This window comes from Prionailurus bengalensis, chromosome B1 (genome assembly GCF_016509475.1).
Source record: "Prionailurus bengalensis isolate Pbe53 chromosome B1, Fcat_Pben_1.1_paternal_pri, whole genome shotgun sequence".
Lineage (NCBI taxonomy): Eukaryota > Metazoa > Chordata > Mammalia > Carnivora > Felidae > Prionailurus > Prionailurus bengalensis.
The window spans coordinates 149,011,969-149,140,894 of NC_057344.1; the positions used below are offsets into that span (position 1 = coordinate 149,011,969).

The 128,926-nt window shown below is 38.6% G+C and overlaps 2 protein-coding genes and 1 pseudogene across 9 annotated transcripts; all 3 read right to left on the reverse strand.

Moving 5' to 3' along the window:
- Positions 1-8,373: 8,373 nt before the first annotated feature.
- On the reverse strand, positions 8,374-91,047 carry RUFY3 (RUN and FYVE domain containing 3). Of its 8 annotated transcripts, XM_043572523.1 has the most exons (20): positions 74,256-74,792; positions 73,911-74,136; positions 56,858-56,911; positions 37,989-38,162; positions 37,070-37,187; positions 36,137-36,238; positions 34,357-34,480; positions 32,947-33,008; positions 31,990-32,055; positions 30,402-30,471; positions 27,257-27,349; positions 26,062-26,145; positions 23,424-23,591; positions 22,828-22,925; positions 18,544-18,663; positions 17,098-17,197; positions 15,349-15,413; positions 12,461-12,488; positions 11,605-11,673; positions 8,374-9,816 (listed from the first exon to the last, which is right to left on the reverse strand). In XM_043572523.1, exons 2-20 carry the CDS (start codon positions 74,086-74,088, stop codon positions 9,673-9,675), a joined length of 1,917 nt encoding a protein of 638 aa, XP_043428458.1. In that variant the 5' UTR covers positions 74,089-74,136; positions 74,256-74,792; the 3' UTR covers positions 8,374-9,672. The 8 variants fall into 8 exon arrangements, with proteins under 8 accessions (XP_043428458.1, XP_043428456.1, XP_043428460.1 ...); XM_043572521.1 differs by lacking the exons at positions 56,858-56,911; positions 73,911-74,136; positions 74,256-74,792 and adding an exon at positions 90,434-91,047; XM_043572525.1 differs by lacking the exon at positions 56,858-56,911 and having other exon boundaries at positions 73,911-74,788.
- Positions 91,048-102,699: 11,652 nt separating this feature from the next.
- Positions 102,700-105,609, reverse strand: UTP3 (UTP3 small subunit processome component). The gene has a single exon (XM_043572530.1). It carries the CDS (start codon positions 104,203-104,205, stop codon positions 102,766-102,768), a length of 1,440 nt encoding a protein of 479 aa, XP_043428465.1. The 5' UTR covers positions 104,206-105,609; the 3' UTR covers positions 102,700-102,765.
- Positions 105,610-117,018: 11,409 nt separating this feature from the next.
- Positions 117,019-117,963, reverse strand: LOC122468259 (annotated as a pseudogene).
- Positions 117,964-128,926: the final 10,963 nt, after the last annotated feature.

Below are 128,926 nucleotides of genomic sequence, written 5' to 3' on the forward strand. Positions count from 1 at the left end.
ATTTTAGGACAGGGATATATATATAGGAAGGTTTAGTTTGGTTCTTAAATCTGTATGATATGAAAATAAATGGTGGGGTAATTTGTAAATTGTTTATATTTTATTTTTTGAATGAAATAAAATCAAGAGATATGAAAGGGTAAACAGTGAAGTCTCCCTCCCATCCTGTTCTTCAGCTACATAGATCCCCTTCTCAGGCAACCCTGCCATCAGTTTCTAGTGTAAACATTCAGTGATACTTACTGTGTAGATAAGCAAATATTAATAGATATTTTCATTTTAAAAATATAAATTTATAGTATACTATACATGCTGTTCTGTGCCATTTTTTTCCATTTAATACATCCTAAAAATCATTTTATATCCGTATATAAAATCCTCTCATTTTTTAAAATGTACAGTATGGATGTACATAATTTAACCTGTCCCTTACTGGTGAACAGGAAAATTGCAATCTTTTGCTACTGTAATGCTGAAATGAATTACCTTGTAATAAACTTATGTCATTTTGTACATACATAAATTTCTCTAGGATAAATGGTCAGAGTATGTGCACTTGTAATTTAGATCTACAGTTAAACTTATGTGTATAATTTTTTTTTTCTTAGTTTGCACCAGCAATGCAAGTGCCCTCATTAACACAGCATATTAGCAGTCGATTCTTGGCCAATCTTGAGAGGCTAAAAAAAAAACCCCAAACACAATGGTATTCTTCTATGAGGTGGCATTTCATGTTTAAGACTTGTGGGATTTCCTTTTCTGTGAATTGTCTTTTTTTCTCTCTTAAAATCTCCATCTACTTATTCTCTTCATATTAATCTTAAAGCAGATCCAAGACATGGCATCATTTTATCTAAATATATTTCAGTATATATATTGTCTTTAAAAAGGACTTTAAAATAATACCACCATTCCTAAAAATACTAATTTCTTATCACAAATATCTGAAAAATAATGTTTTGAAAAGTTGATTTGAATCAGGATCTAAACAACAGTCCACACTCTGCAGTTGGTTATGACTTTCCCCTGTAATATTTTTAATTTTTTTATTATTATTAAAAATTTTTTTTTAATGTTTATTTATTATTGAGAGACACAGAGAGACAGAGCATGAGCACGGGTGGGGCAGAGACAGGAGAAGACACAGAATCTGAAGCAGGCTCCAGGCTCCGAGCCGTCAACACAGAGCCTGACGTGGGGCTCGAACTCACAAACTGTGAGATCATGACCTGAGCTGAAGTTGGACCTTAAGTGACTGAGCCACCCAAGCGCCCGGCCTGTAATATTTTTTAATAAAAAATTTCAAGCATACAGAAAAGTTGAATTATACATATACCTATACCTACACCTAATAATATTTTGTCTTATTCTCTTCCTCACTTTATATCTGTATATTCATCAAGCTATCTTTTTTTCTTTATAGATGTCAAAGTTGCAGACATTGATCTTAAGCGTTGATTGATCTTAAGCATTGATCTTAAGCTTGATCTTAAGCTTTTTGGAATACATATTGTTAATTAGGGTTTTTTCTTGAAGTAAAATTTACAGTTAAGTGAACAAATGTTAAGTGTACCTTCCACTTGATGAGTGTTAATGTACAATTGTGTAACACAAACCCCAAGCAAGCTATGGAGCATTTCCATCACATCAGAAAATTCCTTTTCCCAGTCAATTCCTACACCACTCCCATCCCTTCTCCCTGTTAGAATTTTGTTTTCACCAGAGATTATTTTGGCCAATTCTAGAACTTCATATAAATGGAGTCATACAGTATGTATTCCTGTGTAAATTTTCACTCAGCATGTTTTGAGATTTCATTAATGTTTCAGCTCTTTGTTCCTTTTCATTGCTGAGTAGTATTCCATTGTATGAACATTTCACAATTTAACCTTTCACTTAGGCGAACAACTGGTGGACGACGGGCTGTTTCTAGTTTTTGGCTCTTATGAATAAAGTTGCTCTGAACATTCTTGTGCAAGCCTTTTTGTGGATCTATGTTTTAATCTTTCTTTTCAGTAGTAGAATATCCTAAATTGTACGATTGATTATCTTTTTAATTTTACTAGAAATTGACATACCTACCTTTCTCCAAAGTGGTCATCCTATTTTATATGGACCAACAATATGAGAGTTCCAGTAGGCCCACATCCTCATTGTTTGGTGCCAGCTTGTAATTTTAGCCATTCTGTGTGTAGTGGTATCTTGGTTGTGGTTTTAACTTGCTGTTCATGACGATGTTGAGCATTTTTCATGTTTATTGGCCATACAAATATCTTCTTTAATGAAGATGAAGTGCCTATTATTTCTTTTAATCCATGTTTCCCTGTCCATTACTTTTGCCCTTATTTGAAGAAATAAGATTTATTTATAGAGGTTTCCACAAACTGAATTTTGCTGATTGCCTTTTTGTGATGTTTTTATATTGTGTTTGGGTTTTTTCTTAATAGGAGCCCTTCTTTTTTTTTTTTTTTTAATGTTTTTATTTATTTTTGAGACAGCATGAGCAGGGGAGGGGCAGAGAGAGGGGGAGACAGAATCTGAAGCAGCCTCCAGGCTCTGAGCTGTCAGCACAGAGCCCGATGCAGGGCTCAAACTCATGGAGTGTGAGATCATAACCTGAGCTGAAGTCAGACGCTTAACCGACTGAGCCACCCAGGCGCCTCATGGAGCCCTTTATTCTTTTAAGGAGCTAACTCTATGAATACCTTTCCCTCTGGCACTTTGTCATTTTGGTTGCTTATCATGGTAGAAATTATTTTTATGGGGGCGCTTGGGTGGTTCAGTCAGTTAAGCATCCAACTCTTTTTTTTTCAACGTTTATTTATTTTTGGGACAGAGAGAGACAGAGCATGAACGGGGGAGGGGCAGAGAGAGAGGGAGACACAGAATCTGAAACAGGCTCCAGACTCTGAGCCATCAGCCCAGAGCCCGATGCGGGGCTCGAACTCACGGACCGCGAGATCGTGACCTGAGCTGAAGTCGGACGCCCAACCGACTGCACCACCCAGGCGCCCCTAAGCATCCAACTCTTGATCTCAGCTCAGGCCTTGATCTCAGGGTCATGAGTTCAAGCCCCTCATTGGGCTCCATGCTGGGCTTGAAGCTTACTTTTTTAAAAAACCAAAAATTATTATGTGGTGCAATTCTTAAATCTCCCCTTGTATGGCTTCTAGGTTTTGTGTCACAATTAGGACATCCTAGTGAAATGATTTTGAAAGTACCTGGTAACAAGGCATGAAGCCAAGGTGGATTGGAATATGGATGGACCTAGTGATACTCACAAGGATCACCAAGATACATTTAAGAAGCTGGCTTCCAAATGATCCAGACTGAATTTGAAGTCCACAGGTGAAATTTCACAAGTATATTCAAAGACCGTGATTGCAAAACATAACTGGTTCTAACTGAACTAAAGAGGCTCTCAACCTTTCTTTCTGGCACGTGATAGTGACATTAGGGAATAAAGACCAAGAGTTAAAGAGAAACTGAGTTATTCACAATTTCTGGTAGGCTGGCTGTAATTCCATCCATTTCTTGTCCTCTTGAGAAAGCAAATGGGGGAATACAAGCCCAATACAAGTTGGGCTAATTTTTAACCTTTGACTTCTAAGAATACATTTTTTTTTGAAGTTTATTTATTTTGAGAGAGAGTCGGTGTGCAAGCAGAGGAGGGGCAGAGAGAGGGAGAATCCTAAGCAGGCTCTGTGCTCTTAGTGCAGAGCCCGCGGGGGACTTGATTTCATGACTGTAACATCATGACCTGAGCTGAAATCAAAGAGTGGGATGCTTAACTGATTGGACCATCCAGGGGCTCTGAGAATAAATTGTTTTTTGATAGACCTTATAGTTGATTATGAATGGATGCTATTGTGTCGGAAAGCAGCACCCCCCAAATGGTAAGGCACTGTTGCTGCCTGGGGACTTGTATAGCTTTTCTACTGAACCTGCCTGTTGGAGGCCCGAGTGCTGTGTCTCTATCAAACTCAATTATTAACTTGTAGGAATCTGACATCCTCAGCAATGCTTACAACTGGTCACTGGCTCTATTTTTAACTAATTTTACATTTCAAGATAATACGTTGTCTGAATAAAGTTTGCCTTTTATTCTAAAGTTTATTTTTTAATTTATCTTGAGAAAGAGACAGCATGAGCAGGGGAGGGGCAGAGAGAGAGGCAGAGAGAACCCCAAGCAGGCTCTGCACTAGCAGTGGAGAGCCCCATGCGGGGCTCAAACTCACAAACTGTGAGATCTGGACCTGAGCCCAAACCAAGATTTGGTTTCTTAACCGACTGAGTCACCCAGGCGCCTCCAAGTTTACCTTTCATTCTAGGTGTAGAAATGGTATTTCTCAGATACTTGATTTCTGATTTGATAGACTGAGATGCTTATAAGATTCTCTTATACAAAAGTAGTTGTGTTAACAAAATTAATTTTCCTCAGGATTGTTGACAATAAAAGATCTCAATAATTGACAAATCTTCAAGCCCACCAGCATCTAAGAATCCTTGAGATTTGACCTGAGGGACTTCTAAGTGGATATATTAGGCTAAGTTATTTGAAAGATGTTTTATAATCAATCAAAACATGGTCACTTCTGAAATACAATTCCTTAAAAAAGGCCTACATTTTCTGTTGAGCAAAGCTGAAATGAGGTTATAATAGACAGTGGTCCTGAGAACTACTTCAAAATCACTAGTCTGTCATTGAGTCCTTTCACAGAATGGTTAAGTTCCCTTTAAGAGTTTCATCATACATTTTTATTGACTTACTCTGAGGTATAAATCTGACTTAAAATCCTCATTCTGAGGAAAATTCTTACTCTATTTGGAAATAACATCTAGGGAGTTAAATTAAGTTCTGTAAGGTTAGACCTATAGTTAGGAGTATGAAAACACCCTTTTTTAAACTTAATTTCAGGATAGTTTTTGGTATACAAAAATATTGCAAGAATAGAATTTCTATATGCACCTCACCTAGTTTCACTACTGTTGACTTCTTACATTGCTACAGATTTGTCACAACTAACATTAGTACATTGCCATTAACTACATTCCACACTTCAGATTTTTTTTGGCTTTTTCTTCATATCCTTTTTGTCCCCAGGGCACATTACATTTAGTCATCGTGGCTCTTTAATCTTAGACTTTTTTATTTTGGATGACCTTGACAATTTTAAGGTACACTGGTCAGGTACTTTGTAGAATGTCCCTCAATTGGAGTCTTCTGAGGTTTTTCTCCTGGTTAGACTGGGGTTATAGGATTTGGGGAGGAAGAACACAAAGGTGCCATTTCACTACACCTTGTGAAAGATTCACGTTCTAAGCGTGACTTATCACAGGCATCAGTTTTCATGATCTTGCCAACATAGAGTTTGCTAAGTGACTATAAATTTCCTCTTATTTCTTTCTATATCATACTTTTTTGAAGCAAGTTACTAAGCATGGCCCACATTGAAGAAGCAGGAAGTTCCATCTTCTTGAGGAATAGTAGCTACATAAATCATTTGTAATTCTGTGTAGATGTGCCACTTCTCCCTTACTTATTTAATCTTTTATATCAATATGGACTCCTCTAAAGTTTTATGTTTTGGTTTATAATCCTTTATTACGTTATTTTGTTGCTCCCACTGTTTTTGGTTTTTATGCCACTTCCTTACTTTCTGGTATTACAAGATGTCCCCGACCTAGAATCAGCCATTTCTCCAAAGAGCCCTGGTTCCTTTTATTGGAGAATGGTATTAGAAACCAAACTTAAGTTTCTTTTTATTTCTTATTTTTGAGAGAGTATGAGCAGGACAAGGGCAGAGAGAGAGGGGGACGGAAGGTCTGAAGTGGGCTTTGTGCTGACAGCAGAGAGCCCAGTGTGGGGCTTGAACTCCCAAACCGTGAGATCATGATCTGAGCCAAAGGCAGGTGCTTAACTGACTGAGCCACCAGTCCCCTCAGAAACCAAGCTTTTGTCTTTTTTAAAATTTTATTTAAAAAAAAATTTTTTTTTAATGTTTATTTCTGAGACAGAGAGAGACAGAGCATGAGTGGGGGAGGGGCAGAAAGAGAGGGAGACACAAAATCTGAAGCAGGCTCCAGGCTCTGAGATGTCAGCACAGAGCCCGAAGCGGGGCTCGAACTTACAGCCCATGAGATCACGACCTGAGCTGAAGTCGGACGCTTAACCGACTGAGCCACCCAGGCGCCCCACTTTTTTTTTTTAACATGAAATTTATTGTCAAATTGGTTTCCATACAAAGATTGAATGCTGGGTTGTGCCCGTTGTTACCAAGTGTTGGCTTCCAGGCCCTTTCAGCAGAGGGAGCTGTGTACCAACCCATATTCATCTTCCCCAACCGAAATTCTGTATCCACTTTCCCCTTCCCTCAGCCTTTGGCAACCACAATTCTACTGTGTCTGAATTCGACTGCTCTAAGGAGTCTTGCAAGTGGAGTCATATGTCCTTCTATGGCTGGCTTGTTTCACTTATAATGTCCTCAAGGCTCATGCATGTAGTAGTAGATGTCACAATTTCCTTCCTTTCTAAGGCTGAATAATATTCCATTGTATGTATCTACTGCATTTTATTCTTTCATTGGTCAGTGGACACTTGGGTTGCTTTTCACATTTTGGCTATTGTAAATAATACTGTGAACATAGGTGTATAAATGTGTTTTGAGCCCCTGCTTTCACTTTTGACTACAGTATACCCAGAAGGGGAATTGCTCTATTACGTCTTAATTTTAATTTTTTCAGGAACCATCACACTGTTCCACAGTGGCTGCACTGCTACCAACAATGCACAAGGGGTTCTAATTTCTCCACAAGTTAATTTTGATGAAGTCCAACCTCTGTTATTTTTTGTTGTTAACTGTGCTTTTGGGGTCTTACCTAAATTTTTGCCAAATAGTTGTGATGAATTGTTTCCTCTTTTTTTCCTATGAGTTCTAGTTCTAGCTCATTTGTTTAGATCTTTGAACAATTTTGAGTTAATTTGTGTATATTATGTAGTAGAGGCCCCACTTTTTTTTTTTTTTTTTTTGGCATGTGGACATCCAATTTTTGTCAACAAATTTGTTGAGAAGACTGTCCTTTAAGCCCCTTTTGGTCTTGGCACCCATCTCAAAAATCTTTAGTCCATATATGTGAAGGTTTATTTCTAAGTTCTTTCACTTCATTGGTCTTGGTCTTTATGCCAGTACCATGTTGTTTTGATCACTGTAGCTTTGTAGTGAGTTTTGACTTCAGAAGTGAGACCTCCAACTTTGTTCTTTTTCAAGATTGTTTTGGCTATTTGGGTGTCCCCTGAGATTCCATATGAATTTAAGACAAATGCTTCTATTTCTGCAAAAAATATGGGTATTTTTGATAGGGATACTTGGAATCTGTAGATGGTTTTGGGTAGTATTGACATCTTAATGATATTAAGTCCTCCAATTCATAAACATGGAGTGTCCTTCTATTTGTTGGTATCTTTAATTTCTTTAGGCAGTGTTGTATAGTCTTCAGTGTACAAGTCTTCTGCCTCTGGTTGTTTAGTCCTAAGAATGGGATTCTTGTTGCTACTGTGAATAGTGGAAAGAACAGTTTTTAAGGAAGACAGACCTATGAAGTCAAGCCTTTCATGACTTCGTTTCCTTGCTTTTGTTGACAGCTACACTAATAACAGATTGTTGGAGCTTTGTTTCAAAAAGAGAAAGGGCGAGGCGCCTGGGTGGCTCAGTCGGTTGAGCGTCCGACTTCGCTCAGGTCACGATCTCAGGTCCGTGGGTTCGAGCCCTGCATCAGGCTCTGTGCTGACAGCTCAGAGCCTGGAGCCTGCTTCAGATTCTGTGTCTCCCTCTCTCTGGCCCTCCCCCTGTTCATGCTCTGTCTCTCTCTCTGTCTCAAAAATAAATAAATGTTAAAAAAAAAAAAAAAGAGAAAGGGCTGGGGCGCCTGGGTGGCTCAGTTGGCTGTGCGTCAGACTTCGGCTTAGGTGGTGATTTCACGGATCATGAGTTTGAGCCCTGCATCCGTGGTCAGCACAGAGCCTGCTTCAGATCCTCTGTCCCCCCGCCTCTCTGCCCCTCCCCTGCTTGAGTGCTTTCTCTCTAAAAAAATAAAACATGAAAAAAATGCTAAATAGCTTATGTGTAAGTCTCAATAAAATCTCAGTGGCTAATTATTCTTCCTCATATTCCATGTACAGAGCTGCCTCTTTTCAATTTAATTCAAAACTAATTATAAATAACTTTTGCTAGTTTAGGATAATTCCCCATATTATCTGTAGCACTTAGAACAGTGCTGAAAACATGTAGGTGGCCAAAAATAAGACGAATGAAGAACCACGCACACACACACACACACAGAAATATTTAAAGGGAAAAAAACCAGTCAACAACCTAGACAAGACTATTAGATTTTATTCTTTCCTAGTACTCTTATAGCTCAACTTCACCATGTAACAAGCCAGACTTCCTGAATAACAACTCTTTCCCAGGCTATAACCCTTCTCAGGAGACAGAATTTATCAAGTATCATGGTTCCAGGATGTTTTCACCCCAGAATTCTAAACCAGTTACAGAATCGTATCTTCTTAGGTCTTAATTGGAATCAAACAATCTAGGCACATGTAACATAATCAAAATAGCATATACCATTTCTTTCCTTCCCTTGTGGAAAGCACATTCCTCTTTTCCCCCAAAGGGTTTGTTATGAAGAGATGTTTGAGTGTCACGTTTTCCAAGAAACCTGTCTACCAGTTCAAATTCTTGGCTCAGAATAAGGTATCGCTTATTTAAGAAAATTTAATAAATATTTTGATCTAATTGTTCTCAGACATGGACAAATTTGTTTTACACGCAACTTAGCTTTGCTTTCAATAACTACTTGCAAAAGTCAAACCCTATCTTTAAAATATCTTACAATTTTCCTTAGGACTTGGGAGAGCAGGGAAGGATGAGGAAGGGAGTTGGCTTATTTTTTAGTAGGACATTCTGAAGAGGGCAGATATTTACTTTTGAAGTCATTAAGTGGATAAACTGTCAAGTGTTTCTCTTCTGATATTGAAAACATTTATAGCCCAGGGCCTTTCTGGTCCTGAAACTATAATAAATTATAATATTGTTTTAAGTACATTCAAAATTTATATTACTCTTTAATTTCTTTTCCCTGAGTTTGGGTTCACAGTTTGGTAGAGATACTTGAAAGAGGTAGTTAGTGGGGGTGAAGAGGAAACAATGTTTATGTCTAGCAGCACCCAGGGAAAATATATAATATCTATTATTTTGATCTCAGGTAACATTTATCTTTCCCCCTTGAATCTGCACAATAGAGGGAGATAATCATTTTCCTTTTCTTATCTGTTGGACTCTCTCTCCTATTATATTCACCCCAGTATTATTATCACTATTCATAAAAATGAATAGCCCCTCCAAAGACAAGCTACAGAATTAAGCCTTCAAGGTGGGATTGTTTAGATTTAGAAGAGAGGGGCTCAACTGAGTAACTTTTATTCATACAGTCATTAGGGAAAATGAGCAAAATTTCCAGGACCCCCAACTACTCACTGCCTTTTCTCCCTGGACCTGGTTTATTTAAATCATTGCTATCAATTCTGGAGTTGATTCTAAGGTCTGGGTTCTAGGAAATCTTGACATCTAACACAGGTACAGACACTGGTCCAGGCCTTGGCTTCCAGTCTTACGATGGGCTGGCGGAATACTGTTTCATCAGATGCTCATGGCAGGGATTGCAAACTCGCTCAGGCTTGATACTCGAGGGAAGAGGCAGTTCATTTGTTGAGCAGGCATCACAGAACGTTCCTCTGCAGTTCTTACACATATTCTACAAGGAGAAGAGGAGGTTAGGTGGGGGATAGAGGAGCAGGGCATATAGATGCATGGAACAGAAAAGGCCAAATATGGTAAGTGCTCAATACCTAATTATTAACTAATGTCTGCTATGTGCCAGATAGTATCTGACCAAACACAGTTTCTGCCTACAAGGAAGTCTGTCTAGTTCTTAGATCTAAATGAAGAGAAGCAGTGCCACAGAATTCAAAAGAACAAATAATACACAAATTGCTTACTTTTAGAATGTTCCCACCCATTATATTCACTTTTATGTGGGCTAATTCTAAAATTAGTTTGCAAGTACTTAAGAATACTCCAAACAAGGCGGGCAGGCAGTGAGTGACCTAGCCATGGACTGGGTAGCGGTAGCCAGCCTAGGATTAAAAAACTTGCTGAGCATGAAGTGAAAGTAGAATTCTTAATACACTGATGTGCTTAATGCTTCCCTGTAATACTCTACAGACATATCTTTTGGGATATCAGCGCAGCAGGAGCACAGCTTCCCTACATCCTCTTTATAGGGAAATCAGTCTCTTTATTAAGCATTTTGAATATTTAGTGGCCATGCAATGGGACAGCACGTGGGTCATTATGGCAGTGTCACTGGTAAGGCTGTGTGGTAGGGTGGCACACACATAGCTCCAAGGGTCCCTAGTAAAGGCTGTGAAGAGTAATTCCCCCCGTTAATAATGCTGCTTTCTCCCGAACAATTCACCTTCCTGAGGATGCAGCAGAGGTAGGGGGTCACTTTTATTTGAAAGCCCGAGAGGAATTTTCCTCTGACATATTGTAGTTACTGTGCAGAATTAGAAAAGCCAGAATTAGGTTCTCTTCCAGAAACAGACATTATTTCTGTAATTCCAACTCTATAAAGGCAGTTCATCTTTATCTGATTCCGTTAAGACTAGGTCATATTATAGTTTTGCTTGTTAAAATTCAGCATGATCACAAAGGGTGGCATAGAGGCTGCAAAGGCAGAATTCGGCACATTTCCTCATCTCTTCCAAGCACTTGTTTCTTACAGTCATTTGCCCATTTCTTGAACATCTATGAACTGGGGACCACATGACATGTGGGTGGGGGGATGGATATTACTATGAGCAGGTCAAAGACCTGGCTATCAGAACACTTGCTGTATCTGAACACTTCCTTCACTCTGCCTACTCTAGCAAACTGGGGAAGCGCTCAAGCAGAGACCCTTGAGGATCCGAGGGGAAAACAAGTGGTTTTGGTGGAGAGAGCTCATTTCCCTCTCAGAGGCTGATTCTCCAAATAATTCAAAGAATCTCCCTTCCCCAAAACTGTCTGATTTGTTCTAAGCAGGATGGAGTACTGGAAGAGTACAGACTTTGGGGCCAAAGTCAGGCTGCAGCTGGGCCTTGCCACTTATGACTTGAGTAACTTTGAGAAATGTGCTTCACATCTCTGAGCCCAAGGTTCATCTACAAAATGATGTCACAGAGGAGATAAGCTTTACAACAGGGACTTGGTCAACGCTTTGCTCATTACTCTTTCTCCAGCACACGAGATAGCACATTCTACACAGCAGGCACTCAATAAACATTTATAAATTTGTTTTAAATTCTTTGTATTTGTGTTCATGGGGATTTACTGACATGACATACTATGACTGAAAAAAATGGGTACACAATAAATGCTTGCTCCTTTTGCTTTTTCTCCCCACTCTGCCCTCTACACAGCAAAGTCCCTGTTACTGAAAGGGACTAGTGGTGTAACGGACATCCTGGTGAAGAACCTGTTTGGTTCTCAGCATCGTTACCTTTGCAAGGCGGCCGTCTTGCTGGCACAGCTGACACATCTGTGGCTTTGCAGAGAGCAGCGGCTGGTCCTAAACCACATATTGAGCCAGTTAGTTTCTCTTGGTCGCAGAAACATGAATACTTTCAGAATACTCATTTTTTTTAAGTTACAAAATTAACACAACCACACTACAGGCTATCTGGAAACTAAAGAGACAAATTGTATACGGTCCTTGCGCCTTAATACAACTCTACTAATCCTATCACTATCCTTGGAGCTCTTTTCACTTTTATAATAAAGTAACATGTGATTTCAGTTATAAAAAGAAAATTCAAGTATACAAGTATGAAGAAAGAAGTTTTAAAAAGCCCCATCCCTCTTTTCCTATCATATCATCAGGAATAGAAAGCAATATTCTATTTTGCTTTTTTTTTTCTTTTTTTAAATTCCTAACAGATAAATGAAAGGGGTGACTCAGTCATAGCAGCCTGTGTCTTCTTTCTCATGGGTTGTCGTATCCTATTATATATGCAAAGTATCTTACAACCATTTATATTTGTTTATTTCCAAGTGAGCAAGAAGTATTTTTTCTGTTTTATAGAAGAGAAAACTAAGGGAAGAGGAGGCACTCTCTTAGGTCAAAGAGAATTTCTAAGAAGTGAGACGTGCCATTTCCTTAGTAAATTGCTCAGAGCTGTACTACTTCCTGTGAGAGTTTCAGGCCAATGCGTGTTTGTTGAGGATACTGTTAAAAGGACGGGGCACAGAGGCCTGTGTGCATTCATCTACTTCCTGTGCCGCCTGTGTTCAGCTAGGAATGGGACAGCCAACTACATCATTTACACGAGACGTTTGAGAACAGGAGACTCGGTTACCTGTTCATTCGCAGGGGGAGACGGCAGCCTACAATGGAAAATTAAAAACAGTAACAAACAGCAACTTATTATATTTCCATGTGAATCATTTCAAAAGCAAAGAAAAAGCATTACCATGGTTCTTTTATGTTGTTGGGACTGACATAATTATTAATCTTAACCTCCAAGGAGAAGCAATTTTTGTAGTTAAACCTATTACTAGAATCTGATCCTTGACCTACATTATGGTTCCTGTTTAAAAATGGATTTGGAGTTACATTTGTTGTTTTCTTTTTACTGCCAAGAAAATAGTTAGCACTTGTATCCCAGCCTATAAAACTCCAATGGCCAATGCTATACATTTTAAGTTTCTTTTTTCTAATATTATAGAAACCTATTATATGTCACGTATTAATCCCCTCTTCCAAATATTCTTAAGATGTGAACTTTAGCAAATTAATGAGGGAGAGAATGGATGAGATTGTCACAGTTCTGGGGATAATGCACCACACATCCACAGTGGCTCCAGTTCTCTTCCATCGAGTGGCAGGGTGACCACCAGAGTGACCAGGTTCTCAGCTGTTCCTTGGACCGTAATCCCAAGAAACCTGGGTATGTTTTAGGACTGTAGTTCAGGATCTGGGAGCTGCTTTAGACAAAGGACTTATACACAGAAGACATGGTAAGTAGAGGCAACTTAGGTGTGCCACCTTGCCTCTCTGCTCCTCAGTTTTCGCATCTGTAAAGTAGGAACAGATGATTAAACTTTCCTAAGAATTAAAATGTTAAGGAAATAATGAATGTGACGTGACACAGACATAAGGTAGTCTTGTCTTATATTCCCAGGGCCTAAATCAAAACCTGGCATATAAGGTCCTCCTGATTGTAAAGTACTTGGTTTTAGGCTGGAATGGGGCCGATTCTGAAAGGCTCTTTTAAGTCCTTGTTAATTTTATAGCCTTTCTAGTTCCTTTCTGTGGCCCATACTGATCTGTGGGGTAGTTTAAGGTTAGTCCTACATCAGACCATGCTCTCTTTGGGAGTAAACTTAAAGGCTTTGGAATCATTCTGGCTTTGGAGGCCAAGTGCCTGCATAATCAGTCTACTGTTGGGACTCTGATTTATCTTCTCCAGCAGCTACTTTGCTCAGGTGACACACGGCCTTATTCTTGAGGCATCAAAGCCTAGACAGGGACAGCTGCCAAAAATGTACACTGCATTGTTCTCTCCAACCCCCACTGTGGTGTCTTTCTTGTTATTAACCTTTGCTGTTGTTGTTGTTGTTGTTGTTGTTGTAACAGAGTGAATTTTGGAGCAGTTTTAGGTTCACAGAAAAACTGAGCAGAAAGTACCGACATTTCCCAGAAAGTATTTCCAATATACTTTACCGGCCCCCCATGCTCCCCCAATATCTACATTCTGTAACAGAGAAGGGGGGGAGGGGGTAGACAATGTTACAATCAGCAAACCTACACTAACATGTCATAACTACCCAAAGTCTGCAGTTTACATTAGGGTTCACTCTTGGTGTTGTACATTCTATGGGTTTGGACAAATGTAAGACATGTATCTAGCATTACAATACCATAGGAGTATTTTCACTGTCCTAAAAAATTTTTACTGTGCTTATCCATGCATATCCCCTAACCCCTGGCAATCACTGTCTCCATGGTTTTGGCTTGTCCAGAATGTTATACAGTTGGACCACCTTTGTTTTTATTTTATTTTATTTTATTTTATTATTTTATTTTTTCAATATATGAAATTTATTGTCAAATTGGTTTCCATACAACACCCAGTGCTCATCCCAAAAGGTGCCCTCCTCAATACCCATCACCCACCCTCCCCTCCCTCCCACCCCCCATCAACCCTCAGTTTGTTCTCAGTTTTTTTTTTTTTAATGTTTATTTATTTTTGAGACAGAGAGAGACAGAACATGAACGGGGGAGGGACAAAGAGAGAGGGAGACACAGAATTGGAAGCAGGCTCCAGGCTCTGAGCCATCAGCCCAGAGCCCGACGCGGGGCTCGAACTCACGGACCGCGAGATCGTGACCTGAGCTGAAGTCGGACGCCCAACCGAGCCACCCAGGCGCCCCTGTTCTCAGTTTTTAAGAGTCTCTTATGCTTTGGCTGTCTCCCACTCTAACCTCTTTTTTTTTTTTTTTCCTTCTCCTCCTCCAAGGGTTTCTGTTAAGTTTCTCAGGATCCACATAAGAGTGAAAACATATGGTATCTGTCTTTCTCTGTATGGCTTATTTCACTTAGCATCACACTCTCCAGTTCCATCCACATTGTGGATGGAACCACCTTTGTTTTTTAATGCAGTGGCACTGTGTAGTATTTTATTTTTACTTGCTAAAATAATTGTTAAAAGTTCATTTCCTTGATACTATCCTAATACTTTTCATAGTGAGCAAATCAGATGAAGAGTTAAGAAAAAGACAAAGAGTTAGGCTGTTTGAGACCCTTAAGAGAAAGGACACGAGGGAAATGAGAGGATTTAGGTGAAACATAGCTGCCCTCCACTAGCTCACAAGTAGAAACAAGTCCTACTCAAGTACACTAAAGACCCTGAGAAATGCTATGACTCGTACTTCGTTCCTTTGTGATGCCGACCCAGTAAAGATGAAACATAATCTTTGAAGTGATCATGTGAGTTTGAGGACTAACCAGGGGGAGAGTCGGAGGACAGCTTGATTATTACCCTGCTTTCTTCTAAAATGGACTAAATGGGTTTGGTTTTAATACGTGCTCTCTGCTTGACTTGTTCATGCCCCCTTTGAAATAACTTGCTGGAGTATTACTATTACAAGTCAGTGTCTGGTCAGTGCCATTGCCCATATGTACCGAAAGGTCCCTCTTTCCACCCAAAATACATTTATATCTTAGTATTTTATTAACAAACACCTGTGGCTTTCGTCCAGGGGCTTTTTAAGTTTAGCATTTTCCTCTTGAATTCTGTGCTTCCCATCCTGCCAAAAGAAAACAGCCCAGTATATTAATTATTCAGAATGCTAAGCAGTGATGATGCTGCAGACATTTTCTTCTGTATTGACTTAGCTTAGGCATAACACTAAGCAGCTTTATTATTATATGGAAGGAATTTACCTTCCAGAATATTTCCTCATTCTTTGCTCTAATTACTTTCTTAACAAATTATTCTGATAGGGTTTGCAACAAATGATTTTCAGAGTAGGTATTCTCCTTAACTCTTGCAATTCAAATAAAATTCAGAATATATCCTATTTACTTGCAAAGTGAGCTCAAGGTATCAGTTACTGCTTAGGGTATGTTAGTTACTTCTGTCTGTCTCTATATATCTTCACCTCCCACTCCCCACTGAGCTCTGGATAACTGGTAAAACCAAGCATGGCCATCTATAGCAGACTATAACCCTGTGGACACTCAGTCAAGCAGCTGCCACAACACCGTAACAACTTGCATAGCCTAGACACTTGAGTTTTGTATTTTGAAGGACCAATGTAAAGTTCCAAACATCCACTCTACCAAAGTGTGTAAGCCCTGCCTAGGCAGTTTTCAGTGACAAATTCTTTCTGTGGACACTGCTGTCTGCCTTGAGCTGCTGTCCATCAGCCTCCAAAAATAGAATGCACATTCTTAGACCACTCAAGTGTCAAGGAAAGGAGGTTAATGCAACATTTACACTCCTGGAACCCCTACCACAGGACAATTCCAGATTGAGAAACTTAAGGCCTCATTGGAAAAGCAGGGTAAAAAAGGCCAAGAATTTAAGTAAATCTCTATAAGCCCTTCTAAGTAGATTTTATGTTTGCTAAACTAAAATAATGAAGTTGGCATGCTACAAAAGGAGTGGTATTTTGTACACTTTAAATTGCAGTGAATACTACTACATAATAAATTTCTATTTACCATTATTTTCTGCTCTCCAGCAAATTAGCATCTCTTTCTCTAGCAATTTTAAATTAAGAAGCTTATAAATTTGTCCTGCTTTGTTATATATGATGTAAACAAAGAAGATAATTTTTTCCCTGTGTTTGTCTTTGACAGAAAATGTATTTCATACGTTTCTGATTTTATTATTTAATGACATTGGCTCCCGTTTCATGGATCCCAGGGATGGACTTTTCCATTTTAGCTTTCTAACCACTACAGGAGCTGGGAGTCTCACTCCTAAGACTGTCCTGTAGATATGTCTACTCTTGCTCTTTAATCACTCTATGTTCCCTCTTCTAATTTCCCAAGAAAAGTAAAACTGGAATCCTCATGATTCTGAAAACGGTATACAGAAGCAAATCCATATTTAAGACAATTCTGTTAAATGGAAAATCAGGGTGGGGAAAAATTACTATAACATATTATTGAAGATTTTAGCCAGTAGAATCCCAAGGAACACCAGTTTTTGTTAAGATACCAAAACAATCTTAGAGCGAAAGGGATTAAGAGGGTCACTGGAAATCATGGTTATTAATCTTCTTTTCCAAATGAAATCAAGTCAGAGAGAGTGTCCAGAGACAGACTGAGAATCAAGGCCTTGTGTTTACCCCAGGTCTTGTCTGCCATCTACATACTCAAGGCCACAGCAATTAAGCTCATGTTCCAGGAGAGAAAACTGTCCAGCCCATCGAAGTAGCCTCTAAAAATTAAGTAAATGAATAAGGGAATAACAAATATTACCGTTTTGGGTTCTGGCTTCTGAAAGCCCTTTCCTGGGATGTTTCTGTTGTTTTGTAACCTTCTTTCTCTTTCCTGTTTTAGCTCTAACTCAAGCTGGTGCCTGGGACAGATGGGAGAGGAAAAGGATGAAAATTTGGGTTTCTGCACTCATAATTTCTAAAGAACACCCAACCCTTTTCCTAAAGCTCAGCAATTACATTTTCATACTTGATTAATAAAAGGATACCAGATATATATGGGCAATCAGGTTTTAAGGTGTTAAAATATAATACAGTAAAACCAGTAACACTAAAATACAGATACTTTTAAAATCTTTCTTGGGTAATTAAGAATGTACTTTAAGATCTCCTAGTACCCAAGGGTCACCACTCTCTGAATATCAGTATTAATATTAACTCTTTTTTTTTAAGAGTCTTACAATATTTCTTTAACATTTATTTATTTTTGAGAGACAGAGAGAAACAGAGCACCAGTGGCAGAGGGGCAGAGAGAGAGAGAGAGAGAGAGGGAGACACAGAATCCGAAGCAGGCTCCAGGCTCTGACCTGTCAGCACAGAGCCCAATGCGGGGCTCGAACCCATGAACCGTGAGATCATGACCTGAGTTGAAGTTGGCCACTTAACCGACTGAGCCACCCAGGTGCTCCTAATATTAACTGTTAATAAAGAGTTGTGGTCAACTGAATGGCAATTAGTAGGATTTGCTATAATGAAAGACAGTATTTACCAATTTTCAACAAGAAACAATATGAAAGCACTAACACTGTAGTCCCATTTCGTTTTAATTAGCTGGTCTCTCTTTACAGTTATGTGTTCAATGCCCAGTTACATCATCAGCCACTAATGTCCTTAGTAGCCATGTGCTTTTATATCTAACAACAAAGTTCTCTTTGTTTGAAGTCAGTGGCTTCTGCAGAGAATTGAGTCTCATTTGACAGATAATATGGAAGAGTTGTTAAGGACTTGGGAGTCAAGAGAGAGACAGGCTTTGAGAATGCTGCCACTGAATAGCTGCACTGTGTCAATCTGGACAAACTGAACCCATCTAAGCTTTAATTTCATCTGAAAATGGGGGGTAATATGGTCAACTACTAATAGGGTTGATGGGAAGATGTTAGGACAGAAAGCCTGTGAAGTACTTTGTGAAGTTTCTGCACACAGTAAAAATTTAGGAAATACCATTATTAGTGTTAGGTTGGCTATTAATTCTCTTACTCCTTTCTATTTATTTGGGACCTTGAATTCTAATTTCCTAATTCTTTGGTTGCAAAGCATGTTGACAAGATTTGGAAATGTTGATACAGGTGAAGCTTTCTGAATCTAATTCCAGAGAAAGGACATTACAAAGACAGAACAGAGGGGGCTGGATCCTGGGACCTCCTAATCTTGCGGCTAGCCTTAGAATTACCCACGACCACCCTGTCAACTCCTGCTGCCCTCTCTTCACCGCTGCCTGGTGAGCTCCTCCACTTCCAGCTGCAGACTGTTTATCTTGTCTCCGAAGTCCTGCTTGAACAGCCGGTTGTCCAACTCAGCAGACTGGCGGTCTCGCTCAGCCTGGCGCAATCTGGATGTGAGCCACATGAACTTGTGATAAAAAACAAAAGCCATGGTGGGGAGGAAGACCAAGTTTACAACACAAAATAAAGCAACCCAAGGAAGAAGGCATGGAGAGACGTGGCGGGGTGGGGTGGGGTTGGGGGGGACAAAAGCTTTGCAGGACACAGGGGAAGAAATTATATGGAGGAAAAAAGATGGAGAAGAAACAAATTCCAACGAAAAGTAAGATGAAGGTGAACCAGGCAGAGGAAAAGTTGATTTTCCAATTTTTTTTTTATTCTAGTACTACAGTTTACAGCCATTAGATGATAAACAATAAAACATCACTTTTTAGAAAATCCATATCCAAAGCCAACCTCAAGTACACAGTAATTAAAGTCAAATCCACCTTTTGTTTGTGTTTATTTCCTAATAGGTTTGGTACTTCATATTTCTGCTTTACACACATAACTGGAACTTGCAAATGGGCAACTACCTTATTATATGTGGAATTAGAACATGTTCCTGGTCCTTTCCCTAAACCACAAATTATATTAAATCACGGACATTACACATTAACCCTTACCAACGCTTTTCAGGTGTTTCTATAAGGAAAAGCCTTTGCCAGAGTTTGGCCATCTCTTTCCTTTTCCATTCCCACCAGGTTGTGTGAGACTAAGTGGACAAACAACTCAGCACCGGGCCTATGTAAGATTCCTGATCGTATTCTCTGGAGAATTCTAATGAATGTTTTCTTCTATATATCCCATAACTTTGCACCTATAAAGAAGCATGTTCTAAAAGGTGAAACCTCTGGGGCTCTATATAATAGAATTTGAAAGCATGCTATCTGTAGTCTTTAAAATGTTTTATTTTCGTGTTTGAGCACTCCTCCCAAATGCTCATAGAAAAGGCAATTCATCACCACAAAAGGTTGATGAAGATAAGAACAGGTGCAAAATTATAAGAACTAAAATAAGTTCAAGAGCACAGGATATTCCATGAGGTTAGTCATATGCTCTTTGACTTGACTTTGGTTCAAGTCTGTAAGGACCTATAGAAGCACAAGTGAAATCTATCTTACTCTCTTAATTCTGGTTTTTCCAAGAAGAAGGTAAAGAGTTTCAAAAGCTGGAAGCAAAGGGGGGTTATCTTTGTTCCCACCTAAGCAGCTGAAATGCTGCAAATCATACCAAAATGAGAAAAAAAACATTTTTTTGTCAAGACTTTTTGAAGGAATGAAGGCTTATGTACAGCCTGTTCCCCCATATCAAAAGTCATTAAAAAAAAAATCCAAGTATTTATAGGATTATTTACAATGCAAAGCCTAGAAAGGGGTAGATCTGGGGTCACTTAGAAAAAGAAGCCCTGCTAATTAATCACTCTTGTGGTTATCTACTGGGAATGTTTGTTTTTAGACTAAATAATAATAAAGAGTTTATTATGTATCTATTTCCTACCTTGAGATGGTTTTCTAATAAAATTAGATAGTTAGTTTCCTACAGACTAGCAAATCCCCATCTGAACAGAAAGTAATAGAAGCTCTTAAGTCAATGTTTCCAGCAAGGAATGACAGGTGGGGAACCATCACTCATGTCTATACCTTGTTGTCTTTGCTTCAAAAGGAAAAGCAAGATAGATTTGAAAATTGTGTAGTGTTTTTTTTTTGTGTGTTTTTTTTGTTTTGTTTTTTTTAATAGACGAGTTTTTCATTAAAATTGTTCTCTCTGAGCTACCTAAATAGGAAGTGGCACTGCAGGAAAATGGCAGAGGTAGAAGATGACAAATATTAGGAGGGTTTTCCAAGCTTCCACATTATTACGTTATCATAAGTTACCTAATCACTACCTTTATCTCTATGTACTTTAAAGAAATGTAATGATGCGGGTTTCCCACCCCCTCCCCCCCCAAAGTCACTAAGGCAAAAAAGTTGCAAGCAATCTTGGTTACTGAGAATAGAACTGTAGTGAGATGCTAAGTACTTATCCGTGGCTTGGGGAGTAAACCTACACAACAGAAATGGAAAGGGGCCAGGGCCTAGGAGACACAGAGCTATTTTAGGAGAGTGCTAGTCCATACGCTGTCACCTCCTGTTCACTACGTCGCAGTGGCCGAGCAGGCTTGCTGGTACACACAATGCACCTAGAATCTGATATGGTCAGGGACTGCTTGTAAAGGCATCAATAAAATCTGCACACTGGGTTTTAATTAATTCCCTAGGCTTTTCTTGTGTGTGTGTTTTTTAAATGGTGTGTTTATCGGTCAACTCAGAAGTAATTTCTCAAAGTTTATTTGGCAATTAATTGAGAACTTATACTAAGGTTTCTAACTCTGGGGAGAAAATAAAGAAAAAAACCCACAGCCTATATATCAAACTGGTTTTTTTTTCCTTTCTTTTTTTTTAAAGTCCCAACAAATTCAAAGTCAATTTTTGGTGATATTTTATGTAGAATCAGAGCCTAAATGTAGTAACTTCCAGATTTCTTTCTTTACAATTAAGTTGTACGTCAGACTTGCGAGGTGACCACTTGCAAAGTGCCTAATGATGTTTGGGGATCAGTTTATTCGCTGCACTATTTAAGGTCTTTGCCTGTTTCACCAAATCCTTTTCACTAAATTAGTAAGATAAAAATAAAAATGGAGTGAAAGGGGAATGAGAAAATGAATAAACGGGAAAGACAAAAATAACAAGAGAAAAAGTCAGCTTAATATATGAAGAAGGAAGTCATTGTTTTAGTTCTGTCTACTTTAAGTGCCACGTCAAAAAACTATCAAAAAATAATTTGCACATTTCAAAAATACAACTTATGAACACCAAAATTAATCTGTTAAATCATAAACATGTAAGTGCTCATGAGCAAGCACTTAGAGAATGTCTAGTTAGACCTGATACTCTTTTATTAAAAACCAGTTAAACCAGAAGTTTCAAACTTATTTGCTCATTTGCAATTAACTTGTGAGTTACCATTAATATGCAGTGCCATTTAGGACCATCCCCTGGTCAAGCATCATCTGAATAAAAGAAGTAACCCATTCATCCTTTCATTCACGCACCAGCTAAGTGAACATCTCGCATGTTTCATGGCACTGAGGCAGATCCAACGAGGGAACTTAAAAAATTCATTAACTAACCCTGAGAACTCACACTCTCATCAGAAGGTACACACGCGCGCACACACACACACACACACACACGCACACACACGCACGCGCACACACACACATGGCTGTAACGTGAGGCAGAAAGTGAGAAGTAAGCATTATGGGCAGGTATGGATATAAGGCTCTGGGAATTCCAACAAGGGCAAATGGGTAGATTACTGTTATCAGAGAGGTATCAGAGGAAGCTTTGGAGAGGTGGCATTTGAGTCTGAATGTAAAAAATGTATGTCAAGAACAAGGGAGTGGGAAGAGGAAGGGCATTTCTAGTTGGTGGGTCCACTAGGGAAGGAATGGATGGGGAAAGTGGAAGCATGTGCAGGGACCAGCAACTGTGTAGTTTTGCTCAAGTAAAAGAAGGGTGACCAGTGGGTGTTAAAGGTGGCATCACGGGCTGGCAACACAGAATGACCGTGGGTGCCACAACTCCTTCACAAGAGGACGTGTTTCGGGCAGACTGAATTGTAGGTACCAGTTGAAACAGCCAGTCAGAAGACGAAAACCCAAGACTGGTCTCCAGAGGGGACAGAGCTGGAGACAGATAAATTTAAGATAGCGGGCAGGGGTGACAGTGGGCACACAGAACTGCTCAGAAGAAAGGAGAGACAAGAGGGAGATGGTGGGGAGGAGAGAAAGGAGCTAAAGCATTAGAAGGGCCCTCAGTACCCCTGACATCACTAGCACCAACACATTCCGAGACTTCAATGATGAAGAAGAAAATAACAACTGTAAACATATTTAAAAGTGCTTTCATCCTCACAGGTTATCCCTCCTCCAACATGACACTGAAATGGGATGATGGAAGAGGGTTACTGTTCTGCTGTTCAAAACAGTCACAAGAGGCTGATATGTTTCTTAAAAATGTTTTCAGTGACATCTTAGAGAAACACAAAATTTAACTGGCTTTCTACCAGCATGCCTGGTGTTAAATTGGGAGAATCTCATACACTTTGTTTGCCAAATGCAGAGCACACTTCTCTTACTTCCAGCACTAAAAGCCCCAAGTGTTTCACTAAAGAAACAGCACTTTTACCTTTGTTCGAGTTGTTTGATGGTAGCAGCCATCTGATTAGTCTTCTCTTCCAAGCGACTGTTTAATTCACTTTTCTGTTTCACTCCTAAGTCTGAACTCTGTTACGGAAAAGAAGTATGAGTGATGTACATATAACATAAAGTCCTGAAATAAATCACACAGGCCTCTTGAACCTTACGAGTAAGTGGGAGATAGAGAAATAGAAATGCTCATATATTTGTATACCAGTTAATTTCCTGATGGAGAAGAAACAAAAAGCAATGTTTAAAATTAATATTGCTGTAAGCATCTTTGCCACGAAAATGAACATCAGAAGGTTCATCAATTTATCACATTTCAGTATAAAAGCTAATGGAATACAGAACTCAGTTGGCAGGTTAGGCTGGAGAGTAGAAATTATCTTATGGATGTAACAGACCCCCTTTCCCATTACAATCTGAAAAGTGACCATGGCTTTCCAGAACAGCAACACGGGACCCTGCAATGGTCTGATTCTTAAAGTGGTTTATTGGCAGCTAGCCTCAAAATGAGATGCGACTCTGGGAAGCCCAGGGATCTTGGAGAGCCAATGAGCCTATTCCTCTTATTCCCCCTACCTGCAGCTTAAAGGCAAGTTCATGCTTGAGAGCCCTGAGATCATCCAGCTGCTGTCGCAGAGACACCAGGGCGTCCTGCTTCTCACAGACATCCTTCTCCAGCATCTTCATAGCCAATTCCATCTCCTGTCGCATGCTGATCTGGATCTCCAGTTCTTTTTCAACATCCTGCCCCCAAAGGTAAATAAACTGCTTATTCTCTTTCATCAACTAAGTTCAAACTCTGCAATTCCAAAGGAAAAGGTGTGAACTCTCAGGTCTGAATATTTTGGCAAAATAGCTACAAGTTATCATTCAATGCAGAGACATTAACAACAATAATTAGGATCATCACAAAAATATTTACTCAATAATTTACAAATCTGAAAAACTTGGTAGGTCAAGATACTGCTATTTAATCTGTGTAAAATATGCACATACTTGAGACACTCCGTGATAGTAAGAGAAGGGATGTCATGTCCTATTATGGAAACGTATATAGAGTGCTACAGTAGCTACCATAAAATGAAATAGATGCAGTTCTCTTCAATGTGGATGTTACTGACATATTTAAGAGCTCAAGAAACCCAAAAGATACTTTAGGTCCCCAGCATAAACATCTCAATAATGGGGAATGATTGATATGGCTAACTGAATTTTTATATTCACTTAACATGAAACCCATTTTTGTTTCAACCATTATTAGTGCAACATTATTTGGATGATCAAAGATACAAAGACCTGAGGTTCTTCTGCATCCATGCTGTGCCTGGGGCATATCTAGGACCTACTTGCTTGGTTTCTTTTCTTTTTTAACAAACATGTATCTTATTGTGACATAAGGAATATGGAAAATTTTGTGTAAGACTTTGATTTTGATATGCCATCTGCGGTACTTCTCTGTGCAAGGGTAGCATGATTAAATGAGACTGCTTCTTAAAATGCTGACATATATTATTTCTAGAATCGTCTTCATAGAAAGTGTTTTGAGGTCTAATCCATAAACACATAGAAGGAAAATGATAGTCATTTCAAGGATACTAAGATTATATTGCTGTTTTCTCAGAACTCCTGAAATTCTATTCTTACACTGTTAGTTGGTGATAATTTTTAGTACAAAGCAGGTCACCTTTATTTGCAGGCTTTTCCCTATTTTCAGAAACACTATTGATGGGGAGAGATCCTTTTGTCTGTCATATTATCAAAATTGCAGCAGTTAATATATCAATACCACTGATATAGTAATATTAATAAACTATTAATATACTAATACTTGTTAGTATAATAAGGGGTGTCTTAATATACTAATACTTATATAAAATCTATTACAAGAGTATTATTCATTATTATACATTTATGCGCACACACACACACACACACACACCCTCTAAGGAGACAAATCAGAATCTTCACAGGGGCTTGGATCATAAAGTTTAAAAAAGTAGGTCCCATATACCTTATGTTCTTGTAACAGAAACTATAAAACTACAAAAGCTGTCTCAGAAAATGGACTGAGAAAGCATTATAGGGAATATGGGTTCAAAAAGAGTGAGAAACAGGGCTCTGGGTGGCTCAGTTGGTTAAGTGTCTGACTTCAGCTCAGGTCATGATCTCACAGTTTGTGAGTTCGAGCTCCGCGTTGGACTCTGTGCTGATGGCTCAGAGCCTGGAGCCTGCTTCAGATTCTGTGTCTCCCTCTTTCTCTCTGCCCCTCCCCCACCCATGCTCTGTGTCTGTCTGTCTGTCTGTCTCTCTCTCTCTCTCTCAAAAATAAACATTAAAAAAAAAAGTGAGAAACATACACCTGAAACTAATGTAACACTGTGTGTGACCTACACTCAAATAAAAAAATTAATTAAAAAAAAAGAAGTCATAGAAACAACTAATTCAAGTATCATTATAAGAGTCACAGAAGAGCTCTGTATGCACAATATTCTCATTAGCAAATATTATGATATGAAAAAATCCACGCTAAGACTTAGCTAAGAGGGTTTTCTAGATGTCATTTTAATTGAGTCAGATAATTAAAAATTTCCTACCATTTTTAAATATCTTATTTTTTCATTTAATTTTTTAAATGTTTATTTATTTTTGAGAGAGAGAGAGAGAGAGAGAGAGATAGAGGGAGAGAGAAAGAGAGAGACGTGAGTAGGGGAGGGGCAGAGAGAGAGGGAGACACAGAATCCGAAGTAGGCTCCAGGCTCTGAGCTGTCAGCACAGAACCCAAGGCGGGGCTCAAATCCGCAAACCCCAAGATCATGACCTAAGCCGGGGCTAGATGCTTAACTGACTGAGCCACCCAGGCGCCCCCAAAATTTCCTATGGTTTTCTAATATGCACTGTATTAATCAATTAGCAGCTAGCCCTTCCTATGGAAGAAGGTAATATCCTTGGTTAAGAGTGTTTTATACAACTAATGCCCAGTGAAGGTAAAAATCAACCATATGAAAACTTGCCTTTATGTAGAACCATATCCACAATAAACATACTCAAAATTAAAAAAAGAAAAAAGAAGAGTGAGAAACAGTTTTTTAGGATCTACAAAAATCTGTTAGGTCACTATTAATGTTCCTGACCCTGGTCTGTGAGATCAAACCTCTCTAAGTGGGCCTTTATGTTTAATGGGTTTCTGAACTACTAGAACGTAAGTGAAGTTTACCAGTCGCAACTGTGTCTCCTCCTTTAAATGCTTTCTGGCTTCACTCAGTGCTTGCCCATCTGAAGTTCTGTCCTGCTTAGGACCCTTGAAGAGATACATGAAATAGTAAATATATTTAAGGATTAAAAAAAAAAAAAACCCTGTACAGCGTTAGCTGACACTAGTACTGCTGTTTAGTAAGGAAAAATGATTATATGTGGTTAAACGGGTGTAACAATGAATGAAGACAACAAAGAGATTGAAGAAGCTTAGTAAATAAAAAATTCTGTTCTGAGAAATCACATTTGTTTTCACAAAGTCCACACACTAAAGCCAAACCCATTACTCACAGCAAATGACTTCATCCCCACTCAGAGCCTAGTTGCTTCCTTTTTAGAATAATTTTAATTACTATGGATATTTGGATTCTTAGGTCACAGAAGGTTAGAAGTATGAAGATAAAAGGGAGTGTGGAGACACTAATACTTTCAGGGAGAAGCAACAGATGTCAGTGACATCATAATAGCAGAGAAAAAGCACCCAGAGCAACCTGGAAACATTTAAGTATAGGTGCTAGAAGCTCTATCAGTTCCAACAGCCCCTACGGTAGCATCACTGTAATTCAGTACAGAATTGCCACTGTTGGTAATTATGATTTTCAGTCATCATAAAGGGCTAAATGTGTTAAATTACGTCCTCTATCTAAGACTGCTTAGAATTGTGTAGTACATAAAAGGTTTGCAAAAAAATCTGTATAGACATATATAAAAAGTTTGATACTTTAAGGGGTTAAGTTATCCGGTAAACTCATGTACATGGTAACTCCCAGTGGTACCAGATAAACACTTCTTACAAAATAGTACCACGGACTAAAAACAATGATATATTTAATAGAATAAATACAACCCTGAACTACAGTGCAAATCATTAGTACAAAACAACAAGAAATTGAATGAGACCTGTTCTTGGAATCTTTAAACAGATGTAGGTGGCACAGAAGCCAAGGAGCATCTGTAGGAGAAGGGGACTCACCCTGGCATAACCTCCATTATTCACTCGATTCTACATGGAGTCTTAGTAAAAACAGCATACTATATGTCAAGTAGCTATACGTTTGCTACTTCCGAACAGTCCTCTAGAGTAGAGGCCTTCCCCACCACCCCACTAACACATTAACACATCTCTAGGAATGTTTTATAAATCCAGTAAGGTTAACCTTCCGATTGGATTCCAATATGTAGGAGCTTTCCTCTTTAACTCGTTCCATTTCTTCTTGCAAGGTAATAATCCTGTTGTTTGCAACTGCAAGCTGTTGAAAAAATTTAAAAGATAATCTTTTTATTTTTCTTTTTTAACAGAGGATAAGATAATTCATGATCTGCTAGGACATCATTTTCAGGCTTGGATATTCTTAGAAGGAAATAAAGTTATCTATGACTGCATAAAAATGTTCTCATGGTGTGGGAAGTTAGGAAAAGTATTTTTAAACTAGGTTAGGTAAAAATAAAAAATATCTACTGTTGCTTTTTGTGTAAACTCTTTTTCAGGACCAAAATGTTAACTTAAGATTGTTTACCTCAAGGGTATTCTCATGGGTAACTTATATTTTGTTATAATACCTATTTCTAAAATGTTTAATAAAGAGGTCACCTTGGGGCACCTGGGTGGCTCAGGTGGTTAACTGTTGGACTCTTGATTTTGGCTCAGGTCACGATCTCACGGTTCGTGAGATGGAGCCCTGCACGGGCTCTGTGCTGACACTGTGGAGCATTCTTGGGATTCTCTCTCTCTGCCCCTCCCCTGCTCGCACACACGCAAGTATGCATGCATACTCTCTCTCTCAAATAAATAAATAAACATTATATAAAAAAAGAAGTCACCTCATGCCTTGGGATTCATCTTATAAATGATACACAAGAACTTTGATAGATGATTTTTAAGAGTAAAGAAATGAACTAAGTCCTTGCTCTAAAAGATACCATTAAGTATCAAAGAGACCTTTTTATTTCAGCACCTAAACAGGTAAGGTAATGTTATTAGCAGTACACTGCTAAGGGGAAACATTTATATCCCCATTCCAACAGGAGGGGATCTCCTCATGAGCAGTGAGCATGGGTTCTGCTTAGTTCTCGTTCTAGTGCGTAAGTACAGAGGAACCTGGGCTCAGGCTGCTTTCTAGAGATGGGTCTGGAAGCCCATTTTTCCCTCTGCTCCATGGGCCTCACGGTGCATAAAAAAGTTAACTCTGGACAAGTGGGTCTGCTTTCTAGATCCAAAGACACCCTCAAATGGGTACTTCCAAGATTTTAACATCAGAGAAAGTTTTAGGAAACTATGTCTGTATCTCCAAGTGGGCCTTCTAATTCAGCTTTATCAATAATAAAGTGGATATTTTTATATCATCATCTGTTTACAACTTCTCACTTTATCACACTGATTCATTCAGGAAAAGAAAAGAGGGGTTTTTTTTTTGTTTGTTTTTTTGTTCTTGTTTTTTTACTGGCCCTCTTAAATCCAAAATATATGGAAAAGAGATCTGGGTGGAAAAGACATCCAGATATAGATATATGGAAAAGAAATGAGACATATGGAAGAAACAGATCTGATTTGCCTTTTCTATTCTTTATAAAGCCTATACACAGTGCTTACCTATCTCTACAAATCCAAGGTTTCAATAAAATAAATGTTACTGGTAAAATAAGTACATGAATGAATAAATTAATATTGCTAATAAAATAAATCTAGGTCAGAAGGACAAGTCTTGTGACTGAGGGAATAAAATTAATAACTATATTTACTGGGTGCTTATGATGTGTCAGACACTGGTCTAGGCCTTTATGTATTACCATTTAATTCACACAAAAACCTTACTATTATTTTATCATCCCCATTTTACAGAGAAATAGATCAAGAAATAGAGGCTTAAGTTATTGGCCAGGATTAGAAAGTTAGCAAGTGCCAGAGTTGGGACATGAATCCACGTAGCCCAGCTCTAGAGACCATGCTTCACTGTTGGGCCTTATTGCCTCAACAGAGGAGCAGCAGAAACATGGCAGAAAATTTCTATGCAGAGTATTTCAGAAACTTTGTAGAGGGGCACCTGGGTGGCTCAGTCAGTTAAGCCTCCAGCTTGGGCTCAGGTCATGATCTCACAGTTCATGAGTTGGAGCCCCACATCACGCTCTCTACTCTCGGCTGTCAACACACAGCCCGCTTCGGATCCTCTGTCCCCCTCTTTCTCTGCCCCTCTCCTGCTGGCGTGTGCGCATTCTCTCTCAAAAATAAATAAACGTTAAAAAAAAAAAAAAGCTTTGTAGAGTAAAATTCTAAGGACCGTTTCCATTAAGTTTTAATTTAAGAATCTATATCCAAAAGTGAAGCCCACAAGGCTGAGAAATAAGGAAGGTGTTTGAAAGTTGTAACAATGAAAATGTTCTGAAGGAAAATGTTTAAACAGCATCTTCCCAACCAGTGCTTGAACTTGGGTTTTATTTAGACCAAATCTATCTCACAGTATATAACAGGGTAGTTATAATCAGAAATACATAAGAGAAAGTCTTTGTCACCAGAAAATTTTATGTAACATTTTTCATAGAAACATCTAATGCTATTGAAGAAAAAAAAAATATGTGGCTTAGCCACTGGCAAGTTAAAAAATGTCTTTATTAATCAGAAGCGAAAATGAGGTTAATATTTATTCTTATTTTGGGGACTTTCCTAAGGATTTTCACATATATATTCTCCTGTGATCTTCAAAGCAACAGTGAGGCTGAAAGGGGAAGTATAAATACCCTCATCTGCCAGTGAGGGATGGGGCCTCCTGGAGGTCAAGTGACTTACTTGCTCAGAAGCACATGACTCGTAAGCAGCGTGACATACAAGAAGGGAATGCTGGTGTTCTGACCAGAGCTCTTTATATTTATCTGCCCTACCACCCCAAAGAGAAAATGAGATCCTTGAGGGTGGGAGCTTGCCAATCTGGCACACATCAACCAATGCACACATAAATCTCTCTCTAGCTCTAGCACGTAAGCAGTACCAAATGTTTGTTGAGTGAACAAACGAACATCAAGCTATATGCTAAAGGTTAACTCTAGGCTAGCCCAGACAAAACATTCATGCAAAAGAAAGCAAGATATCTGATGGGCCCAGGTTCTACGCCTTCATAGTCCAACTGGATAACAGACACCCCTGAGATAAGCCAGCTGGCCATTCTCAGTCAGAACAAGGGATTATGTCCTATTACAGACATTATCTGAAAAAGCCAAGTCCTTTATTTTCAAAGTTCCATAGAAATGACTGGTTCCACTAATGCACATTATTAAATTCTATGTCAATCAAAGTGTTTCCAAAACACTTACCTCCTCTGTCAGTTTAGTGTTGGATTTTTCTAATGCATCCACTTTTGCCTGAAGGTTGTTTACAGTAGCACTATCAAGAAAGGAAAAACAAAACAAAACCCATAATGGTTTCTCTTGAAAAACAGAACAACATCTTGTACTTTCCATTTAAACACCCATCGCATTTATCATTCATTGTCTAAAGTCCACAATTTGTGATAGAATTGCAGGTTCTTTTTTTTTTTAAAACTTTTTTTTTTTCAAAAGTTTTTTTTTATTTATTTTTGGGACAGAGAGAGACAGAGCATGAATGGGGGAGGGGCAGAGAGAGAGGGAGACACAGAATCGGAAACAGGCTCCAGGCTCTGAGCCATCAGCCCAGAGCCTGACGCGGGGCTCGAACTCACGGACCGCGAGATCATGACCTGGCTGAAGTCGGACGCTTAACCGACTGCGCCACCCAGGCGCCCCTAGAATTGCAGGTTCTAAGACAGTTTACAAGTGGCTGTGTGTCTTAACTGTTACATCCTGGCCACTGAAGCTTGTACTTAAGAAGTACTTGTTGGATGAAATTAAGGAGCTGATGCACGGCACAGTATATAATAATAAACTACATGAATTAAGTGCTTGCCATACACTGAGCACTTTTCTAAATTATTTTATTTGCATTATTTCATTTACTCCTTTCAACAACCCTATGCATTAGGTATCCCCAAAGACAGATAACGAAGCTGACGCATGAAAGAGTAAATAGTTGTCATGCTTCTATTTCACTATCAAATGTAAGCATACTTCTGCTTGACTAATATCTCCATTAATTCACTGTAGTCATTATTAGTTCTTGGTCTCCAGAGAAAATATACTTAAACTGCTCTTGAATTTTCTAGCTGGAACCAAGACTACTCAAAATTTATACTGATACTGGTATAATCATATAATAGGTCTTACTTTATTAAAATTGTTATCTTTTTAAAAGAATTGTAAGCAAGATAATAGTTAATAGATGGAGAGATCAATTTTTCTGAATTATTCAACAGTCTTTAGCATAACAAGAACATCAATGTACTTGAGAACACCAAAAGAATTTGGATCGCTCTCCTCATGAAACAGGAGATGGTTTCATGTTCCGGAAGTTCTGAAAAATACTTAGTATTTGGGAAAATAACGGTAGTGATGGCAAAGAGAGGGTAAACTAATACTATCAATTCAATGTATAAATGACAAATCCAAGGGACCAACAAGATTAATCGAAAGGTCCCAAGGCAATGAGTGGATTACCCAAGATCACTCTTGAAATATGTGGCTGGATCTACTGAACCAAGAAGGCTGCTAGTTTCAGCTGGGTATGTCACATGGTTAAGAATTTTTAACTGAACATAGTCAATCACTAGAGTTATAATTACATACTAATCTTAAATTGCCTTTCACTAAAGGTCACCCAAACAGTTAAATGCCATTTATTTAGTGCCTAGCTCAGTGCCTGGTAAGCAGGAATTCAATTTATTTTTATCGAGTATTGCCTGAATTTATCTCATGGCTCATCAGTTTACTCTTTCCTTCCTTTGCAACAAAATCCCCAGTAAAGTAAAAGTATTGATTCATTCTTTACTTTAGATGTCTGTTGAGTTCCTCTACATAGTTCTTCTGATCCAGAATTGCAGTAATTTGGCCATCTCTGGGATGGGAGGAAAAAACAGAAATAAAATAAATAACATTAGAAACACCAAGATCCTCCCTCCATTAATCTTTTCATATAACAGAGAAAAGAAAATTGTAGCACAGAAACCAGAAGACAGACCTGATGTATAATGCCCTCAAACAAGAAAGACTCAGAGATTTAAAAATGAAACAAAAAAATTCTCCATATTAATAAAGCCTTTGCTATAGCTTAATCCCTTAATAACTCAGGTTATAGGTATAACACTATAATTTATCAGAGGCATTTAAAAATAAAAATTTTCATCTCACAACTGGTAGCCTTTTTAGCTTTGCTGGTATTACTTATAACAATGACTCTCCTGTGAGATCAAGACCTGAGTGGGGATCAAGAGTCGGATGCTTAACCTCCTGAGTCACCCAGGCGCCCCTCTGAGGTCTAATTTCTAAGGGCCATGTGGATATTCTGAAGTAATTTTACATTTACAAGAGCTGTAAAAGCAGTGCTGAGTTTGTGTTTATTCTTCACCTCATTACCCCGAATGTTAACATTGTACATAACCCCATATTGTATGTTTAATATTTCAAATTTTAAGAAATGGAGAATGCAATTTTCTGATCAAGAAGGCCACGTTTTCAAACACTACTTCAAGAGAAGGAGCAAGGGATTCCTTTTATAAACCTTTTTATTTTATTTTGTTAGCCCCTGAACCACACAGTAGAAAACCACTTAACCAAAACCCTTTTAGGGCTTAGCATGCACAATAGTCAGATACTTTTGGCAAGATTCTATTAAAGCTATATCATCGGAAATTCTTCTAGCAAGTGTGTTAAAGCACTACTGTTGTAAACATTAAATGCTATCGAAGAACATTAAAGAGAAAAGAAATTTAATTTTCTTTGTACATACCCTTCACTACCTTTACTGCTGTTCCCATCCTTGAGATACATTGAAAAATCTATAACTCCAACCTACAAAGAGAATTTTCAGAATTTAACATAAAATTAGATACTTTTTCCGAGGCATAATACAATATCTCTTTCTGGGCACTCAGAACAGCAATGAAGTCATGACAGTTATTAGGAATTTTGATGAAAATGTAACGTTTTACTTTTATAGGACCAGAAGACCAGATCATGCAAGTCAACATAAGATTTTGACAAGAAAGTCAAGAGAATGCTTAATATAAATTTAAGGTTTAAAGTTTCTTTCTCTTTTGTGTCTTTCAAGTATTCTGCTACTGAATCCCTATTCACTTACAGGAATAATAGTTTAAAAATGATAATTACAAAGAGAATGCACAGTTCCTTAAAGAAGTTTTGGAAAATACGGATAAATAAAAGGATGTAATACAAAACACCCATAGTCCCAACCACCCAGATAGGACCACTGTAACAATTTGATATCTATTCTTCCAAACTTTCATTGATGCATTATGTCTAAATTTTTCAGGAGTGCTATTTCATTATTCAGTTTACTTATTTTTTTAATACAGGTCAAAATATCATATTTCCTTTTCCATTTTCTTAGAGTAAAATGTAACAGAAATTTGCTGTAGTATTTCATAGAGAAGAGGTGAGAATGAGTCAGAATGAAAGCAACAGCTTTATTTAGTAAGCAATTAATACGTGCCAGGCCCTGTACTAGGTGAATTACATTACTAATTCTTTTATTCCACGCAATAACTATAAGACATAGATACAGATACTCTTTTTTAAATCCCTGTATTTCAGCTAAGAAATGTGAAGCATCAAGAAACTACAAAATTTATTCAGCTAGAAAATAAAGAAGCAGAATCTGAACCTAAACAGTTTGGCTTCAGTCTGTATTCTTTTTTTATTTTTATTTTTAAAAATTTTTAATGTATGTTTATTTTTGAGAGAGACGGAGACACAGTGCGAGCAGGAAAGGAGCAAGATGAGAGGGAGACACAGAATCCGAAGCAGGCTCCAGGCTCTGAGCTGTCAGCACAGAGCCCCATGCGGGGCTTGCACTCACAAACCGTGAGATTGTGACCTGAGCCAAAACCAAGAGTTGGATGCTCAACTGACTAAGTCACCCAGGTGCGCCAGTCTGTACAAACTATTTTAAACAGGGGTCACAGTCAAGAGAAAATTTGAAAAACACTCATAATACATAAATGAGTCAAATTAGAAGAAAAAACAAAGTAATTGCTTATATTCACATCAAAATTTTTACAAATACTATTCATGACTCACAGAATTTCTCTTAATTTGGTTGGTGTAATCTGATCAACCCAAATTCTGAGCTAACAAAACTCAGAGTGACGCACTTCGTAACTGAGCACATTGTGCATACCTGAGAGTCCAAGTCTTCTCCTTTCATACAGAAATTGGCATCAATGACGTTGAGACCCACCAAGAGACCAGCAATTATGGCTCCTTCTTCTTCCATCATGAGGGCGTTGGGTTCATAGAATTCGCTGTAAGAGAAATCCACAGAATGCTCTGTTGTAACAAAACCTCAAGAATCCAATGATGTAATGATGAGACAAGCAGAAAATGCTGGCCTCATAGTTGAATATGGGTACTATGATAATAGAGAAAAGGTTAAAAAAAGGGGGGGGGGATGGTCTGAATACTTTATTTTAGATAATAGGTGCATGAATAGACTCTAGATAATAGACAGTCTAGCTGAAAGAGAAGTGACCAGAATGGTAGTTTCACTGAAGTGATTATTTATACTTTCCCCACATGTTTGTATTTGAGATGCAAGGGATGATTTTTCCATCTTTAATGCATCTTTAAAAAATGGTTTTTTAAAAATTTGCCTTGGAGATCTGCTTTATTTGTAGGTGGGTGTGTATCACATTGTTGTTCTAATTTGCATTTACATGATGGCTAGTGAACTTATGTATATATATGTAAATATATATATTTTAAAGTTTATTTTAAGAGAGAGAGAGAGAGAGAGTCCCAAGCAGGCTCTGTGCTGCAAGCATGTGGGGCTCAATCCTATGAATCATGAGACTGTGACATGAGCTGAAATCAAGAGTTGGATGCTCAACCCACTGAGCCACCCAGGTGCCCTTACATTTATATTTTTTTAAAGTAATCTCTATGTCCAACATGGGTTTGAACTCACGATCCTAAGGGCAAGAGTCACATGCTCTACCCACTGAGCCAGCCAGGCACCCCTCTTTTTAATGTTTACTAGCCATTCTGATTTTCTCTTGTGAAACGCCTGTTCAAATCCTTTACCCATTTTTACATTTGCTCATCTATCCTTTTTTGAAAAAAAAAAGAAATTTTTTTTAATGTTTATTTTTGAGAGAGAGACAGAGCACGAATAGGGGAGGGGCAGAGAGAGAGGGAGACACAGAATCTGAAGCAGGCTCCAAGCTCTCAGCTGTCAGCACAGAGCCCGATGCAGGGCTCACACTCACAAACTGCGAGATCATAACCTGAGCTGAAGTTGGAGGCTTAACCAAATGAGCCCTTGCTTTTTTCTTACTGGATTGAAGGAGCTCTTCACATACCCTGATTCATATCATTTATTCAATATATGTGTTACAAATATCTCCTTTCACACTCTATGGATTGCCTTTTAATCTTGTGTCTTTTGATGAATGAAGTTCTTCATTTTAATGTAGACCAATGTATCCATTTTTTCTTTAACAGGGAGAATTTTTTATGTCTTGTTTAAGAAATTTTTGTCTACCTTATATTGTCTTCTAAAATTTTTACTGTTTCCTCTTTGCCATTTGTGTCTATAATCCATCTAGAATTTTGTGTGCTGTTTTTAAATTTAATGTAACATGTCAACTTCCTGTCTTATTGCATCTGGGTAAATGCTAAGGTTGAGTCAAAAGCCTTTCCTGTTTTCTGGGGGTATTAAGTTTTAGCCTACCCTGCAAAGGACCATATATATGCCACAGTGACAGACTGAACACATGTAATAAACATCTATTCTTGGGTATGTGTGTGTGAGGTATGGGAGGAAGTATTAGTTGAACTATGTGAAATTGTCATGAAACAACTGTTTTTGATCTGCAAAAACAGCAAATTTATATGATTTGACCTCATATAAAATATAGAACATAGCAAGAAAAGAACAAAGTTCAATAAGATGTTCATACCTGAGAAGTTCCTTCTTATTGATCAAAGCTTTCATGTATTCTGAGAGTTTCTTTTGCATTAATGCCAAACGAAGCCAGGCTCTTCCTCTGCCTACTGGTGTCCTACAGAAACACATGAATCCAACAACTACAAGCAGCAGAGATAGAGGCCATAGTGGGACAGATTCACTTACTCTTGTTAATAGTCCCCAGTAATAACATGCACACTGAGGTGCTCCTTACAACCTATTCTCCCACATTCCTATGTGAGGAGTTCTGTGTGGGCTGGTGGGACTAGGGGTGTGTTTGGGACAACTGCTCTCGTGAAGAATGAATTACTGAGACTACAATTTGAAGATAAAAACCCCTGGGAGTCCCAAATGAAAATGTTCTATCACATTAGCATCGGTAAATCCTCATAAACTTAGTGTGGATCATTTAAGTGTCCAAATACTCGCAATGTGGACACAGTCCATTTAGGTCTCTATCTGATTAAAGTTAAATCAGTCTAATTTGAGAAAATGATCAGTCCTCTTTTTGAGTTCTGAGGCAGGTTCCCAGTGTCAGTTCCTGAGGTCCACTTGACAACGGTTTTAATCTTGGCTCTTAAAACTTCATTGAACACATTCTTTTTCTTAGTTGGGTCTAGCAACCTCCCTCCTAAGATCTGATTTCTTGAGACTCTAACTGATTCCCACAAGTACTTTTAAAAAAATAAGAAAAATTTTGGCATTTTAATATGAATACAACCTCTTTTAAATTAGTGATAATTATCCCTCACAGACACACTTCTCTTAATATTCTATATTAGCAAGTCTCTTGTAGTAGTACATATTCATAAAAACAGCATGCATTCTGGACTGTTATGAAATAAATGATTATGGTCATCATTATCTTTAGACTTGAAGGCAATGGTTAATGTTTTCCTAGCAGAATTCTGGACCTTAAACTTACTTAAGTCCTGGAAGATCTTTAACACTTGCTGTTATCTCTGCAGCTTCTGGAACAAGCTTTTCTACCAGTTCTAGAGGCCCCCAGAAGGATTTATTTTGTCCAAGAAAAGTTTTCTTAGCTAAGGTGATAAAAACAAAGCAATGTTTTAATATCCCTTGCAACATAAACATGCCCTCCACACACAAACACATATACACACTTCTCTCTCATCAATTTAATCCTTTTTATCAGAGAATTAATTCTGCATTATCAGACAGTTCTGAAATTATTCATGCTTTCAGAACAGATAACATTTTGTAAAAACCAAAAATCCCCCACTCCCCAAGACTCAGTCCTTCCTCTTTCAGGAAGAATTTATAACTAGACCTATAATAACAACAATAAAAGGCTTTAACAATATAGTACTTAAAGCTGTGTGGTACTAGTGAAGAAAAGAGTCCAATGGGAAAGAATATGTAACCTGGAAACAGGCTATTAACGACTGGGGAGGGAGCAGGAAAGGAAGCAAAGTGAACTAGACCAGGTTCTGCCCTCAAAAGCTTATGGTCAAGTGGAAGAACACAGAAGCAAGACTCAGGAGATATAAATTCTAGCACTTGCTCTGCCCCCACTCACTGTGTGACCTTGGGCAAATTACCTCCCATTCTAGGCCTGTTTCCACCTGTCCAACAGAACTGCCGTATTGGACTAGATACTCGTAATGTCCTTTCCAGCTCTAGCATTTAAGGATTTAAGCCCTGCATGTCTTTTAATTCAACCACATCCCTGTCTCCCTGTCTGTGCTCATATAGGGTACGTTCCAATAGATTAATATTAATTCAAGCCTCTTATTCTTTGGCTCCAGAAAGAACACTTTTCTTGAACACGTATTGCTAGAAAATAGCTGCGTGCACATTTGCATTCTGGGGCCATGGCCTACCCTTCAAGCCGTGTTTCAGGCAATGTTCCATCACCACGAAGAACTGCTGGAGGGGTGCATAGTCTGAGTCCAGAGTTCTTCCCAGGTTCAAAGCTGATTCAATCAAGCCCTTGATACTCAGCTTGGCCATGTTCATCAGGTTCATGCGTTCGTTAGCCATGAGATAATTAGGATCTACGGCCAAAGAGGGAGAGGATGGAGCCTGGTTAGTGGAAACAGCACATTTAGAAATTCAATGTTTCATTGTGTTGACGTTAGCATCGAAGGTGCAAAAGCAATGGTGGGTAGGACTGTTGGGTGTCTTGGCAAGAATGGAGACAGTGGTTTTGTATTCTCTGCCAAGTACTTGCTGTTAAAAAAAAGAAAGATGCCAGTTTCCTTTAGGAATATCCTTGATGCAACAGTGATAATTACTTATTTTATCAAATTTCAAGCATCGAGTACAGTCTTAATAATCTCACCACCACCTCTGCCCTAACCTAACCTGGGTGCCCATCCTAGCTCACTCACTATTGCACAACCTTCACACTGGTCTCTGTGATTCCACCCTGGCCCTGCCCACCTCGTTCTCTACACAGTTTGTGAAGTGCTCTAAAAATTAAAGGCAATGTAGAAAAAAAAAAGTACTTAAACTTTGTTCCAAGTATACAATTGACATTATTATTACTATTTATGTTAATTAGCATTATTATTATTTAAACTAAACATTACATAAACTAAAAATAATTAACCATATTAACTCCCAAAATTTTAAGACTTAGCATAGAGTGTGATAAACTATTTGATGAAAGGGACTAAGTACCACATTTTATCCGACAGAACTCGGCACAATCCAGGCACCTGCTACCTTCACTTACTGGGGCCTATGCTGTGCCGGGTACTGTGGGCTGCTTCTGACAGTTACAATTTCAATCCCTCCTTACGTCAGTCTGTGAGACAGTTACCAGTAGCACCAACTTACAAATGAGGCTAAGCGTGTGAAAGAGCCAGTCCCTGGGCCCAGCCAGTAAGAGACAACAAAGCCAGAGTTCCAACTATATAAATCTGGCTTTGTTGTGCTGTTCTCTGAGGTAGTAGTTTTAAAGAAAAAAAAGTCAGAATTGGTATATATATTGCCATTAATTCTTCCTTGCACAACAGATCCTTTAACACCAGGCCTCAAATGTGACTCTCTTTCCTCAGGGCAGGTAAGTGTTGAGACCAGAATAAGCTCACAAGGTAAAATGCACAACAAAACTACCCCCTAAAACACAGCCGCTAAAACCAGTTTTATCAGACATTAATTCCCAACTTTGTTACTGGCATTTATGTGCACTCCAGTGTTTCTAACCTCCCATAATCACTGGAAGAAATGAATGGGATAAACGTGTGTGGGTGTGCATAAATGTTTGTGGGCAGCAACTAGATTCTGTTTAACCTCCCAATAGATGGCAAGAAAATGTCATTGGAGAGCCGGATTGGAGACTCTTGCCAGAATGGTGATGGATTTACACTTCTACATTGCCTCATGTCATTCTTCTTACAATCAGTAGCAACATGTTCAAGACATCTGTTTGTGGCCTGGGGTGCATAAACCATGCAGAAAGATGAACTAATGCCTAGGGAAATTAAATTCCTAATACCTCGGATGACTTAGTATGGTGCTATACCCTACTGAACTAATCTACATCAAACACAAACAACCCATTCATTCTTTAGAAAATACTGCTCTCAACTTCTGCACTACTAATGTTTTGGCCAGATAATTCTTTTTTTTGAGGGGGTGTGGGGTTGTTCTGTGAATTAAGTTTAGTAGCAACCCAAGCCTTTACCCACTAGGTGTCAGTAGCATCCTCCAGTTATGACAACCAAAAATATCTCCAGATACTGCCCAATGCCTGTCCCCTGGAAGACAAAATCAGGTTGCTTCCCCAATGAGAACCACTACTCTAAACAAATAAAAGAAGGTCAAACAAAAATCAGGGTAATTTGACATTAGGCATAAAAAGCTCAAAAGACTTCACTGCTCATTATTAATTATTTAATGCAGAAGGTAAAATGTTTATTATTTAATGCTTATTATTATCATTTTTGTGAATAGTATATAAGAGTATGGGCATTACAAATCATTTTAATTACATTTCCTGGTTAGTACGAAATCAAACTACTGAAAATAATTAGCACTTAAAATTAATTATTTCTTTGTTCCATTTTGTAATGTTGGGTACTAGTAAAGATCACCAAATCACTAACTTAATTTGTCACAAAATAAAAAATAATCTATTCAATCAGTTTATTACTTGTCTTAAATCGTACTCAAGTGTAAAATGATTTTGTGGAACGAATATATGCTGTTAAAAAGGGTTGCAGCAACCCAAAGGGAGCATGGAAGGACTTCTGGGGTTCTGGTTTTTGGTGTGTAATTGTTGAGTGTGTGAAAATTCATTACACTGAATACTTACAATGTGATATTTCCTGTATATTTTATACTTTTAACCATAAAATTTTCATTTTAAAGTTTTGTTATATTGTATAGCCCAGAAATTTTTTTTTTTTAATGCTTATTTATTTTTTTTTTAAATTTTTTTTTTTTTCAACGTTTATTTATTTTTGGGACAGAGAGAGACAGAGCATGAACGGGGGAGGGGCAGAGAGAGAGGGAGACACAGAATCGGAAACAGGCTCCAGGCTCTGAGCCATCAGCCCAGAGCCCGACGCGGGGCTCGAACTCACGGACCGTGAGATCGTGACCTGGCTGAAGTCGGCCGCTTAACCGACTGCGCCACCCAGGCGCCCCAATGCTTATTTATTTTTGACAGAGACAGAGACAGAATGCGAATGGGTTAGGGGCAGAGAGAGAGGGAGACACAGACTCCGAAGCAGGTTCCAGGCTCTGAGCTGTCAGCACAGAGCCTGACGCGGGGCTCAAACTCACCAGCTGTGAGATCATGACCTGAGCTGCAGTTGAACGCTCAACCAACTGAGCCACCCAGGTACCCCCCAGAAAATGGTTTTTAAAAGTGCATGACTTTCAGGGGTGCCTGGGTGGCTCAGTTGCTTGAGCGTCCGACTCTTGAGTTTAGCTCAGGTCGTGATCCCAGGGTTGTGGGATCCAGCCATTTGTCGGGCTCTGCCCTGAACGTGGAACCTAAAGATTTCTTTCTCTCTCTCCCTCTGCCCCTCTCCCCCGCTCGTGCATGGGCTAAAATAAAATTAAAAAAAAGTGAAAACAAATGCATGACTTTCACAATGTTATGTCATATTTTTTCCAGGAGAAAAATAACTAAAAACGTTTAACAATGCTAACATTTAACACTATTATTTCAAAATCTGAACTTCTGTTCATTCATTCATTTTTTTCTATAAATAGTGACCATCTACTTGGTGTTAGATATTTAATGCTGGGATTCCAGAGATAAAAGACCTAGTTCCTGACATCAAAGTGCTCACTATTTATCAAACTTGGTTTACACAAATGTCTGGAGAACAGGGCAACTTACAGAGAACACTTGAAATTTCACAATAAACATTACCATCTTTGACAAAGATCAATTTTATTTCAGAACAAATAAAATTAAAATGTTTTTATATTAGCTCAAGTATCCTCTTTCTATGGAATCAAATGTAAATTTTATATAAATTTTAAGCCTAAGATACTAGATGCGATATTAATGTAAATTTCAGACACACTGTATACAAGTCTAATACAATTTCTTCTGCCACTGGATGTGGAAAAGTTTGAGAGGCTGTGTAAACGTACTGTAATAAGGACACTAACAAAAGTATACACAGGATATTATGAGAATATGCACAGAAGAAAGCTACCTGACCTGGCTCCCTTTTTCCTTCAAAAGAACTTTTTTTAAGTTTATTGATTTATTTTGAGAGAGACAGAGACAATGTGAGTAGGGCGAGGGCTGCCAGGACAGAGCCTGACGCACGGCTTGAACCCACAAAACTGTGAGATCATGATCTAAGCTGAAACCAAGAGTCAGATGCTTAACCGACTGAGCCACCCAGATGCCCCTTCCCTTCAAATTTAAAGGGCAGGTATGTATATATTAAGTTCTCAGAGATGAGGCTATTTGGTTTTAAAAAAAATATTTATTTATTTTGAGAGAGAGAGTGAGAAAGAGAGAAAGTGAGAGACAGTGGTGAGGGGCAGAAAAAGAGGGAGAGAATTCTAAGCAGGCTCCATGCTGTTAGCGCAGAACCTGATTCGGGGCTCAAACTCACAAACCGTGGCTTGAACTCACAAATTGTGAGATCATGACCTAAGCCGAAATCAAGAGTCAGATGCTCAACTGACTAAGCCACCCAGGCACCTTGAGACTGTTTTTTTTTTTTTTCTCCAGCTAATAAAATGTTTTTAGTCACTCTGTAGCATTTTAAGAAAATTAAGAAATACATATTAACATGGCTAATTCTGAACACTGTACTGAAAGTGGAAGAATGCAATTAAAGAAGATAAAGAAATTGGAGACATATAACCTGTGAAAGAGTGGGTCAAACATTACTCCTCTCACATGTTCTGTCTGATTCTACATCCAGAAAATCAAACAAACAAAATATGCAAAAAAATATAATTCATTAAGGTAACAGCGTACAAAATTAATATACAGACATTATTAGGTGCCATACACATCGGTAACAGAGGGTGAGACTTTTGAGTTCAGTCTTTTTTTTAAAATTTAATTTATTATTTTTTTTAATGTTTATTTATTTTAGAGACAGAGAGAGACAGAGAGTGAATGGGGGAGGGTCAGAGAGAGAGGGAGACACAGAATCTGAAGGAGGCTCCAGGCTCTGAGCTGTCAGCACAGAACCCAACGCTGGGCTTGAACTCACAGAGTGTGAGATCATGACCTGAGCTGAAGTCGGAAGCTCAACCGACTGAGACACCCAGGCACCCCAATTGAGTTCAGTCTTAAAGGACAGAAAGACATTGGTTTGGCAAAGAGCTGGGAAGGGAGCAGAATGGAAGGAACAGCTGGGACAAAGGCACTGAAGAATGAAAAGAACTTGGCACACTAAGAAAAATAAAATGGAAAAAGTGCCATAGTTTATGGTACATATGAGTAAATGCTGTCAAATGAGATGAGGGAAATAGGTAAAAGAGAGACTGCTAAGGATCTTTGTTAAGGAGTATGGATTTTACTTTATCAGTAAAGAGTTTAATGACAGGTGTGATGTCACAGATTTGAATCTTATTTATTTTTTAAAGTTTTATTTATTTAAGTAATCTCTACACCCAACATGGGGCTTGAACTCATGACCCCAAGATCAAGAGTCACATGCTCTTCCGCCTGAACCAGCCAGGCGCCCCACAGATATGAATTTTAGAGAAGCCATTGTCACAGCCACATGGAAGACAAACTGGAAGGGTGTTAGAACTCAATGCTGTGGAGCAAGTAAGGGTCTCCTGCAATAGTTGGGGAGAGAAACAATAAGGGAAGAGCCATCGGAGCTGTGGGGAGAAGAGGGAATTAATTAGCTTTGGGGGCTGTTCTAGGGGTAGGATGTCAGGATTTCAGGACTTGATGACCACTTAGATGTGAGAGGAGGAGGAGGAAGAATGGAGAGTAATTTTCTAGTTTTGGTGAATAGATGGGTAGGGGTACAAAGCACCATGGTGGGGAACACACCAGGAGCAGTGGACTAAAGAAACTACAGAAATGACTATAGTTACAATAATAAACTATATTAATTGATTTTCAAACCAAAGTTCTTTCAAGCATATGTGTATGTTTACTATAGGTCTTCAAGACTGCTAATTTCTTTTTTTTTTTTTTTTAATTTTTTTTTTTTTTAACGTTTATTTATTTTTGAGACAGAGAGAGACAGAGCATGAACGGGGGAGGGTCAGAGAGAGAGGGAGACACAGAATCGGAAACAGGCTCCAGGCTCCGAGCTGTCAGCACAGAGCCCGACGCGGGGCTCGAACTCACGGACCGTGAGATCATGACCTGAGCCGAAGTCGGCCGCCCAACTGACTGAGCCACCCAGGCGCCCCAAGACTGCTAATTTCTATATGAGGAAATATTAATGAACTTTACAGAGTAATGAGGCTCATTTAATTAATAGTGATGACAAAAGTGAACCCAAAGTCACATAGCTAAGAGTGACACTGAGTCACACTGTTCTGCAAACCCATCATCTGACCAAGACCCCATTCCATCTCTTTAGTGAAATGACTAATGTTCATACAGAGAAATCTTGAAATATTTTAAGAATAATTGAAGAAAATTAAATTATACTTAACATATATTAAGTATGTTATATTGTACCCAATTCTGGGTAAGTTGGGAATAATTCATATGTAACACAAGTAGTTACTCTTTAGAATTTCCTGGTTATTTGATAGATCAAAAATTTAGACTATATGAGAAACAAAAGTTGCCATACAGAGATTTTCAAAAGATACCTAAGAACATTAACATGAGATTAAAAATGACAAAATAACAAAGATATAGAGAGGAAAGCTTACTGTGTTTAGAATGTTTGAAGGCCAATAATTCCTAAATAAATCTATTTTGAACCTTTTCTGTAATATTTCTTTTTTTAACATATTTATTATTATTTTTTAAGTGTTTTATTTATTTTTCAGAGAGCACGCAAGTGGGAGAGGGGCAGAGAGAGAAGGGGACAGAGGATCCAAAGCGGGCTCCGCACTGACAGCAGCAAGCCCAATGCAGGGCTCAAACCCACGAACCACGAAATCATGACCTGAGCTAGACAGACACTCAACCAACTGAGCCACCCAGGTACCCCTGTACTATTTCTTAAAAACTGGGCATAAAATTGCTAGTCCTTGATAGTGAACAAATTACTGAAAGCACTAGAAGATCTTATAATAAAACACAATTTGACTATTCTAATGACACTTGAGAATCATGAACTTTGACTCAATCCTCACTTAAGAATAATCAATAGATGGGGTACCTGGGTGGCTTAGTCAGTTAAGTGTCCAACTCTTGGTTTCAGTTCAGGTCATGATCTCATGGTTTGTTCCAACCCCATGTTGGGCTCTGCGCTGAGAGCATGGGGTCTGTTTGGGATTCTCTCTCTCTGTCACTCCCCTCGCTCACTTTAATAAATAAGTTCTCCAAATAAATAAGTAAACCTAAATAGTATTAAAAAAATAACCAATAGATGGGGTGTCTGGTTGGCTCTGTCGGTAGAGCATGCAACTCTTGATCTCCGGGTTGTAAGTTTGAATCCCATGCTGGGTGTAGAGATTACTTAGAAATAAAATCTTTTTAGGGTGGCTGAGTCGGTTAAACGTCCAACTTCAGCTCAGGTCATGATCTCACGGTTCCAGCCCCAGGTGGGGCTCTGGGCTGAGGCTCAGAGCCTGGAGCCTGCTTCACATTCTGTGTCTCTATCTTTCTCTCTCTCTGCCCCTCCCCCACTCATGCTCTGTCTCTTTCTCTCTCTCTCAAAAATAAATAAAAACATTAAAAAAATCTTTTCAAAAATGTAAAAATAATCAAGAGTCTTAGGACCCTTAGATTATCTATGTACCCATACCTATCTATTCTCCTTAATGCCATTCCAAATACCATATAAAATTCTACTCGAGTAATAAAGAGGAAATACACTTAAGTAACATTTTGTCTGGTTGAAATCTTAAAGACGTTAGTCAAGAAAATTTAACAACAAATTTGTTTATCCTCATTGCTACCTTTCCTTGGTAATAGCGTAATCAAAGATGTGCTTCACTAAAATCCATCCTTATTATCAGGAACACTATATCCACCCACTACTTTTAATCTGTTTGATATTAATCACTTCTTTGTACCAATTAACTTATGACACCAGGCAAGGAGTCTCATTTCTTTGGGGCTTCAATTTCCTCATCTGTGAAATGAGGGTTAAGCTTGTTCAGTAATTCTTTTATCTGGTGGAAACAACACACACCCATATCGATCCTAATGACTCCCTGCAGCACCAATTCTCAAGGGGTCGGGGGAGTATATTATTAACTCTGGAATGGAGAGAAACAACAGGTTTTGGAAAACCCCACAAATGACCCTGATACCAAAAGAACTAGATCCTTGCCACTGCACATGTAGCCCTGGAATCAAAATTGGCATCACCTGGAAGCTTTTGGAAATGGGAGGCCTTAGGCTCCAATGGTACTACTGAATCAGGTTCTGCACTTTAACTCGACCCAAGGTGATCTATATGTGCATTAAAGTTTGTCAAGGCACTGACCTACATGACTCTTCCAGCTCTAGCATAACTTAATTCCATGATTTCACAGAAGCTTCCTCAAGGGCAACCAATAAACACATATACCAGTGGAAAGCCCAAGGAAGAAGGGGTAATAAAAGATTAGAACAGAAATAAACAGCACATTAAAGTACTGAGAAAATCAATGCAACCTGAAGTTGGTTCTTTGATAAGATCAACAACTGACAAATATTTAGCTTGATTGACCAATAGAAAAAGAGAGAAGACTTAAATTGCTAAACTGAGGAATGAAGAGGAGATATTGTTGACCTTACAGAAACAAAAAGGATTGGAAGGGAATACTACTGACAACTGTATGCCAAAATATTAGACAACCTAGACAAAATGAACATTTTCTAACGAAGATACAGATCACCAAAACTGACTTAAGAAACAGAAAATCCGTAACAGGTAAAGATACGGAATTTGTCAGTAAAAAAAACATCCCATAGAGGTGCCTTGGTGGCTTAGTCAATTGAGCATCTGAGTCTTGATTTCGGCTCAGGTCATGATCCCAGGGTCATGGGATCAAGCCTCACATCAGGCTCAACATGGGCACTCTCTCTCTATCTTCCTTTGCCCTTCTCCCCTGCTCTCTCTCTCTCTCTCTCTCTCTCTTTAAAAACAAAACAAAACAAAACAAAACAAAACAAAACAAAACAAGAAAAGAAAAAAAAACATCCCACAGAGAAGAAGCTGGAACCAGATGGCTTCATTATTGAAATCTATCAAACATTCAAAAAAATAAAGAATGAAAATAACCCTTCATCAACAATTCTAAAAAACTGGAAGATGGAACATTTCCCATTTCATTCTATGAAACCAATTATTACCTTAGATAAAAATCAGGCAACTATATAAAAAAACTATAGATTAATAAACACCTCTTATGAATATAGATGCAAAACCCTCAACAAAGTACTTACAAACCAAATCTAGCAACATATAAAAAGGATTATACAACATGACCAAATGGTTTTTTTTTTTTTAATTTTTTTTTCAACGTTTTTTTTTAATTTATTTTTGGGACAGAGAGAGACAGAGCATGAACAGGGGAGGGGCAGAGAGAGAGGGAGACACAGAATCGGAAACAGGCTCCAGGCTCCGAGCCATCAGCCCAGAGCCCGACGCGGGGCTCGAACTCACGGACCGCGAGATCATGACCTGGCTGAAGTCGGACGCTTAACCGACTGCGCCACCCAGGCGCCCCCCAAATGGTTTTTTAAATGACACCAAAAGTGGGGCACCTGTGTGGCTCAGTCGGTTAAGCATCTGACTTTGGCTCAGGTCATGATCTCATGGTTCAAGGGTTTGAGTCCCACATTGGTCTCTGCGCTGATAGCTCGGTGCCTGGAGCCTGCCTCACATTCTGTGTCTCTCTCTCTGCCCCTTCCCCACTTGTGCTCGCTCTTGCTCTCTCTCTCTCAAAAATAAATAAATACTAAAAAAAAATAATAAATGACTCCAAAAGCACAGCAACAGAAAAAACAAACAACCGGATTTTATAAAAATTAAAAAAATCTGTGCTTCAAAGGACATCATTAAAAAGTGAAAAGAGAGCCTACAGAATGGGAGAAAAAAATCACATTATATCCAATATCTAGAATATACAAAGAACTCTTACAATTCAACAAAAGACAACCCAGTAAAAAAGAATGGGCAAAGGATTTGAACATTTTTTTCAGAGAAGATATACATATAAATGGCTAACAAGTACATGAAATAATGCTCATTAGGAAAATGCAAATCAAAAACACAATGAGATACCACTTCACATTCACTAAGATGGATGTAATTAAAAAAAATTTTTTTAAAGGAAAATAACAAGTGTTGACAAGAACGTGGAGAAATTGGAACCCTAGTTCACTGTTGGCAGGAATGTAAAATGGTACAGCTGCTTTGGAAAACAGTCTGGCAGTTCCCCAAAGGTTAAACCATAGTCACCAATATGACCCAGCAATTTCCTTTTTAGGTGTATAACCAAAAGAAGGGAAAACACATGTCCATTTAAAACTCATACATGCATGTTCATAGCAACTTTACTCATAATAGTCTAAACATGGAAATAGTACAAATGTCCATAAATTGATGAATGGACAAATAAAATGTGGTTTGGTCAATGAAATGTCATTCACAGCAATAAAAAGGAATGAGGTACTGATACATGCCATGTTATGTATGAACCTTGAAAACACCATGCTGAATGTAAGAAGCCAGGCACTAAAGGCCCCATGTTTAATGATCGTTTACATGAAATGTCCAGAACAGGCAAATCTATAGAAACAGAAAGTGGGTGAGTAGTTGCCAGGACCTGGGGGAAAGAGGGATAGGAACTCAATGGTAATAGATATGTATAGGGTTTTTTTTGTAGGGTGATGAGAAGGAGAAGGCTCAGTAGCTCAGCACTGGTCTTGTATAGGGTGATGAGAATATTCCGGTAGTCGTGATGGAGGTACAACTTTATATATATGATACAGCTGAGAGTGGTGACTCTTATGGTATTGTGGTATGACTCTTATGGTATGGTGAATTATATCTCAATAAGGCAGTTCTTTCAAAAAACTAGAGACTTGCTGGAGGGGAGGGGGGCAGGGGGATGAGTTAAATAGGTAATGGGTATTAAGGAGAGAACTTGTTTTGATGAGCACGGGGTGCTGTATGTAAGTGATGAGTCACTAAATTCTTCACCTGAAACTTATTGTTACACTCTATGTTAACAAACAAGAATTTAGATAACAACTTGGAAAGAAAACACAAATAAATAAAATTAGGAAGATAATAGCAGTATTAAAAAATTAAAAAATAAAAAAAACTAGAGACTTAAGATATATAATAATGTATATTATGTATGGATCCTGATTTGAATAAACCAATTAAAAAGAGACATATTTAAGACAAGCAACCTTTGAAAATGAGCTGAATAAATAGTAGGTACTATTAAGAAATTATTGGGGCACCTGGGTGGCTTAGTCGGTTAAGCGTCCGACTTCGGCTCAGGTCATGATCTCACGGTCCGTGAGTTCGAGCCCCGCGTCAGGCTCAGTGCTGACAGCTCAGAGCCTGGAGCCCATTTCAGATTCTGTGTCTCCCTCTCTCTCTGCCCCTCCCCTGTTCATACTCTGTCTCTCTCTGTCTCAAAAATAAATAAACGTTAAAAAAAATTAAAAAAAAAAGAAATTATTGTTAATATCAAAGTGCTTACAAGTGGTAAGGAATACTGTTTGGAGTTTTCTTTAAAATGCAGATCTTCTGGGGCACCTGGGTGGCTCAGTCGGTTGAGCATCTGACTTTGGCTTGGGTCATGATCTCATGGTTAACGGGTTTGAGCCCTGCACTGGGCTCTGTGCTGACAGCTCAGAGCCTGAAGCCTGCTTTGGATTCTGTCTCCCTCGCTCTCTGCCCCTCCCCCGCTCATGCTCTGTCTCTGTCCCTCAAAAATAAATAAATGTTAAAAAAAAATTTAAAAAATAAAAATAAAAAAATACAGATCTTCTTCAAGATATGATGGGGTTACATCCCAACCAACGCATTTTCCATTGAAAATATAAATTAACACCTAACCTTTAACAGACCTAGCCTATCTTAAACATACTCAGTCACATTAGCCTAGAGTTGGGCAAAATCATCTAACAAAAGCCTATTTTATCACAAAGTGTTGAATACCCCATGTCATTTATTAAATACTGTACTGAGAGTGAAAAATGAATGGCTGTATGGCACAGGATGGTTTTAAGTGTATCAGATGTTTACCCTTGTGACTGCGTGGCTTGACTGGGAGCCACATTTCTCTGCTATTGCCCACCATCCTGGGAAAGCTTGGGAAAAGGTGAAAATTCACAACGTGAAGTATGGTTTCTACTGAATGAATATCCCTTTCACACCACCATAAAGTAAAAAAGTCCTAAGTTGGGGGTTGTAAGTACTCCAGGAACAAAAATATGGAAATTGATGAAATAAGATCAGCAAATATTGACAATTATTAAAGCTGGGTGATGGCAACTTTAGGTTTCATTACTCTATGTAGTTGAAAACTTCCATAATTAAAAATAAAAAAGAGGTTCTGTTTTCTTTTGCTTCAGGTCAAGGTTTAACTGCCAACCTCCAATGAGAAGACTACCTCTATACTGTTTTCCCATCTCTGAAAATAACCAAAAACCCCTTCTGATTGGCATTAATACTGAACTGAATGATCTTATTTGGTGATTTAATGTTTCCAAACCATTCTTTTATATACCATCACTCATTCTTGATAAGGCATTGTGAACTTTATATGTATATCCTGAACAAAGAGCTCCTAAAACCCTTAAAATTTCCTAAGTGATAAGAGCCATAGAAACATCTTTTGTTATATGTGGTTTTTGTCCCTGGCTCCTGAAATAGCTCCAGAGTTAAGGGTAAAAGAAGCATTTTTGGAAAGTCCCTAAGGATGGGGGTTGGTTACCCAGGAGCAATAGCCATGTGATTAAAGGGTTGGAAGTTTCAGCTGTACCCCACCCCCCAACTCCAGGGAGGGGAGAGGGGCTGAAGATTGAGTTCAGTCATCAATGACGAATAATTTAATCAATCAGGCCTATATAATGAAACTTGCATAAAAATCCTAACCAAAAGGGATGAGACAGCCACTGGGTTGGTGGACACACTGAGGTGCTAGGAGGGTGAAGCACCCAGAGAGAGTATGGAACCTCTGAGCTCCTTCCCACACACTTAGCCCTATGCACCTCTTCCACCTGGCTGTCCCTGAGTTGTATTCTTTTGTAATACACCATAATCTAGCAAGTAAACTCTCTTCCTGAGGCCTGAGCCATTCTGGCAAATTATCAAACTTTATGAGGGGGTCACAAGAACCTCTGATTTAGACCTAGTTGGTCAGAAGCAGAGGTGACAACCTGGCCTAGCAATTAGCATCTGAAATGAGGGGGCACCTTGTAGGAGTAACCTCCTAACCCGTGGAGTCTGCACTAACTCCAGGTAGATGGTGTCAGAATTGAACTGATGCTAGCGAATTGGTTGGTGTGGGAAAATCCCCCGCATAGTTGGTGTCAGAAGTAGTGTGAGCAGTAAAGGAAAAGTGTTTTTCTTTTAGGCATCCACTATCTTTAATGTTTAAAAGATGTCCATTTACACACACTCTTTTCCAAGAGTTTCCTATGAAAATGCACTGGTTTCTTCTTCATTAGGCTCCCATATCATAATATAATCAATTTTTGTTTTGGGAGCTTCCCGAACTCAACACCACAGAAGAATACCTAGAAAATTTCCGGGAACATTTATAAGTTAGGACAACAGTCAGTCGTCTCTGTTTTGAGGCAACATAAGAAATTTAGGAGATAAGTACAAACCCAAAAGTTCCTTGCTTTGCTCAGCTTATTCCATAGAAATAGTTTAAATGTTGAGGGCACCACTGTGACTTAGGACAGCTACAGCTCTGATCTAGAAGAGTTAGATCTCCGTTTCTCACATTCCCTGATACTGGGAAAATTTCTCATTTCTTTATATTTTACCTGTAAAATGTTGGGAGAGACAATCCTCCTTGGCCCTCTTGTGCCATTACACATCTTTACTGGGTTGTCTCAAGACTGCAACAAGACCTTGACCACTCTTTTATCTGGGTCATCTGTCAGGGCTGTTTATGCAGCTGATAGTCATGAGAGGTGAGGCTTTCTTACTGCTTCCTATAAAAGCAATGGGTTCTCCAAAGTCAGTGTTCCTCAGCTGCAACACCCACCCACCACATGCAGAGCATCTTGCTGAGCCTTATGGTGTCTACTAGGTGGGACTCTTGTGCAAGACACCAGTATGCTGATGTTCAGGCTGTTTGCAGCGTCATGAGTAATAAAGTCCTTTGTCTCCCACTAGGAGTCTTGTATCTTTTGCCAGTATCTAAGAACAGAATCAGGCTAATTGTTCAGGTTGTAAACAGGGTAAACTCCAGACCTGACCAAAAACCTGGAATAATCTCGATCTTTAGGTTAATGCCGGGAATACTATACACCTGTGTTCCAAATGAGACACCACCAAATACTGTAGGATTTGAGGAAGACCCTCAAGGTGAAATCACAGAAAACACGGAAGAATGCATTCCAAAAGGTGGGAATGGGTGTGTGAAATGAGGTAAAGAGAATCGGAATGGCATGGGGAGAGCTGGCAAGCACGGGAAAGGTGACAGAGGTGACAGAGTGAGAAAGGTGACAAAGTCAGGTGACAGAGGTCTCTAAAAGCAGACAGGTAATGAAACAGGTAATGAGAACCACTCTAGGTTTTGAGCAGAGAGGTGGTGTAATCAAAACTTTGAAGATGATGAGTCTGAGAGGATTATGCACAGTGAATTTGGGCGGGGGGCAGGGGGAAGAGGACCAAAACTGCCTGCCATGAAGGACTGTACCAGTTAAGGAAACAGAACAGTCACGAACAGCCAAAGTTTTTGCCCCGTGAGACTGGAAATGAAAATGAAAAAACTGAGTAACTATTTGGAGGAAAGGGGTAAAATCAGGTTGGTTTCAGATATGGTAAAGGACACTTATGTGAAGTATTCTCAACATATTTTTTCATCACATAGCTGTAAATACAAATTAAAGTTTGAGGTTGGATAATCATTAGCATAGGGATAATAGTGGCAATTATTAGATGCTTTCACCAGAGGAGATGGTTTATACAGAAACAGAAGGATGAAGGTTTAGTTGCCCAGCCTTTGGAGGATGACAATAATTGTATGCAGGAAACAGAATCTAAAATAGAGCCATTTCAGGAAGAGCTCTCTTTCTTAGAGCTTAGTACCTACAGCAGCTTTCAAACTAAAGGTCATACTCCTTAGTGGAGTATAAAATTGATTTACTATGTCTCACCATAGTAAGGTCATGTATTGATACATGTTCTAGAGGTCATGTTCTAGGTACATACAAATAAATAATGTATGTACTGAGTTTTGATGAAAACATGTTTTTACAGTGGGTCTTAAGTCAAATACGTTTGAACTCTGGTGTAGTGGTCAAGGGCACAAGCTTTGGAGTGAGCCTGTGGGAGTTTGAACTCTACTTGAATTCTACCCTGTGCGATTCTGGGAAAGTTTATCTCTTTTTTCTCTGCACTTTTTTTTGAGATAATTGTTGATTCACATGCAGTTCTAAAAATTGTGGTGGTTGTGTGTACCCTTAACCTAGTTCCCCCAAATGTAACACTTTGCAAAAACTAGAGTACATTATCATAACCAGAATACTCATATTGAATTACAGTTAACACACACAACGTTGCCATCAACACAAGGATCCCTCATCTTGCCCTTTTAAAGCCAAACTCACTTTCCTCCAGCCCCCTACCCTCTCCTAACCCTTGGCAACTACTATTTTCCATTTCTATACCTTTGCCATTTCAAGAATATTATATAAACGTAATCACACAGTATGTAACTTTTTAAATTGGCATTTTTTTCCCCCACTCAGCATAATTCCTTATATTCATCCAAGTTGTTGGGTGTATCAATAGCTTGTTCCTTTTTATTGCTGAGCAGTATTCCACCTGGCAATTTTCTTCACGGGGTAGGCCTCACTTTCCTCATCTATAAAACAATACTAGGGTTTTGAAGACTAAACAAATTAGTATGTGTTAAATATTTAGAAATGCTTGGGACATGCTAAGAATAAAACATTGTTAGTGATTAAAATTATTATGGTTTTCCATAAGTATAAGTGCAACAATTTTATTTAAAATAAACCTTTACTCAATGACTATGTGACACAGTGTTACATGCTAAGAATATCTCTTAGATATGTTCCTTCCATTTTTCACGATGGCGGACATTAAGTCTTAACCCAAAAGAAAATGTCAAGGAACCAGTAAGCAATCTTGATCAAAAAGTATGTCACAAAGGTGTATCATTTCCCTAATTCAAGTAACATCCCAACTATTTCAATGCTCAGAAAGATGGGCAATAATCTGGACAACTGCAAATTCACTGAATCCATTTAAGAGGCTGGTAATGAGTACAGAAAGGAATTTAATATTTGAGAAACTAAAGATAGTAAATGATCCGCTTTTATTATTTCATTTAATCTTCATAATTTTCTCGTGAGTTTCCAAACTTTTAGACACAAATTAATAGTGTATAATGAGATGGGATGCCAGATGATTGATCAGTGTTGTAAGCAAGATACATTTTCATCCTCAGAAGACATTTCATATTCTGTTAGACAGGAGTGACAGACACACTGAATGTAAAACCAACAACCATCACTGTAAGAAATCAGTTTGCCAGAAGAAACTTCAATCTTGACAAAATTTAAAACAAAACAAAACCCAAAAGCTAATAGTTCTAATCTGCAACCTCCTAGACTTTGTTATGTTAAAAAGCAAATTTTCAGGAGGCTGGAGTCAACACTTCATCTATTAAAAAGTCAACTGTTATGACACATCCATAATAACAGATAAGAGACAGAATTGAAACAGTTCAGCGGTAAAGGTCTCCTGAAAAGATCTGAGTCTACATACATCTCAGCTTTCTCAGATCTGAAACCAGAACCCACCCCAGGCTCTGAGTTGCTAACTCTGTTACATGTGGGCAATACTCTTTAACTCATGTTTATTCTTGTAACAAGCACTTTTATAAAAACTCTTGTTATGTAATAACATAGTAAAACTCTAGCATTTTACATAACTGAAATGAGGCACGAGAAGTAGAAAATGATAATAAAAAAGACAGGGATGAATGACTCAAAAAAGTTAATGAGTAAAGCCCCTTCCCTTCCACCATTCTGATTGTCATTTCTTTTAAAAAACTCCATTCCAGAAAGACTTTTCTGTAAATACGTTCTTGACCAACATTACCATACACTACATGACTGGTAATTTACTACTATCATCAAAGTATTGACAGTTCACATCTTCTGGGCTTTTTATGTGCTATATTGTTACAATTCACCTCATTTCCCTTTCTGATTTCACCTGTGGCAATCATTCACAAAAATTCCCACAAAAACAAGATGAAAAAGAGGAGGCTGACTCTCACAGTAGGCTTGATTCTTTCAGTAGTACTTTGTATTAAAGAAATGGAATTTTGTCAGGTTGAGTCCTAGGGAAGAAGTCTTCAAGAAGGACATAGATTTTTTGGCTTTTATGCAGCATTTTTTTTTAGTACCTAGTCTATTAAAGGAATCGAAACCTTATACCTGTGTGGTGCCTGGTAAATAATAGTAATAGCAACTAACATAATAGTAAACGCTACTCACTGAATGAATCAACACCCTCCTCTTTGTTTTTCGTTGTCTATGAACTGTCAATCAACCAGGTAATACTGATTTGCTTTTTCTTCGAATTATATGTAACTGGTTATATTAAAAGATGGAATAAAGATATAGTTTGACTGTGGGAAATGAGGTGAAACTCATAATAGTTTACTCATTCAAAGTAAAGTGAAGAAGAAACTACTGGGCATCAGTAGAGACAAAATGCCTTAGTCTTGTCTGGTGTGACCAAATGGACTGAGCACAGTACCACCCCAGATCTCACATGGACACCAAGAAGTTTAAGACAACCTCTATTCAAGGATATTACACTTGAACTAGGACGATAAACACAAAAAGGAGAGAACAAGTAAAAAGCCTTAAGCTCCAAGTTCTGAAGAACTTGAGTGAATGGAGAAATGAACGTGGGCCACAGCTGTCAAGGAGCACTTCCTTCCTGGAGCACGCATCTGGGCTAGAGGGCGGTGCCCCAAGCACAGCGGGGCACAGGGCAGGTAAGGGAGAAGGGGAGTAAGTGCTCTGGGTGGAATGCTGCAGGTACAAGGCAGGAGAGGAGGCTGACGGCACTCAAGGCACTCAGGCACAGGCAATGAAAAGGCCAGTCTGCGCGCAGGGCCAGTCTCCTGTGTGTGCTAGGAGAGTGTGTGCTGAAGCTGGGGGACGTTTAGTGCCCAGGCAAAGTGGGAGAATGTAAATGACAGAGTGCAGTGGAGCCAAACTTCAATTTTTCTATTTTTATTATAAAATGTATAAATTACCTTGAGCTCCCTAAAGTTTGGTGCCGATTTCAGAAGAAACGATTGGTTTAGGGAAACTTCATATATTGGAGCATATGTGCTACTTTTGAAAGTAATTCCACTGGAAAGTAATGCTAATACGGGGCCAAGATGAAAGTGCTTCATGTTATGGAAATCTACAAATCAGAACAACATTCCAGACTGGATACTTCAGATTCCTGGGATTGGTTTGTTTTTGGCCACTGTGGAATTCACAGAAATATATTTTTTCACAAATGATAAAAAAATGTGTTTACTTCTTCCCAACAAATGAAAAAACAGTCTAGAAAAATTTGATGTAATTTTGAAATAAAGTCCCCTTAAAACATTTATTATTAGGATATTTAACAAATATCCTAAAGGAACAGCATAAACATATATGCTTTACTTGGAACCACAAGGATAAAGATTTTAAGTGCAAGACTCTGAAAACCCTAATCCTGTACAAATGAAGTACCTGTATGGAAAATGTAGCAAATATTTTTATTACTCCAATTATTGCCATGGGAAATAAAACCTAAAGCTGACAGTCTCGCTTATGGAAAACAATCAAAAGGTGGTTAGAAATTAAAAAAAAAAAAAAAAAAAGAAAGAAAGAAAGAAAAGAAAGGAAAAAAAAGCTGAAAGATGTTGGTGTGGCACGCACCTTCTGTATCATCGCGCATTTGCTCCACCAAATCTGTCAAATCCTCCCAAGAGTCTTTGCAAACGGCAAAAAGAAAGGAAAAGAAAGATAAAATGTCATGCAAGCCAAGAAAGAAAAGTGCTATTAAAAACAAGGTTTCAAAAGGATAACTGAAAGGGAGATTTCCTAGAATTCTTTCAGCTTAACCCAGAGATTAACAGTGAAAACGGCTGGAAATACTCCTGAGAAGGGGTAGGACTCTAAGCAGAGACATCGACTACGACTATTAAATTTGTTTCAAAGCTAAAATCATTTCAAAGTTTCTAACAAAAGGAAACAAGGATTCATATCCCATAAAAAATAACAGATTTTTTTCCACTGAAAAGCAAGATTAGGCTCTTTGTATTTTAAGTGCACACAACATTGGCCTCATTCAACGTTTGTTTTGACCACTTCAGTGGAGCTGGAAAATATGTGGAATGCTTTTTAGAATCAGGCCAAATATGATACAAACTAGTGACTTTTCTTAAAATAACCACAGAAAAGTCCAAATACCTCTCTCAAAACCCTCCACCCATACAGTTCTTCCCCAAACCAAAAATAAAGGAAAAGATGCTGCTTTGAAGACAGACAAAATAAATCATTTATAATTCAATACAGATGTGCCTTCAGTTAAAAGTATAGTACTCTCTCCTTTTTCTATAAATTCAATATTCCTGTACACAGAATATTCCATGTGAGGGAGAAGGACAGGAAAGAATGAGAAGATTACAAATATAATAGGTACTTCTGTGTCTTAAAGCTGTAAGATGACTTTGGAAATAAGAGAACCTATAGAAATTTTTCAAAAAGTACACCAGCTTCATCGTTCAGTAATTCTGAAGCTATTATATTGTACACACCTGCAATATTCATATTCAAACTCACAAAATCAGGTGAATTTTGTGTGTGTAAATATGCAGCAAATAAAGGGACATTCTCAGAGGATGAAGCATAACAAAAATGAAAATGGGCACGATAAGCCTTCCGTCTTGAAAAATGTATCACAGAAACCAGCACAGGATCTGAAGCAACAAGTGGAAATCACCATTTAGGAAAGGAATTTATCATTTGTCCTGCTTTTTCACTAGTTTATTATATCATCACTGTAATTCTTCAATTCAACTGGTTAATTTCTAGCTCTGCTGTGGTATAGTGGTTATTCAAGTGGGCTGTAAGGGCACATTCTAGTTAAATAAATAAATATATGATCACTTATCCTACAAAGATGTGCAAAAAACATACAAGTATGTAAAACATTTCAGTTTAAATTCAGAAAACAGGGAAGCAGATGAGGATGTAATCTGTGATTATGTTGGTACTGTGATGTTGTGATTTTGATAATATGTTGATATGTGATTAAAGTAGCAATTTTTGAAAACTATATATAGATTGTTGGTTAGGCCAGACATGGGGACAGGCAATGCAAGAAGAATGCAAGTTTCTATAACCTTTTACACTTGTACTGTCTCCCGATTAAAAAGTCTAGAAATTAATAATTAGAAAACCAAGCGCAGATGTAGGGCACAGGGAAATAGGATTAAATCCCTAACTTGCATCAACATCCCAAGGAAGTCACCTTACAAAGGGAGGCAGGAGAGCACAGTTCTGAGAGCAGATTCAGGATCACTGGGGCTGGCATCCCAGCTCCACCCCTACTCGCCCTATGACCTTGTCCCTGTACTTCATGTCTCTTACCTCAGTTTCCTCATTCTGGAAAACAGGGAAAAGAACAGTACCTATCTGACAACACTGTTGTGAGGAGCAAAAGAGTAACACACGCCAAGTCCTTCATGTTAATATTTTCCAGCCAAATATATTTTGAAATTCAGATTATTTTTTAATTTTAGAAAGGCAAAATGGTAAATACTGAGGCCCAAACCCCCCCACAAAACCATGCAGAACTAGCAGGCTCCGGGGCAGCACTTCACAATCAAGCACATTAATATTTCTGCAGGAAATAAATGAATGTTCAAATTAAATAGGATAAATAAAGACTATAAATAACCTCAAATAAATTCAGGTCATGTCTTAGCACCAAATGAATTCAGGCGAATTTATGAAAAATGCTCTTGGTTTTCAGAGTGTTTTTGGATTCTGCAATTGTGTATATGTATGTGCAAAGCACTTAGTGTTTCATATAGAAAAAGCATAATATAAGTGCTAGTTACTATTATTTTATAGTAAATTAGTGCTAAAATACATTACGTATAGATATATTTCCATATATCACTTTCAATATCCTGACAATATGCTACAGATTTATATTACATAGGATTATAGGTTTATAAGAATGTACTTCTTAAAAAAATTTTTTTTAATGTTTGTTTATTTTTGAGAGACAGAGACAGAGTGTGAGCAGGGCTGGGGCAGAGAGCGAGGGAGAGACAGAATCTGAAGCAGGCTCCAGGCTGTGAGCTGTCAGCACAGAGCCCCATGCAGGGCTTAAACTCACGAACTGCCAGATCATGACCGGAGCTGGAGTCGGACGCCTACCGACCGAGCCACCCAGGCGCCCCAATAAGAATATACTCTTAACCATCACACTAGTTTACAGACTTGCTATGCTCACCTTGTGAAAGTCAGCAAGGTGAATATTACCATTTATCCTTCATTTTCTTCACCTAGAAACTATATTTGTCACCTAATAAAATAAAAGTACCTAATTATCGAAATGAAATATAAAGATCCTCTGAGATTCATGCACAGAAGAGCTCTGGAAAGTGAATTTCTAGGTAGGAATGGTTGGTGAGTACAAGGGACCTCTCTGACTTTCCCCTTCCGTGTCCCATCTACAAGTTTCCCAGTCTACTCTGACCAGACATATTTTCTGTTTTGTTTTTAAAACAAAAAGGTTCTGAGTATCAGGGTGATGGAATCAATTTAAAAGAGCCCTCCTCCCCTGAAAGATAAGAGGCGTGTTTTCTCCTCCTAAAGTTGTTCTCCCCTTACCTCGGCAAGGTCAGGATTTCATTGCAATAAAGAATGGATACTGTGCTGTTCTTTTACATTCCTCAAAGAAGGACTTACAAAATATTTTAAAAATTATGCTATCTGGAATATGTTCAAATTGTCAAAACAACAATGATAGTGTCTAATACATGAATCAAAGAAAGTACTAGCATGGATAACTCTGGTCTTTTCGCCAGAACGTTTCATTTTTCTAGGGATTATACTTTGTTATTCTCAGCATGTTTTTGCCTGATCTAAAAATCTATGGTAACTTTAATTTGTGTCATAATAATACATATTCACAAGTTTCAGAGAGTGGTAACCTAAAGGTTTGCTAGTTGCTACAGAAGATAGTCCTGAATTAAAATCTTGCTATAGATAATGAATAATTCAGAGTTGTACCAGTCAGAACTATGTCAAATGTACACTGTAAATGTTAAAGTAAATAGTAAAGGGAGCTTCCAAGGTTACTCTGGCTAAACAGACAGCCTCATTCCCACTCAGAACACTGATTTCTTATGAGTGCATAGCTTAGAAATGCCAAGTGGACTGTCACTGTGTGTGGTGCCCCAAGTCTGGTAATGAAACATCAGGACCACCACACCACTCTAAATGCTTGGATTGCATGGTTAAAAATGGTGCACCTAACAGATTCAGGAGAAGCATGTGAACAAAGACATTTTCTAAAGTCAAGAAATAAGAGACAAGGCTAGAAGTGTACGAGGGCCCCGAATTAAGGAAGCATAGCTGATCTGAGGTTTAATGAACTATTTTCTTGGCTACCGTTCTGTTTCAAGTCTAAGAATGAGTAAGTCAGCAAACTAATATATATGGCACTATAAATAACTAATTAGCAACTACCGTAAAATATTTGCTCTTACAGAACATGGTGACTCAATGGCAATGGCTGTGTGGCCTGGTAGGAGGGACCTTGGCTTTGGTACTGATATATATCTGGGGTAGGACCACTGCTCTCACAAAACCTTGGGCCCTGTGTAGTTCCATCTTTTTTCTCTGATGAGGGAAGTAGCTGAAGCTCCTTCTCTCCTGAGAAATGCTTGAATGTGCTCAAAGTGCCTCGCCATTGTTTATGTATCCAGGGCTGTGAGATCTCTCTTCTTGATAGATTCTTTTTCCAGGAGTCTTATAACTATGGACAACAAAGTTACAGCCAAGTTTAGAGAAATATGTAACCAAGTTACATTGTCTCCTTGATGCTAGGTGACTCTGATTTAGAGTGTTATTTTTAAAAAGCTTATTCATTTCTTGGGGGAAAGCCTTCTTGAAGCCCCAACTACTGATCATAAAGCACTCTTCGATGGACTGTTATGAAAATGAAAGCTAACTCATTTAAAGTACTTAGCACACCTTAGATTCAATGTGAACTTTACCTTTACAAGAAACTAACAAGCTGGATTCCACTAAGTATATTTGCCACAATTAAAAAAGAAAATAGGGGGGAAGTGGGGTTAAATAAAAAAAAACAAACTAATATTAAACAGGGTAAAAATAAGCCAACACAAGCAGACCAAATGACAAGTTTAACAGCTGAGATACTCTTAAACTAACTAGTAACATAATTAGCTTTAGTAATATAAAAATTAGTAAAGGAACTGCCAAACTAATTTTAAAAAGTACAAAGAGGTTCTGTTCTAATAAACCAGTAGTTTAGACCAAGATCTATTTCTTCCCCACAGTAGAGTTAAAAACAAAAATATCAGCAAAGAAACACAAATGGTCTTGGAAAAAAAGTAATATTAAGTGATTGTGATCTTGTGATTTATAATAAATATCTATTTGGTCTTCTTCCCCAGTCCCTGGCACAGGGCTCCCAAAACCCCTGTAAATTCCTAAGTGATAAGAGCCCTACAAGCATCTTTTGTTCTAATGAGGTGATTCTAGGTGGGCTCCTGGATGGGGGCTGGTCCCCAAAAAGACCAAGCCATGCTTCTAAGTTTGGAATTTTCAGCCCACCACTCACTTCTTTAGAGAGGGGAAAGGGGCTGGAAATGGAGTTTATTGATCATGCCAACGGAGGAAGCCTCCACAAAATCCTAGTAGTATGGGGTTTGAAAGCTTTCCAGGGGGGTGCACACCCCAAATCCACCAGGAAGAAGCTCCTGCATTTGGGACCCTCCCAGACCTCACCCTATGTATCTCCCCTTCATCTGTATCCTTTTTTCATAACCTTTAATAAACTGGCAAACTTAAGTGTTTCCCTGAGTTCCGTGAACTGTTCTAGCAAATCACTGAATCTAAGGGGAAAGCGGTCATGGGGACGTCTGATTTGTTAGCCAAGTTGGACAAAAGTTGTGGGTAACCTGGGGATCTACTACTTGTGATTAGTATCTAGAGTGGGGGGCAGTTCTGTGGGGCTGAGCTCTTAACCTGTGGGATCTGACATTACCTCCAGGTAGGCAAAGTCAGAATTGAGTTAAACTGTACACCCAGCCGGTGCCACAGATTGGTGTTGGACCACCCGCCCCACACACATACATCTGGTGACCAGAAGTGTTAGAAGTGAGGCGTCCTGAGTGAAAGGAGAAAGACACAAGAGAACTATAGGTTTTCCTAATACAGTTATCAACACTTGGGCCATTTAATACTTAGGCTTTATGTTGAACAAAGGCTTTTACTAAGGCAGATAGTACAGTGAGTTTGTACAGAAGTCACAAGTATGAAATATCACAGGCACTTCCCTTCAGAACTAAGTAACTGCGACATGAGGTAAACAGAGATTGGTATTAGAGAGATAAGAGAAGATAAAATGGATTCCTAAATCAGGTGAGCAGCTACGTGATACTGGAAGGCTAAGGAGGACACAGCCTGATGGAGAGTGAGAGGATGAGGGAAAGGGGGCCTCCCCAAATTAGCAGAGCCTTTGCCACCTACCTGAATGGCTGCAATGGAAGAAATAATCATGAGGTGTCTGATACCTCAACTGGGAAGCTTGCTGCCCACAGGCCTAGACATTGTGGGATTCTCAGATGAAATGTAGTACACCCTGAATTTTACAGCTCTAGGAGAAAGAGAAATCTCAGCAGCCTTTTCATCCCAGAAAACAAACTCCAGCAATCAGAAAATTTCTCATTGTACATTTAACAGTAAAACTCATTCTCTTCTACCTAAGATATTGTCACTGGCTTAAAGAAAAAAAAAAAAACCAGATAAAACATAATCATGGAGTTTACAGCTGCTGAATCAACTGTTCTAAAAACCACAACTGTTTCATTTGGAAAGTTCAGATTTTAGTACTGTGAGAAACCACAACCAACTGCAATAGCGAAAGACAAAAAGAAAAAGCTAATACGAAAGTTCACGATACCATGCTATTAAAATTTTTGAAAATGTTTATGGCAGCTTGGAAATGTGTATAAAAAATTAAAATATATTACTATTTGACCCAGAAACTCCACTTCTAAAGATGAAAATTGGTAAACTGTTCAAATTGTAAACATAATTTGGGTAAAAATACCCCAAATGAAAGTGGTGGCCAAATTTAGAAACAATCTAAACGTCTGTAATAAGGAAGTCAAAGAAATTATGGCATATCCAAAAAACTGAAGACATTAAGTGAGGTGATGCAGATTTCTATTTACTGTGGTGGAAAGATACCGCAGAGGAAAAAAGGCAGGTCACACAACACAGGAATGGTACGATTTTGCATGTATAAAAACTGTGTGAGCTTGTAAGTGAACTGTGTGTATATATTAATAAAAAAGAGAATCTGGTTACTAAATCTTATTAGTGGTTATCAACAGGTGCTAGAACCGGGGCACCTGGGTGGCTCAGTCGGTTAAACATCTGACTTCTGCTAAGGTCATGATCTCGTGGTTTGTGGGTTCGAGCCCCGTGTTGGGCTCTGTGCTGACAGCTCAGAGCCTGGAGTCTGCTTCAGATTCGGTGTCTCCCTCTTTCTCTGCCCCTCCCCCACTCATGCTCTGTCTCTCTCTCTCTCTCAAAAAATAAATAAACATTAAAAAAATTTTTAAAAAATAGGTGCTAGAACTTTAGGTGACTTCTACTAGTTTGTGTTTTACACTCTTCTGTATTCTGTAACTCTTACAATATGAATATATCATTTCTATAACTAGAAAAATAAAGTTGCTTTCATAAAATACTTATATACATAATAAATATTTTCTTTTTTTTTTTTTTTTCAAGGTTTATTTATTTTTGGGACAGAGAGAGACAGAGCATGAACGGGGGAGGGGCAGAGAGAGAAGGAGACACAGAATCGGAAACAGGCTCCAGGCTCTGAGCCATCAGCCCAGAGCCCGATGCGGGGCTCGAACTCACGGACCGCGAGATCGTGACCTGGCCGAAGTCGGACGCTTAACCGACTGCGCCACCCAGGCGCCCCTTTAATAAATATTTTCTAAAAAAACATTATTTTCAGCAGACTGACACATATACGTTTTATTTTGAGAATATTTAATTACAACGAAAAATAAATAATTCGTTAGGGGCCATTTGTCAACAAATCTATTTCTCTGTCCCTCTATACATGTGCTTCTAAGCTCATCAAATCTTTCTATCTGTTCTCTGGCAAAGTTCAACTATGAAAAATTGCAAGGAACAGTTTTTTGTGTTTACTCCCCTGGACTCAAAAGCACTTCACAGCAGTCAGAGTGAATTGGTGGGGGTTGGAGGAACCACAGTGGAAAACTGCGCCCCATTATGCTTTCTATTTCCCCACAAAAAGGAGGTACTGACAAAACTCAAAATACAGAACCACAGCTGAAAAGCGGAGAATCCTGTGGGTACTCTCAGATGATAGCACTTGCCCTTTCCAGCCACGTCTTACAAGTACCCAGGTTTGGGAATCCAACGACTTGAATTCCAATCTGAGCTCTATCACTGAGTAGTTATCTAATCGGGTACAGCATTTACCTCTGGAAAATGATAAATATGTCAAAGAGAAGTTTAGGAGGAATGACCTTCTGCACTGGAAGCTGATAACCCAAGGAAGAGTCACTATAAACTCCATTAAGAAAGGCACAAATTAAAGATTAAAGAAAAAGCTCTGTTCTCAGAAAGGTCCAGAAAGGCTCACCAATAGAGCAAAGACAGTAAGGCACTGTGATTACGACACTGCACTAACGTGGACACCAGTGCAGGCATTTGAAGGAGTTGGGAAGGAACTGGAATGGGAAGGAGAGTGCTGACTTCAGGGAGAGCACATTACAGTCAGCTCAGAGGCAGCACAAAGCTCTGCTGGTATTTCTCTCCCAGGAAGGATTTTACAAAACTTGGGTAAAACTTACCTTGAAAGGGTGACTAGCCAAGCTCTTCCACAGCAGAGCAACAAGAAAGGGATGAACTTTGTCCAAAGAACTTTGCCCAATAGGCTTCCAAGATGGTATTACAAGCTACCACGTCCACACTTCGAAAAGTTCACAAAGACTGCCTTCTGCACACGTAATCACAACTTGGAGAACCTGACAATATAAATCTGAGGCTATCAGGGCTGGTGGCAACAAATGTTCCCGTAATCTCACCGAGGGCAGATTATAAAGGGAGGTGTGCCATATTGAAAGCCAAGAACAGTAGCAGGATTCCGTTTAAATCCTAACAATTCAGGCTTTATTTTCTGAACACTTCTGAAAGGAATAAATCAAATGCTGTACCGAATGCATCTAAGTCTAGACCTTGTGGGTCACCTGGTATACTGCAGGCAGCTTTTAGACAGCTCTGAAAACAAAGCATGCCAGTACACAAATACAGGCCTAGGACTCAGAAAAACTCAAAATATCTACTAGAAATATAAAAAAAAATTATTCTGACAATGGATGTGAAACTGTTAAGGAAAGTACTTATTAAATACAAGTCAGGCGGATGATCGCACACCTATACTGATATAGCCTTTTGCTTTAAAAAAGAGCATTTTTTTTTCCTGATTATACTAATATACCCTCTTGTAGAGTATTTGGAAGACATGAAGTTTAAATAATGTCATAAAAGTCACCTGTCGTTCCACTGTCCAGAGGTAATTACTTTTTACATATTTGGTACATTTTGTTTTACTTGTGGTGGATATGTACCCCTGCATTTAACACAAATTGTGACCACAGTGTATGTAGTTTGGGAAACAGCTTTTAAAAATTATATTCTAGGGGCGCCTGGGTGGCTCAGTTGGTTAAGTGTCCAACTCTTGATTTCGGCTCAGGCTTTGGTCTCCCAGTGTGAGTTCGATCTCCACATCGGGCTCTGTGCTGACAGCGTGGAGCCTGCTTGGGATTCTCTCCCTCTCTCTGCTCCTCTCCCGCTCTTTCATTCTCTCTCAAAATAAATAAGTAAAATAAACTTTAAAAATTATATTCTAAACAATTCCCTATGCCATTAAATATTCCTCCATAATCATCTTTTAGGGCTTGTTGTATAGATGTTCTGCAATTTACTGAACCACTTTCCTATTGGGCGACTCGGGTTGCTTTTAAAGGTCCTGCTACTATAAATCATTAAAACAGGGACTTGCCTGTTATTTCTGATTATTTCTTTAAGACAGATGTTTGGTATAATCACTGGGATTTAACTTGTCGAGGCTCTTGATTCACAGGGTTAAGTGAACCCCAAAAAAGCTGCACCCATGTGCACGCCTACCAGCAGAGCCTGTGCCCAACGCTTCCCCTGCTTTCATCAGCACTGAATAGTATGCTTGGATTTAGTAGAAAACAACAATAAGGAACTATTACATTGTACAAAACTTCAACTTTCTAAGTAAGATACAGTCAATCTGGAATAGGAGATAAATGACTAAAAGAATTAAATTAAAACAACTCAAGGGGCACCCGGGTGGCTCAGTTGGTTGAGTGTCTGACTTGGTTTCAGGTCATGATCTCACAGCTCATGAGTTCAAAGCCCCACATCAGGCTCTGTGCTGGCAGCTCAGAGCCTGGAGCCTGCTTCCTAGTCTGTTTCCCTCTCTTTTTCTGCCCTCCTCCCGCTCATGCTCAGTCTCAAATAAACTTAAAAAAATATTTAAGGGGCGCCTGGGTGGCGCAGTCGGTTAAGCGTCCGACTTCAGCCAGGTCACGATCTCGCGGTCCGTGAGTTTGAGCCCCGGGTCCATGAGTTCGAGCCCCGCGTCGGGCTCTGGGCTGATGGCTCAGAGCCTGGAGCCTGTTTCCGATTCTGTGTCTCCCTCTCTCTCTGCCCCTCCCCCATTCATGCTCTGTCTCTCTCTGTCCCAAAAATAAATAAACGTTGAAAAAAAAAAAAAGCAAAAAAAAAATATTTAAAAAACCTAAAAAAAGCACAAATTGTGTGTGATGGAGGGAAGGTATTCCAATAATCTTTTCTTTCACCACTGATTATTTTCTGGAGTTATGGGGCATTACTGCATTCACCCGAAGTGTGTTGGATAGCTACCGTAAGCAGTACCTGGTACTACGAGGCCTTCTGAAGGATGCAAAACAAAGTTTTGCCCAAAGAACTTTCTATATAATTTCATAAATGAGGGATCACATAGATTAAAATGAATCACTGGAGAATGATTCCAAGTGCATTCAATCAAGTGGCACAGACACTACCCAACGATTCAAGGCATATGATTCAGGAGATGAAGAGCAATGGACATGCTAGAGAAGGCCTTCTGGATGAAGGGAGTCAAGGGGCCTTTCCATTTCTTGATATGATGTCAGCATGGAGAATCTCAAGAGGGGATAGTGTAACAGCAAGAATAATCAGGGTCCTGGCGAAGTGAGAATCTACAACCTGGCTGAAATAGGTTAAGTATGGAACAGGAGTATGAAAAAACATTAGGTAAGTAAAATTACCCAAAGAAGGGCATGGAAATACTTGGCTAAAGACTAAGGATTCAATGTAGTTACTATTTCAATCCATAATCATGAACATTTCTCTTACCACAAACAGCTTTTCACATCATTTTGTACATCTACCTCAGAAACATTTTAAATTTAGCACATAAAGGTGCTGACCTGCCAGCCACGTCAGTTTTAGCAGTGTGCCGCTGTTTGGGAGTATCTCTGAAACTATGTAAATATTTTCACGCACTTCATAAAAACGAGTGGAAAGAAGAAAATGAAAACAAGTGGATAAAAGCTAGGATCTCCACTTCAATTAATGGCAATCACCAAGCATGCCCCAACTAGCATGCTTTTGGCCTCATTTTGATGTTCACTGGACTTACGCTGGCCACTGCCGTGATCAACTGTGTACAAAACTGCTAGAAATAGGTCACCAGAGTAGACGCCCTTTGTTACATGCAGGTCTATTGGTAGACTTACATTTTACTGAGTTTTGCTATAGGAGTGCCCCAAGCAGACTGAACTGTGGCTGCCTGAGTTTGAATCCTGGCTCTATCACTTACTACATTCCCAAATGTCAATTAGTAAAATGGGCGTAATAATCGTACCTAGGCTCAAAGGGTTGTTGCAATGATTAAATGACATGCTATATACATATTACTTGGAACAGTTCTTGGCACAAAATAAGTGTTCAATAAATGATAACGTCTCCTCCTGTTCCAATACCATTACCACTTTTTCAGGAGTACTCTACATGTAATACAGAAGGCTGCCTGAAACAGGGCTCTTGTACAAGAATGAAAAGTTGGCTTTCATAAAGACTCATTTGGCAATTTTATGAAGAATGAATCAGTACAGGAAGAGAAATGGGTTTGGAGAAAAGCTGAAAGTAGGTGTAGGAATCTAGATGTGACACAATTAGCTCCTGGTAGTTGTACAAATGAAAATAAAAGACAGAATTAAGACTTTGCTGTGGAACACAGCACATATATCCTTCTTTTACGCCCTAACACATGTAGCACCATTTGCTTGTTTAATCATAACAGAAAACTATAATAGCCAGATGCCTTGTGTGTCTACAGGTGTTGTGTTAAATTCAGAAAGATCATTTATATATAGTTTAGTAAAGTGCTTTTGATACAAATGACATATATTCACTTATGAAAATTGGAGCCTTGATTTTTTTTGTCAACTTCAGTTAAAGTCATTTCACATAAGAACCTTTGAGTATTGCATGCTTACAATTTTCTTAGTAAATACATGTTCATCATCAAAAAGATAAATGAATGTTCACATATAAATAAGTGAAAATAGAAAGTCTGATCACAAATCTGCAGGTTACTGGGATTCAACATTAAGAGTAATAGTTTTGGGATGCCTGGGTGGCTCAGTCAGTGTCCGACTTTGGCTCAGGTCATGATCTCGTAGTTCGTGGGTTCGAGCCCCACATTGGGCTCTGTGCTGACAGCTCAGAGCCTGGAGTCTGCTTTGAATTCTGTGTCTCCCTCGCTCTCTGTTCCTCCCCTGCTCATGTTCTGTCTCTCTCTCTCTCTCTCTCAAAAATAAATAAAGCTTAACAATTTTTTTTTTAAGATTAATAGTTTTGTTCTTCTATTAATTGGGAGAAATGACTATTAAGTCTTATTCAGGAGAGCTATTAAAATTCACATATAATATATGCTTATTTTATTAAAGTATAGGAGTAAATGCACATACATAATGAACTTACTGTTAAAACACTTAATTTTAATGTTAAAAAATTAACATTATGCACAACCAGAAGGAAAAAAAAACCCTACTACTTTCATCACTACTCCTAACATTTTGTTCCCAGTAAAGCATGTGAAAACTTACTGGAGAGGAAATTTGGAAAGGGGCGGAAAATAAATACTAACCACCTTTCAGTTCTGGCATTTGAGTCTGTGTAGTTCTTCCTCCCCATCCCCACCCCTTAAGACTCCCTTGCCTCCAGTTTATGCCCAGATAACTCCTGCACATATTTTAGGTCTTAGCTCAAACATTACTTCAATTGGAAATCTTCTCTGGAATAAGATTTTTCACTCTGTACTACTGTACTGCAATGACTGTCATTTTACTTGCTTGAAGTACCCCACCCTACACCTCCCAACCTATCAAATAAGCCCAGAAAATCCAAAGGACCATACTTGTTCACTTCACTGTACTAGGGCATAAATTATAAGTGTGGGGCATAAATCATAAGTAGGATACTTAAATGCATGTTGAATGAAGGGCCAAGGTCTGTATGATAAAAGCTGAGTTTTTAAAGCATTATTCGTTTTTCCTTTGAGGGTTCTAATGGACACTAAGGATTTTTCTACAGGAAAAAAATGTACAGATATAAAATTTTTTGAATGATAATTAGGATCACGGGTCCCAGGTTTAGAAGCTCTGCATTATAGTGAATTCATGCTCTGAAGTTTCTTGGTAAATAGCCCTTTGGCTTCCCCCGCCAAAACGCCCATTGGGACAGGCACCTTTTTCATTAAAACATACATATTTCACCCCAAGCAGGATGGGGTTATACTAGGGTACAGTGATATTGATGAGTAAAAGTACATTAGTAAATGTCAATGGAGTGATCTCAGCATGAGACACTTCCCACAGTCACTGAATAATAAACACTTTTCCATTACATCTTTAGGGGATTTTTCCTTGCTTATTATATCTTATCAGTAGAATATTCCCTATTGTATCTGATCAGTAGAGTAGTTCCTATCAAATGGAAAAACCTGATCACAAATCTGCACCCATAATCTACACCCAGACTGTCCTTCGGGAAATGTGAAGGGGTGTCTATTTATTTCTTAGTCCCTAGAACTGGACTTTGCATCAAGGAATGCCTAATAAATATTTCTGACCAACAGGCAGACCAGAACACGTCCTTGTATGTCAAGGAGAGATGTTTCATATAAACTACCTCTTTATACATTACAGTAAAATGCCAGCTATTCTAATGAACACTGAAGCAAAATGACACCACCAGGGCAACTGCAGAGTTATGCAATAATAGCATGTATTAGGTCTGCCATCACATATAGTTCTCTACAATACCCGAAAACTATCGTGTCTGTCCAATATGTCACTGCCTCCATAGTCTGTCTCTTATTATCTGTATCTGAAAAGGAAGTTTCCTAAGTCAAAAAAGTAATTTCAAAGCTTATACCTGTCTTTGTAACCAGATGGTACATTTTACTGTATTAAATTGATCATCTGTGGACATCATCTCTCAACATCAGATTCCCATTCTTTAAAAGGTTAATAGGAAAACAAGTATTGCTTGATAACTAAGTTGTATTTTTAATCAATTACTTTGTTTTATAGAGCTCCAAGAAAGGATAATGCTAAAACATGAATTTAAGCTACTAATGGTCTACTTTAGTCTGTCTAGTAAACAACTAGTTCAGAGTGCTCCAAAAAATTAGACATAAAAACAAAAATATACATTAAAATGGTAATGTATTCAAAAACATGCTGCAGTGCAACCTAAGGCTCCATGAATAACTATTACACACATAAGTAACATTTATAGGGTTTACATTAATTATCTCAATTTTTCTCACCTACAATCAGATAATTACCACCCATAACTACTTGCTATTCTCCAGCTCGACCAGCTCACCATGTACTGCTGGAAATGTCCCCCCTCTTCACCCTGCATCTGCCTGATGATCACCTAATTATGTACAATGTCCAGGCCAGTCTCACTCATTAAATGAAGCCTTTCCTGAACCCTCTCCTCTTCTGTGGAATCGGTCTTGGGCTCTTGTCTTAGGGGAAATCTACTCACACAGATTTATAGATATCCTCCTGGTTTTAAAAAAAGGGTACTGAGAGAGAGATCACTTCCTTGACTACCAACAAGCACTGACATGATGACATGAATGTTTCTATTCCCATGTATTTTAGGGCTAAGCTAGGCGGAAACTCTAGGTCCAGGCCTGCACTGTGGGCTGCACAGTGAGAGGCATGAGCTGTTTTCAGAAAACAAAAGTTGGAAACTACAAATCTTCTAACTGAGGCCATGCCCAATCTTTATTCTTGTCTTAAGAGGGTATATGATGCTTTTTGTCCATTTTCTCTTGTGGGAGTCAGGGTGCCTCATTGCAGGATTTGTGTGGTTGGAAGGCTTTCCCTCCAAGAATCAGCTGGGAAGTATAATGTGAATCCTCCTGTGTGTCCAGGTACCAGGTGCTCCATTTTGTCAACAAGGTGAGAGATTCACAGTATCACTGGCCTGGCGATAACTGCTTACATGCTGATAGCTAAATTATACCTAATACTTATCACTGGTATTAATATTAAAGCAGACACTTCTTGAGTCCAAATGACTGTTCAGACATCCTGAGTTAGCCAGTGGAGCAAGGAAATAAAAGCTCTGAAAAGCACCACCTTGTTTCCCAGGTCCCCAAACCCACAGATGTCTGGACTTTCTTTTATTATATCCATTTCTAATCACTTGAAATTATTGTTTCTCTCGCCCACTTTAAGGCAAAATTCCAAAATTCAAGGACAGTATTTCCCTATTTTCCTTCACATCCTCTATAGCTGATTTTAAGGTATTGGGAAGTTCCTATTTGTCTCTTTTCCTTAATCAAAGAATGTGCCACTTAGAGCTTAAGCTGCAGCCCTCGTACAGATTTCCATCACAGATTTCTCCATGAAGGATTCATACAGAACCACTATAAATGCTTACGTGAACCATGAGCTCATTTTTGCTCGCTCATAGGAATCCTGTTCAAAAAACAAATATAAATTCAAAGTACTAAAAATGTTAAAAATTATTTATGAAACACTAATATACTGGATTTTATAATTAAAGGAATATTTCATATTATATTACTTTCAAGATGGATGAGAGCATCCACAAATTGAGGCATTCACTAAAAGATTTCTTGGTAGCCTTCTAAAAACGTATTTTTCTTCCCTAAAGATTCCTAAACCTTTGGGGGTTGTTTTAAACAGTACTGGCATTCTATGGATTTCCAGCTGATGTCTGCCAACCCCTGTGCACATTTCTGAGACTTAGAGCCAAGGAAGCTGTCCAACTGACAAACCAATTGTTAAAAGACGCAGCGGGCCTTAAAAACTACTTAAATATTGCCCTTAAAGACACACCCAAAATGACTGCTTTGTGTTCTGTGGTATTCATTCTCTCTAAAACTTTCTCAAGGCTAAGCCTAACGGGGGAAATAAAATCCTTTTCAGACATAAAGGGTGAGATCTGAGTCACGCTAAGATTGCAACACAAGGTCAAGGGCAAGGAATCACTTTTCCTAACCCAATCAATCTGCTATGTGCAATTCACCTTATGCCCTCCATTCAGCAGATATGCCTAAATACCAGGCAGATGTTGATAAAGAATTTCTCATTTGTGAGCATTTCTGCATTATTTCAAAGCTGGAGAATAAACACTAGTTAAAAGGTCATTACATAAAAAACAAAATATTTGTAGCTATGACTTAAATTAACTCTCTTCCTTATGGCATTGACTTAAGAGAATTAAGGCTACAAGCTAAAAACCTGTGGTAATTTAGAAAAGGTTCTGGGAGAAAGTCACAAGTCAAGCAACCTCAAAGGTCTCAAAGGTACTGACAATGGAAATTTCAAATGGGTCATCACAGTTACCACAAATAACTTATAAAAAGCAATGGCCAATAGATTCTATGGGTAGAGATTACCTTATTAATCATGTTTAACCTTTTTGAGGCAGTATGCTTTTTAAAGCATCCATATTCATTAAATAAGCACTGAAAGGAAAACTGCTTATCTACGGTCCATATTATTAAAAAAAAGATAATGTTTGATCAACTATTTTCTAGATATCATAGCCTATTTCACAGGTTATACCCTGATATCCCTTGGTAAAACACCTCAAGTGTTTCAACTATGTCAAGTACAATCCTAAAGTCATGCTGTCTTAACTTAATCTATTAAGAATTATTGTAATTTCTATAATATTTTAGTATATAATCAATATTAATAGCTTTTTCATTATCAATTAGGGCCAAATGTGATAAGTGACCTCACATGTTCTCTTTAGGGGCTTAAAGACAAAGAGCTCTAAATAGGCACCAGCATCTTTTGAAAGGATACCTCAGGGGGCAGGGAAATAATATTTTTTCCCAGTAAAGTAGAGAAGGTAAACTGGGTGGTAGGTAAGGAAAAAAGGTTGTCATGGTTGTTAATAGGTTAGAGTACAGAGTACAGGTTCTTCCTACCTCTCCCTGACCCTCCCAGCTTACTGTAACAATGAGGACGCTGGTGAGACACTAGTGGACGGGTTCTGACCATACCTTCATGGGTAGGCTCTGGGTCAGGTGTAAGTGAGATGTCATCCAGCTCTCGCAGGCAGAGCCATTCTCCATCCATAGACACTCGGAATTTGCAAAGGTAGATGGTCTCCATGGCAGCCTGTGTGATCTTGTCAGTGGTGGGGGTTGGCATATCAGTTGGAGGCGTCAGAGCAGACATGATGACTCAGCTGGGACCACAACACACACACACACAAACACACACACACTCACCCCAACAAAAATAAATAAAACCTCCTTACCCCAAAACCCCAAATCCAAAGCTCTGAAACAAAGCTCTCAGGAAAAGGGGTGGGGGAGATTAAAACAAAACACAAGGAAAAATACCTTACGGTTTAAGAACCAACTGTTCAAGACAAGCAATCCTCTACTATCTTTTCTCATAGACAGTTCCTACCACATAGCAAAATAAAATGATGCCTGTTTTCTCTAGCTTCTGTTCCTTTATCTTCTCTTCCCTGCCCCCTCCTTTTTCAGCTGGGCTATAGGCTTTAAACGTTGCACAGCCGATGCTACCTTAGCTGGCTTTAAAAAACTGGTCTCAATGAATAAGTGAAAAATCCTCCTTTGTGCAGGAAAAAAATACCCCCAAAAAATCCCAAAAAATAAACCAATATTTTCAATTTAGCTTAAAAAATATCCTGAACTGCAGAAATCACTTCCAGGATCTGCTCAGATGAGCCGGGATGCTGAGTTCTAATAGGATTGGTTGTGCGCAGTAAGCAGGGTGTTGACCAAAATGGCTGACTAATGAACTGAACTGAAAATCCAGGCTCATGTGACCAGCTGCTCTGAACGTAGGGCGAGCAATTCCCAGGATGCTTTATAGATGCTGCTGATGCAGGGAGAGCAATTAAGCTGCTGCTCTCATCCTGTACAACCCACTTCCAGACTGTGCTAGTCAAACTGTGATCAGACATAACACAATGCACCTATCCTCATCAATTCCCTCACTTTGGGATAAAAGGGCTAGATAACAGGAGGACAATTAACACTGGGTAGTACTTCATTGCAAAGATGATGAAAGAGGCAGTTAGATTAATTTAGTAAGCACATAATTCACTTCCATCTTTTACCCTCATATACCTAGCTATCAAAATTCTTTACTAAAGGTGGTGTTTTAAGAAAAGCCAAAGCAGATTTTCAAGTTAAATATCATACTCTCAGGCATTTACAATCTCCTTCTCCAAGGTACAAAACCGGACTTTTTAGACTGGATAGAAGTGCAAGAAAAAAACCTTGATGCTAAAAAAGTAAAATCCCTTCCAATTAATGGCAATCCCCTGCCCCACCCCCACTTTTGAAGTTGTTGTATTTACCAAATTTCTTAATTGTTTTTAATATTTATTTTTGATAGAGACAGAAGGTGAGTGGGGGAGGGGCAGAGAGAAGGAGACACAGAATCTGAAGCAGGCTCCAGGCTCTGAGCTCTCAGCACGGAGCCGGTCATGGGGCTCATGAACCTTGAGATCATGACCTGAGCCGAAGTCGGACGCTTAACCAACTGGGCCACCCAGGCGCCCCTACCAAGTTTCTGCATAAAGTATGTATTATGTTTCTAAGTAAAAGATAAAACTATGTTATATTTTTAAAAAGCCTCCCATCCTGGAACATCCTAAGGGCATATTATCATATATTATCAACTCACCAACCAACCAACTCACCTACCCACATACATGTCTGTATTATCCAATGAGGCATTTATACCTTGATAGCAAAAAGTTAGGTGCTTCCTTTCTGAGCTGCAATAAATAATGAGATAAAGGATGATAACGATTTTCTTTGAAAATGTTTTGGACAATTGAAAACAAGTATTTTTTCTATTTAAGGATCTGGTTTTAAGGTGGAAGCTACAACTTCAAGAAATATATGCCAAGACGATTTATTCTATTTTAGGAATTTCATTCAGAAGGATACCTTGATTTTTGAAAACTAAAAGAAAAAAATTCTCCTTGAATATTATAATGACATTTTATATGTATATTACATACAAATATAATATTAAAATTTCACAAATGTTGCATCCTAACTTGAGATTGAGCCCAAAGAAAAAATGCTAAGAATCAGGTTCTGTAGGTAAACAGGCATTTCTCATACTGTTAGAGGGAAAGCAAACTGGTACAACGTAAAAATGCATATACGTATATGATTATTTACAATTAGGAAGAAAATCAGCAAATTACTAAGGAAAACAAAATACCCCAGGTTTATTCATTTCTATTTAAAATCTTTCAACATTATCCTACATCTGGACCCAAAGCTATTCATTCACTAATTTTCTCATTCAGTAAATATTCAGTCAGAGTATTCCACATGTCAGGCAGTGATCCAGGCACTGGGCATGCAGTAAGACAAAATCACCCTTTCAAAGAAGCAGAATTTATGTACCCAAATACTGAACACAAGTCTTCGTTTAACACATTCACATTTAATTATAGGTCGATTCCTTTCTAGACATACATATTTCCATCTTATACATTAAAGCTTAAAGGGGACAGTTTATAGTCTCACCATGCAATACTTTATAACCTAGTAAGCAGTCATTAAAATCTTTAAACTTACACTGAATAGTTCCTGGAATCACAATGCCAAAGAGCCCTGGCTTCTGTACGTACAACACCAAGACTGTAGGTCACTGACACATTCTTGAAATATAGAATAGTGAAAACAAAGAAAAATCTGGATGCTTTGAGATTTCCTGGTTCCATGAATATCTGAATTGAGCCTATCACAAACCATGACAATCTTTTTAGCAACCAATATGCATTTAATAACCTTAAACAGATTTGGATTGATTACAAGACACTAGCATACAAGAAAATCTAGGTCAATAAACAGAGAAGACCTGGTCAACATTCCTTCCAAAGGTCCTTCTCTCCAGGTAGAAGATATCAGGAGGGAAGCCCAAAGCAACTAACACTTCTGCCAAGGAGAGAAAAACCTTCCTGCACTGGTTATCTCTCAGTTTAAGGAGGCATTAGGAGTCATTTCAGAAATAAGAACTGTGGGTGAGCAGGAAAACCTGTCTTTCCACTATCTCAGTCATACCTGCTTGCAGGTAAACACCTTTGAGTCTTCAGTGTGGACACTTACTCACTGCTCACAGGCAATGAATTTCCTATGAGAACAAGCACTGTTTGTAGAAGACTAACAAATAATTCTAAACGTTGTTTAGTACTGTTTTTACATTTGGGTCTTTACTAGGTAAACATATTAGCTTAGGTAACATGAAGTCATCAGTGAGACAAACCTTGAACTTTTTTCTCATTTGATCCTACCTGTGAATAAAGGCACATCTTTGTAAGATGGTCGTGAGGAGGGTTGAGATATAGTGTGTGGCCCTAGAAGCAGAACTAACAGGCCTAAGTGAAATTCACATCCAAGGTGATGATCTGAATAATACTATGTTCTAGTTGCTTACACAGCCTGAATTTTCCATCTTATAATTAATTCAAAGCAAATGAGATTCACTGTCAAAGTCAGAAGTCACTTTTAAAGAATACTCAGCTACTATTATAAGACAAAGTCTGATTTGTTGTGCCCAATGTCCCTGTTATACAATAGGGAAAAATTACTTAAGCTAGCTATCATTTATTGAATCTCTATTTTCTGTTAGGTGCTTTAAAATTCTTTTAATGTTTATTTATTTTTGAGAGAGAGAGAATGAGAGAGCATGAGCAGGGGAGGGTTAGAGAGAGAGGGAGACAGAATCTGAGCTGTCAGCACAGAGCCTGACATGGGGCTCAAACTCAGGAACTGTGAGATCATGACCTGAGCTGAAGTCAGAGGCTTAACCGACTGAGCCACCTAGGTGCCCCTAGGTGCTTTATAAATACTGTATCAAATCCTCACAAGAATCTGGCCAAGGAGATATGGTATGTCCTCTTTACATACAAGGAAACCAAAGTTGAGCCAAGTAACTGGCCCAAGATCACACAATTAACAAGTGGCTGATCTGGGATTCCAAGGTTTGTCTTAATGCCCTCAAACCAAAGTCCATGCTTTCTTTCATGCCCTGAAAAGTCAGCACTCCAATCCAAGGATTAAATTTTACTTAGGAAAAACAAAAACAAAACAAAAAGCACAAACAAAATAACACAATGTCCCCACAAAATTTCCCAAACATGAATTTGAACAAATTTAAGATTTGAGGAAGAAAAAAATTGTATTAGCTTTCACACTTTACAAACCACATATTCCACTTTCTCTTATACATTCAGTTCAGGTTTTTAATATGTGGGCATTTTCTGAGAAACTGGGATCCCAGCATAGATCTTTCCTGCTGTGTGCTGGCAAAGGGTAAACCAAATTCTTCCTGATCATAGTAAAGGATGATACACTACTTATTGTACTACCACTCTGAGGAAAGAGCAGGAAATAAGCATCTTACCAAGTTCCCGCCTCATCCACTAACTTAGTTGGGCATATTAAGAACACTTGAGGGGCGCCTGGGTGGCTCAGTCGGTTTTAAGTGTCCAAGTTTGGCTCAGGTCATGATCTCGCAGTTTGTGGTTTTGAGCCCTGCATTGGGCTCTGTGCTGACAGCTCGGAGCCTGGAGCCTGCTTTGGATTCTGTGCCTCCCTCTCTCTCTCTCTCTCTCTCTCAAAAATAAGTAAACATTAAAAAAAAATTTAAGAACGCTTAATACAGTCAGTAGTGTGAAAAGATTAATGAAGGGGAAATTATTTTCTCAAATGACTTATTCCAGAACTTCTTCAAATAGCAAACTTCAAAATATAGTTTTAATACTTTAAAAATACAACCAATATCCATGAAATCATTGCCTAACTGATGAAATGAACCAACAAATTTATGTGTTCCTTCTCTCTTCTGAATTCCTGCCTCCCCTTTTGAGGCAATTACTTCTGAATTTTGTGTATATCATTACCTTACTTTAAAAGTATTATTATGAATATATGGATGCCTAAACAATATATTTAGCTTCATCTTAACTTTACAGAAAGCGTTTCATGCTGTATGAAAGCCTTTCGCTCAACATTGCATTTTATTTATGTTTTAAATATTTATTTTTTCAGAGAGCACAAGCAGGGGAGGGGCAGAGAGAGGGAGACAGAAGATCTGAAGCAGGTTCTGCGCTGACAGCAGTAAGCCTGATATGGGGCTTGAACTCATGAAAGGTGAGATCATGACCTGAGCTGAAGTTGGACACTCAACCTACTGAGCCACCCAGGTGCCCCTCAACATTGCATTTTTAAAGATTCATCCACATTGTAGTGTGCTATAATTTATCTTTTTGGCTGCTGTATTATGAGGTAATATTCCATTGTATGTGTAAAAAATTTTCTGATCCATTTTCATGCTGGTGAGCATGTATGGGTTATTTCTAATTTTTTTTTTGTTTTAAATAATATTATTTAAATACTTTTCAGAAATATATTTCTTTTTTTTTGAGAGAGAGAAAGAGAGAGAGAGAGAGAAAGAGAGAGAGAGAGAGAGAGGCGCACAAGTGGGGGAGCAGCAGAGGGAGAAGGAGAGAGGGAATCTCACTTGGGGCTTGATGTCACCACTGTGAAATCATGACCTGAGCCGAAATCAAGAGTCAGACACTTAACCGAATGATCCACCAAGGTGCCCCCAGAAATAGATTTCTTGTAGGTATACCAATTCTCAACAGGTCTGAAGGTAAGAAACTATTTCACATTTCTTTTATAGGTAGTTGTCTCCTATTACCTAGTTTCTATTGGGCACATACTGGTGCTTTTTAAAACTTATTGACTTGTGCAACTAAATCAGTTTGTAAACCTCACAAGTTCTACTTCCCAAAGCCTCTGGGATCACAGTTTTACAATTTAAGAAAATAATTCTCCCACCCCCACCCCCACATTTTACTAGGTGCTGTCAGCACAAAAGGGTTTCTTTGATGAAATGCCATCATGATGACATTGGTGGAAAGTCTAGATGTTTCTGCTAAAGTATAAGATTATTCAGTTGAATGATCATGATTTTTTCACATGCTCCAGTCTTCCACCCACTTCCGTCCGTCTTACTTCTTTCCTTCTCTCAGACAAAAATCTATTATTTACCTCTGATGGTGAGATTTCTACAATTGTAGATTTATACATTTGAAAGGCTCAGTATTACTTTGTAGATATTAACCAAGAATGATAATAAGTACTAAAAAATGATTATACCTGAGTTAATTATTTTGTTAGGAACAAAAACCACCAGGAGTATTACCATGCATAATCTTTTCACTTATTAAAATTAACCAGCATCAGGCTAGAGCTAATTCCTATCTTAGTAACTAAAACTGATTTCATGGCTAAGTGGCAGTAGGTAATGATTTACAGATGTAAAGCTACCAGCAACTTAGTAGATATCTTTGGAAATTTATCCTGCTCCTGTCCTGATTTACTCAACTATAAAATGAAACTAAAAAGCTAGCTTCACAAAGCTCATGGGCTCCATGAGAACTTTGCCTGCTTTACACACCATTGTACATCTGCTTAAAACAGGACCTACCAAGTATCAGTCTCAAAAGATACTTGTTGGTGTAGATATGTAACTCCAAAGCACTCTATACTCTTGCAATGGTATGTTTTCACCCTCCTGTTTCACCTTAACCATGAAAACTTCCAAGTTCCTCAAAACCAACCTATATTCATGCCTCAACAAATAAGTCATTCTAACGCAGGCTTTAGTCACTTGTACCTAACAGATTCATTCATTTAACATGCAATGGGCACCTACTATGTGTTAGTCACGAGGGACATAAGAACAAGGTAGTAGACAAAAAACAGGCAATTACAGGTGCACAGACGGCTATTCAGTGTTGTTTACATACATAACTATTGAATTTCACATTTATTTATTCGTTTAGGAAGTAGGGCCTCACTGAGCAGAATGAGGAACTAAAGGACTGCTGCTGTCTGAAAAGGAGCCTTCAGTTTAGGATGGGATTCCGGTAATGGGAGGCAGTAAAGGAGGCTGAGAGCATGTAGAGTCGGAAAGCCCACAGTGAATCCTAGATCCACCTTTAGAGGCTGAATAACTTTGGCATAGTATTTGTTTCTGTGCCTGTTTCTTCACTGACAGAATGGGGATAATAATATTAACTACTTCAGATTTCACGGAAGTAATGTTAAGTAAAATGCTTAGCATGGCACTTTGTACAAAGTAAGCAGTCAGTAAATACTAGCCATTATCATCGTTATAGGTGCTTGAGGATTCTGGGGGGAAAAATGCTACTATCACATGAAGCGTAAGTCAGTAAGGATGAAAGCTCACAGGACTGAGGTAGAGGAAAGTCAAAAGGAGATGTGAGCAAAGGGGATGCTGGGGCATCTCTCAGGCCTTGAGGAAGGAAGACATGGGTCAGAACTTTACCAGGCATTCATATCAGGTGACCAGATTTCTTAAGTTCATAAAAAAGGCAGAGGAAGCAGATGTTTATGCCTGTAGAGTCCCTAAACAGATTCTAAAATTAGAGGAACCGTATTCTAAAAGGCAACATGCTCAAACAATTTCTGCTTTCTACATGCCTCTTGCTGTCACAGTCTGACAGGCTCTTTTCCTATGTTTTATGAGGTTTCAAATTTCCCCACCTCTGCCCCTATAAACTTCTTTTCAGTATCCATGCCACTCCCTCTGACACATGCTGCCTGTCATGTCTACTTGGTACGGAACAAGTATAGAACCAGTCAGTCACTAACAGGGTCCCTGCAATCAGGGATACCCACCTTGGTCAGCAGCCCTTGCCTGGTGGGCTTTAGGAAGACCATGAACCTTCCCATTATTCGGAAGTAGTTACAGTAGGTGGGCGGGATCATACTGATACTCTCTCAAGTACCACCGCTCTGTAACTCTAAAAACATTTCCTTTCTCATAATTTTAAGTCATGCTATCTTACACTACTGACTTCCCAAAATAAATGTTACAGCTCACACTTGAGCCACTGAAGAAGTTTCCATGTTAATAAGGTTTGGGTGGAAAAACAACAGTTCAGATATCCTGCAAAACTCATTAAAAATTTTTTTTTTTGTTTTAATATTTATTTTTGAGAGAGAGACAGGGTGTGAGCAGGGGAGGGGTAGAGAGAGAGAGGGAGACACAGAATCCAAAGCAGGCTCCAGGTGCTGACCTGTCAGCACAGAGCCTGACTCAGGGCTGGAACTCCTGAACCACGAGATCAGCACCTGAGCTGAAGTCAGATGCCCAATCGACTGAGCCACCCAGGCACCCCTAAAATGGGGTTCTTTAGGGCGCCTGGCTGGCTCAGTCGGTAGAGCCTGTGATTCTTGATCTTGGGGTTGTGAGTTTGAGCCCCACACTGGATGTAGAGCTTACTTACTTACTTACATACATAAATAGGGACTCTTTAATTTATGATGGGGACCCATTACCTTTTGTACAATGGTAAAGAGGCAGCGTGTCTTTTAGGCAACACTTAATTATTTAAGGAATTTTCAAGTATGTTAGACAACAAGAAAATATCATTATTTCATCCAGTTAATTCTGCTATGTTATTCTCCCAGACTTTTTACTACCTATAACCTATACTAGAAGAATATGTTCTCTTAGCTTCTTTGTAAGATTCCATCTCTTTAACACAGATTTCTGCTAAACAAAAAGGAAAAAGATGCAAGACAGAGTAAGTCAAGTGAATATGTTTTGAGGCCAATACTAATCTTTTAGCTCCAAAAGTTGCTTTCTTTGCCACTTTTGCTCTGCTCTCTCTCTCACCAAACTTACTGCTTTCTACCTAAACTGATTTAATGCTTTGGTGAGGGAGCATACAGTGATTAAGAACATGAGCTGTGACACCACACTATGCAGGAATGTGAATTCATTCTGTCCTTCACTTAAAAAAACTGCAATATAAACAAATATTGAATCATTATGTTGTATACCTGAAATTAATGTAGTGTTATACGTCAGTTGTGCCTCACTAAAAATAAACAAACAAAACACCTCTGGGGATAGGGCCAGAAATCTGTGCTAACAAGATGTCCAGGTGATTGATAGGTGCAAAATTTGAATTAAGAACTATCCTAAAACCACAGAATCTGTGTCTCCAGATTTGCAAATGCAAATCTAAGGCTACTCTATCAGAATTTTTGTATTTTATAATAATTTAGATAAGTCATTTAGAGATACTGAACCAAATACTCTGACAAAAAACATAAGTTGTATACATCTACTTATATGAGTTCTACATGGACTCATTTTTTTTCAGTTTTCATTTTTTTTATGTTTATTTATTTTTGAGAGAGAAGGAGAGACAGAGCACGAGCAGGGGAGGGGCAGAGAGAGGGAGACACAGAACCTGAAACAGGCTCCGGGCTCTGAGCTGTTAGCACAAAGCCCAATGTGGGGCTTTAACCCACAAACCGCGAGATCATGACCTGAGCCAAAGTCAGACACTTAACCAACTGAGCCACCCAGGTGCCCCATTCAGTTTTCATTGTTAAGAGAGTAGTTTTTAAGTATCAGCTCTTCTATCTGTTGCAAATTTTAATAAAAATCAGCACGTATTGATAAATGTGAACTTTTTAGCTCTTTGCAGGGCACATAAAAATATTCCATAAAATGGTAGCCACTAACTACTACTACTATTATCTTACTACTCACATTCTTTCTTTGTAGCTGTTTGGATTACAGAACTACAGTAAAGCTTCTTTCATCTAATGGAGAGCCTTTTAGGATCCTCTAGTATCCAAAATGAAGCTAAGACCAGAAATAAGAAAAAAGAAAACTCTGTGTATAAAGAATTAACCTACGATTATCAAGAGGGGGGCAGTCAAAACAAAGTCTCAAAGATTACATCTAATATTCTGAAATTGTTGTTTTGTCAATCAGAGTGTGAGCTTTTTGATAATGCCGGGCCAGAAGTGTAAGTAAAACAAATGAAAGGAAGCAGAAGGGGAGAAATTGGTTGGGAAGACAAACTGTGATAAGTTAGGCAGCAGTGATAATAAGAGCTGTATCAAGAAAGGAAGCAGCAGACAGGCTCTTGTAGCCAAAGGATGCAGGAATTGGGGGAATTCGGGGCATGAACCAGCTCCCCATACCTCACCAGGTCACTGCAGCTGTGGGTGGAAAAGACCCACCTGTATTTAGATACTCTTTAGTTCTAAACTCTAGTTCTCTGGTAGTCACTAACTTACAATTAAACTGTCTGAAGATGGGGGCACCTGGGTGGCTCAGTCGCTTGAGCATCCAACTTTAGCTCAGGCCATGATCTCACAGCTCATGAGTTTGAGCCCCTCATTGGGCTCTATGCTGACAGCTCTAAGCCTAGAGCCTGCTTCGGATTCTGTGTCTCCCTCCCTCTCTGTCCCTAACCCACTTGCATTCTGTCCCTCTCTCTCAAAAATAAATAAATGTTAAAAAAAATTTTTTTAAGTCTGAAGATGCTACATTTCTGATGGGTTTTTTTCCTTTTCTATGGGTGTTTATATCTGTCATTTGACAAAATAACATTTAATAGATCAGAAAGTGATTCTTAACACAGGTAAAGTATGCTTAACACAGTTGGAAAAGAGCTGAAAGCCTATGAATCACAGCATTGTAAATGGAGGAACCACTCTACGTCAATTATACCAAAAAGCTGTCTTTAAAAAAGTCACAACTCCATCTGCTATTCTAAAAACTACTAGTATAAAGATGAACCTTAAATACTTTTAGGTTCTCATTGTTCAATCCTTCCCCGAATACCTATCAGTTTTGAGCAGATGCCGCTACATTTACAAAATAGAATGGAGTATTTTTGTCTTTTCAAAATTAAAAAAAAGCAATACATCAGGTCAACTAATTAATGTGTATTCAACTGCTAACCAGGTATAATGTTTTCTGGAGTGCTATTAAACAATGAAAAAAGAAAAGAGACACAATAATAGAAATGCCCATGGAAGATAAATTAAGATCAGAATATATACATATACACAAATAATATATATACATGCACACATACATATATAATATACACCTTTATATTGTATATATGTGTATAAACCGAACATAAAACTATTTTTTTCCCTTACTCATTACTGCATTTATACATAAATGAGACAGTTCCTTCCCCAACATGGGTTCTTAAAGTGCATCTGTGAGAAAGCACATCTGTGAATGTTTCCAGAAACCCTCATTCTCTGCACTTTCCAGGGCTCAACAAGGCATTCACTATTAGCTATACTCAACTTTACAGTGGGTGGACATAGCAATGCTACCATTCCTTCCCACTTTTTTTCTTCCTTCTATTCCCCTCCTAGCCCTTCTACCATCTCACAACAGCACATACAAGTACAGAAAGAAAGTTGCTTCTTTGTTGAGTGCAACTTTTTTTTTTTTTTGGTACATTGTTAGAAATGGAAAAGACAAAGTCAGAGATGTGGGTTTATTTGCATGTCATTGCCCTAAACATAAATGTTAGCTGTGGCTCTGGGAGTTGGAAGAAGAAACGAATCACTGTCAGAAGCTGATAACTATGCAGACAGCAGGAGTGCCTCTTCACTCCAACACCAAGAAGCCATCTCTTACTCATCCATGAGAAGCCTTTTAAAGTTAGGATGGAGGGGCGCCTGGGTGGCGCAGTCGGTTAAGCGTCCGACTTCAGCCAGGTCACGATCTCGCGGTCCGTGAGTTCGAGCCCCGCGTCGGGCTCTGGGCTGACGGCTCAGAGCCTGGAGCCTGTTTCTGATTCTGTGTCTCCCTCTCTCTCTGCCCCTCCCCCGTTCATGCTCTGTCTCTCTCTGTCCCAAAAATAAATAAACGTTGAAAAAAAAATTTAAAAAAAAAAAAAAAACAAAAAAAAAAAACAAAAAAAACAAAATAAAGTTAGGATGGAAAAGGGAAGCATTAAAAGCATTGTACCACGGCATGCAAGTAGCTCCTCATATCATTTATGAGAAATTAGTGTGGAAGGTCATACACCAAAGGGGAAAAAGCCTCATGAAATATGAACACATACATGTCTGTGAATGCATGCTAAAGTTCTGGAAGAAAACTCACCAAACTCAAAAGTGGTATCCTCAGAAAAGGTGGTAGGTCTCCTACCCAAAAGGAAAGTTCACTTTGTATTCAATGTACTCTTGTACTGTAAATATTTAAACAATGACAATAGATTTATGTTATGTGTTACTTGTAGTTTTTATAGATCAAATATTTTTTAAAAGGCATAGTAAGGGGGCGCCCGGGTGGCTCAGTTGGTTAAGTGTCTGACTCTTGATCCCAGCTCAGGTCATGATCTCATGGTTCAGGAGATCAAGCCCTACATCAGGCTCTGTGCTAACAGTGTGGAGCCTGCTTCGGATTCTCTCCCTCTCTCCCTCTCTGCTCCTCCCCTGCTCACTCTCCCTCTCTCAAAATAAACATTTTTTTTTTTTAAAGGCATGGTTAGGAATTTTTATGACATTTAAAAGCTAGAAGCATAAAAAATTAGCAGACTAGCTAATTAGCAGACTCAAAGACTCAGAAAGGAACATAATCCAACAGAGCAAATCAGAAGCCTTCCTTCCTGCTGTATTTAAACATGATGAATATATTAAGGATATTATATCTAGCACGATTTTACACTGACATAGTACACATTATGAACACTGAAAAGTTTAAGCTACCTTCCCTACACACATTTTTGCTATTCTTTATCAGTGTCATTTAAACAAAGCTGAACTCGGGGCGCCTGGGTGGCTCGGTCAGTTAAGGGTCCGACTTCGGCTCAGATCATGATCTCACAGTCCGTGGGTTCGAGCCCCGCGTTGGGCTCTGTGCTGACAGCTCAGAGCCTGGAGCCTGTTTCGGATTCTGTGTCTCCCTCTCTCTGTGACCCTCCCCCATTCATGCTCTGTCTCTCTCTGTCTCAAAAATAAACAAACGTTAAAAAAAATAAATAAAAAAAATAAACAAAGCTGAACTCAAATGTAAAGGTTAATTTTTAAAATATCTGAATACAATCAAGGTATCTACAATAAAAAAGATGGCATTGCCTTAATATACAACACCTCAAAATTATTGTATTAAGTACTTTGGGCAAAGACATTAACAAGAGTTAAAAACTGGGTGATGAGGAGGCAAATACTCATTGGGTACTGAGGTTGAATCTAAGTACTGTCCTGGTAACTGAAATGAGAAATCTTTTTAAAACTGTTTCCTCAGGGGGCGCCTGGGTGGCTCAGTCGGTTAAGCGGCCGACTTCGGCTCAGGTCATGATCTCACGGTCCGTGAGTTCGAGCCCCACGTCAGGCTCTGTGCTGACAGCTCAGAGCCTGGAACCTGTTTCAGATTCTGTGTCTCCCTCTCTCTGACCCTCCCCTGTTCATGCTCTGTCTCAAAAATAAATAAATGTTAAAAAAAAAAAAACAATTAAAAAAAAAAACACCAACAACTGTTTCCTCAGGTTGCTCAAGTGAACAGCCAGGAGATGCAGAGTTCTGATATCCAGGTACAGTAAAACCTTGTGACTGTAACTTGTTCTGAGTGTTCCGCAAGACGAGCAAAACGTTCTAATAAATTTTAACTTGATTAACAAGCGATGTCTTGCAATACAAGTAGTACGTGATGCTGAATGTCACATGATCACAACTGAGCCAATGGTTCTCTCTCTCTCCCTCTCTCTCTACAGGATTGTGGGGTATGGTCCCATGTCGGTCTCAGGCCGCAGTATTTGGCAGAAATTTTTGCATGTTGGAAGGTGCCCACAACTGGCACTAGTGTGTTTTTTGCCACTTCAAAGCACCTCTGGACGGTCCCTTGCTTTTCCAAACAAGACTAAGCTTAGGAATGCTTTGCTTCATTCTAGGTCAGGCTACATGCAGGCTACATGCAGACAGAGACCCCTTCCTCTGCTGCCTTCTTGCCAGACACATTAAATACTGTGTATGACAAGAGTTTATTTATACTGTACTCAACATCCGTTAACGATAGTGAAAGTCATCCTACACAATGACCCTCCTCTCTCGTCTCCCTCACACAAGCCATGAAGGTTTTCAAAGGTAAGTGAAGGTTAATTTATGCTTCTTTATATTGTATATTTTCTTTGTTATTTTGTATTATATTACAGTATTTTATTCATTTTCGTATGAATGTTTTTGGGTTGTGGAATGAATCATCTTAGTTTCCATTATTTCTTATAGGGAAATCCGCTTTGATACACAGTGCTTTGGATTACAAGCATGTTTCTGGAACGAATTAGGCTTGCAAACCAAGGCTTGCATACTGTACATGATAGAAAGTAATACTGCATTGACTCTGCAGGGCAGCCACAAAAAAATCTTTTAATTTATTGAGTATTCCTTTTTCCAAGTATGCATGTGTTCTGAAGTACATATAAAAATAACAAGGTGGGGTGCCTGGGTGGCTCAGTTAATCCTCCGACACGTGATTTAGGCTCAGGTCATGATCTTGTGGTCACAGGATTAAGACTATGTTCAGCTCCATCCTGGACATGGAGCCTACTTAAGATTCTCTCCCTCTCTCAAAAAAAAAAAAAAAAAGAAAAGAAAAGAAAAGAAAAAAACAAAAAATAAGGTAAAAATAAAAACTCAGGACAAGAACTGCTCAATACATCTGTATTGTAAGGTAGAGACTAAGAGATCACACTTATGAAGCTTCAAGTCTTCATTCCTGATTTTGATCATGCTTAGGCCCTCATTTTCTAACAATACTTAAAAAAAAAAAAAAAGCTAATCCTTAATAGGAGGAAGCATCAAGGAAATTAACTGAAATTCAGATAATCCCCACAGCTGACACCTCCACAGTTGAGCATTTGCTCTGTCCATAAAGTTTGTGGGGTGCCTGGGTGGCTCAGTGGGTTGAGACTCCGACTTCTGCTCAGGTCATGATCTCGCAGTTGGTGAGTTCAAGCCCCGCGTTAGGCGCTGTGCTGACGGCTCACAGTCTGGAGCCTGCTTTGGATTCTGGGTCTCCCTCTCCTTCTCTGCCCCTCCCACGACGCACCTGCGCACTCTCTCTCTCAAAAATAAATAAACATTAAAATAAATAAATAACTAACGGTTGTACCACAACCTTTACAGAATTATAAAGAATTGATAGGAGTGTCTTCATTCTACAGTGATGTGGTTAATAAGCAGATTACACAGAAATAAAATTTTAAGGAGAAAATAGAGGCCATGCTTAAAGAACAAAGTAGAAAGCAGATTCCTTAGAAAATTGAAAGTAATGTTGTGAATATTATCTTTACTTCCCCTACTGATTAAAGGACTAATTTTTACCTTGATTAGGCACTCCCATCTTGAGATTAGCACATACTACTCCAACACACAACCTATGGTTTTACTAAGACTTTTTGTCAGTGGTCAGTGTTGGCCCTCTTTCTAGGTAAGTAACAGAAACGGTGACACTGGACTATTACCTCCAGCTGAACCCAATGGCTCCTAACCTAAGAGAACCATGCCCCCAGTTTCAGAGGTTTGGTGTTTGTTTAAGGAGCACGGGCTTGGTAGGCAAGGAATCTGGGTCAACTTCAGTCCTACTCTAAAGCTGTTACTTGGGTCAAATCATTCAATAATACTGATCCTCAGCTTGATCTGAAAACGTGGCATCCTATTTGTCTCACAGATGTGAGGATTAACTATGATAATCACAGCATATGCACACAGAAAACATTTGACTCTTAATGTCATAAGGGATGGATTAGGGGTAGAAAAGACAAAGTCAGGATTTCTTGGTTGTGTAGAGCAGTTAAAAGGCTTGCTCTGGTGAGAAAAGAAGTCTCTGGCTCTATTTCTGGGAAAGAGATTCCCTCATCACCTTAGGCAAGTTTCTCCCCCTTTTCAGAACTCATACAACAAAGTACTTGGCATTTACAGCATGCCTTGTATCCTCAGCCACATTTTCATACTGTAAGACCCTGTCATGTTAAACCAGATTTAACACTCCTCCAAGTCTTTTTACACACACTGCCTACTCTAGGACCCCGCTCCTGGCAAGTAGCAATGAACAGCTGTTGACTGATAAAGCAGAAAGTGAGGTCCGCTGCATTCAAGGGGCTCCCGAGGCGGTGGTATTAAAAGGTGGAGGCCTCTGCCTGCCAAACGATACGATCTCGGGAGGGGCCCCTCCAAAACCACACATTCCATTCATGTCAACTCGCGTACTGTTCCTGATTTCTCTTCTCAATCCCTTGGACGCATCTGTGATATTTACGGGTGTGGCGTGAACGCTCGTAAAAATTTTAGTGGTACAACCGAGGCCGCCCGGGCGGCGGCGGCGCAGCAGCCACACCTACTCCGCGGCCCCAGAGCCTGGAGCTCACAGAAGGCGGGCCAACGGGGCTGCCGGGTCTCTGGGCGCCGCCCCCTCCTCGGCTCCTCCGGGAAAGGCACCCAGCCTGGGACCGGGGGCTGGGACCCGGCGAGCACGTGGGAGGCTGGCGAGGACGAGCGTCCGGCCCAGGAGGGGAGGGGAAGCCGAGCCGGGCGGGAGCCAGCGGCCTGGGGAGACTCCGAGGTAAACAGTCCGGCGCCCGGACCGCGGCAGCCCCCCTGCACCCTTCCCGGCCGAGTCCCCCCTTCCCGCCGCCACTCACGGTGCTTGCCGCCGCCGCCGCCGCCGCCGCTCGGGTAGCTCAGTAGCAGGAAAGGCAGCGGGGAGCCCGGCGACGGCGGGGTCCTCCAGGAGCGCTGTTGCTGCTGCGGCGGCGGGCGCGCTGCGAAGCCGGCGCCTCCATCGCCTGGGTAGAGCAGGAAGAAGGGGGCGGCCACTGGTGAGCCGGGATCCGACTGCCCGGCAGGAGAGGCCAGCGGCGGCCCCGCCTCGCCCTCTCGGTCCGCGCCCCCGGCTGGAGCGCGGCTCGGCTCCTCCAGCAGCTGCTCCCCGCCCCTCGCCGGTTCCTCGCTGCAACTTTCCGCGCCGGCGTTGGGCGGCGGCGCGGTCTCAGCCATGCTCGCTCCTTCCTTCGCCGCCGCCTCGTACTCGCGCCCGGGCCTGGGCCGGGGAGTAGAGGGTCACGGCGGCGAGCCGCCGCCTCGTCCCGTCCGCGTCGCCGCCGCCACCTTTCTCCTTGGCCGCGGGCCGGCGTCTGGGCTCCGCCGCGCCGTCTACAGCCCGCCCCGCCGGGGTCCGAGCCAGCTGGTGCGACGGCCCCGCCCGACGGAGCGGTCTCCCTACCGGCCGCCTCCTCTCGCCCGCCCCTCCCGCCCCGGCCCCCAGTCTGCGGCGCGGCTCCCCTAGGGGGCGGCGTCCTCCTCTTCCCACTTCCCACCTTCCGCTTCCCTCCGCCGGCGTTGACCTCCCTCCCGACCCTAGGGGAGGAGACGGCGCCCCGTGCGCGTCCTTACCCGCCCCCGGCACGGCCCTCTTAAACTGTCAGGTGTGTTTGCCCTCCCCAGTGCTTGAAAGGTGGGAGACCTGGCGAGATAGCTAGCGGCGTTTTGTGTTGCAGCCTAACTTCAGCCGTAGCACGGAGGCACAAAGATCTGGGTGGGAGAAGAGGACAAAGCTAATTTTAAAAAGGAACCTCCCTCCCCCCGGGTATTAAACTGTACCATTTGCCTTTCACACACTAGAACTTTAACCGTTGATTCACGGTTTTGATTCCTGAGCTTTTTATGTGAGAAACTAGAGGTGGGTGTCTTCCTTCTACCACCTCTTTTGTTCCCTCTCTTGTGCGCCCTGTAGAAATCTTGTATTTGCTTTGACTTCAACTCCCTGGTTTTCCGGTGTTCTGGGTGCGCATGAGTGCATTTTAAGCCAAACAGATCAGAATTTATACGGCAAGCGCCTATTATAGGTCGGCAGTTTTCACTTTCATAGTGCTTCCGTTTCGCTAGTAATTGGCCGCTGTTGCTTTATTCTGAATGTTTGAATCAATGATTACTGATCCAGTAATTCCCATAAGTAAACATTTCTTTCTCTAATAAAGACAGTTTGCAGTATTATCGTTATTTCTTACGCTGGATTCTGTGAATGTGTCCTTGCATTTCCTAGCAGATTAGCTTTGTGTTCAGGTTGCAAAATGCTGGCATAGAATCCATGTTGACTTTTAATTAAAAATCACTGTTGTGTAACATTTTGCCCACTTGCTTTTCTCTTTCTCTGGTCCGTCTTTCCCCCTGTAGAGAAAGTTATACTTCTCTAGGAAACTAAACCTTTTTACTGTTAATATTCTCTGAAAACCACTCTCGAAAGTACAAGAAATTAACATGAAACTTCTAATACTCTTTTCCGTCAAAACTTTTAAGCAAAAAGTATTTAAACAGATGTTTACAAGAGGCTGATTTCAAGGAGTCTGACAATTTCTTAGTAGCTTTTCAGTTTCTGGCATTTCCCTGACCTGTGGATCCCAGCGCTACTGCCTGCTTGAGTTGTCTTTTGAGCCAGGATTCCTCTTTTGTAAAAATTATTCTATTACTTACTCATAGAGATGTGGGGATTAAATAAGAAATATAGGGAAAGCCTTTAAAAGAAGATTTGGCATAGGGTAAAATAATTATTATAAGCTATATTTCATCACCGTGGCAAAACAGCATATAATTTACAGTAGTAAAACAAAACTGAGGGTAAAAAAAAAAAACAACAACTTTTCATTGTATCTTTAGGTTGTTTGGACCTTTTCATTTAAGTCTTGGTGAAGGTGCAAGTCTTAATAAAAACACACTTGCCTTTTAGGAATTACAAACTGTAATACCTTGAAGAGAAAAACAAAGATTCCAGATGTATTGCATGGTTTTAACGTCCATCCTTCACTGGATCTTTTGTCTTGTTTTTGCGTGCAGAAAATTTTAAGTATTTTAGTTCCTTCACAGGGATGTTTTGAAATGTTTCAGTAAAGAATTTGACAAGAATATACACTTACTCCTTTGTAGGTAGAAGAAAAGAGCAAAGTCCTCACAAATCACAATCAGCCAAGGGAGTCACCGAGTTAAAGTGTGAAATACTATCTAGTCTAAATTGCCAGCTTTCTCCATTCTAGTTTGTCAAGGTCCCTAGAGGTATTAGAAATATCGACATGCTGTGGAATTTTGCAGCGTATTGTGTGTGTGTGTGTGTGTGTGTGTACCTCTCTGCATTTAAAAGCAGTTATATTTATGCTTTATGTCATTAATTAAGTGGCAGTGTAATGAATATAGAAAACCAGTTGAAGTATGAGTCCTTTAAAATTTATAGGTAAGGCTGTTTATGAGCCTTTTCTTTAAAGGTAGATGCTACTCCAAGTTCCTAGTTGCTTATGCTTTTAGCTTTTGGATCAATAATATAGTCACAGCTCTGCATAAACTTTAGTGCAATAAAAGTCGATTCAGCTGCTACACACATTTAGGGAAGCCAAGATTATAAAAACAAGCCTAAACATGTTACTTCTTGAAAATCCACAGAACATCTTACTATACTGTTTTAAAGTGACAAAATCCAAGCCACTGTGAGAATCAAGCCTGATTAATTTTCTTCTGAAATAAAGCAAGACATTCTTTTCAACTTGCCTACATTTTCTTTTTAGTTTTCCATCTTTGATTTTTTTGAAACTCTTTGGTGATCTTAAGGATGGACACTTAGACAATAGGACAAAACTTTTTAGAGATCAATGTCATGGGTGTACTTTTAGCATAAGCTGTTTATTTATTTGTTTATTTTTAGAAAGTGAGAGTGTGTGCGAGTGGGGGAGGGGCAGAAGAAGGAGAGAGAGAGAGAGAGAGAGAGAGAGAGAGAGAGAGAGAGAGAGAGAGAGAGAATCTCAAGCAGGCTCCATGCTTACCTTGGAGCCGGCATGGGTCTTGATCCCATGACTGCAAGATGATAGCATAAGCTTTTTAGAGCTATGATAAGAGAAAAAATACCTCTTGGAAACAGTTGAAACGGTTTTGTTTGTCTTTTTTTTTTTTTTTTCCGGTGTAGTATATAAGCTTGTTATCATTTAAAAATAATGGTTTCCTTGAGCTGTTTATGTTTCATTGTGTGGTACTTGGGAAAAGACTTATTTGAAAATAATACACTCAATTTAACACTTTATGTTTAACTTCTGATTTTATTGTTTTAAACTTTTTTTTAATGTTTATTTTTGAGGGACAGAGACATAGCACAAGCAGGAGAGGGGCAGAGAGAGAGAGAGAGAGAGGGAGGCACAGAATTTGAAGCAGACTCCAGGCTCTGAGCTGTCAGCACGGAGCCGGACATGGGACTCAAACTCATGAGCTGTGAGATCATGACCTGAGCCGAAGTCAGATGTTTAACCAACTGAGCACCCCGGCGCCCCAACTTCTGATTTTATAAGTGCAGAAATTTATTTATACCATTTAATGTAAAGCCTCAGTGTGAAAGCTCTCTGTAGAGTCTACTTAGCTTTACTTTTCAATCACAAGATTTTGATCACTGTTACTAACTTACTTTGGCAAAATATTAATTACAAAAATACTTCAATATATATGTTCTCTCCATGTTTATTTTATCTCTAATAGTCTTAGAAATATAAGCACTACTTGTAATGCAATTTTTTTTTTTTTTTTGGAAGAGAGAATGGGAACTCGAGCACTTTGGGGAGAGGGGCAGAGGAAGCAAGAGGGAATCTTAAGCAGGCGCCACTATCAGTGCAGAACTGGTCTGGGGCTCCATCCAACAACTCTGGGATCATGACCTGAGCTGAAATCAAGAATTGGACATTTAACCAACTGAGCCACCTTGGTGTCCCAGAATGCACTCTTAAGAAATTATTTCCCTTAAGCAATATATTTAACCTAGGTCACACAATGGCAGTTTTATTTGGGTGGGAGAAATATGGATGTGTTTTTCCATTTTTCTACTTTCCTGTATTTGCAAGTAGTCTATAATGAATGCATTACCTTTATCATAGAAAATAAAACATGTTGGGGCGCCTGGGTGGCGCAGTCGGTTGAGCGTCCGACTTCAGCCAGGTCACGATCTCGCGGTCCGTGAGTTCGAGCCCCGCGTCGGGCTCTGGGCTGATGGCTCGGAGCCTGGAGCCTGTTTCCGATTCTGTGTCTCCCTCGCTCTCTGCCCCTCCCCCCGTTCATGCTCTGTCTCTCTCTGTCCCAAAAATAAATAAACGTTGAAAAAAAAATATTAAAAAAAAAAAAAAAAGAAAAGAAAACATGTTGAGGGATGATTTGGGTTAAGTTTGATAATTATACTTTTTTTTTTATGAATATCTAATAGCAAAGAGCAAAGTGGTGTTCCTTGTGTTTGCTGTGAAGTAGAGTTCAACTGCCTTATGGTAGAGAAGCTTATCATATATATTTTGTGTCAGCTTGGAGTTTTAATATCTCAATAGTGTTGTCGAAACTATCTGGTTGTTTGCTTTTCTGACCTATGACGTTATTCGCCATTTGTTCTGCTTCTCATACATTCTTTAAATTCTCTTTTAAATTTCTGTGAAATCTGTCCCTTAATTAGTTTTCTCTGCTTTAACTGAAATCTTCTTTTCTTGCCTTTATTATTGCAAAGGACACCTAGCTGGTTTTCCTGTCTCTGTTTTTAATCTATTCCCATCCCATTGCTCTATAGCAGTTAGAATGAGTAATTATCTGAAGGTTGATCTAATTATGTCACACAGATTCTTAAAAACCTTGCTTGCCTTCTCCATATCTGGGATCCAATCTAAGGTCTTTCATGATTTAACCCCTCCCCATCTTTTCAATATTATCTCCCAACCTTGCTTTGCCCTTGTTGCTTTGGATTAACTTAAATGTTTGGCATTACCCATATTGCTACACTCACTCTTCCTCCAAGATTCTATCAAGTGGAACTTCTCTGCCTTCCTTATGTAAGAGGTACATGCCTCTTTTGAGGTTCCATAGCATACTAACTAAGCAGTTAATCACTCCAACTGCAACATGTCCATCTCTTCCACCAATGTATCTAGTCTCAAGGTTGACATCTTTGAGTTTCTCCTTTTTACAACACAACAGGTTTGCTCCTCTGGTAGTTCTCAGGCCACCTCCCTCACCAGCAATAAAAATCCCTTTCCTCTTTCTAAAATCTTCTTAAGGGGCACCTGGGTGGCTCAGAAGGTTGGTTGAGCTTCCGACTTCAGCTCAGGTCATGATCTCCCTGTTAGTGAGTTTGAGCCCCACATTGGGCTGGCTGCTGTCAACCTGTCAGCGCAGAGCCTGCTTAGGATCTTCTGTCCCCCTCCCTCTGTTCCCCCGCTTGCACTCTCTCAAAAACAAACATTTTATTTATTTTTAATGTTTTTAAATTTACATTTATTTATTTTTGAGAGACAGAGAGAGACAGAACACAAGTGGGGGAGGGGCAGAGAGAGAAGGAGACACAGAATCGGAAGCAGGTTACAGGCTCTGAGTGGAGCCGTCAGCACAGAGCCCAACGCGAGACTCAAACCCACAAACTGTGAGATCATGACGTGAGCCGAAGTTGGATGCTTAACCGACTGAGCCACCCAGGCTCCCCAAAACAAATAAATATTTTAAAAAATAATATCTTCTCAAAATTCTGTGCCATCAGGACCCTGAATAAAAAAATGATTCAGAGAAGTTGGACTCAAAATGAAGTCTAAGGAATAAACTTATTTATTTAGCCTTAATTTCCCTTTATGTGTATCTTTGAATGTGGTGTGATTAGAAATGTAATGGGGTGCCTGGGTGGCTTGGTTAAATGTCCGACTTTGGTTCAGGGTGAATTGGAGCCCTGTTTTCAGGCTCTATGCTGACAGCTCAGAGCCTAGAACCTGCTTCAGATTCTGTGTCTCCCTTGCTCTCTGCCCCTCCCCTACTCATGCTCTGTCTCTCAAAAATAAATAAAACGTTAAAAAAAAATGTAAGTACAGTTGACCCTTGACAATATGGGTTTGAACTGCACAGGTACTCTTATCTGAGGATTTTTTGAATAAATTGAGTCCAGATTGGTGAGTGTATTTTCTCTTCCTTTTCTTTAGCTTACTTTATTGTAAGAATATAGTATGTAATAACATATAACATAAAAATAGATGTTAACCGACTGTTTACGTTATCAGTAAGGCTTCTGGTCAACAGTAGGCTATTATTAGTAGTTAAGTATTTGGGAATTCAAAAATGATACATGGATTTTCAACTGTAAGGGCAGGAGGTGGGGCGGGGGCCAGGGAGTGTTGGCATCCTTAATCCTCCTGTTGTTCAAGTGTCAACTGTATGTCTAAAAGAGCTCATTTAATAAGTATAAAAAATTATGGGTGTTAATAAAGTTTTGTTTAGTCATCTACTTATTTTGGATATACTCCTGTCCCACCCATGGTAAGGTGATCTCCTAATATATTAACATAGGCCATTTAACATAGGCCATTTAAAGCAATGCTTAAGGATAAAAGGAACAGTCCCCTAGTGTAAAGTTTCCTGAGGCCCAAGGACTTCTAGCTTCAGAGAGTCCAGGAACCCACTTGTGGTATGTAAAATGTGATTAAGCCTACGTTATTGTACTGAGGGGCGGGGGACGGGGAAGGTCCATTGCTTTCAAGAGATTCTCACGGGACTAAGTTTGAGGTTTTGTAGTCCCATGTTAATACCACCCCATATTTCATTCTTGTAATTAATTGCAGTCATGTACCTGTTATTAGCTAAGAGAAACCTAAAACTGGTGTGCCCAGGGCAGTGTTTCCCGAAGTGTATTCTGTAGACCATCTGGATCAGGATCATCTGAGGTCCCTGTTAAAAATACAAGTCCCTAAATCAACACCAAGTCAGCTAAATCAGAATCTGTGATAGTAGGGCACAGAAATCTGCTTTTTTTTTTTTTTTTTTTTTTTTTTTTTTTTAGAAATCTGCTTTTTAAACCTACCACATTAGGCACTCTGGATTGTAGCACTGTGATATGATAGATCCAAGGAGAAAATTAACTCAAGTGGAGTAATTTTTTTAAATGGATTAACAGTAACTAACACTAAGCACTTAACTACCTGCCAAGTGCTATTCTAAATGTACATTATATGGTTTAACTACTTAAATGGCTATAACATCATATATTATCCAATGTGAGGAAACTGGGATGGAGATTAAGTAGGCCAAAGACACACTGTAAGTGGTGACCCTGGGATTTGAACAATCTGGCTCCAGAGGTCAAACTCCTAATTGCTACCCTGTATTATTTAAGGCAGACCATTTTATTCGTTTCCTCCAGAGTTTTTTGTTGTTTTGTTTGTAGTTTTGAAAATATTTATTCTTAGTATTTACTATCACTTAAAGCTTTACATAGAAACCCATGTAAAAAAGTCATTTTCTTCTTCAAAAATGAATAAAGGAATCCAGAAAACATATCTGCAATGTGTAGCTAAAGTAACTATATCAAATTAAAAACCTTGGTATTGAGAAAATATACTTTAAGCAAAATTGATTATTATTTTTTTAACATTTACTCATTTTTGAGAGACAGAGTGTGAGTGGGGCAGGGGCAGAGAGAGGGAGACACAGAATCCCAAGCAGGTTTCAGGCTCTGAGCTGTCAACACAGAGCCTGAAACGGGGCTCGACCTCATGGACCGCAAGATCATGACCTGAGCTGAAGTCAGATGCTTAACTGACTGAGCCACCCATGCACCCCAAACTTTAAGCAAAATTTAAAACATACATGTTAATGTTTGTTGATTTGGGTGGTGTTAAATTTTTATGTTTCTGTGTTTACACATTTAATGGCAAAATGCAAATGTGTTAAAAAGAATCACTACCTAAAAGAATTTTTTAAACTATGATTTATTACCTGAAGCAACTTTCAGCTTGAATGATTTGGAACTTTAGTTGAATCCTACATGATTTTGGGGGATCATTTATTATTCAGACAGTGGTACATGTTCCTCATTGTTATCTCTGAGATGTAAATTATACTGACCTTCACCTTTCTTGAATTACTTTGGTAATGTTAACATATTACTGTAACATTAACTTAAAATTCTTTTATTTTAGACAAGGAAGGAATAGGCAACTCCAGCTACTCCTCAGAGATGGAATTTATTTTTTTGTGTCAGATATGTGAGTATAATTATTCAAGTTACCGAAGCTATTTTTTATGTTTAGGATCACAAAAAGTAATTTCCCAGTTTGCCAAAAGCTTTGACCATTGAGGTCTGATAAGCAAATAAATTTATTTCTACACAAAAATTAAAGGATACATTAATTCCTTCATAAGAATATAGGTAAGAAACAGTGGCTTAGAGAAACTATCTCAAAGCTAGTCAGCAGGTAGAATAAGTCACTGGATCACTAATTTGGTATTTTCTTCCACTTTAATTTTTAATATTTTTATTATCAATAGTTACCCATAGCTTAACATGCTGACATAAAACAGGTTGTTGCCTTGGACTGATGCCAGAAACCAGTAATCTATTTTATTGGAACTGTTACCCATGAGACTCCCCGAAGTTCACAAAGGAGTCACTATGGTAAGTGATCACATTGATTAGTTAGCAATTTATCATTCCCGTGTTATGACGATTCCCAGCACATCTCAGTTCTCTTTGAGTAAATACAAAATTTGGGTGACATAAATATCATATACAGCAGTCTTTGTTACTTCATTAGCTATCAGTTCACATCAGGCAAGGTCATTTTTTATGTTCGGAATCAGGATAGCACCATCTATGGCCTAGCTTTTCCAGAATGAATTAACGTTTATAATGTATTGTGAGGTCTCTGAAGGAGTACTTGATACATTTGGGGAAATATTTAACAGGCATAACTTTTTTTCACTTTCCTAAATGGAAGGCTTTTCTTCCTTTAAAACATTTTTTCCTCACCACAACATTGTACATCTGGCAGGGATTTGACATAGAAAATTTTTTTAAGTCTAACTTCATTTCCTTGCTTTTTGTCTTGTGCCAGATTTTCTGTATTTCAAGTCACCCAATGCTCCCCTCTTCTTCTAAACTTAGGACATTAAATGTCTGAGTCACTTTTACATATATCTACTTTATTCTCTATATTTGTGCAATGATAGGAATCGCTATACTATTAGCTACATTTCACTCAGCACCTGTGTGTGAGATGTGTTAATTCTCACACTATAGTAAGAGCCAACACTTACTAGGTGATTATTGTATAACAGGGATTGTTCTAAGTGCTTTACATTAATTAACAATTTAATTATATTAATCCTCATAAAAACTCTATGAAGTAGGTACTACTACTAATAATTGCAGTTTATATGAAAAACTAAGGAATGGAGAGATGAAGCAACTTACCCCAAATCATAGACTAAGTGATGGAACTGGGTTAGGAACTTGGATAGTCTAGTCTACCCTCGAATTGGGAAAACTGTTTCACACCTGTTTCTCCTTTGCACTACAGCTATACTCACAATACTTCTGACACCAGATGTGAATCCCCCCCCCCCCCCCCAAGCAATTGTGTTGGGTGTTGTACAATTTAACTCAATTCTGACACTCTCTACCTGGAGATAATTCAAGTTGTTACCGTGGTTCTGACTGATCAGCTATAATCTGAGGTTCCCATGACCCCCTTCCTGGGTCCAATTAATTTGCTAGAGTGTCTCACAGAACTCATGCAAACACTTATGTTTATTACCAGTTTAAAGGTATAAATGATACCTTATGATATGGATAAAGGATACAGATGAATAGTCAGATGAAAAGATGCATAGGGTGAGGTGTGGGAGGGTGCCAAGCACAGAAGCTTCTGCCCCCATGAAGTTGGAGAGCATCACCCTCCGGTGTGGATGCATTCACCCATCTGGAAGCTCCTTTGAACTTCATACTATTGGGATTTTACGGAGGCTTTTTCACATAAGCATAATCAATCATCAGTTCCATTTCCAACCTCTCTCCTCTCTCCAGAGAATGGGGAGTGGGGCTGAAAATTCCAAGCTTCCAATTATGGCCTGGTTTTTCTGGTGAGCCATCACCATCATCCAAAAGCCATGCCAGGAGCCCACCCACAGTTACCTTTCAGCTCAGATCATTCACAGTCGTGGGATTGAGCCCCAGGTTGGGCTCTGCAGCAAGTGTAAAGCCCACCTGAGATTCTTTCCCTCTCTCTCTGCCTCTCCCCTGCTCATGTGTGTGCACTCTATCTCTCTCAAAATAAACATTAAAAAAAAATAAAGAACAAAAGATGCTCCGAGTGCTCTTATCACTTGGGAATTAACAAGGGTTTACTGTTCCAAGAATCGGGACAGAGCCAATACATCTATTTTCTATTATCTCACAGCTCTTAACCGTTGTTATATCACCTCTCCAAGGTAGGTATAATAATTGTACCATGCAGATGAAGGAGTCTGACATCAAGTAATTAACCCAAAAACACCCAAACTGCAAAACCTTTTTCTACTGTATCAGAAAAGGAAGTGTAGGATGGGGCTTTGAAGCCAGAAAAGCTGCATTGAAATCCTGACTCTACTAAATAGCTATATGACCTTCACAAAGTTGTTTTTCTGGGTCACAATTTCCTCATCTTTAAAATATGGCTAATAGAATTTACTGTACAAGAGTTGTGAGGAATAAGAAACTAAGTACACTAAAGTGCTTACAAAAGTACCTTAGCACTTATTAAGTTTTCATTTTATTTCCAACCAACCTCTTTATGAGGAAACAAAAGATAAAATTACTTGACACGTGGTACTGAGAAAGCTGTAAGCCAGAGATAAAGATAATGAAGGCTCCTATTAAGCCTGTCTGGGTCCAAATCCCAAGTGTGTGTCCTTTATAAAGTTAACCTCCTGGAATTTCAGCATCCTCATAAACGATACATGGAGAACAGTACCACGCCTCAGAAAGTTATTGTAAAGGTTAAATTTGGTGACACACAACTGGTACATGGCAACTGTCTAATAAATATTAACCAGTGATCATCTCTGCATCTCTAGCAGCTAGATATTATTTAATGAACAGTGGCATAGTTAGAACATCTTTTGTGCATTCCTTCTCTAGTCCTGTCATTTCCTTTCCTGGCATCATCCCAACTGTTTTTCATTTTCATCTCACGGGCACCTGGGTGGCTCAGCTGGTTGAGCATCTGACTTCGGCTTAGGTCATGAACTTGTGGTTCATGAGTCTGAGCCCCACTTCGGACTTGCTGCCGTCAGCTAGTCAGCACAGAGCCGCTTTGGGTCCTCTGTCCCCCTCTCTGCACCCCTCCCCCCTTGCACTCTCCCCAAAATAAATATTAAAAAAAATTAGTTCACCATCGCAGCATCTCTTTCCTACTGTAAAAACCAGGGTAACTAAAGAAAAATGTAACTTTTTTACTATTTAAATTTGTCACTTACCTAGCAGTAAAACTACCAAATTTTCAGCAAATGGAGTATACAAACAGCAACTGCTACAAGTCACCAGTACAATATGGAAAATGGAATTTTTACCTTATTTACCACATTGACTATTAGAAATATTCACAATTAATGTAATTAAAGTATATCTCTTTCTACTTTTAACCGAAGTTCCTCTACATTCCTAAGCTTTTACTACACACAATGTACACAATCTTTAAGTTGACAAACCTATTAACAAGTATCCTGCTCACGAATTACACTTAGGTAAGTGAAATATGTGTCAGAACTGTTTTACAGACTCTTACAAATAAGATGATTGCAAAGGTACATTCTTTTCACTTTACAAGAAAAATATTAAAAGTGTTCTAAGTTTGACTGTTGCTTCACAACCATCTGTGAAATTTTCATAGACTACTACTTGACAGATTACTTTTTTCAACACCTCCGTTTTTCCCAAGTACTTTCATATTGCTTCCAAATATAAAAGTACTACCTCCATACTATTTTTTAGTATGACTTCAAAGGACCAAAAAAAAAAAAAAATCATAATAATAAAATAAAATTGAACAACAACCCAAATATCCCCGTCGACAAGAATTTTTAAAATTTAGGGTTAGGTATTATATATCAATACAATAACTTCGGTTAAAAATAAAAATTTATTGATCTAAAGTTATTGCCAAAAAACTTAAGCTAAGTGAAAACTTTATTTAAGCTTAATGCTCTTTTTAACTCCTGCACGAATGCCAGAGAGTTCACCACTATAACGTTGCTCTTCTCTACGAACTTCACGAACTTGGCCTCTTCTGCGAATTTTGGCTCTTCTGAACTTCTCCCGGTGTTTGACTCTAGGATTCCGATCAATCTTCTTTCTCCTAGGTGTAAGTCCCCTATTTTTAGCAATCTGATAAGTAATGGCTCTCTTTGCATTTTGATCTTCAAGAGCCTGTTCTTCAGTGCTATTTTCTTCTTTCTTTCTCTTCAACTTTTGCTTGTCTTCTATTTCTCTATAGTATTTCAGTGCAGCTTCTTCATCAAAATCAGAATCATCAGAAATATCTGTAACAGCAGAGGCAGCAGCAGCAGCAGCAGTCTCTGAAACAGATTTTGGCTTGGCCTTGGTGGATTTTACTTTTAAACTCAGTTCTTTCTTTCCAGCATCATCCTTAAGTGCGAGTAGATGACGAATTTCAGAAGACAGCTTCTGATCTACAACCGACAACTTGTTGATCAAATTTCGGTAGGTAACAAGCCTTTCTATGACCGGATGTCCATGTGCAGGGACTCTCCTGGCTTTCAGGATCAAATAAAAACTGATGTTGGAGCAGTAGTTCAAATAGAGATTGTACTTGGTCCTCAGGTATTGGCTTCCTTTTCCAGATGGAATGATCCCTTGCTCCACCAACTGTAGCAATGGCTCCAGCTCATCCTTCACCTCTGTCAACTTAACTTTCAGGTCTTCTATCAGTTCCAAGAGCTCTGGTGATTCTTTCCGCAGCATCTTCAGCTTCTCTTTCACTGAAACTTTCGCCAGATCCTTCACGACCCGGGTCTCAGCCTCATCTACTTGACGTACAGGTTTTGCAAAGGCTTCTACCCAGGTCACCCCAAAATCATCCTCTTGCAGGCCTTGGGCAAGGCGCCGCTGTATGAGCTGTGCTTCTTCTTCCTCCTCTCTTTCCTCCTCCTCTACTTCTTGTTGACTTTGTCGGTTTCGGGGCTTGGAACCGTAGTCTGTGTCATAGTAAAGTTTTTTCCTCTGCCCCCACGACAAACTGGGATCCACAGATGCCTCGGCCTCACTCTGCACGGAGCTCCCACCATCATCATCATCATCATCTTCCTCCTCCTCCGCACTCTCTCCATCTTCATCGTCCTCATCAGCAATATCTAGGGCTAGAACCTCCTCCTCCTCATCGCCATCCTCCTCCTCGTCCCCACTCTCCATTTCGCTCCAGCCTTTAGACAAGACGGCCCGAGATCGGGCCTCGTGGAAATCATCTACCTTATCTTGATAGTAGCTGGAGTCCCCTGGCGACGGTGGCAATTCTAAATCGTCTTCATTTTCGTCCGCTGGGCCGGGACCTGCCTTGGCTCGCATAGCTGCCCACTTGGCCGCTCCGCGCCGCCGCGATCTCCCCACCATAACTCACGGTCTCAAGTTCTACACCGACGTCGGGCTTTTGGCCACCACTGACCTCAGCGCACAAGCCACGCGCTCCAGTAACACGCCTCTTTGAACAGCCACGCGCTCTCCTCCCAGGCGAGTGTACAGGCAAACAGGTCTGCTACAGATTCCACCTCCTTCCGGGCCCCAGGATCCTCTCCGCTTGGCGAGTGAACTAGGACTTCCGCTCAGTCCCGTAAGCTTTGTCACGTTAGGAGCTCTTCCGTTTTCGCTTTTGCACTTTAATGCCAATCTATTCCGTTGAATTAAAATCCTTCCGTGTAGGAACAATAAATACTGGAAGTTCCGTTCCGTAGAGCCCTTTGAGACTTCTTACTCTCGCGAGTCTAGGCGTGGATGGGACGCGGGATCTTGAGGGACCGCGAGGCGAAGTCGTGGGGGCCGGTAGAGGGGGCTCTATCTCTTCGCGTAGGAGAGGCTCCAGGCTAGTTGTACTGCGCATGTACCGGGCGTTTCCGACTTGGAGAGCAGCGTAGCTCTATGGGAACTCTCTAGGTTCTGGAATTGTTATCTACGTTCTCCGCCTATCAGCCTAGAAGTTAAACATGTTGTTTTCTCTCCACAAAGTCCAAATACTCTATATCTGGGCACCATAACCTGAGGCCGTGACGGCGCCGCTGGCCTCGAGAATCCTGGCAGAGCCTCGGATTAGCCCATCTCCAGCTCTCTGCCCCATCAGGGCTCGGTGACTCGGCGGTGATTTGTGTCTCTCAGGGTGTCCCCGAGGGGTGTCGGTGCCGAGCGCCCCGTTCTAGGATTTGACTCTCCCAGGAACTCAAGTTGGCTGCAGAAGGCACCGCACGACTTTTTTTTAGTGGACAAAGTTCACCCAAGATGTTTGGACCTGTCACTCTCAGGGGCGGACCCTTTATTTAATTCTTCAACATTTATTAAGCATGAGACAGTGGGTGAGACTCTGGGAAGACAATGGTGGGCAAAAGCAGACGCTGTTCCCGCATTTAAGTAATTTGTGGCCTCGCGAGGGACACGCGTTAATCAATCTCACGACTCTTGGCAATTCTAAATGGGATAGGGGTTGTGAACTTTCGTCCAGTGTTACGCAGCGTTCAGCTGCCGAAAACACTCGACGCGCCTTTCACATCGCTGCCTTTGTACACGCCATTCCCCTTATTTTAAAAAAAAGGGTGTAGTCCTCCTACCCAAATTTGGGAAATTTTTACTGTATTGAAGAGATCTTAAGCATTTCCTGTGTGGTCTCTTTACTTACCTACTTGTCTTTTCCTCCCTTCTTTATACCTAGTAGATCTCTGCAAGCACTTATACTGAAAGGACCCAGTACAGTGTCTGGCACAGAGTAAGTTTAATGAATAAGTATTGAAATTACAGTATTCCTTATCTCAGATGCTACATAAAACACTGAATGAATGATGCATAAAGCTGCAGACGTTCCTAAAGGCAATAACCTGGCTGGAATGGATTTTAAGAAACATTAATTCAACTACTTTAATTTTATACATGTGGAAACAGACTTAGGGAGGTTACCTTAGCATACCTGGCACAGAAACCAGGGGCAGGGCTCCCACACCAGGCTTTCACATTGAGCTGTTATCAGTCCTTTGCGTCTTCAGTGTGAATGAGTTTCAGACCTTTTCCTGAGGGTAGGTTTTGCTGGGTGGATGAAAGAAACCAAGAGCATAGGTTAAAATATTTGAGGAGGAGGGTGATAATAAGAGAAGAATTAATCAAACTTTAGAAGTGTTTTTAGGGCTAGAAGTATGAAAGGACTGTCCTATAATCTTAGACTAATTTAAGGTTTAAGTTTTCATACATTGCATATGATAAAGATTTTTAGTATTAATGACACCTTCAAACGTAGGGAGTTGAGTTGAACTTTCTACATGATGCTAAAATTAAGAGTGACACACAATTTCTTTGGCGAACATATAGTGTCTTTAAGAAAAATACAAATTTTTAGAAAAGTGGTATTTTGAACTAAACAATATTTTTAAAGTGTTAAAAGTTATGTTAAGCATGTTAAAACCTTTATAACATTTTAGAAAATACAATTTAATGAATTAAAAAGGTATGGGTAAAAGTCCTATGTTCTGATGGTAAGCAAGAATTCACCTCTGAATGTGATTTTTAATAGGTTTTATCATTAAGCAAATATTAACTGCTTATTAACTGTAGCAGAATACTACATGTGTAGTAGATACAAAGGTAAATTAGCCATAGTCTCTTCCATTAAAGAGTTTATAATTGGATACAAAAGAAGACAAGCATACACAGATTACTAAATTACTGAGCAGTGTGTGATGTAAACCCAGTGCTGTGAGAGATCAGAGGGGTGAGAGATTGCCTCTGGATTGTTATTCTGGAACATTGCTTAAAAAAATGTTGCATCTAAGTGGGACTGTAATTATATCCTTGCTTTAAATGTATTAAAAGTTAAGTTTCATTTAGGCCCATAAATCCAAGTTTTTCTGCTTAATTTTGTTGCAAATTATTTGAGAATTTATGGCCATATTTCAGGACCGGAATGCATACATTTTTATAGAGAAATTAGAAAAATATTTTTGGTACTTTTAATGGGAATGATCACATTGCTCTAATATTATTTAGTTTATACTAATGATTGCATTTCCTAACTATGCAGAATAGAGTTGCAATATCCAGTGCATATTGAGAGAATGCTATAGTCCAACATTCTCAGATCTTTTTGATAAGGAACCATTCAGAAGCTAATTATTCAATTCCAGCAGCTCCTATAGCCTGATCTTCCATAGCTTAATCTTAGAATTATTTACTATTTAGGTGAGGAAATTTTTTTTCTTAAAAAACTTGTATTTCTGAAAAGACAGCTTAGCAGCTTTGTTATAAGTCTGTGCCAATTAAAGAGAAAAACACATATTCCCCAGAGAAAAGGAATACATATTAAATAACATTTGACATTTAACCATTATATTTGTGGCAACTATAGTTTATCATCAACTTTAATATTACATTATTGTGATGCTTGGCTTAGGAGTTACCAAGCTACACATAATGAAGGCCACCAGGTTTTTGTTTTGTTTTGTTTTCTCGAGAATATCCTTTTTGCCTTATTCTAAGCTCTAAGACCTTTGGGGATTTTCTTACTGTGGAAGGTAGGGGTTTGTAAATGACACACTAAGTGTTATTAGGGTACTTTATTCAGGGCATGAGTTCTGGGTGTTGAAGGTGTTCTATCACCAGATTTGCTTAAATTGACTATATGGACTATATATAGTATATGTATAGTTATGGACTATACAGCAATAGCAATTATAATAGCAACAACAACAATAACTAACATTGAGAGCAGTTATTATGGGCCAAGAAGTGTTATAAGCTCTCGAAATTCAGCTCTATGAGGAAGGTACTACAATATCTCTAATTGAAGAAACAGAGACACACAGAGCTTAAATGAGGTCATAAGGCTAGTAAGTGGTAGAACTAGATTTGAACCCAGACAATCTGGCTTAAAACCCACACTGTACTGTAGCTAACTGCTTAGCTAGTACTGGCTTTCATATATTCTCTTAATAGATTTTCTCATTTCCAGACTCTGCTGTACATTTGATTCAGTATCATACAATATATCCTCCTAGAATATCATTTCCATCATCCCACACCCTTGTTTAAAACCTTTTTCAATGACTCTCAGTTACTATCACGATAAAGTTCATACCATACATGACCTTCCCTCAGTTTTCCAAAAAGTAGCCCTTCCAGCCATATGTTTTATTATTCCCCTACTGAAACCTTTCGTTCTAACTTATGTGCTCTACTGCTCTAGTCTCCAAACATTGCTTTGCAATTTCAGTATCTTCATAATTACTTATGTTAGAAATTTACAAATCATTGCAGATATCTTTTTGGCTAACAAAGAAATCTCACATAAGTCCATAAGGGAAACTGTATGAGACTCTTTGAAGAACTATTATTGATAGCAGGGAGTTAGAGACAACCTGGATGCCTGTCCCTGGAAGAGCAGATCAATAAAAGGTCATGGATGAACATCGTGGAATTTAGAAGCATGGGATGACCATATATCTTGGTGGACCTGGTACAGTTCTGTTTAATCTGTTATTCTGGTACAATTATTAATAGCACTCTTTTACTCTCATGATTGAGGTTATAAATTATTTGGCCATCTTAACTACATAGTAATTAGAAACAGTGACTGGAAACAGTGGATTATATATCCACAGAGCAACATGAATTGATATTAAAAACATTGTGCTTGGGGAGAAAAGCAAAAAATGAGATACATACTACTATATTGTTCACATATAGAAATGCATGCACAAAAAATACACGTTTTGTAAATACATATAAACAAAATAATGTGAAAAGAACAATTGTTTATGAAGGGGCAAAGAATGGGATGATGCTTGGAGATTAGAAAGAATGGGAGAGGAGCCTTCTCTGACAAAAAATGATAATGTGCCAGAAACTGAGGAGAATAATCAATTATTTGCATCTAAGATTCAGTTAAAAAACAAATAAGCAGACAGAAAATGACCATATAGGTCCCTAACTGAGAGTCCTTTAAAAGCCTCCAATATCTATGGGATCAAGTTTATATTCCTTATGATTTGACTCTTGTGTACATCTTAAACTTTACATCATACCCCATGCTCAGTGTCACCATACATAATATAGCCTTGTTTATATATGTGTGTATGTATACACACACATGCACACGCACACACAGGCTGTGCTCTTTCTTGCCTCTTTTCCTTTGTACATATTGTTTCTTCTATACGAGAACTCTTATTTATCCTTTAAGACTAATTTTAAATGTCGCCTTAAAAGCCTTTTCTGGCCTCCTCAGGGTGAAGAGCTTCCTCTTTTGCATTCCCATAATGTTTCGTACATCTTTATCTTTATACTTACTGCTCTTCCTCCGCTAAGCCTATGAGCCCCATTAAGTCTGGGTCCATGTAGTCATTTTTTAAATCTTCAGAATCTAGGTCAGAACTTGAGTAAATATGTTGCTATACTTACTGTCAGCCTATCAAAGTGGCAGCCTTTAACAATGAAATGCAGTATCTTTTGTGCTTCTCTAGTCATCACTATTCTCCTTTTAAATGTAAAAGTAACATGTAATATTTAATGTATGGCTTTGTGTACTTAAGCTAATAGTTAAATGCACATTTACTTGCAATGCCAGTGTCATAGACTAGGTTGTGTTGACTGAAGTAAAAACAAGTAGTGTGTTTTTTAAATTTTTAATGCTTAGAGAAGTAGTAATGGTAAAAATAATTTTATGTGATAGCAATAATGGGAAAATGCATCACTGATAGTTCATTCAGATAGTTCGATATAATCACAGAAACTCCTTGAACTATTTTTGGGTACGGAAAAGAAAGAAGGATTATTTTTAAGTGTAAAAAAGAAAATGGAAGACAGGAGGTATAGTGGCCATCTGCTTTCATTTCTCTCAGAAACCACTTACTCTGAAACCAGTAGGTTATATATTATTTTTGCAACTAAAGTCTATATTTAAAGACACAAAAGTCCTAAAAGTGAAGCAAAATATAGAACTTGTACTGAAATATGGGATAAATATATGAACACTTTGAAGCTTTTAAAGATGACTTGGTTTGTTGGCCTTAATTACCAAATGAAGAATTTAATGAGATTGTGACACCACTTCCCTTTCCAAACTCTAATATAACTAAATACTATGTAATTATTTTGTAAACATTATTTTAGTCCTTTTTGATTTTTTTTATCATGAGGAACCTTGTCGATACAATTATTTATGTATTAACTATTGATTCAATGATAATTATAGCTTTGATGGTGAAGGTCTTCTGAAACATGGTTCAGGTAGAATATTTTTCTTTAAGCCATTCCTCATTCTCTATAGAATGAAGGCCTTAGTTCTTAGCCTTATGTATGTTCAGGATCTATCTTTACCTGGCTCCAACTTATTTTTCCAGCTACTTTCCTTCTATTTTCCTCAATGAATTCTACAGTCTAGCCAAACTAAAGCACTCATTGTTTTTTTTCTCTTTTTGAGATTTCTTTCTCTTGGCCTTTGCTTATGCTGCCCTACATCTCAATTCTTAGATGTCCTTCAAGGCCCAGCTAAGATCTTATCTTTTCCAGGCTGTATTCTCTGACATAGTTCCTTCCATTAGCATCTAATAGCCCTTTAACTCTTCCTATGTTGGGATTTTAAAATATTTTCTCCATTGTGTTAAGAATATTCATCTTTTCTGCCAGATATATCACTGTTCGTCTTTAACCCTTATAATATCTAATACAATTACTCAGTTGTATACTGTGTAATAGTAAGTACTGTATACTGTGTATAGTAAGTACTGATAAATAGCTAATCAAATGAGAGTTAAATTGAGCTCTGTTAAATTTCAGTAAGATATTAGAAGTTATTAAGAACAATCTAATAATTTAATAAGCATCTGCAAATGGGACATTGATCTGTCTCCATTTTTGATGTTATGTGATAACTTGGACTCTGCTAAGAGCAAAGGGGAACCATTGGAGGGTTTTAAACAGGACAAAATTAGAGAATTTATGGGAAGAGGTAAAATTATGTGTGAGGTTGTTACAGTCATTTAGGTGATGAATTTTAGTGTCTAAACTAGGGCCTTGGGAATAAGGATATAAACAGTGGGCAGATTAAGAGCTTTTTGGGAGATGGTATTATAGGACTTAGTGTCTGTTTCAGTGTGAAGGTCAAGGAGTTACAGTGACTCCCAGGTTTTCTGGACAACTGAGTGGATGATAGTACCCCCTCCCCCAACTAAGAAAACTCATGAAGAAAGAGGTTATCAGGGTGCAGGAAACAAGGGTAAATAAATTTTGGACATAGTGCATTTGAGGTGTCTGTGAAGAAGTTCAGGTGCCTTTTGACAGAATATATAAGTCTGAAGCTTGGGAGAAATATCTAAGCTAGAAAAGGCATTTGGGGGTCTTCAGCATTCAGTTGGAACATGAGACTATACTTGATATATAATTGAAAACAGACAAAATAAGGTTTGGATTGTTTTTACTTAAGTAGCTAGCACACATAAACTAGACCAGAAGGAGTATACTACCTGCCTGCCACTACAGTTATAGATCTATCTATCTATCTATCTGTCTATCAAGTGTCAAATTTAAAAGGTTCAGATTAATAAATGAGCTAGATACAGTTAAATATGTAATTTAAACTTATTAAAGTTTAAGAATTCTAAATGTACCCTGTAAAACTGAGCCATGAAAAGTTATCAACAAAGACAACAACAAAATACATCTGAATAAAGGCTCCATTCGTGCTTGACTCACATTTTTATCATGTCCAAAAGTTTGAATACATCTCTGGGCTGTCTCCAGTAGCTATTGTCAATAACATTGAATATTTTGGGAGATGCTAATTATGTATCAGGCACTGTGTTAGGTATTTAAAATACCTTATCTTACTATAAGATATCAGTGAGAAGGGTGCCATTATTATCCTCTTTTCACAGATGAGGCTCGGAAATGTGAAGTAATTTACCCAAGGTTATATAACTGGTACTTAAACCCAAGTCTGTCTCACACTGAAGTTGGTTTTGTAATTTTATTGAACCTTTTCCTAGTTCCATATTTTATCACTAATGAAAAACTTGTAGAGCCCAGAGACATTCATTTCTGCTTCAGGATGTATTGAAATAATTTGGACCCTCACATGTACAGACTAAGACTGTTCAGAGATATGGTATCAAATTCAACCAATATAATGAAAGAGAAATATAAGAGAATTAGGAGGCATCAGCCATATTTCATCTCTCCAGTTTTGTTCTGGGGCCTGGGAAACCATGCATGTAGTAGATGTGTTCAGGGTATAAGCAAATAATCATAAGGCATAATTAGAGGCTCTCATTCAGAGATTGGTCTGTTGTTTCCTCATTGATTAATTTTGGGAAAATTTATTTTTTTTCTTCTGTGATTTTGGTAAAATTGTTTATTTGCTATAAATTATTTTCCTTCAATTTCTTTTTGTCTACACTGATCACCATATCAGAATATTACTTCACACTGTAAATTACCAGCTACTACAATTAATGTTCTACTATACAATATTTAAAATAGCAGTGAACACATTAGTGTTCACATAAGTGTTTCCTTTTATATAAATGTAAATAACTGATAATATTCTACTTGAAAACTTGTTTAATGTTGCTAAGGAACTGAACTAAATGAAGATATTTAATAATCAAGTATAATTATCTATACAAAATCACTACTCTACAACCATATCATACAGTAATGCCAAGTTTACATCCATGTAAATGTTTTAATTGTGCACAGCCCACAACACTGTAATAGTTGAATGAAGGTATATTGAAACATATAAAACACATTGTCTCTGGATTTCTGTTGCCATATTGAACATTCATTTCCTTGAATAGTCACGTTTTCTCTCATCCAAATCGTCAATGTCACAACCCTGAGATCAAGAGTTGCATGCTCCACCAACTAAGCCAGCCAGGTCCTCCTAAAGAGAAATTTTTTTAAATAAAAAGACATGGTTGCCCCAATTATACTAGGAAATTTTGAGCCAAAATGATAGCTATATTAATTTCTGATTGGTGCTAAAATAAATTACCACAAATTTAGTGGCTTATAGCAATACAAATTTATATCCTTACAGTTCGGTGGATTAGAAGTCCGACATGGTCTCATTGGGTTAAAATCAAACTGTCAGCATGGCTCTGTTCTTTCTGGAGGCTCTAGGGGAGAATATGTTTCCTTGCCTTTTCCAGCTTCTAGATGCTGCCTTCATTCTCTGGGTCATGGCTTTTTCCTTTAACTTCAAAGCCAGCAGTGTAGGATCTTCAGCCTCCCTTTCATTCTTTCACTCTTTCACGGACTGTCCTGCCTCCCTCTTTCCCTTCTAGGGACCTTTGTGATTACGTTGGACCTACCTGGATAATCTAGGATAATCTTCCCATATGAAGGTTACCTGATTAGCAACCAAAATTCCACCTGCTACCTATATTCCTCCTTGCCGTGTAATGTAACATACAGGTTCTGAGAATTAGGACATGGGTATCTTAGATGGGCCACTATTCTGCCTACCATTATACCTTAGCATTTATTTATGTAAATCTGAAAGAAGATGCTATCTTTTCTCAACATAAAAGAATAATAATAATTTGCTAAAATATTTGAATGTTTACATGCTGCAGGCACGTTCTAGGTGCTTACAACTGTTAATTCTCATCAATCCCCTGAAGTATATACTACAGTTATGCTCATTTTGTAGATGAAATTGAGGAGAATAGAGTCACATTTGGAACCAAGTAATCTGACTCCAGAGCCTTTGCTTTGTTCAATAGGAAGATGGTAGATAGTGTGTCTCTTAAAACACAACTTTACAGTGTGTTATGTTGTTTTAGGTATTGTAAATTATTAGAATTAAGATACATTTATAGTTATAATATTGTAAAATTAGTTGGGAAATAATCAATTATGGCATACCTTTTAGGCCAAAGCAATTTATTTGAAACTCCAAGAGAGATACAAAAGAATTACTACGATTGACTTCAAAGAATGCATCCAGTATCTTAAAAATAATTGACTGAATATTCTCCACCATGGATTTATTCTTTCTTCTTATTATTAGAGGAAACAGACTTAGTGTGGCACTTAAATATGAATAGAAGAGTTAGCAAGAAAAATTTTATTTTCTCATCTATTTTTCTGAGTCTTAATAATTCTTTATAATTTATATATAAAGACTCTTTAGAATGGGTCTTTATATATGTTTCTTCATATCCTGTTTTTGGGTGCCAATTGCTATTGCTCTATAAAGAGATCCCCTCCCTGCATCTGGAAAGCATTAACTTAGATAAATTACACACATAAGAAGAGAAGGGGTAAAAGTGTAAAGTAGTGTGCTCACTCATGTAAAATGATATAAAGAGATAGGAGATGAGCAATGAAGTAACAGAGTAAAGGAGTGAACGGAGTGGAATGACATTATGCAGGGGAGACACTAGAATTAGTTTCAAAGATTTTAGGAGTTTTAACAAGAGCTGGCAGAAAGGAAGAAGTTTATGGTGAGGAAAATAACAGAGCAAAAAAGATTCTGAAACAGGAATTAGCAAATCCTATATAGGAAAAGGAAAGCAGACATATTTGAATAGATAGCAGAGGCCTCTCCTGAAAATAGAATTTCCTTAAAGCAGTGAGGGACCAGACCACTGGATTTTATGAATTGAAAGGAACATATTGTTGTTTGATGAGTTTTCTGGAAAACCTGTTTATTATTGTATCTCGAGAGAAATTAGAGAGAAATTACTGTTGGTATTTTTTTTTTTAATGGATTTTTGGAAATAGGCTGTTTGTAAATTAAGACCTTCCCAGAAAGTCGTGTAAGAGGAAAGAGCTCTGCATGATAGTCAAACGACTGACATGTAATATCCCAAATAGCAGTTCTGTGAAAAGCCACTGCAGGTGCAAGTTTATTTAAAAACAGACCACAACACAGGTGCAATTCTCCTTATAAACATTTAACCACAAGAGACGACCATAAAGTCTATGTGGAAAGCCGTTGGAAAAAAAGAGAATTCAGTTTTTTGTTTGTCTTAATTTTTTAATTTTTAAAAAGAATTTGGGATGAAGTTTCTTCCTCATATTTTAAGTTCTTTTTAAACTTAGTTTTTGCCTCCTAATATTTAAATATAAATTTTACATATACTGTGATTAGATACAGATCAATATTGAGAAATTCTGTATGCAATACGCAAAAATGTTTAGGGTTAAAAAATGTGAATTAGAAGGATTTTCTCCATGTATATAAAGAATATTAATGACTTTTAGTCTTGTGGGAGGTGAATTGGACTGGAAGTTAGGAGGCCTATGCTCCTTTAACTTTAGAATGACGAAGATTAATTCTGAAATTCAAATTCTTTTAATGCTTATTTATTTTTGAGTGAGAGAGAGAGAGAGAGAGAGCATGAGCAGGGGAGGGGCAGAGAGAGAGGGAGACACAGAATCTGAAGCAGGTTCCAGGCTCTGAGCTGTCAGCACAGCCCAAACCCACGAGCTGTGTGATCATAACCTGAGCTGAAGTCGGACGGTTAACCAACTGAGCCACCCAGGCGCCCCCAATTCTGAAATTCAAAGTAGATCCTAAACTTACACAATTCAGATGGGAAAAAAATGTTATTCCTATAAAGAAGTGCACGGTACTATTTACTGCAGTTCTCCCTCCACTCTGCCACAGTTCCAGAGCCTTCCTCCGTGCTACTCGTTTTGTCCAAGCTCTTTCCCATCTTGGGCCTTTTACTTGCTGTTTCCTTTATTTTGGAACAGTGTCTGGCTGATTCTGTGGTAGGCAGAATAACATCCCTGCACACGCCCACCCCCCTTCAAGTGCATGCCCTAATCCCTAGAACCTGTGCATGTATGACCTGTTACATAGCAAAAGAGATTTTGCAGATGTGACTATGGGTGTGGGCCTTAAAATGGGGAGATTATCCTCAATTATCTGGATGGGCCCAATGTAATCACAGGAGGCCCTAAAAGCAGAAAACTTTCCCTAGCTGGGAGAAAGAGAGATGAGGCAAAAGCAGAGGCCAGAGAAGGACTTATCCCACTATTGTTACCCAGCAGGCAAGGGGATAGGGATGTCACCCCTAAAACCTTATGGGACCAAATTGTTCCAAAAATCTGAATGAGCTTAGAAGTAGATTCTCTGCCAGAACCTCAAGATAAGAGCCAGGCTGGCTGACCCTTTGGTTTCCACATTGTGAAATTGGAGCAGAGGAATTAGCTGAGCCTACCAGACTTCTGAGTTATGGAACTGTGAGATAATACCCTTGTGTTGTAAAACACTCAGTTTGGGGTAACTTGTTACAGTGGTGTGGAAAGCCAGTACAGGCCCCTGTTTTAGTCTAGATGTTTCCTTAGAGAGGTCTTTCCCGAGTATGTCTTCTAAAGTAGACTACCTCAACCCTGCCCCACCTGCTCTTGGTCACACAACTTTGTTTATTTCCTTCATTGTATGTATCGCAAACGGAGATATTATTATTATTATTATTATTATTATTATTATTATTTTGTTTATCTTATTTTTCTTATCTGTGTTCCTCACTAGAAGTTAATCTCTAGGAAGGCAGGGCCCGGCTGCTTATGGTCATCTGTATCTTTGCATCAAGTGTACAACGTATAAGACACATATTAGATCTGCAACATACATTTGTTGAAAAGTAGTTTTTGATATAATAGTAGATGGGGTAACCCCAAATGAGATGTAGAGACTTTATGGTAAGCCATGGTATATCAGTATGATAAAATATTACCTAACTACTTCAGAGGTTAACATGTGCTCTGTATCAATTTTTGGAAACTGGTGTGTAAAATGTGCCAGTGACAAAAAGGAACACAAAGTAATTTGCGCAGAAGTATGATCGTATAAAATGCATTTATATATGCTTTTAAATATTAGAAATTAATTTTGGAAATAAAGTTTAGTATTCTTAATTCTACACTTAATACTCAACATTTGCTTGACCTATAATAATATGCAAAATGTAGGACCATTATTTAATTCTTAATCTACAAAATAGTTTCAGGATTAAGATTCTGAAAGGGAAGGGATAAGCATGCATTGTTTGCAGTGATAATTGGTCTTTATTTTTTAATAATGACCCTTAATTGTCTTTAATTTATTATGAATATATAAACTGTGAAAGATAATATAACAAACATATGCATTCTATTACTTGGTTTAAGAAATAGAGCATTACAAATACACTTGTAATTGCTTATATACTCCTTAACATTACTAAGCATATCTTTAAACTTTTACTGATAATAGTTCTTTTCTTTTTTCTTTTCTTCTTTCTTTTTTTCCTTTTGGACGTCTGATCTTATTTCTGCATTACTTGTAGAAAATCTTATTTTGACTGGACTCAGACTTAAAGGTAGAGGCTCTCAGAGAGGACAGCCTCCATCTCTTAGCAATCTATCTGTTCCTGGGACTGTTCTTTGGCCTCCTTTCTCTCAGCCAAAAGTTTAGCATATTCTGCAGCCTCTTCCTTATCTTTCTTGGTATGCTGTTTCTTCAGAGCAGTATACCGATGTTTGTGTTGGAGGACGCATGGAGTAACAAGACCCTGAATCTTGCGTGCTTTGGTCCTAGATGTCTTACCTTCATTACTTAGGGGCTTTCTCACAACATACTGGTGGACATCATCTTCTTCAGAGAGACTGAAATGGTTGCAGATTCCACTAGCAATTTTGGGCCCCAGGCGATGAGGCACAGTAGGATCAGTGAATCCAGAAATATTCTTCTCCCCTTTTTTTACAGTGACCAAATCGAGAACACGGAGATTGGCATCCATAACGCCCTTTCTTTCTCTAGTCCTCCTTGGTCTGTAGCAGGAATGCCCCTTGCTCAGCAGCAGCAGCTGGACACAGCCATGGGTCAAAACATGGGGAAGCCTTGTTTGTCATTGCCACCACTGATTTGGACCATGTAACCTTTCCATTCTTCACCCAGGGCATCAACAGCAACGTCTCTGGCCATAAACTTATCATAAAAGGTATGAAGTTTGCACTTCAGTGAATTTATGGCGGCCAGTAGCTGGGAAAGAGTTGTTCAGCTTCATCCTAAAGCAGCTTACTTCCTCCACGACACTATGGAAAAGAGCTGCTAATCGTCCTTGATAAGTTGCATCTGCTCTTGTAGAGTTGGAAAGAGAGTGCTCTACAGGAGTTTTGGGAAATCCAGAGCAACCCAGCCAGGATCATCTTGTGGGGACGAATAGATTGCAGTCAGATAAAAGGTTTTAGCTCACTTTAGAAAATTCCCTCTTTAATCTTTGTGAATAACTATGTACAACAGATTTGTGGAACTTTGAGTGAGTGTAGGGTGTTTTTGGACTTTCAGGATACTCAAAGTTAAACTGGTTGCAATTATATATTCATTAGACTGTGTGTATATACACACACATAAAGAATTTTCCACTTTTGAATGCTTTATTTTGCTTCACTTCTCTTGGAGATAATTTTTGTTGGCTTGTCTCAGCAGAAGATCTTTCCTCTGGTGCTAGTAAGATCGTCTCTCAGTTTAGTTTTCTGGGTTGATTCAAAAGTTACTTTTGTATTGTTTAGTGTCTCAGAGATACAGAAGGTAAAGATATAGTACATATAGATAAGGTATAAAGGCCATGTTCCTGATGACCCTGTAACATATTTTAGATGTTGTGTTTTTGGAGCTGATTTGGACAGTCCTATTAATTACCAAATCTTATTTTTCATATAAAGTTCAAGGACAAATGGGAACACTAAATTGTTACACTACATGCAGAATTTAATCCATTAAAAGGAAAATCAAGAGAGTTCAGCTACATCTTGGATTTAAAGCCAAGAAGGCTATTAAAAAATATCATCATCCCTTTTAAGTGTTTAAGTGGCCAGATGCCAGGATATCAAGGATCTTTTTATATTATGAAAGACTTTCAAGGGGAGAAATCACATGACATTAAAGATAGAGGCTGAAGAGAGATTGATTTCTTAAGATAAGTATTCATACTATCCTTACGGATGACATGGGGAATTACATTGTGTGTGATAGGATGTTATTATATGAATTAACTTGAACTGAAGTGCTCTAACCAAAATGTGCCTATTAATGGATTGGTGTTAGCTTACAGGTGAGACTTTAGATGTATGCCAAAGAAGTCTGTCTTCAGCACTAACCCATTGAATATTTTTCTTAACAACTTAAGTAAGGATTCTGATGGCATGTGTATCAAGTTTGTAGATGCTGTGAAGCTGAGAGAATTAACTAAATCTGGACTTAAATAGAATCTAATAGGTGGTAATGTTAGTCTGAGTTTAGCAAGATAAAACTTAGGGACCAATGCTAAATCTCATACACAAATTCCAACTGTTTAAGTATTAAATGTGGGGAAGTTATTACCTTATAGAAGCATTTATTTTTTAAAAGGGGAGTTTGGTTGACCGTAGAATTGTTAGAAGCCAATAGGGTAACATAGCTGCCAAAAGAGAGATACTGTTATCCTAAGTGGCATTTATTGAAAAATATTGCAGTCCTGCTACTTTATACTAGGTCAGATGGCAATTGGACTATTGCATATATTGACACTATGGAGCCTGTTCAGAAAAGAGACTAATACTGCTAGAGGACTTAACTAGAGTTTTCAACTCCCTATGAAAATGTTCTCCATTCATCCTTTATTCAATCAGTATATCTTAGGTATTCTTGTGCTTTGATCTTGGAAACAGAAATGAGCAACAAGACAATGCCCTTCTCAAGGAGCTTTTATTCTAATGAGGAGGAGACAGATACTACATAAACTAAATAAGAAATCCAAACTATGATAAATACTATGAAGAAAATAAAACAGGGTAATATGACAGTGACTGGGTTCGGGTGATTAGCAATGAGGGAAATTCTCTCCGGGGCACTGACCTTTGACTTGAGACTTGAATGATGATGAGGGGACACCCATGCAAAGATATGAAAAGCATTTCATACAGAGGGATTTAAAAGAACAAAGGCCCTGAGTGTAAGTAGCTGGAGAGTGATGAGGGAAAGGGAGAATTGTGGGAAATCAGGTAAAATAATGAGTTTGCATTTATTCTAAATGTAATGAGAAGCCAGTAGAGGGTTTTGAGTCAGATATGATCTGACTTATCTTTTGAAAGATCACTGTCTGCTGAGTGGACAATGAGTCATGGGGGTAAGACTGGATGTAGAGAAGAGTTTGGAGCAGTGAATAGTTTAATGCGTTATAAACATAAACCATTTTTTTCCTCCTAATTATTGCTTCCAAATCACCATAATTAATTTTTTCTTTGCCTTCCCCTGACAATATTTTAAGAAGATGCAGTGATTTTGGAAATTTTCCATCATTAAATGTTTAATTTATTTTCTGAACCTAAAACAGGTCTAAAGAGTAGCTTATTAAAAAAAAGAAAGTCGGGGCACCTGTGTGGCTCAGTCAGTTAAGCGTCCGACTTTGGCTCAGGTCATGATCTCAGTCTGTGAGTTCAAGCCCCACGTTGGGCTCTGTGCTGACAGCTCAGAGCCTGCAGCCTGCTTCGGATTCTGTGTCTCCCTCTCTCTCTGCCCCTCCCCCCACTTGCACTCTGTCTCTGTCTCGCTCTCGCTCTCAAAAATAAATACACATTTAAAAAAAGTCAATTTCAGTGTAAAAACTTATATCCCAACCTCACTTTCTCCAACATCCAATCAGAAACAAGATGAAGTAACAGAGACCAGATTTACCCTCCCACCTGAAACAACTAAAAGAACTTGACAGGGGCATCTGGGTGGCTCAGTTGGTTAAATGACCAACTTCGGCTCAGGTCATGATCTTGCAGTTTGTGAGTTCGAGCCCCGCGTCGGGCTCTGTGCTGACAGCTCAGAACCTGGAGCCTGTTTCGGATTCTGGTCTCCCCCTGTCTCTACCCCTCTCCTGCTCATGCTCTGTGTCTCTCTGTCTCTCAATAATAAATAAATGTTTAAAAAAAAAAAAGAACCTGACAAACATGAAATGATTTTTAAGAGATCGAACATTAGGCAACAAAGGGCAATGATCTCTGAGAGACAGAAAACAAATGTGAAGTCCTCTGCAATTTCCCCAACTTGAGAGAGTTTCCAGGCCCTGGCCTCACTGACAAAATATGCCAAACATATAAGGAAAAAAATCATACTAATTCTACACTTAACACCTCCAGCAAATTGGAGAGGAAAAGATACTTCTAGATTTATCCTATTCAGGATGATCTTGAAAACAAAACCAGGCAAAGACATAAGAAAATAATAATTTCAGACCAATATCCTTTATGAACATAAATACAAAAATTCAAAGCAAAATTTTTGTAAATCGAATCCATCCATTTATAAAAAGGATATTACATCATGAATAAGTTGGGTTTTCCCCAGAAATGCAAGGTTAGTTTAACATCTAAAATAATTATAACTCACTGTATTAACAAACACAAAAAAAGGAAAATCATATGGTCATCTCAATAATCAGAGAAAAGGCATTTGAAAAAAGCCATCTCCATTTCTGAAAAAAAAATCTCAGCAAACTACGAACAGGAGGGAACTTCCTCAACTTGATAAAGAACATTCAAGGAAAACCTAACATCATACTTAAAAACTGAATTCTGAAGATGTGAATATTTTTTCTACAAATCTGTCTTGTCTTTTCCCAAATGTCAACTTCAGTAGTTATAGAACATTTGGTTCATATGAAACATATCCCTAATCTGAACATCACTAACATCTCCAATTTTACCAATCTTATACCAGCCACAATATCTCACACATGAAGTACTCAAATACCTTCACAAAAGCAACATTGCTATGTAAGCAACATGAAGACACTACTTTTGTCAAAGTATCTAGAGCAGTATCTGGCACATAGTAGGTACTCAACTAGTTGACAGAGTAGAATTATAATAAAATATCACTCTGCACCTCTACCTACGTAACACTTTTATTTTTTCATTTTTTTCTTTGATTTTCAATTCCTATTATTCTGCCTTCTCTCCCCCACCTTTTTTTTTAATTTAAATTTTAGTTAGTTAACATACAGTGCAATATTGGTATCAGGAGTAGAATTCAGTGATTCATCACTAATATAAAACACCCAGTGCTCCTCACAACAAGTGCTCTCCTTAGTACCCATCACCCCTATAGCCCATCTCCTACCTATTTCCCTCTGTCAACCCATAGTTTGTTCTCTATCATTAAGAGTCTCTTGTAGTTTGTTTCCCTCTCTTCTTTTCTCCCCCACTTCCCATATGTTCATCTGTTTTGTTTTTAAAATTCCACATATGAATGAAATCCTATGGTATTTGTCTTTCTCTGATTTACTTATCTCACTCAGCATAATACTTTCTAGCTCCATCTATGCCATTGCAAATGGCAAGATTTCACTCTTTCTGATAGCCGAGTAATATTCTACTATGTGTGTGTGTGTGTGTGTGTGTGTGTGTGTGTGTATATATATATATATATATATATATATATATATATATATATATATACATACCACATCTTCCTTATCCATTCATCAGTCAAGGGACATTTGGGCTCTTTCCATGGTTTGGCCATTGTTGATAAAGATGTGATTTTTTTTTAACAGCTTTTTTGATATTTAATAGATATACAATGAAATGCACACCTTTAAACTGTCTAACAAATTTTGACGTGTGTATAGTCAGGATTTGTAACCACATTAAGATAATGAACATATCGATCCTCTCCAAAAGTTTCCCCAGGCACCCTTGTAATCTTTCCCTTCCTCCCTTCTCTCCCTGTCCCTACCTTCCTAGGCAATCATTGATCTGGTTTCTGTCACTGTAGGTTTGCTTTCATTTTCTAGAATTATTTATATTAAAAGAATCATTTTTATTAAATTACAATTTTAATATAATTATTTAAATTGAATAAGGTAATAATTAGTTAATATAGTACACAATTTAATATAAATATATCAAAATATAATTTCAAAATAATATTTAAAATACATGACTTTATATTTTTATAATGTGTATTTCAATTATATATATATATATATATATACATATAATATATGGAATCATACTGTATGTACTCTTTTTAAAGTATTTTGTCTGGCTTCTTTAACTCAGAATAATTATTTTGAGATTCATCCATGTTGTGTGTGTTAACAGTTCATTCGCTTTTATTGCTGAATAACATGCCACAATTGGTTCATCCAATTTGTTTATGGATATTTAGGTTGCTTCCAGTTTCAGGCTATTTCAAAAAATTTTTTTAATGTTTTTAAATTTATTTCTGAGACAGAGAGAGACAGAGCATGAGCAGGGGAGGGGCAGAGAGAGAGGGAGACACAGAATCCGAAGCAGGCTCCAGGCTCCGAGCTGTCAGCACAGAGCCTGATGTGGGGCTCAAACTCACAGACTGCGAGATCATGACCTGAGCCAAAGTCGGACGCTCAACCGACTGAGCCACCTAGGTGCCCCAAGTTTCAGGCTATTTTAAATAAAGCTAACACTTCTTCTGAGTGTTGTCTTCCTCCCTCAAGTCAGAAAAACTCTGGATGTATTCTTTTTCTTTTCCAGCTTTATTGAGAAATAACTGGCATATAACTGTATAAGGTGTACAATGTGATGATTTGATACATATATATTGTGAAATGGTTACCACAGGAAAGTTAGTTAACATATCCTTCACCTCATATAATTACCATTTTGTTGTTGTTACGGTGAGAACATTAAAGTTCTCTTATAGCAACTTTTAAGCGTACAATACAATGTTACTAACTATAGTCACCATGCTATACCTTATATCCCCGGATCTGATACATCTTATAACTGGAAATTTGTACCTTTTGACCAACCTCTTCCCATTTCTCCCATCGCTCAGCCCCTGGCAACCACTAATTCTGCTCTCTGTTTCTGTGAGTTCAATGTTTTTAAATTCTACATGAGTGAGATCATAAAGTATTTGTTTTTGTCTGTCTGACTTAATTTCATTTAGCAAAATGCCCTTAAGGTCCACCCATGTTGTCACAAATAGCAGAATTTCCCTCCGTTTTATGGCTGAAAAATATTCCATCATATATATCACATTTTATTTATTCATTCATGTGTTTATGGACACTTAGGTTATTTCCATGTCTTGGCTATTGTGAGTAATGCTGCAGTGAACACAGGTGTGCAGGTATCTCTTTGAAATCGTGGTTTAATTTCCTTTGGATATTCTTTTGGATGTTACCCAGAAGTGGGATTGCTGGATCATATGGTAGTTCTATTTTTAATTTTTTGAACAACATTCATACTGTCTTCCACAGTGGCTGTACCAATTTATATTCTAAGCAACAGTGCACCAGGGTTCTCTTTTCTCCACATCCTCACCAGCATTTGTTATCTCTTGTGTTATTATAATAGCCATTTTAACAGATATGAGGTGATATCTTATTGTGGTTTTGATTTGCATTTCCTTGGTCATTAGTGATGTTCAACACCTTTCATGTGCGTATTAACCATTTAAATGCTTTCCTTGGAGAAATGTCTGTACAAGTCCTCTGCCCATTTTAAAATCAGATTGTTTGGCTTCTTTGCTCTGTAGTTGTATGAGTTCTTTATATATTCTATATGTTAATTTCTTATCAGATATGTGGTTTGCAAATATCTTCTCCCACTCTGTAATTGCATTTTAATTTTGTTGATTATTTATTTTGCTGTGCAGAAGATTTTAGTTTGATGTGGTTTTAGTTGTTTTTGTTTTTGGTCTCATATCCAAAAAATCATAGTCGAGACCAATGTCAAGGAGCTTTTTCACTATGCTTTCATCTAGGAGTTAGTCAGGTCTTATGGTTATGTTCTTAATCTGTTTTAAGTTAATTTTTATGAATGGTGGAAGATAGGGGTCCAATTTCATTCTTTTACATGTGAATTTCCAGTTTTCCCAAAACCATTTATAGAAGAGACTCTTCTTTCACCATTGAATATTCTTGTCTCCCTTGTCAAATAATAGTTGACCCTATGTGTATAAATTTATTTCTGGGCTCTAGATTCTGTTCCATTGGTCTGTGTGTCTGTTTTATTTGTTTGTTTGTTTGTTTGTTTGTTTGTATATGTAGCTGTTTTTATGCCAGAACCATACCTTGTTGGTTACTATAGCTTCTTTTTAGATATTTTCATTCATACTTTATAAGGGTCATACAGCATGAGCACATATCTGTTTCTATGTTCCTACATGCCCACAACCCAAGGGGAAATGCCCAATTCTCTCAGGAACACTTTCCTCAAACTTCATTGTAGCAGATAGCTCCAGTTAGGTTTGTATTTTCTGAAACTCAACATGGAGTGACCAACATAATGATGATGATTATAATGGTTCTGATGACAATAATCACTACTACTTATGGAGTGCTTACTATAGGCCAAAATCTTTTCTAACTCATTTATATGTTATAATACATGTTAAGCCCCACAACAATCCTATGGAATATGTATTGTTATTATCCCCATTTTAAAGATAGAGATTAAATGAGTGTTTAAGGTTTGCCCATTTCACAGCTAGTAGGTGATGAATTGGAAAATACACTCAAGCAATCAGACTCAGAATCCTTTCTCTTAACTGTTATGTTCTATTGCTTCTCAATTTTCCCCTTTTGCAGGGGTCCCTTATTTCTTTGAGTTATTTTCTTAAATCTCTCCCTCACTTGACTTTGGGGAAAGAAAAGCATTCTGTCTTTCCTTCTCCCAAGAGTAAGGGGGGAAAGTCTCTTTTACCATAAACACTACTGTTTGCACAAAGCCAACAGCTCCTATGATGCCATTTCCCTTTCCCTCCAAAGTCCTCTAAAGACTAGGGGAGGAGTTCCAGCAGTGGGGGTTGTGGTTAATGGCCACTAAGTTGAGTTCTGTAGCCTCCTAGTAAGCCTTGGAGGAAGTGTCTGATTCTCTTTAGAATTTAGGGTACTTAGCCATTCTTTTTTTGTCAGGTGTGGGTCCTAGTAGCCAACGCTGGGGCAAAGGAAAAATAACTTTATGGCTGAGGCTATTGTAGTAGTCTAGGATAGAGGATAAAGACTTGGACCAGGGTGGTAGAGAAAATGGAGAGAATCAGATAAATTTGGGATATATTCTTGAAATAAAACCAACAGGACATGGTGATAAATTGAATGTGGAGGAGATGAAAAGAAAGGAATCAAAGAAGAGAATTGTGGCTTGAATAACCAGGTTGGTTTACTGAGCTAAGGAAGACTAGAGACAGAAAAAGATTGGAATGGAAGTGTGAAGGCTTGATTATCAAGAGTACTGTTTTGCCTGGTTAAGTTTTGGATACCTGTTAGACAGACAAATGGAGATATCAAATAGAAAGTTGGATGTAGGAGTTTGGAGCTCAACAGGGAAGCTAAAGTCTAGGATTGTACATTTGAAAGTCACAACATGTCCTGTAGTCAAAGCCATGGGATCAGGTAAGACTAATTAAGGCAAGGATGACAGAAAAGAGAAGACTGAGGATCAAACCTCATTATTCACAGGAAAATTGAGCCAGAGACTGAGAAGGAATCACCAATGAGATAGTAACATGACAAGGAGAGCGTCTTCTCTGTGTCCCAAGAGAATAAAGTCTTCGTCATGATTTGAATATCCCAAATATAATAAGCCGTGTTCAGAGGAAGTGAAGCATCGACCTATTTCAGATGGTTTTTAAACAAATGCTGAACTCATACTGTCTGCTGTATAGGAAATTGAAACAAACCTTGAGTAGGAGTAAAGAAGGTGAGACTAAATTACCTTAAGCTGTCTTTCATCCAGATGAGTCTGTCACTGAACCTCTTACTATAAAAAATCTTTTATATGAATGTAGAAAAAGACACTATTTGTGGTGAAGAATTTACAATGTATGGCTAAGCTCGCAGTAGCTTAACTCACTTGCATGGAAAGTGTTCTACTATTCACATTTTACATATTTTTTGTTGGGAAGAACATAACTAAAACTGGAGATGAAATGGTTTGAAAATTAAACCAAGACCTGTTATTTACCTATACTTGGTTAGTGCTAAAAGGATTATGAAACAATTCACCTATAGCGCAGACTTGTAAAAATAAATAGAAGCTTCAGCTAAGTTGTTTTCAATGTAAGCCTATGTGTTTAAAAAAATTACCTCTATTAACCTCTTGCTCTTCTATAAGTAGATAAGTAGATAATACTTCTAGTTATCACCCTTCCTCCCCCCTCCCCCTGCTGGTGCTTCTAGTCTACCAATTTTCAAACTTTATTGTACATTAGAATTAACTGGAAGCCTTTTTAAAAATAAGTATTCCAAGGTTACGTCTCCAGTAATTCTAATTGGGTGTGGCCAGGAAATCCATATTTTAACTAGTACTCCAGATGTCTTTAGGGAAGATAATCCTTGGACCACAGTTGGCAAAACACTGGTCCTGATCCTATATTGCAGGTATAGGTAACTGTCTTCTGGTGGCAAAAGTGACACTTGGGTCACCACCTCTTATTTTTACTGAAGTAATTTCTTTTATTTTTATTTTTTAAAAATAGTGTGTCCTGCAAAAGTCAAATGACTTCACTCATATGAGGACTTTAAGAGACAACACGGATGAACATAAGGGAAGGGAAACAAAAGTAATACAAAAACAGGGAGGGGGACAAAACAGAAGAGACTCATAAATATGGAGAACAAACTGAGGGTTGCTGGAGGGGTTGTGGGAGGGGGATGGGCTAAATGGGTAAGGGGCACTAAGGAATCTAATCCTGAAATCATTGTTGCCCTATATGCTAACTAATTTGGATGTAAATTAAAAAAAATAAAAAATAAAACAAGTTAAAAAATATTATGTCATGTACTTGTTTATTTATTTATTTAATAATATTATTTTTAAAAAAAATTTACATCCAAGTTAGTTAGCATATAGTGCAACAATGATTTCGGGAGTAGATTCCTTAATGCCCCTTACCCATTTAGCCCGTCCCACCTCCACAACCCCTCCAGCAACCCTCTGTTTGTTCTCCATATTTGAGAGTCTCTTATGTTTTGTCCCTCTCCCTGTTTTTGTTATTTTTGCTTCCCTTCTCTTGTGTTCATCTGTTCTGTGTCTTAAATACCTCATATGAGTGAAGTCATATGATATTTGTCTTTCTCTGACTGACTAATTTCGCTTAGCATCATACCCTCTAGTTCCATCCATGTAGTTGCAAATGGCTAGATTTCATTCTTTTTGATTGCTGAGTAATACTCCATTGTATATATATACCACCTCTTCTTTATCCATTTATCCATCGATGGACATTTGGGCTCTTTCCATACTTTGGCTGTTGTTGATAGTGCTGCTATAAACCTTGGGGTGCATGTGCCCCTTCAACACAGCATACCTGTATCCCTTGGATAAATATCTAGTAGTGCAATTGCTGGGTCGTAGGGTAGTTCTATTTTTAATTTTTTTGAGGAACCTCCATACTGTTTTCCAGAGTGGCTGCACCAGTTTGCATTCCCATCTGTTCTTGCCAACATCTGTTGTTGCTTGAGTTGTTAATGTTAGCCATTCTGACAGGTGTGAGGTGATATCTCATTGTGGTTTTGATTTGTATTTCCCTGATGATGAATGATGTTGAGCATTTTTTCATGTGTTGGTTGGCCATCTGGATGTCTTCTTTGGAGAAGTGTCTATTCATGTCTTTTGCCCATTTCTTCACTGGATTCTTTGTTTTTTGGGTGTTGAGTTTGATAAGTTCTTTATAGATTTCGGGTACTAACCTTTTATCTGATATGCCATTTGCAAATATCTTCTCCCATTCTGTCAGTTGCCTTTTAGTTTTGCTGATTGTTTCCTTCACTGTACAGAGCTTTTTATTTTGATGAGGTCCCAATAGTTCATTTTTGCTTTTATTTCCCTTGCCTCCAGAGACTTGTTGAGTAAGAAGTTGCTGCAGCCAAGGCCAAAGAGGTTTTTGCCTGCTTTCTCTGCGAGGATTTTGATGGCTTCCTGTCTTACATTGAGGTCTTTCATCCATTTTGAGTTTATTTTTGTGTATGGTGTAAGACAGTGGTCCAGTTCATTCTTCTGCATGTCACTGTCCAGTTCTCCCAGCACCACTTGCTGAAGAGACTGTCTTTATTCCATTGGATATTCTTTCTGGTTTGTCAAAGATTAGTTGGCCATACGTTTGTGGGTCCATTTCTGGGTTCTC

Coding starts and splice junctions, on each gene's coding strand:
- RUFY3 (XM_043572521.1), bottom strand. CDS start 90,788: ATGGCTGAGACCGCGCCGCCGCCCAACGCCGGCGCGGAAAGTTGCAGC. Junction 36,239..37,069: donor AAAGATCTTCCAGGACTTAA/GTAAGTTTAAGG, acceptor GTGTTTCTGTAG/GACACCAGTAGGCAGAGGAA. Junction 32,056..32,946: donor AGCAGTAAAGGTAGTGAAGG/GTATGTACAAAG, acceptor CTCCCATCCCAG/AGATGGCCAAATTACTGCAA.
- UTP3 (XM_043572530.1), bottom strand. CDS start 104,205: ATGGTGGGGAGATCGCGGCGGCGCGGAGCGGCCAAGTGGGCAGCTATG.